The sequence below is a fragment of the Capricornis sumatraensis genome, chromosome 19 (assembly GCF_032405125.1).
Source record: "Capricornis sumatraensis isolate serow.1 chromosome 19, serow.2, whole genome shotgun sequence".
NCBI lineage: Eukaryota > Metazoa > Chordata > Mammalia > Artiodactyla > Bovidae > Capricornis > Capricornis sumatraensis.
The window spans coordinates 73,937,953-74,059,848 of NC_091087.1; the positions used below are offsets into that span (position 1 = coordinate 73,937,953).

Below are 121,896 nucleotides of genomic sequence, written 5' to 3' on the forward strand. Positions count from 1 at the left end.
GGTCTGCTAGACCACAACTCTAGGTCCTAAGTATGAAGTTAGCTTTATGTACACAGTGGGGTGTAAGAAAAGCTCTATCAGTCATCAAACCTTAATTCCCTGCACTTGGTCCTTCAAGCACTCTCTAACTACACGAAGCGGCTGAACTAAATTTAGCTAACATTAGTTTTTAAAGAACCAGACTCTGTTCCCAAATCTTTCCAGGTTTGATATTTCATTTGGCCCAACCCCAGGAGATAGGACTCATCATTTCCGGATGACAGCTGGGAAAATTCTCAAGGTTGCTGAGCTCGGGAAGGACGAGGCCAGGCCTCGACAGCCAATCCTCAGCCCTGCCCTCTGCGTCCTGCGGCAGCTCCCCGCTGCCACCTAATGCTAAGAAGAGCTGACAAGCCCGAGGACAGCAAAGGAAACTGGAGGCTCGAGCCTGGGCCGGAGGAGCCAGCTCCATCCAGGGGCTCATTCAACAATAATGACACCAAAGCCACACCCGCCCACAGCCCTGAAGTGACAAGCTTGTGGCTCCACGTCCCTCCTAAAGGCAACAGCCCTCACTGTGAAATGTTCGTCCAGCTGAGGGACACGGACACCTCCTCCCAGGCCAGATTCAAGGCCAAGTCAAGCCTGGGAAACCATTCTCTCTAAAGGCTCAAGGCAAATAGGAATAATGATATCAGCATCCTCATAACATCAACTTTGGTTTTGAAACTGAGTGAGAAGAACTAACTTTCAAACTACTTTATTTTATGTTTTTTGGCCATGCTATGCAGCTCGAAGGATCCTAGTTCCCGAACCAGGGACTGAACCTGGGCCCACAGCAGCGAAACCAGTCCTAACCACTGTGCTGCCAGGGAAGTCCCTTGAACCACTTATTCCATCTGAAATAGAAAAAATCCACTGGGGCAGAGAACTCTGGGGCCTGACCACCAGGACCCATGGCCAGCCCAGGCTTTGTCTGAAGGAAGGCCTTGGGAGCTAGGGCCACTGTGGGGCATGTGGCCATCTCAAACCCAGCGGCCACTTTCAGCTGCCCTGCCAGGCCACGTGCTGTGGGTGGAGGGGCTGGGCGCAGGACGTGTCACCTGCTCAGTCCATCAGGCTGGACTTTGTGGCCCTTGACTCAGGTCTGACGCCCTCCCAGGCCACCCCTCTGCATGGTCAGCAGGGTGGGGAAGGGGTTCCCGTGGCACCAGACAGCCCCACAAGAACAGGGAGAGTGGGGACCGCGCAAGCAAAGCCAGTCAGTCCCTCCTGCCTCGCCTAAAACGGGAGGCGAACAGCCTCTTCCCCTTGTTCCTGCCCAAGCCCTCCTTCCCCACCGTGGTGTGCATATGTACAGTTATAAATGAGGGAAGTACGTGCTAAAGAAAGCCAAATGGCATTTAGAAACAAAATCCTTCCCAGGGTATTTACGCTTCGTAAAAGTCACGTTAGCATGTGCCCGAAGTGTTTCCAGTTCTGATCCAGCTGGGGGTTCTGTAAGATGTTTTGTGCGGAGAGGGAGGCGGGAGGCGGCGGATGATGGAAGTTCTGGTGCGAGAGTTGCCACGTCGACCCAACAGACGATAGCCTGGCTGCCTGTGCTTAACCATGTTGAAAGCATTTCAATATACACAGGGAACTATATTCTATATGCTGTAACAGACCATAGTGGGCAAGGATATGAGAGAGTGTGTACATGTGGATAACGGAATCCTTTGCTTTACAGCACAAAGAAACACAACGCTTTAAACCAACTAGACTTCAACGGAACAACAAAAGCTAACAACTAAAAGCTGAGTGTGACCAGGAAATAAATATTTCATTGTAGGAACTTAGCCATCCAGTTTTTTCTCTTTCAAGCAACGTGTGCACTGGTGTTTCGTCCAAACCAAACCACTTGCCAAAATCAAATGGGTTAATGTTGGGGGGGGTAAAAATACACGTGGCCAGTTTTCAATTGGCTTTTTCTGGAAACTTGATTACTCTGCCTGTGTTAATTCAGGAAGCCCAGGTCCAGAAGCTGAGGTCAATGACCCAATTACTGGAGACGCAGCAGTGAACACAGAGATGCCACCGAGCAAACACCCACACGCCTTCCCCTCCAGCCTTCCTAGGGTGGAGCTGAGAACGAAGGGCCTGACCGCACAGGCCTGTCCTGTTTCTGCCTGAGCACTGCGTGCAAGGGGTCGGGCAGGCGGGCAAGTGTTTCTTATCACAGCACCACCCAAAGGCAGTGTTACAAACCAGGACAATCACAAAACCCTGATTATTTACTCAGAGGAGACAGACAGCTCCCCAGCCACTCCCCCACGGCAAAATATCCTGAAGACAGCGGTGCATCTCGATCAAAGGAAAGGCGAAGCCGCCAAGATGTCCTCGGAGCTCTATTTGTTTTTCTCATCTTCATGTTTCAGAAACCATTACACCTGATAAAGGATGTGCTTTTCTGAAAAACTTATAAACCTATAGTCTGCCTTTTAATAGGTGGAATCCTGGCTTTGAACAAGTGGTATCTTGAAGAAATACAATGATACTCGACATATGCTGTTTAAAAAGATAAGAAAGCATGTCAAGCATTAGAAACATATCAAGAAATGTTAGAATATGTAGACGCTCTATGTGGAGAAGCTTTAGTTATCTGTGTTTAAGGTGTGTAAACCCCATCCCTGTGTCTGGCTGAGATGAGCTGTTTCGTCCACATGTGGTGGCCAGCGTGGTGGGTACCGACATCCAGCCTCGAGTTAAACAACCCTTCAGAGCATCCCTTATGGGCGAGATCAGGGCTCTCAGGCCAGATCCAGCTCGGTCTATTTTTGTGCATCCCTTGAGCTAAGAATGGGTTTTACATTTTTAAGTGGTTGGAAAAAAAAAAAAATCAAAAGCAGAATATTTTATGTGACACATGAAAGTTGTATAAAATTCACAGTTCGGCGTCCATAAATAGAGCTCTGCTGGAAGGCGGTGGCGCCCACTCGCCTCCAGACGGCTGCTGAGTAGAGGCGAGAGGCCCACAAGCCTAATCTGCTCCCTGTGGGGACCTGGAGCAGGGACTGCGACACGCCGATCAGAAGGACGGTCAGGACAGCATCTCGGAAACAAGATTTATAGGGCAGGCAGAGCAAGAGACCAAAGAGGAGGCGGAGGAGGGACAAACAAAATCTCAGAGGAGGGAACTGTGGAGCCTCTCCGGGCGCCTGCGCACACTCGGCCCGGGGCGGCGGCACCTTACCAAACCTTCCAGGGTGGCCTGCAGCTGCTCGCACAGCGTCTCGAGCTCCCTGCTGTATTCCGGGTGCTCCTTTTCTGCACAGTCGTCGGAAGCCAGGCCGCTGCTCACTAATTCTATCTTGTCTTTGCTCCTGGACCAGATGGAAAAGCGGGAACAGAACACACTCCGTGAGGTCACCTCCCTTCGTTAGGATGAACCCCAGAAAACTCAATATCCGTGTACATGTGTCATCATCGAGTGTCTCCGCCGGTGTCATTTCACGTCATCACGTTTGCATGTTATTTGCACATACGAGGAATATGTCCATCCGCTACTCGATTCTGCCCTAGAACAAAGTCAGTTCAGTCGAGTCCTGTGGCGTCTTCAGTGGGCAAGACACAGTCATTTCCTCAGAGCCCGCCAGCTAGGAATGTGTTTTGTAACTGGAAAGCTGTGATCCACGGCACCTGAAATTAATCTAGTGGCTCCACAATCAACATTTAAGTGAAAAAACGAAACATTAGAAGATTATCAGAGAAGATCTTCTCGCTGTTCTTCATTTTGTGGTCTAAGAAGTTTTAAAAAAGATTTTTGGAGCATACTTGATTTACAATGCTGTGTGAGTTTCAGCTGTACAGCAAGTGAATCAGCCATGCATACACATACAGCCACTCTTTTTTAGGTTCTTTTCCCATCTAGGCCGCTACAGAGTATTAAGTAGAGTCCCCTGAGCCGTCCAGTAGGTCCTTATTTGTTATCTATTTTATTTACAGTAGTGTGTGTGTATGTATCAATCCCAAACTCCCAATGTATCCCACCCCTCACCTCCAACTTCAGAGAGCATCTTATGGAGTCAGGTAAGAACTGCTTCTTGGAACTTGCTGAGCAGGAGAAGGGACCAGAGGGCTGACATGTCTGATGTGCTTGGAAGAGCTGGCGAGGACCAGGGGTCCAGCCCAAGGAGTTAAGACTCTAGACTCCGGCCGGTAGACAAAGATGTGCAGCTTTGAGAAATTACAACTACTGTATACAGATCCGCACTCATGTTTCTCTTCAGGTCATTTAAACCTTTCGCCTTTTACTAAAAGAGTTCCATGGGTAGGAACAAGCTTGAGTCTTGATTAAATTTTTTGAGGCCTTGCATAAGCCAGGCTGATTTTAAAAAAAACCCAAAAATCCAAAACTAAAAACATATATACAGGAAAGTGCAAAGAATAATAAAGCAAATCTTTCCATCAGAACTGGCAACTGCCAACAGTTTCTTCATAACTCTTTTGTCTTTTTAAAAGAACTTGCTGAGGGAACACACTCCAGCATGTCTCCTCTGCTCTAGACACCCCACTCCATGTCTGACTCCTGGTCGCCATAGGGAGATACCCAGGGCAAGGTCTGGGAGGGTCTCAAGTCCAGGGGCTTCTCTCCCTGTGGCATCTGGGGTAAAAGCACAGGGCCCAGGGAAGCGTTCAGGTTCCCCAACCTAGAAGCTACCCAAACCCCTGTCCTTCCGGGTTTTTATGGAGGCTTCCTTATGAAGTCACAATTGATTAAATGATTGGCCATTGGTGATTAACTCAAGTTCCTCAGAGTGCAGGTGAGGGGGCGGGGCTGACAGTGCCAACTCCAATTGCACGGCTGGTATCCCCTCCTTAGGGGTTTTCCAAAAAGCCCCCTTATTAACACAGGCTCGGATGTCTTAGGAAGGGGCCTGCTATGACCACAGGGCACTCCTTAATCCTTCTGGAGCTAATTCAGGAACTGGAGGACCAAAGAACAAATATTACTATAACTAAAGATTCTTCCATAGCTCGAGTCCCTAAGGAAATCATCAGGGTTTTAAGAGCCATGTGCCAAGAACAGGGATAAAGGGCAAATCTGTGTATTTTCTAGTGACAGTCAGAACACCGCAGAAATAAAACACAGCAGTCTGGAGATGAAGTGGTACCTGCCCTACCGTCCCACTCAGTCCCCCCAGCAGGTACCAGCGCCTGAGTCTGTCTCCTCCCAATCCATTTTGATAATTTGACATGCAGATGTAACCACAAACAATTTGTAGCATAATTTTGTTTTTAAAATGCATGTACACTTCATACCCGCATGCACTGTTTTATCAGTTGCTTGTTCGCTTTATTTATCCATGTTGCTGGAGGCTACCTGGCCCACTCTAGAAGACGCCCATGAAATGTCTGCCCAATCGCTAAGGCGGAAGCGCACAGAACATGTTCTGCCAGTACTTACAACAAACTGATTTTCATGTTGGCAATACTGTTTGCAGTAGCAAAACCTCCATCGTTGAGGGTTTCCCATTTCAGGATTAAATTATGCCAGTCGGCTGCATTGTCCTTAATTTTTCTTGCACTGACAGATAAGACAGGTTTTCTTGGTGTTACGGTTCCAAGAGTCTTTGCTAATAGGGAGGAAGAGAAACATCACTTTATGAAATTCAAGATCACAGTTGGGGGGAAATGGTCCTTATGATTTGCCACAGTAAGACTATTTAAAACACTACATCGCCTGGACAGGTCGTGTTGTGGAAACGAAGACGTGCGGATGAATGTGAAAGTTCCTGGGACTAGACAAGGAGAATTGTTTCTACCTTTAAAGTCTCGGCAGATATAGCTGAGTCCTCTCGAAGCCTAATGGCTCGAGACTCTTTCACCCCGAGCACTCTGTGATGTCAAAATGAAAGTCGCTCAGTCGTGTCTGATTCTTTGCGACCCCATGGACTGTAGCCTGCCAGGCTCCTCCGTCCATGGAATTCTCCAGACAAGAATTCTGGAATGGGTAGCCACTTCCTTCTCCAGGGGATCTTCCCAACCCAGGGATGGAACCCAGGTCTCCCACATTGTGAGCACTCCGACCACTTGCAAAGGCTGGGATGGAAGCAGAGCTGTAACTCTCTGCTGCCAGGCTCTGATGCCCCTGCCTTGGCGCTCCCATTCTCTAGCCTCAGGCATTTGCTCCGAGCCCTGTGGGTAACTGGTGCTAGTCACTCCAACACTGACAAGGCTGGACCCCAGAGACGCAGTGATGGTCTCGACGCTGCCAACACATGGGGAGGTCCAAACTCCTTCAGGACCTGCCTCCCTCTCGGCCTCGCTGCAACCCCCACCTTGAAGCCCCTCGATTTCTAACTAAAACCAACCACTGGCAACTCTTAAAAAGTCCTCTGCATGTGCAGTTCTCTCTGCCAGAAAGTTCTTTCCTTCCTCAAAATAACGCTGCCCATATCCTGAGGCTCACTCAGACCCCAGCTCCTGTGGGAAGCAACACCCAGACCATTCAGGCTGTCCGGCCCTCCCACCCCTCTATTCTTCTCTACTTAGAATCCCTCAGGGACTTCCCTGGTGGCCCAGGGGGCCCAGGTTCGATACCTGGTCAGGAAACTAGATCCCACATGCCACAAATAAAGATCCTGCATGCTGCAATGAAGATGGAAGATCCCTCGTGCCGCAACTAAGACAGAACACAGCCCCAAAAAAACCCCCAAAAAACCCTACAAAGGCATCTCATGGGCCACAGGATAAGGTCCAAATTCTCAGAGAGGTCCTTAGGAATCCAGGAAACACAATTGTCTGGAATATAGATTCTAGAGACCAGGCTGACTGGGTTTGAGTCCCAGCTCTGTTACAGCCACCTGTGCAATCTTGGGTAAGTTAGTCAACCTCTCATGGTCTCAAAGTGTCCATCCGTAAAATGGGGATAAACTACATCTACTTCCGAGTTAATGTGAAGATGAGATAATATATGCAAAGCTGTGAGGGCCTGGCACATGGCAAGTATCCAACACAGTATGTGTTACCTCAAGGGCCTCTCCAGTGTTTTTTCCACCACCACCAAGCGGTGCACTCCACCCTGACACTGTCTACTGGGAGTCAGCATCAGATTCCGCAAGATAACGGCTCAGTCCTGTAAGACTCCTCTCCCCTCCCTCCACTTCAGATCCCAGCTTCAAGTCCAGGTTGCCCCTTGTGCCTCTGACCTGCAGTCCCCCCTCCTGAGGTTTGATTAACTTGTTAGAGTGGCTCACAGAGAACTCAGGAAAACATCCTCCTTACTAGGCTACCAGGGAGAGCCAGATGGGAGAGACGCATGGGCCGAAGCATGTGGGCAGGGGAGCAGAGCGCTCTACCTGCAATCCCAGCCGCTCACCAACCTGAACATTCTTACAACCCTTCACTCCTGAAAGTTCTCACAACCCTTCACTTTTGTTTTTTTATGGAGGCTTCATTACATGGGCACAACTGATTAAATGAGTCACCGATGGGGCTGATTTAACTCCAGCCTCTCTCCCCTGGTGGTTGAGGTGGGTGGGACTGAAAGTTGCACTTCTAATCACATGGGTGGCTCCCCCTTGACAACCAGCCTACCAGGAGCTACCCAGGAGCTTCACTTTTAAATATCACTGATTTTTTTTCATTCACTCTTTATTTAGACAACTGTCCAGTATTTGCTGACACTTAAATGCAGGTCAGGAGGCAACAGTTAGAACTGGACATGGAACAACAGACTGGTTCCAAATAGGAAAAGGAGTACGTCAAGGCTGTATATTGTCACCCTGCTTCTTTAACTTATATGCAGAGTACATCATGAGGCACACTGGTCTGGAAGAAGCACAAGCTGGAATCAAGATTGCCGGGAGAAATATCAATAACCTCAGATATGCAGATAACATCACCCTTATGGCAGAAAGTGAAAAGGAACTAAAGACCCTCTTGATGAAAGTGAATGAGGAGAGTGAAAAAGTTGGCTTACAGCTCAACATTCAGAAAACGAAAGATCATGGCTTCTGGTCCCATCACTTCATGGGAAATAGATGGGGAAACAGTAGAAACAGTGTCAGACTTTATTTCTTTGGGCTCCCAAATCACTGCAGATGGTGACTGCAGCCATGAAATTAAAAGACGCTTACTCCTTGGAAGGAAAGTTATGACCAACCTAGATAGCATATTCAAAAGCAGAGACATTACTTTGCCAACAAAGGTCCATCTAGTCAGGGCTATGGTTTTTCTAGTGGTCATGTATGGATGTGAGAGTTGGACTGTGAAGAAAGCTGAGTGCTGAAGAATTGATGCTTTTGAACTGTGGTGTTGGAGAAGACTCTTGAGAGTCCCTTGGGCTGCAAGGAGATGAGATCCAACCAGTTCATCCTAAAGGAGATCAGTCCTGAGTGTTCAATGGAAGGACTGATGCTGAAGCTGAAACTCCAATACTTTGGCCACCTCATGTGAAGAGTTGACTCATTGGAAAAGACTCTGATGCTGAGAGGGATTGGGGGCAGGAGCAGAAGGGGACGACAGAGGATGAGACGGCTGGATGGCATCACCGACTTGATGGACATGAGTCTGAGTGAACTCCGGGAGATGGTGATGGACAGGGAGGTCTGGCGTGCTGCGATTCACAGGGTCGCAAAGAGTCAGACACGACTGAGCGATTGAACTGAACTGAACTGAACTGAACTACATTACACTAGACATGGGGGGAGGAAGTGAGTGATCTACATAGACCAGGACCATTTCCATAGAACTTACTTTCCAAAGACGAGGTGGATAACAATTAGGTGATTATCAGGTTTTGGTTTTTTTTCTTTTTTGGCTGCACCATGTGGCATGTGGGATCTTAGTTCCCAGACCAAGGACTGAACCCAAGTCCCCTGAACTGAGACTTAACCACTGGACCGCCAGAGAAGTCCCTATGATCATTAGCTTATATCATAAATGCCAGAGAATAAAACAGGGTCTTGTGTTAAGAGTAAACCCCAAAGCCATTGTCATTTAGGCTGAAACCTAAATGATGAGAAGTCAACAGCAAGGACCCTAAGTGAGAATGAGCTTGGTGAGTGTGAAACAAGACCCATGTGGCTACAATGAAAAGGAGAGAGAGGGAGTAGTAGCTGAGGAGGCAGTCAAGACAGCCAGAAACTTACAGGCCAAGGTAAGACGTTTGGGTTTATTCCAAGTCAATGAAAAGCAAGCAGGAAGCTTTGAGTAGCTACATGACCTGACGTAGGTTTTTAGAATGTCAGTTCCACAAAGAAGTCTTCTTGGATCCCAAGGTTAGGTTAGGACTTACTGCACTCTATATCTGAACACCCTCGACTTCATTAAGCTTCATTCATGACACTCACCAACGCAGTGTATTTGCTTGTTTAATGCCTAATACATTCTTTGACAGCCTAAGTTCCACCACAGTAGTGACTAAGGCTATCCTGTTCCCTCTTACAACTTCAGCACATAGTGAAGGAAAGTCGATCAGTCATGTACGACTCTTTGCAACCCCATGGGCAAACATCCCAGTCCATGGGATCCTCCAGGCCAGAATACTGGAGTGGGTAGCCTGTTCCCTTCTCCAGAGGGTCTTCCCAACCTAGGGATCGAACCCAGGTCTCCCGCATTGTAGGCGGATTCTTTATCAGCTGAGCCACAAACGAAGCCCTCAGCACATAGTAGGTGCAGACTAGAATGTGTTAAATGGAGAAAAAATCTCTTACCGCCTGTACCACGATCTTCTAAGGAGTTCCCTTACCGAATAGGGGCTCCTTGCGGGCGAGGAGCACTTGAGAGTCACCATTTGTCTGCCCCATAATACAGCACATATTTAGGAACCAAAAACAACACTCTGACTTCAACTCAAACGAGATCAGGTATCAGCCACAGTGCAGGACAGTAGCATAGCGGGTATCTTACTTATTCTCTCCAAGCCTCGACTTCCCACCTGTTGATGACACTTCAAGGGATCGCGGTGAGGCTCAGTGAGCACTCGCTGAATGACAGTTTTTATTATAAGCAGAAAAAACTCTGTGGCCGGGAACTCTGACTGACGGGATTTCAGAAAAAGCGTTCTGCTGTTGCTAATTTATAACGACAATTTGAGTCTCAGGATCTGCTGACGCTCCTTTGTATCATTTTGGTAAAACTGACCTCCAGGCCGACTGCGGAGCCTGTGCCGGGGCCAGCGGGCTGGGCCGGGGCCAGGCAAGAATCGGCAGGCAACTCGGAAAACTTCCGGCCGCGGGTCCAGCTCCAAGACCAAACGGCACCACTCGCACCCTCCCGCTTGGGAAAACCGGCCCTTCTCACGCACCTTCCATGCCTTCCGCAGGGATCCCGGGAAAAAGACCCGAAGCCCCGCCCATGGCACAGGAAGTCCGCCTGCGTCACTTCCGACACGCCCACCGCCCCTAGACCGGGCTCTGCCGCTCTAGCCGGCGGCGGAGCCGGCTGTCCGTCGGCGGTGCCCGTCCCGTTGCCCAGGGAACGGGCTCCCGGCAGTCCCCGCGGCCCGGAGTCCATCCCCACCTCCTCCGGCCCTGCCGGGCCGACGAGTCCGGAGGGGCTGCCGCGGGAGGTGAGTCCCGCCGCGCCGCCCGGCCCCGCGCTCCCCCGCCCGAGCCGAGCTCCCGCGCCTCAGGGTCTCACTGCGCGTCTCGCCCCGGTTCCCGACCCCCGTCTCGCCCGCGCCAGGTGGCCGAGGCCGTTGCCGAGGCGCACGAAGCGTCGGGCCCCGTTCCGGGCAGAAGCGGGCGGCCAGCTGAGGGAGCCGTCGTCGCCCACGCCTCTGGGCGCCGCGGGTCCGCCGCCCCGCGTGCGGCTCGCTCGCCCCTCAGGTTCCGCGCCTTCCCTCTGCCGGGCCGCGCCCTCGTACCCCCGCCGGCCCCGGGTGCCGAGCTCCAGGGTCTTTCTGAGGGACCCTGCGCCCTGTCCCCACGCCCGAGCCTCTCAGTCCCGGTCCCTTCATCCGCCCACCAGCGCCTGGCATCAGGCCTTGGCTCGTACCCAGTCGATGCTAAGTGTTCGTTAAATGGATAAGTGAGCGACTCGCCTCTCAGTCCTTGTTTAAGGCCCTAGGCAAGATAGTAAGTGCAGGTTGAAGAGTGCGGCGACCCGGCCCATAGCACACCCCCTTCCTCGGCTATGTGCTCAGGGCAAGTGATGTCTCCGTAAACTTGAGTTTCACCGTCAGTAAAGTAGGGATTGATAATAGTTTCCAGCCCTGGCTGGGTGAGAGGATTAAATGGGTCAGTGCTTGTGAATTGCTCAGCACCGTGGCCGGGCGCTGTGCATTTCAATAAAGGCTAGCTAGCCCCTGCGGTCCTTACCCGCACACCCTACTTACTTTTCTCTTCTCTGCTCTTTTGTTCTTCATCCCTTTTCTTGCTGAGATTCAGGAATTTTATTCCGTCCTATTGCTTCTGTTGACATTTGTTGGCAGAGTGCGGGGTACCAGCTTGGCAGCACCCTTGCCTTATCTGCTGGAGTGATCAGTTGCACTTGGGCTTGACTTCCTCCTAATAGCCAAGGTCTTGAAAACTTGTAAGGAAAGGAGTTCTGGAAATCCCCAAACCCAGATCCCAGGATGGACAGAATCTGGGAATAAAGTCATTGTAGCCCTTGTGTTTACCAGTCCTTCTGGTCCCCTGAGCTGCAAACCACTTTGTACTTTGTCTCACCTAGAAGCTACAGTGCATCTTGTTGAAGCTCTGAATTTGTTTTTTTTTTTTTAACATCCCTCGTTGGTTCATTCAGCAGGTAGTTATTTGGTGCCTGTTGTATGCCAGCCACAGTACCAGCTTCTAGAGACGCTGTGGTGGACCAGACAGACCCAGTCCCTGTCCCCAGGGAACTTTCCAGCTTGAGAACCAGCAGGTGTAGGTACAGGGGATGCTCTGCTGGAGTTTTCAGGACTGGCTTGGAGGCTGCTGGTGGAATAAGGGTGGTCCTCTTCTGAAGGAGTGACTAGTAAGGAGCTTTTGTTAGGTTTAAGTTACTTTGTAGTCTCATTGTCTTTTTCAGCCTGAGACTGGCTCCTGTTGGATTCGTTTTCCATTTTCTCTAAGAGAAATTAGACTTTAAGTTTGGGGCAGGCCTCATTTTATCTTAGCTTCTGTGTAGTTTGGACAAAATGGCTCCTGGAACTTAGTGGGGAAAAGGGAAGGAAAAAGGCATCAGGCAGAGTAGCTGACTGAACTTAGAAAAGTGGAGAATGGATTGGAAAACAGTTACTCGTAACAAACAAATTTGGAGTCAGGCCCTGAGAGATGTCTAGATACAGAAGAGCCTACGAGCGTGGTAGACTCCAGGGGAGTTGTCGATGGCTCTGAACTGCTGAGGCAGACGTGAGCTGTCGTTCGAAGCGTGTGTCAGTTTTAAGTGAATGTATTCTTTGGACCCAGACATAAAGAGACCATTGAATTTTTGCATAATGATGGATGTAAGTGATGCGGAGTGGTTTTATATGTTGTTCTGCCGTACCTCAGGAGTTCTGGCAGTGTTTAGAGAGAGATTGATTCAGCAGATGCGTGTTGATTGTACCACACTCCCTGGTGGTCTTTTGGAGACGAGCAGGATGTAGATGAAGACTGGCAGGAAGCCACCGAGGAGGATAGAGAGCAAAGCATGTGGTAACTGCGCTCATAGCGTTCTGTGAAGGCGGAGAGACACCAGCGAAGTGTCAGAGGGAGTCTGAAGGCTTCCTGTGGGCAGCGTGTTCTTACAAGATATGTGTGGGGGATGGGGAAGGAACGAAAGGGACTTTGCAAAAACCGTGGGTGTTCAGGGCTGTGGTGGCAAGCTACTGTGGCTGCAGTGTGGGGTATGTGGAAGGAAGAGTGGCCTGAGATGAAGCTAGATACAGGCTGCTTTGTTGAAATACTCAACGTCATGCTCTGATCAGACTTCAGCCTCTGAGCACTGGCTAACCAGCAGGGTTGGGATCAGGGAAGTGACCGAATTTCAGCTGAAAGATAAATGACTGCCTCCATCTCATTATGTTCAGCCATAAGATTTTATGCGAAGTCAAGTGGGCCATAGGAAGTATCACCAGGAACAAAGCTAGTGGAGGTGATGGAATTCCAGCTGAGCTATTTCAAATCCTAAAAGATAATGCTGTTAAAGTGCTGCACTCAATATGCCAACAAATTTGGAAAACTCAGCCAGTCTAGGACTGAAAAGGTCAGTTTTTATTCCAATCCCAAAGAAAGGCAATGCCAAAGAATGTTCAGACTACCACACAATTACATTCATCTCACATGCTAGCAAAGTAATGCTCAAAATTCTCCAAGCCAGGCTTTAATAGTATGTGAACCATGAACTTCCAGATGTTCAATCTGGATTTAGAAAAGGCAGAGGATTCAGATATCAAATTGTCAACATCTGTTGGATCATTGAAAAAACAGGAGAGTTCCAGAAAAACATCTATTTCTTTTTACTGACTTCGTCAAAGCCTTTGACTGTGTGGATCTTAACAAATTGTGGAAAGTTCTTCAAGAGATAGGACTACCAGACCACCTTATCTGCCTCCTGTATGCAGGTCAAGAAGCAACAGGTAGAACCAGACACAGAACAACAGACAGGTTCCAAATCGGGAAAGGAGTACCTCAAGGCTATATATTGTCACCCTGCTTATTTAACTTATATGCGGAGTACATCATACGAAATGCTGGGCTGGATGAAGCACAAGCTGGAATCAAGATTGCTGGAAGAAATATCAATAACCTCAGACATGCAGATGACACCACCCTTACGGCAGAAAGCAAAGAAGGACTAAAGAGCCTCTTGATGAAAGAGAAAGAAGAGAGTGAAAAAGCTGGCTTAAAACTCAGCATTCAGAAAACTAAGATCATGGCGTCTGGTCCCATCACTTCATGGCAAATAAATGGGGAAAAAATGGAAACAAGTGAGAGACTATTTTTTGGGTCTCCAAGATCACTGCAGATGGTGACTGCAGCCATGAAAGTAAAAGACGCTTGCTCCTTGGAAGAAAAGCTGTGACCAACCCAGACAGCATACTAAAAAGCAGAGACATTACTTTGCCAACGAAGGTCCATCTAGTCAAAGCTATGGTTTTTCCAGTAGTCATTGTATGGATGTGAGAGTTGGACCATAAAAGGAAGCTGATCACCAAAGAATTGATGCCTTTGAACTAGGGTGTTGGAGAAGACTCTTGAGAATCCCTTGGACTGCAAGGAGATCCAACCAGTCCATCCTAAAGGAAATAAGTCCTGAATATTTATTGGAAGGACTGATGCTGAAGCTCCAATACTTTGGCCACGTGATGGGAAGAACTGACTCATTTGAAAAGACCCTGATGCTGGGAAAGATTGAAGGCAGGAGGAGAAGGGGATGACACAGGATGAGATGGTTGGTTGGCATCACCGACTATATGCACATAAGTTTGAGTAAGCTCCGGGAGTTGGTGATGGACAGGGAAGCCTGGCGTGCTGCAGTCCGTGGGGTTGCAAAGAGTGACGTGACTGAACTGAACTGAAAAGATTTTAACACTTAAAAGAATAGTGGCTGTTGTAGCCAGAGTTTAATAATAGACTGTACAACAGGGAGACTAATTACCACTTCATAGAGATTTTGGAGAGAATCCTTAAACCATTAGATTTGTCAGGGTGCTTTGGCAACTTCCAACCATTGTACTAAGTGGATAATTTAGACCATTGTACCAAGTGGATGATTTTTTAAAACTACCAGTCAGGTATTTGGGTGCCATCAGTCAGTGTGAAGTCAGCTACCACCTTCCAGATATGTGGGTTGTGGTTATAATGGGGGAGGGAATTATCCTGTCTTGAGGAAGAATGTTGTGGTTTTTATATGTTTAATGGAAATATCCATGACCAGGGAAGCGTTATTGATTTTAAAGATTGGATTGAGGATATTCCTTTGCAGTAAGACCTGAAGTTGACTTTTTGGATTTTTTCATTCAACAGATTGGTATTGAACATCTACTCCGTGCCAAAGGTGTTGTTAGCCACTAGGCTTTTCACTGGTAAACAGGAGAGAATTTGTGTTGCTCACAGTCTCATCAGTGAGATGATCATTAAACTGTTTATCAAATAAAGTAATTAAAAGTGTGATGAGAATTATGAAGGACAAGATGAAAAGCTGAGGGATGCTGGGACTGATGGACACTGCCAGTGGTCTGGTCAGGGGGTGTCTTTCTGAAGCCAGATGTGTGGAGTGAGATGCCACGTGGTGGGGAGCAGGGATAGTCAGTTCTGAAGCCCAAGGAGGGAATAAGTGGGTGGTAGAGACAGAGCTTAGAGGATGAGTGGGGAGAGGTGGACGCGTGATGGGGGAGCTGGGAAGGGGTCAGGCCACACAGGGCCTTGTTGGCCACAGAAAGGTGTTTGGCTGACTCAAAGCACTAGGAAGCCCCGCCGAAGAATTTTGAATAGGGTGAGTGATATGAGAGCCACCCATTTCTCTTTCAAAGAACTTTAAAAACAAAACGAAACAAAACACTTTTTCGGAGCTGTTTTAGGTTTACAGCAAAACTGAGGGGAAGCTGCAGATATTTCCTTATACTCCCTGAAAATGAAGGTGAAAGTCGCTCAATTGTGTCCGACTCTTTGTGACCCCATGGACTAAACAGTCCATGGAATTCTTCAAGCCAGAATACTGGAGTGGGTAGCCTTTCCTTTCTCCAGGGGATCTTCCCAACCCAGGGATCGAACCCAGGCCTCGCTTCCCCTGCACATGTATCGCCTTCCTTATTAGCACCATCCCCCACCACAGTGGGACCTGTGTTACAGTCGGTGAACCGGCGTTGATACAGCACTATCACCCACAGTCCGTAGTTTTCCTTAGGGTTGGTGGTGTGCATTCCATAGGTCTGGACAAATGCATGGTGGCGTGCACCCATCATTACGGTGTCAGTACTTCTACTGCCCTGACAGTCCTCTGTGCTCTGCCTATGTGTCCCTTCCCTCCCCACCCAGACCTTGGCAACCCCTGATCTTTTTACTGTCTTCATAGTTTGCCTTTTCCAGAAGGTTACATGGTTGGAATTATACAGCATGAAACCTTTTCAGATTGCCTTCTTTCATTTAGTAATGTGCACTTCAATTCTCCATGTCTTTTCATGATTCAATAACCCATTTATTTTTAGTGCTGAATAATATTCCAGTGTCTGGATGTACCAGAGTTTGCTTATTCATTCACTTACTAAAGGACATCCTCATTGCATCCAGATTTTTAGTTTTGATTGAAGGCACTATAAATAACCCTGGTGAAGGTTTTGTGTGGATGTAAGTTTTGAACTCCTTTAGATAAGTACCAAGGACTGCATTGCTGGATCATATGATAAGATTATGTTTAGCTTTATAAGAAACCTTCATGTTGTCTTCCTGAGTGGCTGTACCATTTTTTGTCCCCACCAGCAATGAATGAGAGTTCCTGTTGCCCCATATTCTCAACAGCATTTGGTGTTGGCAGTGTTAGAGATTTTGGCCATTCTGCTAGGTTTATAGTGGTATCTTGTTTCAATTTGCATTCTCCCGATGACATATGATGTGGAGCGTCTTTTCATAGACTTACTTGATATCTGTGTATCTTCTTTGGTAAGATGTTTTATTAAGATCTTTTGCCCATAGTTTAATTGGGTTCTTGAGTTTTAAAAGTTCTTTGTATATTTTGGATAGCAGCCCTTAATCAGGTAGGTATTTTGCAAATATGTTTCTCCCAATCTGTGACTTGTCTTCTCCTTCATTTGCGTAGTCTTTTGTAGAGCAGAAGTGTTTAATTTTAATGAAGTCTAGCTTATCAGTTACTTCTTTCATGGATCGTGCCTTTGGTAATGTTATCTAAAATGTCATCACCATACTCAGAGTCATCTAGGTTTTCGCCTATATTGCCTTCTGGAATTTTTATAGTTTTTGTGTTTTACATTTGGGTCTGTGATGCGTTCTGAGTTGATTGCTGTGAAGAGTGTGAATTCTGTGTCTAGACTCACTTTTCCCCTGTGGGTGCCCAGTTGTCCAGCACCATTTGTTGAAGAGGCTGTCTTCGCCCCATTGTGTTGCCGTTGCTCCTGTGTCAGCGGTCAGTTGGCTTCGCTTATGCGGGTCTGTATCTGCACTCTCTCTTCTGTAGATTCGTTTGTTCTTTCGCCGGTACCACACTGTCTTGATAACTGGTGCTTTGTAGTAAGTTTTGCAGTCAGATTATATCAGTCCTCAAACTTTATTATTTTTTTCCATCAATATTGTGTTGGCTGTTCTGGGTCTTCTGACTCTATAAAACTTCAGAATTATTTTGTTGATAGCCACAAAATAACTTACTGGCATTACACTGAATCTGTAAATCAAGTTGGGAAGAACTGACATCTTGACAATGTTGAATTTACTTACCTATGAACATGGGATACTTCTCCATTTATTTAGTTCTTTGATTTCATTCTTGTGACTTTTGTAGTTTTCCTTGTATAGCTCTTTACACATTTTGTTAGATTTATACTTAAGTATTTTATGTGGGGGGATGCAAATGTAAACGATGCTGTGTTTTTAATTTAAAATTCCACTTGTTCATAGCTCCTAGAGAGGAAAGTGATGGACTTTTGTTACTCTTGTATTCTGCAACCTTGCTGTAATTGCCTATTAGTTTCAGGAGTTTTATTATTATTTTGGATTTTCTACACAAATGAACATGTCATCTGCAGAGATAATTTTATTTCTTCCTTTTCAGTCTTACATTTCCTTGTCTTATTGTATTAGTTAGAACTTCCAGTATGGTATGGAAAAGCAGTGATGAGAGGGGGGCGTCCTTGCTTTGTACCTGGCCTTAGCTGGGGAAGCTGCATTTCTCACCATTAAGTATGATGTTAGTTGTTGGATTTTTTGGTAGCTATTCCTTATCAGGTTGAGGAAGTTCCTCTCTATTTCTGGGTTACTGAAGCTTTTTGTCTTGAGTGAGTGTTGGAGACCTGATACTTCTTGTTTTTTTGGTAAAAGCTCCATTGAGAATTCACATCCATGTGTATTACCCATTTAAAATGTCCAATTCGGTGTTTTGGGGGATATTCATAGAGTTATGCGGCCACCACTACAATCAATTTTAAGACATTTTACCCTAAAAAGACACTCCAAACCCTTTAGCAGCCATCCCCACCCTCGGCCTTTCTCCCTCTCAGCTCTAGGCAGTCACTGGTCTACTTTCTGTCTGTAGACGGGCTTACTCGGGCCATTTGCGTATTTCATCTTGGTGGAATCATCCAGTGCATGGTCTTCCGTGTCTGGCTTCTTTCACTAGGCATAATGTTTTCAAGGCTCATCATATTACAGTGTGTATCAGTACTTCATTTCTTTTTATTGTTGAACAATATATTCCATTGTATGGATACACTGTGTTTTGTATATCCATTCATCAGTTGATGGACAGTTGGGTTGTTTTACTTTGGTTTTGTGAATGGTAATATTTTGAAATTATTTAAGTCTTTGTGTAGACGTATGTTTTCATTTCTCTTGGGTGTATAATTAGGAATAGAATTGCTGGGTCATATGGTAGCTCTGTGTTTCACCTTTTGAGGAACTGCCAGACTTTTCCGCAGTGACTGCCTCCTTTTATTCTCTACCAGCAATGTATGGGGCTTCCCAGATAGTGCTAGTGGTCAAGAACCCACCTGCCAATGCAGGAGACGCAAGAGATGTGGGTTTGATTCCTGGGTCAGGAGGGTCCCCTGAAGTAGGAAGTGATAACCTGCTCCAGTATTCTTGCCTGGGAAATCCCATGGACAGAGGAATTTGGCAGGCTGCAAGCTGTGGGGCTGCGGAGCCGGACACAACTGAGCGTCTAGACAGCAGTGTACAAGAGTTCCAGTTCTCCACACCTCTGTTAACACTTTTCTGTCTCGTGATGATAGCCATCCTAGTGGATGTGAAGTGATGATGTCGCTGTGATTTTGTTTTGCATTTTCCCTGATGATTAATGATGTTGAGCATCTTTTCTTGTGCTTATTGGCCATTTGTATGTCTTCTGTGGATAAATGTCTATTCAGATCCCACTATTCAGTTGCTTGCTTGAAAATTATCTTTTGATTATGGAGTTTTAAGAATTTTTCATGTATTGTGGATTTAAGTCCTTTGTCAGATAAATGATTTTTTCCCAGTATGCTAGTTGTCTTGTCTCTCTCTCTCTCTCTCTTTTTTTTTTTTTTTGCTGCACTTTGCAGCGTAGAGGGTCTTAGTTCTCCGACCAGGGATCAGACTTGTGCCCCTGTATTGGGAGTGTGGAGTCTTAACCACTGGCCCACCAGGGAAGCCCCTCTCTTCATTTTTCTTTCTCTAGTTTTGGCAGCACTGGCTCTTCGTTGCTGCACGCAGGCTCCCTGCAGTTGTGGTGAGCAGGGCCTGCTCTTTGTTGCAGGGCCTCTCATTGCCGTGGCTTCTCCTGTTGCAGAGCGTGGGCTCTAGGCACGTGAGCTTCAGTAGTTGTAGCACACAGGCTCAGTAGTTGGCTTGTGGAATCTTCCAGACCAGGGATGGAACCCATGTCCCTTGCCTTGGCAGGTAGATTCTTCTCCACTGTACCACCATCTTGTTCCTTTTTTTTGTTGATGCCTTTGGAGCACAAAAGTTTTTAATTTTGATGAAGTCGGAGGGCTCGCTGTACCTGCTGTGTGTGAGCATCAACTTCCGGGGCAGCTGTGGAAGCAGGAGAGCAGCTGTTCAAGGACCGCACGGGGGTCCAGGTGAGAGGGGTGCTGGCTTCAGCTCGGGCATGGCCACAGAGCTGAGAAGGGGCCAGCGGGAGGCAGCTGGGAGACAGGGCTGGTGGAACACAGTGCGGGATTGCTGTCGCGGAGGGGGAGGGAGAGAGACCAGACGGGTGCTAGGACTTCAGCTTAGAAAATTTCAGTCAGCTGCCTGTCGCCTGCTACAGAATTACGGTTGTTCTTAATGGTGCTTGGCAGGTGAGTCCTGTAGTCCCTTCTCACACACTTGAAGTGGCCTTTGGTTGTATGATCACTCATTGTGCCAAGGAGCTGGTCCGGGGACCCTGACCTTCTGGATTGTCCTCTCACATCTCCTGAGCCACCTGCGACAAACACGCTGTGTGTGTTTAGGTAGTGCGCCTGCCCTGCCGGTGCAGCTTTGAGGTGAACCCTCTGCCCCCTTCTAACCAGACTGCAGTCTCCAAGCCCCTTCTGTGTGGAGATTGTGGAGCTCTCAGCGAATGCTGTCAATTCAAGTGAATGAGTTTTTGAAATCTAAATGTCATAATTTGACAGAGCTACTTTGAGGGAAAAGGCTTTAAAGGAGGAAATAATAGTTGCTGACATTCGAGAAGTGCTCAGTACTTCTGCCTGCTTCCTTGGAGACCTCATCGGCTGGAGCAGAAATTAAAACACCAGGAAAATGTCAGTTTTGAGTCTGCTGTGTTCTCCGTAGTTTTTTCAAGTGTAGTCATTAAAAATCTCATTCTAGGGGAGTGTCTAATGACGTGGCAAATGCTCGTGATTTATTAAGCATCTCTGATGGGCTTATGAGTGGCATTCATTTCATTCTTGGTACTTTCCTGTATTTCCACAGTTTTTGAGGGTGAACGTTTAGTTTTTACTTATTTCTTGGTGGGGCTGTGCTGGGTCTTCATTGTGGCATGGAGGCTTCTCCGATCGTGGCATGGGCTTAGTTGTCCTGTGGCCTGTGGGATCTTCGCTCCCCAGTCAGGGATCAAACCCATGTCCTCTGCATCGCGCGGCGGAATCTTAACCACTGGAGAAGTCCCGATAGAGAACATTTGTAACTTGTAAAAAAGTAAACTTCTATTTTAAAAGTGCCATGTAAAGTAGGGCGCGTCCGCGTGCGTACACGCGTGAAGGAAGCACAGCTTTTCCTGCCCCTGTGCTGCGCTGCCCTTGGAGACGGAGAGGAGACTGGAAACGAGGCCACCATTTCTCTCCGGTGCAGTGGAGGTGACAGTGGTCAGTGACGCCTTGCCTCCTGAGGCTTTTGGTGAGGATTCAGTGAGTCGTGTGCTGGAATAGTCTCCACTAAGCACTTATGCTGCTGTTACACTCTTGCTGTCTGCAATGTTGCTTTGGCTTTCGTGTCCATGTATAGTGGTCTGCGTGCTTTCCCAAGGTGGCTGACCGTGGCTGTTCTCTCTAGAGTTTGCCTGATAACCACTTTGGGGTCATGTGGGCCTTGCCCAACCCTCTGGAGTGCTTACACAAATCGAGGATTGGGGAGCACGTGCACTGCTTAGCCAAGACAGCATTGCCCTTGCAGAGTTGTCAGTTTATGGACTGCGCTGCTGTATGCACAGGATCGACATCCACTGTCAGAGTTTCTGCTGTAGTAGCCTCTTGCCTGAGCAACAACAAAGCTGTTGAACCTGTATGTCCCTAGGCACATTTCTGAACCTCCAGAGTGCTTCAGCTTCTGCTGAAAGAGGGCAGATTGGTGTTCTTAACCATCACTTGCGCTTCTGCTTAGCCGCCTAGTCGCTTCCGACTCTGACCCACGGACTGTAGCCCGCCAAGCTCCTCTGTCCGTGGGGAGTCTCCAGGCAAGAGTACTGGAGTGGGTTGCCATGCCCTCCTCCAGCGGATCTTCCCAACCCAGGGATCGAACCCAGGTCTCCTGCACTGCAGGTGGATTCTTTACCGTCTGAGCCACCAGGGAAGCTGAAGAATACTGGGATGGGTAGCCGATCCCTTCTCTAGGTAAACTTCCCGGCCCAGGAATCGAACCAGGGCCTCCTGCATGGTAGGCAGATTCTTAACCAGCTGAGCTACCAGGGAAGCCCTCCATCCTCACAGAGGGACGTTCTTGTTTACTTACAGGAACAGGGCTTGTAAGTTACCCTGCCTACTTCGCTGTACGTCTTGTGTACTGTGACTGTCAAATGAAACAGGGATTTGAAAATGCCCTACAGGCCTAGAGGATTTTTATTGCAGCGTTGCACTGGGGCCATATGGAGAGAAAATGAGATTTTGCTTTGTTTCCATTCTTGCACTCATTCCTCCCTTGCCAGTTTTCCTTTTTCATAACTCATTCATTTATTCAATAAATACTTGTTGCCTCTGATGTGCCTGAACCTTTTCTAGGTGCCAGGGGCTAGAAGGGTGAGTGAAGTGGATGTGTGGGCTCTGCTTTCTTGGGGGGCTTACACCAGTGGGGTTCAGGCAGAGAAGGCCGTCAACAGGAGAGGAAGAGAGCGTGTGGAGAAAGCGCAGCAGCGGCGGGGTGTGATGGCGAGCCTTTTGGAAACGGCTCAGGACTGCTCAGCTGGCAAAGAATCTGCCTGCAGTGCCGGAGGTCCCAGTTCGATTCCTGGGTCCGGAAGATCCTCTGGAGAAGGGATAGACTACCCACTCCAGTGTGCTTGGGCTTCCCTTGTGGCTCAGCTGGTAAAGCACCCACTCGCAATGCGGGAGACCTGGGTTCAATTCCTGGGTTGGGAAGATCCCCTGGAGAAAGGAAAGGCAACCCACTCTAGTGTTCTGGCTAGAGTATTCCATGGACTGTGTAGTCCGTGGGGTCGCAAAGAGTCAGACACAACTGAGCAACTTTCACTTGGAGGACTTGAAGGGTGAAAAGGCATAGATTCAGGTCTTGTCCACACGGCCTTGGACAAGTCCTGTGGTCCTCTGGCCCTTGGTAGCTCATGTAAAAGTTTGTAGGGTAAGGATTTAATGGATGAGTGAGCGCTTCATAAATTATAACATACTATGTGATGATTGAGCATCTTTATTGAGGGAAGCTTTTTTTAGAAAAATTATCTATTTGTGCTTGTGCTGGGTCTTGCTGCTGGGTGGGCTTTTCTCTAGTTGCAGCAAGCAGGGACCGCTCTCTCTCTGTGGTGTGCAGGCTTCTCACCACCGTGGCTCCTCTTGCTGCCAGAGCACTGACTGGAGGGCACGTGGGCTCAGCAGTGGCGGACCCCAGGCTCGAGAGCACAGGCTCAGTAGTTGTGGCGGTCGGGCTTAGTTGCTCCGTGGCAGGTGGGGTCTTCCCAGATCAGGGACCGAACCCATGTCTCCTGCATTGATAGGCAGATTTCTTCCCACTGAGCCCCTGGAGAAGTCCAAGGGAAGGTTTGAATCCACATTTCCGAGAGGTGTGGGCGGCAGGGTGGCGCGGGGAGGCGCTGTGTGGCTGAGGAGGCTGTGGGCGTTTCTCGCCCTGCAGACGGCATCCTCCGCCTGGGCTGGCCCACTGCTCTCCCAGCGCAGCGTCTCCACTGCCTTGTACACATCACTGTTATCATCTTTTTGGCGGCATGGCATGTGGGATCTTAGTTTACCGATCAGGGATCGAACCCGTGCCCCCGGCAGTGGAAGCGGAGTCCTAACCATTGGGATGCCAGGGAATTCCTCTTTTCCGTGTTCTGTGCTTCCTGGTGGGCTTCAGAGTTTCGAATGTTTTCAGAGAAGCTTTCTCCACACTCTGGTCCATGCTAGCTCTCTCCTTCTCATTGAGACCCACAGGTTAGCACCAGTCATACCTGGTTTTGTGTCTTTTCAGGTTCTTTTGCCTCCCTGACTAGATCATACACTGCTTGAGATTCAGAGCTGTCTTTAATATTCTTCCCACCCCTTGCCCACCATTTATCATGATATAAATTACAGGGGGCAGAAAATAGTGCAGTGAGTTTTGGATTGTGATTTTGGCTCATTCGCTTATTTGTGGCTGTGTGGGTCTTTGCCCTTGCGCGCTTCCTCTACTTGCAGTGAGCAGTGACTCCGCTCTAGTGTGGTGCACGGGCCTCTCATCACCGAAGTTTCTCCTGCTGTGGAGCACGGACTCTAGAGGGCAGGCTCGGGGGTTGCGGCTTGAGGGCTCCCAAGTGCAGACTCAGCACTTGCGGTGCGTGGGCCGAATCTTCCCGAAGGGATCGAACCCGTGTCCCCTGCACTGGCAGCAGACTCTCACCCAGTGCCCCACCAGGGAAGTCCCCAAAAGTAATCTTAATGGCACTTAGTTTACTTTCCCTGTGTAATTAGGCTCTGACTGTAGTTTGTATCCACCTGAAACTTCCTTGTTCCCACTGTGAACTCTGATTTGCCTTTGCATGACCAGACATCGAAAGCGTTGTCATACCTTGTGCTTCAGCCCCAGGTTTCCCCGGATGCCGGCTAAAATCCCTCGTCTTGCCTGATGATCAGCGGTGGAGACCTTGGCCATGGCGTCTGTGTCGGAGCCTGTTACCTTCAGAGAGTTCTGCCCTCTGTACTACCTGCTCAATGCCATCCCCACGAAGATCCAGAAGGGGTTCCGCTCGCTGGTGGTCTACCTCACGGCCCTCGACACCAACGGGGACTACATCGCCGTGGGCAGCAGCATCGGCATGCTCTACCTGTACTGCCGGCGGCACGACCAGATGAGGAAGTACAACTTCGAGGTGGGTGCCACTTGTCTCCCCCTGAGCGTGTGGGGCCCTGGCTGGTGTGTAACACGCCTGCGAGTCCCAGGATGAGGGGTTACTTCTGAGTTGCTGAAGTATGGCCTGAGTGTCCTACCCAAAGAGCACCTTAGAGCCACCTTTCAGGTGGAGTGCAACTAAAAATGTAATGTTTTAACTTGTCTTTCTTGCCTCCAAAAATCCAGCATCACTTTAAAGAGAGCGTTATAGTGTTTAACACTTTGAACTTTGAAAATAGGCACAATTTTCTAAATGGGTTTTTTTTTCTTCTTCTTCTTTTTTTAAAATTTTTTGGCCATACCACGTGGCGTGCAGGATAGGACTTGGGTCCCCACCGGTGGGAGCATGGGGTCTTAATCCCTGGACCACCAGAGAAGTGTCTGAAAGTGTTTTCTGAGTGTTTTCTCAAGAGTGTGTTCACTGACTGACCCAAGTAATCTCTAGGTATTCTGGCAAAATTATTAAGAAAAATGGGTCAGGATCAGTGTTGGCTAGGTGCCAGAACGCGTACGTCTTAAATGAGGGCACTTCTGTAGCGCCCTGCTGTTGGGGTCCTGACCGACATCTCTTCTGGGCTGCTGACTCAGGCAGCTCCGTCTGTTGTAGGTGTTGGGGATGCACCACCACCGTACTCCCCTGTCTCGTCAGGGTCTGTGATTTGTAAGAACGTGGGTTTTGTGAGAGACTCAAGGGTGACTGAGGTGTGGCTCCTGCCACTTGGGGCTCTACACTGTGGTTAGTGGACTTTTGCAGACTAAGACATGGCTTTTGTATTTAAGAGAAGTATTTGCAAAAATCTATATTTTAATCAGTATCAACTTATTAAAGTTTAATTTATAAAGTTGGTTTTTCTTAAGCCTCTGTACTCAATTAAAATAACACAAATGGTTAGCATCCATACTATGTGCCAGGCATTATTCTAAACCCTTTACACATATTCACTCATTTTATCCCCACAGAACTCTGTGAGGTAGACAGAACAACTCCATGTTGTTTCGTCATCTCCGTTCTGTCAGGGAGACAGCTGAAGCTCAGAGAGGCTGCGTGACTTGCGAGATAGTCAGAAGGGGTGACACCGTGGTCTGAACTTGGGCAGATGGGCTCTGGAGTTTATATTTGTATTTTTTGTATGAAAATTTAAAGGATTGCCGTTTCTTTTCTTGATTAATAGGGCATGGGTTTGACTGATCTAATTCCCCAAACATTTAAGACCATTACATAATTAATCTTTTAAAACTGTGGCTATGAACTGTTGTTTTTGTTCAGCTGCTCAGTCATGTCTGACTGCGAGACCTCATGGACTGCAGCACGCCAGGCCTCCCTGTCCTCCACTGTCTCCCGGAGCTGGCCCAAACTCATGCCCATCGAGTTGGTGATGCCATCCAACCAGCTCATCCTGCCACCCCCTTCTCCTACCCTCAGTCTTTCCCAGCATCAGGATCTTTTCCAATGAGTCGGTTCTTCAGGTGGCCAAAGTATTGGAGCTTCAACTTCATCATCAGTCCTTCCACTGAATATTCAGGGTTGATTTCCTTTAGGATTGACTGGTTTGATTTCCTTGCTGTGCAGTGGTTATGAATTAATCTGAAATCTCTCAAATAGTTTAGCACTGAACAAGGAAAACTTAATGACTCCAGCAGTGACCGCCCCTTGCACACGATAGACCAAAGAAATCCATGCCTAGACGCATCCTAATCAAACATCTAAAAACTCAAGACAGAAATCTTAAAAGCAGACAGAGAAAATGACACATTGCTTGTAGGGGACAATTACCTGAATGATGGGAAATCTCTCATCAGAAACTATGGGGGCTAGAAGATGCTGGTACAGCATGTAGAAGGTGTTGAAAGAAAAGAACTGTCAGCTCAGAATTTTTATCCAGCAAAAATGTATTAGGAAAGAAGGTGAAATAAAAATGTTCTCAGATGGAGGAAAACTAAGGGGATTCATTGCCAGCACACCGTCTCTAAATAATTGCTTCAGGAAGTTCTTTAGACAAATGATAGCTGATACCAGAAGGAAACTTGGAACATCAGTAAAGAAGGAAGAATAATAGTAAATATACTAGGCTGTTTTCTTCCTCTTGAGTTTTTAAAAAATATATTTGACAGAAAAAAATTATATCATTGTCTGATTGAGTTTTCAGTTTATACACATGGAGTAATATATAAAAGAATTATAATGTAAGAGGGGAGAGTAAGGGACCTATAGGGTAGTAGGGTTTCTTCATTCTACTTGAAGAGGTTAAATGCTGAGTCTAAATAGATGTTGAAAAGTTGTGTGTGTATATGTACGCGCACGTGTGTATTTGTGTATCTCCCGCATTTGATATGGTAATCCTTAGAGCAGCCACTTAAAACCGCTGTACAGCATGGTATAGTAAAAATTCCTTGCATGGGGATGACCCACTGAGATGTTATGGGGAGGGAGGGGAGGGGGGTTCATGTTTGGGAACACATGTAAGAATTAAAAGATTTTAAAATTAAAAAAAAAATAAAAAAATTTAAAAAAAATTAAAAAAAAATTCCTATAGACATACCAAAATAGAATGTTAAATATATTGAGACAGTTCTCAGGAAAACACTAAAGGTTAAACAGAAGAAGGAAAAACAGGAGTAACAAACAAAAAACAAAATCATAGACTTAAATCAAAACATGCCAATAATTATATTAAATGAAAATGATCCATACACATCAATTTAAAAAAATTATTGGGATGGAAAAAAACGCATAAACAACGATTTGTTGTTTATAAGAAACCCATTCAAATATAATCACATGTCAACGGATAAAAAGTAAAAGGATGAAAAAATGTACCATGTAAATGCTTATCAGAAGAACGTTGAGGGCTTCCCTGGTGGCTCAGCGGTAAAGAATCCACCTGCCAATGCAGGAGACACAGGGTCGATCCCTGGCCCGGGAAGGTGGCACATGCCGCGGAGCAACTAAGCCTGGGCGACAGCTCCCGAGCCTGCGCCTTAGAGCCCTCAGTGCTGCCGCGGCTCCTGACGCCCCCGTGCCCTAGAGCCCAGGCTCCGCAACAAGGGGGCCACTGTAAGAAAAAGCCCTTGCTCCGCAGCCGCAGAGTGCCCCCACTCGCTGAGACTGGAGAAAAGCCCACGCGGCAAGAAAGACCCAGCACAGCCAAACATGAGCAAATGAAAGTATTACAAACAGAGTGCCGAGTGGCTGTATTAACATCAGAGTAGCCCTCTGAGCAAGGAAATAACCAGAGAGACAGTATTCAATGACAAGAGTGGCGGTTCAGTGGGACGGCGCAGTGGCCCTACCGTGGTCCATAGTGTGTTGTGCTCCTTAATGACAGGGCTTCACGACAAATGAAGCAACAGCTGACACAGCTGAAAGAAGAAGGAGGAAAATCTGCAGTTCTAGCTGGAGATGTCAACACCCCACTGTCAGTAATAGCAGCAGACAGAAAATCAGCAGGCGTGTAGCAGACCCGAGCAGGCCCATCTACCTTTGTGATCTAAGTGATGTTTATAGAGCACTCCACCCAACAGCAGCTCAGAGCACATTCTTTACAAGTGAACATGGAACAGTCACCAGGACAGACTGTATTCTTGGTCGTAAAACACTCCTCAATAAATTTAAATTGGAGCACTTTACGTAAAGACCACAGACCTTCAATTTGTAAAATAACACTGTATCCGTGAAGCACAATAAAACGAGGCGTGCCTATAACTATTTTTAAAGTTTCTGCCTCCAAACTGAAAAAAAAACTTAAGCAAGAGTTTAGTCCTCCCCAGAGTGAAAGTACAAATTGCATCTGATGCCAGTTTCCTAGTTTTACTGGAACTAGTTTTCTGTTTATCAGATGAGCCCCATGAACTCTGAAGGGGTGTGCCGTGTGCGGACAGCCTCTGCAGGGACGAGCAAGACTGGGGGGCTCTGGTGCAGATGACCCGACCCAGGAAGGTGGATGGGGACCCTGGGAAGTCCTATGCATAGGGCCATAAGAAAGCATATTTTACTGGGCCCAAATCCACACTTAGCAACTCTGAGTATCAAAAGTGTTTTTGAATACCCTTTGAGTATAAAATATAAGCATATTGTGGAGAATCACAAAGGAAGTAGAAAATAAAACTTCTCGTTTTGGTGAGAACAGAGAATTTGATTTAGAATATTAGGGTTTTAAACAAAGTTAAATATCTGTATGTAAACACATAGGAAAGGCTCTGCAGGAATACCTCCCAGCTCTTCGTTATGAGGATAGAGGGGACTGAGCATGGGGGCAGGAAGGAGAATGGAAGTATCTTTCTTTTTTTTTTTACTTTATTATTTTTTATGTTAAATATTGTGGACTTGTTAGAATTTGGACAGTAAGTACATATTCATCTGTTACTTGTATAAACACAACAACAAAGACTTGCTTTGAGCTTTGACTGTCCGTCACTAGTTGCGTGAGCTGAGGATGAATTAAATATGTCATTGTTCCTGTAATTTTCGGTTTCAGAGCTGGGAGTCTTAGAGTCATTTGGCACAATCACTGTATTTTACGGATAAAGAAACAGTGAGATTCCTGCCCCAAGCCACATAGCTGGTTGCCTAACCATTTTGCTGTCTTCCTAGTGAGAAGGCAGGGCCTCCACAAAAGCCTGGATCTAGAGGACAGTGGAAACAGGTCAATTAAGAGATTCTTTGGAATTTCCTAGTGACAGTTGGGAGGTGCATCAGCTAGGTTTTGTTTGTTTGTTTGTTTTTTAAAATTTTGGCCACACTGAGGCATATGGGATCTTAGTTTCCCAACCAGGGTTCAACCCATGCCCCACTGCAGTGGAAGTGCACAGCCTTAACCACTGGACCATGAGGGAAGCCCCTCAACCAGTTTGGTTTAGGGAATGTCTGAGATGTTATGGGAAGGTAAACACAAACTCGTTTCGCTGTTGTCGTTCAGTTGCCCAGTTGTGTCTGACTCTTTGTGACCCCATAGACTGCAGCACACCAGACCTCTGTATCCCTCACCATCTCCAGAAGTCTGCCCAAGTTCATATCCATCGCATCAGTGATGCCATCTAGCCATCTTATCCTCTGACTCCCTCCTCTTCTGCCCTCAGTCTTTCCCAGCATCAGGGAATTTTCCAGTGAATCGGCTGATGGTATCAGATGACCAAATTACTGGAGTTTCAACTTCAGGGTCAATCCTTCCGTTGAGTATTCAGGGTTGACTTCCCTTAAGATGGACTGGTTTGATCTCTTTGCAGTCCCTGGGACTCTCGCGAGGCTTCTCCAGCATCACAGTTCAAAGGCATCAATTCTTGGGCACTCTGCCTTCTTTACGGTCCAGCTCTCACAACTGTGTGTGACCACTGGGAAGACCACAGCCTTGACTGTAGGCCTTTGTCGGCAGGGTAACGTCTCTGCTTTTCAGCACACTGTCTAGGTTTGTTGTAGCTTTCCTTCCAAGAGGCAAACATCTTCTGATTTCATGGCTGCAGTCACCACGCAAAGTGATTTTAGAGCCCAAGAAGAGGAAATCTGTCACTGCTCTCACCTTTTCTCCCTCTGCTTGCCATGCAGTGATGGGGCCGGATGCCATGATCTGAGGTTTCTAATACTTAGTTTTAAGCTGGCTCGTCCACTCTCCTCCTGCACCCTCTTCAAGAAGCTCCTTAGTTCCTCTTCGCTTTCTGCCTCACTGGTATAGAAAATGGCAAACCACCCCAGTGTACTTGCTGTGAGAACTTCACAGCTGTATAAAAGGACAAAAATTAGCTTACCCTCTAATAAATCCATGTGTGGCATGCATGGGTGAAAGATTATGTTTTTAAATGAAGCTGTTTTCCAAAAGAAGAAAGCAGATCTTTTATATGATAAAGTCTGAGGTGTTTTCAAGAATAATGCTTTTAGAAACCTTTTTTCTTACACAAGTTAGTGGGAGAGGGCAGATGGAAACACAGGAAATGCTTCCTTGCTAAGTGCAAAAGCATGGAGGAAATGCTGTGAGGAGCTAATAAGGACAGAAGTGTTATAACCCTGTTGTTAGATATACGGGTGTAACACACGTAAGAAGAGACCAGAAAGTCAGAAAGATAAGCCGACCGGAGTTTCTGGTCTTTTGCTTTGAAATTAAATGTGTGATCTCTCCTTAGCACCTAGCACGTTGTTGAAATTTCATAGATTTGCCTTCAAAACTGTCTTTGCGTTAAGCCTAGCTGTGCGAGTTCTCATTTCTGCTACTTTTCTGTACTGGTCTCTGGTGAATTTATTCAGCAAGTGTTTATTGAGTATTTACCCTGTGCCAGGCCCATTTTAGGACTTGGAAATGCAGTGGAGAGCACACCAGCTCTAACGCGCAGAACAAAAGATGAGTGCAAGAAGGCCGCTTGGCCGGGAGGGGAGCAGCGCTAGGGGAGGGGGGAGGGGAGTTGCCAGCAGGAGTGGCTGCTCACTGAGCAGGTGACAGGCGAACACAGACCTCGAGAGTGAGCAGCTCCCCAGGAGGAGCTTCCCGCTGGAGGGCCCCGGGGGAAGGGAGGGGAGCCCTGGGCGTGTGAGGGGACGTTGTGAACGGCTCATTGACTGATGCCTGTTGTATTTTTTAAAGTGATGCAGAAATGAGAGCTTTTGAATCACCATGTCAGCCAGAGGTGTGTGTATCTAATGCCTCCCGTGTCCTGATGGAAGTAATAACTCTACACTTGTTGCTGAGTAACAAGACTTATAAAGCTTTGGTGATTAAGACAGTGTGGTACTACTACAAAAATAGATAAAGAGGTCATTGGAACAGACTAGAGAAGCCAGAAAATCCGCATGTATATGAACACAAAGTGATAATACAAAGATTTTCTGGTAAATGATGTGAGCAGTTGGACATGAATGTAGGGGTGGAAGTGAAACTTGATCCCTACCTCACTATGTATGGTTATTTTGTCTTAGCACTTCAAAGGTACTATACCATTGTCTTTGGACTGCTGAGACTTCTGCTGGAGGTCTAATTGTTTTTCTGTAGGTAATCTGCCTTCTCTCTGTCCTAAGATCATCCCTACTGATAGTCTCAGGCCCCTGCGACTTCCTTCAAGCCTAGTAGACCTTTCCTACTCCAATTTGCCTCGGGAAATTGTTCCAGAAGAAGATGCCTTGGTTTAACTTTGAGATCATTAAAAAGTTGTATAAATATTGAAACTTTGGTTTCAGTTAAACGGTGGTTTATTAAACTGTGGTTCTTTGCTAGTAAAGAAGAATAGTGAAACATTTCTTATGAATTTAGTGCGTTTATATCTTATTTGACTCTTCTTAAACATTTCTAAGTAGTTCAGATCTGTTGGTTACTTGATGTGCTGAGTTTCTACTGAAGGTTCAGCTTTGACACACCAAAAGCAGCTCATAAAGAAAGCCTTGTCAGACTTCACAGCTTCCTTGAGCTTGCTCACAAAGAACACTTTTTCCCTGATGTTTTTTGTTTTGTGTATAGGGGAAAAGTGCCTGCCAAGGAGCCTAAGAAACTTGGCTAAGACCTATTGGTGAAGTGATTGTCCAGAAAACCACTGCTGGCTTCTTGCAAATCAGAGCTTTTTCTCTTGAGCTAATTACTAGATTCCTGTTTGAGGAAGTTAAGTTGCCACATAGAGGCAACAAGAAGTGTCCCCACTTCCCTCCCTGGAAGCTGGAAAGGAGGGAAATAGAAGCGTTAAACACGTAATAGATAAGCTCTTCGGAGGACAGAGTCTCCTTAAAGAGACAGAAGAGTGCCTCCCAAGGCAGAAGAGGACAGAACTGTCTTCATTTCAAAAAGAAGAGTGTATGACGGAGGGGAGGCCGGCAGGCTGCTGGGTAACCTTGGGAAACTAACCGTTGGGCTGAACCGGGCTTTGCAGGAGGTGGGGGTAGCGATTCCCTGAGGGCTCTGATGCCCTTGGTGTGGCTGGCCCTGAGGCTTACTGAGGTTTCCTCAGAAGTTGCCCCATGCTTGCTGAGCAGCTTTTGAACTAGAACTTGCTGCCCACCTACATCGGCCAGTGGGGGCAGAGTGCCGGTTGTCCTACATGAGCCTCCTGGTTTGTGCGAGCGTTCATTCACTGTGAAGTAATCGTGCATTGGCTTTGGGGTTCAGCTCCGTGTGAGTTGGATGATCACAAAACAACCCTCCTGGGCTGATGAACAGCAGGACACGGAACGAATTGAATACCTGGATCAGGAAGCTTGAGGGCAGATCCCTCAAGGGTGCCCATTCACCAGTGTGGATCTGTGTCTTAGGAACTTCTCTACACTTCTGTGTGTAAACACACAAGCATGAAAGCTCTGAATAAGAGCGTGGGAGTGATGGATCCCAGTTCCACAGTGGTGGTCTGATGCAGCAATGCAGTCAGGTTGCGGGGCGGGGGGTGATGCAGGGCATAGAGGGCTTCAAAGGTGCTCTTGGGGTCCTCTTTCCCAGGCGGGTGGGAGCTCCACAGGCGCTCACTCTGTGACGGCTCTTCCAGCTGTTTGTGTGATCGTGTGTGTCAGTCCAGTGCAGTTGCTGAGTCGCATCAGCTCCCTGCAATCCCATGGACTGCAGCACGCCAGGCCTCCCTGTCCATCACCAGCTCCTGGAGCTTGCTTAAACTCATGTCCGTCGAGTCAGTGATGCCATCCAGGCATCTCATCCTCTGTCATCCCCGTCTCCTGCCTTCAGTCTTTCCCAGCATCAGGGAAATGAGTCAGTTCTTCGCATCAGGTGGCTAAGGTATTGGAGCTTCAGCTTCAGCATCAGTCTTTCCAGTGAATATTCAGGACTGATTTCCTTTAGGATTGACTGGTTTGATCTCCTTGCAGTCCAAGGGACTCTAAAGAGTCTTCTCTAGCACCCCAGTTCAAAAGCATCAGTTCTTTGGTGCTTAGCTTTGTTTATAGTCCAACTCTCACATCCATACATGACTACTGGAAAAACCATAGCTTTGACTAGATGGACCTTTATTGGCAAAGTAATGTCTCTGCTTTTTAATATGCTGTCTAGGTAGGTCATAGCTTTTCTTCCAAGGAAAGAGTGTCTTTTAATTTCATGGCTGTGGTCACCATCTGCAGTGATTTTGGAGCCCAAGAAAATAAAATCTGTCACTGTTTCCATTGCTTCCCTACCTATTTGCCATGAAGTGATGGGACCACTGGAGAAGGGAATGGCAAACCACTTCAGTATTCTTGCCTTGAGAACCCCATGAACAGTACGAAAAGACAAAGAGGTAGGACACTGAAAGAGGAACTCTCCAGGTCGGTAGGTGCCAATATGCTACTGGAGATCAGTGGAGAACTAACTCCAGGAAGAATGAAGAGACAGAGCCAAAGCAAAAACAACACTCAGTTGTGGATGTGACTGGTGATGGAAGTAAAGTCCGATGCTGCAAAGAGCAATATTGCATAGGAACCTGGAATGTTAAGTCCATGAATCGAGGCAAATTGGAAGTGGTCAGACAGGAGATAGCAAGAGTGAACATCGACATTTTAGGAATCAGCAAACTAAAAGGGACTGGAATTCGTGAATTTAACTCAGATGACCATTACATCTACTATTGTGAGCAGGAATCCCTTAGAAGAAATGGAGTAGCCATCATAGTCAAATGCAGTTCTTGGATGTGATCTCAAAAATGACAGAGTGATCTCTGTTCATTTCCAAGGCAAACCATTCAGTGTCACAGTAATCCAAATCTATGCCCCAATCAGTAATGCTGAAAAAGTTGGACAGTTCTATGAAGACCTACAAGGCCTTCTAGAACTAATACCCCCAAAAGATGTCCTTTTCATTATAGGGGACTGGAATGCAAAAGTAGGAAGTCAAGAAATACCTGGAGTAACAGGCAAAGTTGGCTGTGGAGTACAGAATGAAGCAGGGCAAAGGCTCAGAGTTTTGCCAAGAGAATGCACTGGTCATAGCAAACACCCTCTTCCAACAACACAAGAGAAGACTACACATGGACATCACCAGATGGTCAATACCAAAATCAGATTGATTATGTTCTTTGCAGCTGAAGATGGAGAAGCTCTATACAGTCAGCAAAAACAAGACCGGGAGCTGACTATGGCTCAGATCATGAACTTCTTGTTGCCAAATTCAGACTTAAATTGAAGAAAGTAGGGAAAACCACTAGACTATTCAGGTATGACCTAAATCAAATCCCTTAAATTTTACAATGGAATTGAGAAATAGATTCAAGGGATTAGATCTGATAGAGTGCCTGAAGAACTATGGACGGAGGTTCGTGACATTGTTCAGGAGGCAGGAATCAAGACCATCCCCAATAAAAAGAAATGCAAAAAGGAAAAATGGTTGTCTGAGGAGGCCTTACAAATAGCTATAAAAAGAAGAGAAGTGAAAGGCAAAGGAGAAAAAAAGAAGATATACCCATTTGAATGCAGAGTTCCAAAGAATAGCAAAGAGAGATAAGAAAGCCTTCCTCAGTAATCAGTGCAAAGAAATAGAGGAAAACAATAGAATGGGAAAGACTAGAGGCCTCTTCAAGAAAATTAGAGATAGCAAGGGAAAATTTCATGCAAAAATGGGCACAAGAAAGGACAGAAATGGTATGGACCTAACAGAAGCAGACGATATTAAAAAGAGGTGGCAAGAATACACAGAAGAACTATATAAAAAAGATCTTCACGACCCAGATAATCACAATGATATGATCACTCACCTAGAGCCAGACATCCTGGAATGCAAAGTCAAGTGGGCCTTAGGAAGCATCACTGCAAACAAAGCTAGTGGAGGTGGTGGAATTCCAGTTGAGCTATTTCAAACCCTAAAAGATGATGCTGTGAAAGTGTTGCACACAACATGCTAGCAAATTTGGAAAACTCAGCAGTGGCCACAGGTCTGGAAAAGGTCAGTTTTCATTCCAATTCCAAAGAAAGGCAATGCCAAAGAATACTCAAAACTACCTCACAATTGCACTCATCTCACATGCTTGCAAAGTAATGCTCAAAATTCTCCAAGCCAGCTTCAACAGTACGTGAACCATGAACTTCCAGATGTTCAAGCTGGATTTAGCAAAGGCCGAAGAACCAGAGATCAAATTGCCAACATCCGCTGGATCATCAAAAAACCAGGAGAGTCCCAGAGAAACATCTACTTCTGCTTTATTAAGTATGCCAAAGCCTTTGTGCGGATCACAGCAAACTGTGGAAAATTCTTAAAGAGTGGGGAATACCAGACCACCTGACCTGCCTCTTGAGAAATCTATATGCAAGTCAGGAAGCAACAGTTAGAACCGGACATGAAACAACACACTGGTTCCAAATCGGGGAAGGAGTATGTCAAGGCTGTATGTTGTCACCCTGCTTATTTAACTTCTATGCAGAGTACATCATGAGAAACACTGGGCTGGATAAAGCACAAGCTGGAATCAAGATTGCCGGGAGAAATATCAATAACTTAAGATATGCAGATGACATCACCCTTATGGCAGAAAGTGAACAAGAACTAAAGAGCCTATTGAAAGTGAAAGAGGAGAGTGAACAAGTTGACTTAAAATTCAACATTCAGAAAATTAAGAGAATGGCATCTGGTCCCATCACTTCATGGCAAATAGATGGGGAAACAGTGGCAGACTTTATTTTTGGGGGCTCCAGAATCACTGCAGAGGGTGACTACAGCCATGAAATTAAAAGATGCTTGCCCCTTGGAAGAAAAGTTATGACCAACCTAGACAGCATATTAAAAAGCAGAGACATTACTTTGCCAACAAATGTCCATCTAGTCAAGGCTATGGTTTTTCCAGTAGTCATGTATGGATGTGAGAGTTGGACTAGAAAGAAAGCTGAGTGCTGAAGAATTGATGCTTTTGAACTGTGATGTTGGAGAAGACTTGAGAGTCTCTTGGACTGCAAGTAGATTCAACTAGTCCATTCTTAAGGAAACCAGTCCTGAATATTCACTGGAAGGATTGACGCTGAAGCTGAAACTCCGATATCTTGGTCACCTGATGTGAAGAATTGACTAATCAGAAACAACCTGATGCTGGGAAAGATTTAAGGCAGGAGAAGGGGACGACAGAGGATGAGATGGTTGGATGCCATCAGTGACTCAGCAGACATGAGTCTGAGTGGACTCCAGGAGTTGGTGATGGACAGGGAGGCCTGGCGTGCTGAGGTTCCTGGGGTTGCAAAGAGTTGGACACGACTGAGCGACAACTGAACTGAACTGGACTGATGGGATCAAATGCCATGATCTTAGTTTTTTGAATGTTGAGTTTTAAGCCAGCTTTTTTATTCTCCTTTTTCACTTTCATCAAGAGGCTCTTTAGTTCCTCTTTGCTTTCTGCCATAAGGGGGGTGTCATGTATATGTCAGTATATTGTCTTGTATTTATGATCGTATTTCACTGTTTTAGAAAATGAAAAATAACCATGCCACGAGACACTTGATGTGCAGCTGACTGCACCCTGAAGGCAGCAACCTTGCCTGCCCACCCCTCTCCTGAGCATGTCGGAGCTAACCTCGTCCTTCCTGGACCATGAGACCCCCTGAAAGCAGCACCTTTGTGTCCCCACAACGAGCACAGTGAGGCCATCAGTAAACATTTAACTGCTGAAACCTAGTTCATCTCATTTTAAACTAGCAATTCTTTTATATAGGCTACTTGATATTATTAAAGTCTATCTCATTTGTAGACTTGTATGAAACAGTACTAGATTGATATCTTAATGCTCTTAGTGTGGTAAAAATCCCATTATTAAATAATGTGGTAAATGAAGGATTGATTTTATGAAGTAAATGTATTGCTAAAAATTATGATATTAACAGTGCATTTGAACCTTAAGTGTTTGGGTATCTTAAAAGAGGTTTTGTATATCCATGCAGTCATGAAAAATAATCTTTAAGTATATTATCTCTCTCAATAAAGTAGAATTGTTGGCAGTGTGTTTGTTTTTAAAGAGGGACTCACAATAAATACTTTTTTTAATTGGTTTTTGTTTTAATTTGTCCTCTTGGCCGTGCTGGGGTCTTCACTGCTCTGTGCGGGCTTCCCTAGTCGCGGTGAGCCAGAGCTGCTCTTCGTTGCAGGCTGTGAGCTTCTCACTGCGGTGGCTGCTCCTGCGGCGGAGCACAGGCTCAGCAGCCACGCTCGCGGGCTCTAGAGCACAGGCTCAGTAGCCGCGGCCCGCGGGCTTAGTTGCTCTGTGGCATGCGGAATTTTCCCAGACCCCAGTGTCCCCTGCCTTGGCAAGCAGATTCCTATCCTCTGCGCCACCAGGGAAGTCTGTTAATGTCTTTGAACTCTATGTGTCACTTGGCGGTAATCTGACTTCTTTCCAGCCACGGGGATGGGCGGTGTATCAAGGCCATCGAGGCCACCGAAGCCACCACCGTGCTCATTCCGTGGCGCACCTCCTGGCTGCTCCCAGGCTGTTCCTCCTTCAAGGTCACAGCCTGCATTGTGATCTGACAGTTCTTCCTGCCTTCTCCAGCTGCATCCCTTTTTCCCTCAGAGATTTTTCCGCAGTAAGTGCCTTGAATGTCTGATTCCATCCTCAGGGCCTGCTCTCTGCGCACACAGACTAATGCAGTGGTATCGTTCCGTCTCCCAAGACTTCTGCAACCGATTTGTTCTGCCAAATACTGTGAGAAGAGTGTTGAAATCTCCAAACTTACAGTGTGCATGGTTTATTTCTCCACTCTTCATTTCAACTTGTCTGTGCCTTTAAATCTACAGTGCATTCCATATTGGTAGCATAAATTTGGGTCTTTTAATTAATCCAGTTTAACAGTCGCTGCCTTCTAATCGGCATATTTAGGCCACTTGTCTTTACCGTCCTGACTGCAGTGCTTTGAGTCAGGGTTTCTCAACCTGATGTTACGGCGCTTTGGCCCAGGGGTGTGCTCCTGTGTGTTGTAGAGTGTTTAGCAACATCCCTGGCGTTAAACCACATTTTGTCATGATATCCTTTTTAAAAATCTCGCTGTATTTTAGTTGAGATTTTTTTGTGTCTGTATTCACGGAAGGATATTGGTCTGTAGCTTTCTTATGATGCTTTATCTGGCCTTTTTCATTATGCATCTGACTATTTGGTATTTTCATTCTACATTTAACTACTCAAGTTGGGCATTATTATTATTATATTTTATAATCACTGTTTAGATTTCCTCGCAGTTTTACCCGCGTCTTCACTTGCCGCCCTTGTTACATTTCAGTTTCCTTTGCCACCGTTTTCCTTCTTGCTGGAGTGCGTCCTGTGGTGGTTCTTGTCCTGCAGTCGGTGGTACTTCAAAGCACAAAATCAGGCGCTCTGGACACTCTGTCTGTCTGACTGTCTGCCTTTGTTTGCTTGTTGCCATGCTACATGGCTTGCAAGGATCTTAGTTCTTTGACCAGGAATTGAACCCAGGCCACGGTAAAAGTTCTGAGTCCTAACCACTGGACCGCCAGAGAATTCCTGTGTCTCCGTCTTTGAATTGTTTAGAAAGACATACTGTTCAAGGCTATCAGTTCTGTCTTTTAGCACTCTGAGGATGATACTCTACGGTCTCCAGGACTCCTTTGTTGAGACATCTTTTATTAATAATTATTCATATTTAGTTATTGCCTCTTTTCTCTGACATATGAATATCTCCTCATTGCTTTTGAGGTTTTATTGTTTGAAAGATATGTGTGTGTGCACTTCTTTTCATGAATCTTGTTCAAGGCTTGTGCTCCTGAGGATACAGGCCTTTCCCTAGTTTTGGATAGCTTTTAGCCTCATCTCTGAAGGCACTGCCCTCTCTTATCCTATTTTCCTTTCTTCTGGGATCCCAGTTAGATGTAGGTTGGACTTTTGTATTCTATCCTCTGTGACTCTCAACTTCTCTTTCTTAATTTATATCTTTGCTGCACAGATCTGTCATCTAATTCAGTGATTTTTCTTTCAGCTGTGAATAATCTGCTTTTTAATCCGCCACTGAGATTTTAAATTCTTTTGATTCTTTTTCATATATATTTAATTATTTCTGACAGTGGTTTGCTCTTATGTTTCAATTTCCTTTATAGTCCTTGAAAATTTTAAAGCCTTTTTTGTTATTGAAGTATAGTTGATTTATCGTGTTTCATGTGTATAGCAAAGTGATTCAGTTACATACTCTTTTTCACTGTAGGTTATTACAAGGTATTGAATATAGTTCCCTGTGCTATACAGTAGGTCTTTAGTTTTTATTTTATATGTAGTAGCTTATATCTGCTAATCCCAAATTTCCAACTTATCCTTCCCCTTAAGCATATTTCCATTACGGTTCTGGTACTTCTTAGTCTACATGAAACTGCTTGAGTTGGGGTGAGGGGCTGCCCATTTCTGTTAGTGTTTTTTCGGTTGAGTCCTCTTCATGGGCCTGTTTCCCTGTGGTCACCTCTAACTGTGAACTGTGTGGCTGATCCCGGCACGTGTGAATCCTGAGGGGCCTGGGCCAAGACTGAGCCCCAGAGGTAGGGGTTTATGGTCACTCTGCCAGGCCCCTTGAAGTGTTACCGACAAGGAAGCGTGTCAGCTAAGCTGCCTGCACGGAGCTGCTTTTGAGTGGGGAGGGAGAGTACCTTCAAACCCCGGTGCTGGATGGGGCAGGTTTTTGATTACAGATCCTTAGGAACTGTTGTTTTTATTCCCTCCACTCAGTGCCTGAGATACAAGACTGAGTTCCTTGTCGGCCCCGTTAGCTAGCAAATTGATTTTTCCCTCGTTTACACTTTCACTGAGCGTTAGGTCTTCACGGGTTCTGGCTTTATGGGGAGGTCAGGTCCGGCTCCCCACCTCGTCTGGCCCAAAGCCTTGTCCTCACTGCCCCTGCTCACCTGAGAAAATCCCGGGTCTGGGTGTTGGTCGGTCACTGGGCAGCCTGTGGCTTCAGGGCTGGCTTCTGTTTGGTTTGACAGGACTCTCTTGGGTTTCGGCTCTCGTAGATTTTCTTTACTTTATAGAGGTCAGCTGAGCGTTTAATAAGTGCTTTGTGTATCTTATTCAGCATTTCTGGGTGTTTGGAGGGCGTTGTTTTTCAGAACAGCCAGAATGTTACCCTGTCAGAAGCTGAGGCTTCATATTTTGTTTCTGTCTGAAGTATAGTTGGGTGTCATAGTCTGATTCTTTGAATGTTTTGGTTCTTACGTCAAGAATGATGACATTTGTTAGTAATAATATTAAAGAATGTTAAGTCAAGCTTAGTACATTGGTTTATTAAAAGCATGTTTACAGGCATTGCAGTTTCCAGCCCATCTGTGCAATGATTTTTATTTTGAAGCCATTCATTCAGAAAAATTACACAGCTGTTTTGATTTTGTGCTACGACATGGCAAGATCTCCAATAAGCGACTTTGATTCCTGATGGAGTAGCAGTTTTTATAATTACAAATTCCCAGGAAAAATATTCTTTTTATTTTTTGCCATGCCATGCAGCGTGCAAGATCTTAGTTCCTCAAACAAGGATCAGACCTGTATGCCCTGCAGTGGAATTGCAGAGTCTTAACCACCGGACCACCAGGGAGGCCCCGCTGGCCTGTCAGACGATACACACCTAAGGCGTGTTGTGCGCCTTTCTCGCCTGAGAGCGGAGGTGGAGCTGTCCCTCACAGTCCCTGCCCTCCCCTCACCGTCCTGCTCCTCCTTGGCCGACCCCACCTCCCATGTCCACGCCGCGGGTCTGCTGGAGCCCTGAGGCAGAGCAGGCCCTGGCTCTGCAGTCACACTCAGGCAGAGTCCTGACTCGGTTCTCCCGGGCTGTGTGGCGTGAGACCAGTCTCACAGCCCTGGTGTCACGAGGATAGCTCCAGCTCCTACGCTCTCGGTGGCCTGAGGATCCCAGGAGGTAACGCCTGTGCAGTGTCGGCCAGGCGGCCTGGCGCAGGACGTGTGCTGCTGAGAGGCCTGTGCCCTGTCCCTCGCTGCCGTCGGCATCCTCACTGGGCCTCCCACTCGTCTTTCCTCCCCAGGGTTCTCTGCCCTGGCACCTGTGGAGTTGGCCAGTTCTCTTGACTGGGTGCGAACTCGCACCACCTGAATAAGCGCAGAAAGCTCCTGGCCAGTCTTCCTGTCTGGGCCCATGCCCTCCTCCTTCCAGCCTGTTCCAGAGGGTGTCCCAGTAAGACTTCAGACTGGTACACCTGCAAAAGCAGGCGTCTTCAAGGGTCCGCTTTTCCTTCCTGTTGCTTAAGATCTAGCTCCCTTCCCCATGTCATGCTCTGGCACCAGGCATATTTATAGCCTGAACAGGGCCTGAAAGAGTGCTCCCGTGTGACCACCTCTGCTCGCTGGGGTGGCTCTCTGTGTGCACGTCTCGCTGCTGTGGCTCCACTTTGAGAGGCCAGGCCCTCGCCCTGCTGTGTGTTAGCCCAGCAGCTGACTCAGGATCCTGAATGCGCGGGGTGCGCTCGGGTTTGACAGATTGATTACCATGTAAATTACTGCATCAGGGTTCAAAACAGCTTATTGAAGATCTTGCCATATGTCTTAGCAAGGTGGAAATGGTTGTGTAATTTTTTTGAATGAGTGGTTTCAAAATAAAAAATGATTATTCAGGTGCACTGGAAGCCTAAAGGTCTGTATTCAATGCTTGACATGTGCTTTTTACTAAACCAATATATTAAGCCTGCATTAATGTTATTTAATATGATTATTGATCTAAGAATCAAAACAGGAATAAGTTTATGAAGCACTTGTTGATCCTCCAGCACAGCTGTGTGGCAGGTACACACCATGGGTGGCAGTTGGTGGGGGACTTGTCCATGTTGAGAGAGAAGGAAGCAGAGCTTGGGAGTGGGACAGCTCTCCTGATTCCAGACTCCGGTTTTGGGGGGAACAATCTCTCTTGTCCAAGCTCCTTAGAATTCTCTTGAGAAGAGCTCAGTGGTTCACAGTTTGTCATTTCAAAAATAAAAAACCTGGAAAGAAAAAGAGATATAATTATCTTTCTGAACTATATACATTTTCAATCAGAAATATGTATAGGCTGCTGTGTGGTGAGGTTTTCCATTTCACTTGTAGGTGCTGTTTCACAGTTTGAAATCTGGCCCAGTGACAGGCCCATTTGATTTTAGATGTTTGCTCTTTCAGGGGAAAACGGAGTCCATCACGGTGGTGAAGCTGCTGAGCTGCTTCGATGACCTGGTGGCTGCAGGCACAGCCTCTGGGAGGGTTGCAGTTTTTCAGCTTGTATCCTCATTGCCAGGGAGAAATAAACAGGTAAGTGCCAACCATTTTAGCATTTCTTAATTTCATGGCAAATTCCTCTCATCCTTTAAAATAAGTCCTCATCTGCTGAGAAAATATTTGCTCAAAAAAGCCTAACTCTGTGCTCTTCATAGTCAGATAACATTTTTGTTGCTGGTAGGACACTTGGTGAAAAGCACATATGGGTAATTTAAATTGCTCAATAGTCTCTGGCTCCTCTCCGTCAGTTTTCAAGGTAAATAGACAGATGGGCCCTTGTGCAGGGTTTTGCCTGGAAAGCAGCTTGGGAACACCAGTTACTCCACAAAACAGGAGGGACTGCATACCACCTCGTCCACACAGCTCCATCTCACAGTGTCTCTCCTTTTCTTTTTCTTGTGTGTATTTTTATCGTTTATTCACAGCTTCGGAGGTTTGACGTCACTGGCATTCACAAAAATAGCATAACAGCTCTGGCTTGGAGCCCCAATGGGATGAAACTGTTCTCCGGAGACGATAAAGGGAAAATCGTCTATTCTTCTCTGGATCTAGATCAGGTAAAATCATTTTCAGAAGTATTGTTGGTCAGATAATTGGAGAAGTTATAGCTGGTTAATTTGTATTCTTGATCCTTGTCCCATTTTTTTCTGTCTGCGCCAGTCAGCTGGTGAGATCTCAGTTCCCCAACCAGGGATTGAACCCAGGTCTCGTGAGTGAACGCCTGGAATCCTAACCTCTAGGCCCCAGAAAACTCCCTGTTGTCTCTTTCTATTCTGAGTTGTTGTTCGTAACATTTTCTTTCAAGCGCTTTCCTGATGCTTTATAAGCTTCTACTTCTGTGTGTTAAGAATTGGCCTTTGTTTCTACTCGAACATACACTTTTCTCATTCTCCTGTTGTCTTTGGCTACCACTGAGAAAAGAAGCCACTACCAAGCCTTATTCCTTGGCAGTTTGTAGAGGAGGACATGGAACATTTCAAAGTCACGACAGGTATCAACTGAAAAATAAAAAGCACAACCTAAAAGTTGAGAATTTTTTATTCGGTGGACTCACTGAGGACTTAAGCCTGGGAGACAGTCTCAGGGAACTCTGAGGGATCCTTCCAGAGAGGTGGGGGAGGAACCAGGATCTACAGGAGCTTTGAAAAAACAAACCTGCTTGTTAAACATCAAGAAGTGTGCTAATTACAGAAGAAAAAAATCTCTCAAGGTAACGAATTCAGCACTTTTCTGTGTGGGAAGACGCGAGAGTCTGGGCTCCCTGAGACCACAGTCCTTTGACGGGCACCTTCACGCTGGGGCCAGTTCGCATCCTGAACCCCTCAGCCACACGTTGGGGGCGGCCCGCAGCGGCGGTTGGCTCGATGCAGGGTGGCCTGTGTGCTCCACCCTGAGCTCCCTGAGGGTGCGCCCTGGGGTTGGGGAGAGGACAGCCCCGTGGCTGATGGCCGCCACCTCCCTTGAATACTGACGCGGCAGGCAGCAGTCTTGGTTCTCTCTGTGGACAGTGGTTGGAGTGGACGGTGAGCTCACCCCAGCCGAACTTTGGCTGTGGGAGGGTGGTGGAGGAGGAGGTGTGGCGGCAGCAGGGAGCCAGCTCCACCCCTGCAGGGAGCCAGCTCCACCCCTGCAGGGAGCCAGCTCCGCCCCTGCATTTGCTCTTTAAGCCTCTGGACAGAGCCCTAAGCCTCACATTCTGATCTTTAGTCAGTAGATAAGAACCCCCGGCTCCCAGGGGTCCAGGCACCAGGTGACCCCCAGCAGAGCTCAACTTCAGGCCGAGGGTCTGCTTCTGTTGTGTGGGTGGCTTTAAGCCTGCCTGTGCTTTGTTTTGTCAGACGTCTGCCCGGTTGGAATTCTCTCCTTGGTGGCATGGCCCTTTCGTCGTCTTCTTTGTTTTGTAGCCATTATTCCAAGTGGGTCCAGAAATTCAGCGATTACTAGCTGGGTAGCTCGGAGTCCCTCTGATCCGAGACTGACCTATCACAAATATTCTGTTGCAGTAGTTCTCAAGCTTTTTGGTCCCAGGACCCCTTTACACTATACCTCTTAAAAAGAGGTATCCAGAGAGGTTCTGTTTGTATGGGTTAAGTTTTTGTATATTTTTGTGAAAATAAATAGTACTGAGAATTCCCTGGTGATCCAGTGGTTAGGACTCCGAGCTCTCAATACGGAGGGCCGGATTCAGTCCCTGGTTGGAAAATCCCACAAATTGCAAGGTGAGGCCAAAAACAAAACATGGAACATGGGACTTGCCTGGTGGTCCAGTGGTTAAGACTCCTCGCTTCCAGGCTGGATGCCTGGGTTTGATCCCTGGTTGGGAAACAGGGATCCCACATACCTTGCAGTGTGACAGAAAAAAAAAAAAAAAAAACTACTCCTGCTTTCAAGAGTAGCATTGCTTCACAGTTTGGCAAATCTCTTTATATTTGCCTTAATGGAAGACAGCCGGATTCTGCATTCAGTCTGTCGTAATACATTGTTTCGTTTGGGGTGTATCAAGAAGATTGGGCCTCACACAGATATGTGGTGGGAAATAGGAGTGTTTTAATAGCCCTTCCAGAGAACTGTGTTCCGTTCTTCTTTAATCACATCCCCAAATTAGTTTCTTTAAAGGTTGGTTACAACATGGAATCTGAAAGCATGTGGATGAATCTTTGTTGCTCTGTTACAATGAAATCCATTGGTCTGTCTTGCACTTTGAAGGACTCCTTGACTCATTTTGTTTGATTTTGTAATTCTGTAATTTTTTGTGTTGGTCACTTGGAAAATATTGATGTACCAAGTGATGCAGATCTTCCAATTGTTGATACAGTTAATTATATAATATAAAGCAAAAACTCCAAAATCACTGCAGATGGTGATTGCAGCCATGCAATTAAAAGACGCTTACTCCTTGGGTTGGTGCATGGGGATGACCCACTGAGATGTTATGGGGAGGGAGGTGGGAGGGGGGCTCATGTTTGGGAACACATGTAAGAATTAAAGATTTTAAAATTAAAAAAAATAATAAATAAATAAAAAATAAAAATAAAAAATAAAAAAAAAAAGAAAGTTATGACCAGCCTAGACAGCATATTAAAAAGCAGAGACATTACTTTGTCAACAAATGTCCATCTAGTCAAGGCTATGGTTTTTCCAGTGGTCATGTATGGAGGTGAGAGTTGGACTATAAAGAAAGCTAAGCGCTGAAGAATTGATGCTTTTGAACTGTGGTGTTGGAGAAGACTCTTGAGAGTCCCTTGGACTGCAAGGAGATCCAACCAGTCCATCCTAAAGGAGATCAGTCCTGAGTATTCATTGGAAGGACTGGTGTTGAAACTGAAACTCCAATACTTTGGCCACCTGATGCAAAGAGCTGACTCATGTGAAAAGACCCTGATGCTGGGAAAGATTGAGGGCGGAAGGAGAAGGGGACAACAGAGGATGAGATGGTTGGATGGCATCACTGACTCAATGGACATGGGTTTGGGTGGACTCCGGGAGTTGGTGATGGACAGGGAGGCCTGGCGTGCTGTGGTTCATGGGGTTGCAAAGAGTCGGATGCAATTAAGCAACTGAACTGAAAGCAAAAACAACACCATTGTTAATATTTCCATCATTCTGATGAGAAAGGTCTTAAGCTGTTGGGAATATCAGGTTCACAAGAGTGGATACAGGTTTTCAGATTCTGATCTTCTTTTGTGAAGATCAAGTCTTATTATCAGCAAAAAATAATAATTATTTTCCTTGAAATGACACTTATTTTCCTTGAAGTGACAGGTATGCTTTATTCCTTCTGAGAAAATGCTTGACAAATACCCAAGTTTGAATAATTCTAGTATTTCAAATAAAAACAAATTTTGGGGGGAAAAAAAGTTAAGCTCCTAGCTCGTACAGTCGTCCAAGTGCTCCTCCTCAAAAGAACCACAGGACTTCAGCCTCAGCCGGGGAGCTGTGTGCAGGCCTGGGTTCATCACAGAATACAAAGACAGGTGTCCCCAAGGTCAAGAGTTGTTGGGATTGTTATTTTCCTGCATCAAAGACCTTCTGAAGGGAAATTCACGTTTTTGCTGCACATGCCCAGTGGCCGGGGGCACCGTGACAGCTCCTGGAGTTTGGCACCCTTCTCGCCTTGGGGTCCCCCCACCCCAGTCTTTCAGGAGTTCTCCCCACCAGCAGTATGGACCACTGCTCCATGGAGAAGGCAGAGAAAGCCTCATAATGAAAATGACTTTGACCTCGAGAGGTCCTAGGGGACCCTCAGGGACTGTGGGCCACACTTTGAGAACTGCTGCTCTCCAGGAAAACATTTTGTTAAGATTTTCAGGGATCCCGTGTTTGTGCCTTCCTGCTGTCACTCCCACAGCGTGGGTTGCGCCATGGGAACATTGCTCATGCACGTCAGGAAATGGCAAAGTCACGCGGAGAGCACTCTGCTTGTGTACTGCTGGCCCTGCTCACAGCACCGATTGTCTCGCTGTGTCTCACTGTGAGCACCGTTCCCTGAACCCGTGGTAGGCAAGGTGCAGGCGAAGAGGCTGGAAGAAAATGTGAGGAGCCGTAGGAGCTGCAGACACGTTTATTCTCTCCTGGCTGCACAGCAGACATAACGTAACCGCACACAATCCTTCAGGGCTTTTCCAGGTGAAGCTTGTTTATGCTCAACCAGAGCAGAAGTGGCCTGTGGCCAGGCGGGCACCTTGTGACGCACACACACTGCCTTAAGCAGTCTCGGCTGTTACACAGCTGCATAGCCGCTGTTTACAGAACGTGGAGCGAGAGAGCCTCACCGGTGCCATCTTGTTAATTTCCCCACACCTTGGCATCCTGGTCATTTGTTCCCAGCTTTATTGAGGTTCTGATCCATTTTTAAAGACACAGGTGTTTCATGAAATTTGCAGGAAAGATGTATGGGTTTGCACAGTGAGAGTCGCTCAGTCCTGTCTGAGTCTTTGCAACTCCGTGGACTGTACAGTCCATGGAATTCTCCAGGCCAGAATACTGGAGTGGGTAGCCTTTCCCTCCTCTAGGGGATCTTCCCAACTCAGGGAGCGAACCCAGGTCTCCTGAACTGCAGGTGGATTCTTTACCAGCTGAGCCACCAGGGAAGCCCTTTGCACAGTACAATACAATGAATTTAATTCCATTACGAGCTAAGTTGAAAGCTGAAAAACTGCAGTTTGTGTAAGTAAAGGTGGGAGGAAACTCTGGCTTCATGTCCATGATAGTGGAGGGGAATTTCCCCATCTCAGTCATGCTGGTGGTTACACACCGGTATGCATTTGTCGAAATTCATAGAATCATTTATCTAAAAAGGGTGGCTTTTACTGTATGTAAATCTTACCAGCAAATCTGATGGCTGCTCCCTTTGCCGTAAAAGTCTACGACGTTGCATCAGTATTTCCTACACAGTTAAAGAAACAGGCTTCAGGAGAAGAGGGACTTACAGGCACAGATACTTGGCCCAAAGACACACCATTTGTGTCAGCGATAAAGTGCCTCGCAAAGCTTGACTTGGCTCTTTAACATACTTAATACCATTTTCATTTCTTTCTAACCTGTCTCTTCTGACCCTTTCCGTAGGCCAGGATATAATGTCCCCAGAATTACTTTGAATCCTTTGTGGAGGAGGTTGTGATATGAACTGTGAAAGTTGTCACAATAATTTTTTAGGAAGTCCCGTTGTGTTCTCTTGGAATAAATAATACACCTGGTGCAACATATTTCTGCTTACATCTTTACGGAGTCTTCCTTCTCTGAACCATGTTGCAGGGAAAGAGCAAATTAGCCAGGATGGCGGTGGTTATGGCCTCCCGCTCTCACCCCACGAGTTGTAAATTCATGGTTTTGTAACAGCTGAGATCGTTTGTAGCACTGCGCATGCCTGGTGACCTGTATAAGCCCCATCTGAGCCCCTCAAAGGAGCGGCGAGTGGAGGCGTGTTGGGTTGCGTCATCGTCGTTGCTGTTGCGTCAGCTGGTAGAGGGTGAGGCGTGTCTGCCTTTGCTGCTGTGAACGCAGGATGTCACGGTTCCTGTAGCTCCTCACGTCTTCCGGCTTCCCCGCTCGTGCCTTGCCTACCCTGGGTTCAGTGAACAGGGAGGGACAGGGTGACACGTGCTGAAAGCCTTTTTAAAAATCATACTGAAGTTTTAAGCGTTTCTTGGTGACTTTGCTGTGTCCTGACCTAGATGGTAACCCTGACAATTTTCTCACCAGTGAGGGCTTCTCTGGGTGGTATCACCGCAGTGGGTTGGCACTGAATGCGGTGAGGATGAGAGCCTTCATTTAAGGTAGACATTGGCCGGAATGCAGACGCAGGAGGGCGGCGGGCCAGTCCTGGGAGCTGGGGGCCCCCTGGAGCCTGTCCTGCAGGCCTCACGTGCCTCTCTCCGCAGGGCGTCTGCCACTCGCACCTGGTGCTGGAGGAGCCGGCCTCCATCGTGCAGCTGGACTACAGCCAGAAGGTGCTGCTGGTCTCCACACTGCAGAGGAGCCTGCTGTTCTATACCGAGGAGCGCTCTGTCCAGCAGGTCGGGACACAGCCGAGGAAAAGGTGAGCTGCGCGGGGTCACGGCGCGAGGGACGGGGCTCCACGTGGGTCCCCAGCCCCACGCCGTGTCTCATGCCGGCATTTGCTCCTCGCAGGCCGCCTCCTGCACAGCTCGGCTCAGAGGTCAGGGTCGGGTGGGCGTTCCCACCTCACTCCCTCCTTGAACCATGCCACTGTGGATGCAGGTGACCTCAGCGCTGCTGGCTGTGTCTCCTGCTGTGGAGCCTAGTGAGGGTGCGGCCGGGACGTGGGCTGTAACCCAGGGTGGGGTGTCCTGAAGAAGGGGGCCAGGCCTGGAAGGGGTCAGAGCTCCTGGCTGAGAGATGACCCCTTCTGTGACCTGCTGCTGATGGAAGAACAGCTGCAGCAGGGTCGGTCTAGCCCCGTCCCCGGCGGCTGGAGTTGGAGGAGTGCCAGGGGAAGGGACACCACTGTCTGCAGAGGCCGGGGGTGGGGGGACAGCAGGGGGGCATGGGAGCTGGGAGGGGGTGGGGTGGAGGGTGGGGAGCAGACGGCCAAGAAGCCTGGGGGTGGACGAGTGTGCGGCTGGTGGTGCCAGCCTCTGGTCCTCTCAACGTCTGGTATGCTGTGTCCCGGGCTTTGCAGGAACACAGTGCAAGTTTATTCCTTTCTCTGTTGGCAGAACAGCCCATGGCTGTTCACACAGTCACATCTCCCCTTCGGCTTTGCCTTTCCATGTTGAACGCCCCCTTAATTCCATCGACAGTTGGTCGTCCTATAACGATCATCTCCTTTTGGCTCCTGGGAAGCCCAGCAGGACCCGCCACTCGGGCTTGGTGGTCCTGCAGACTTGGCCAGGCTCCCCCTCTGCCGGGACCCCACTCTCCCCCTCACGTCTTGTCGTGGCCTGTCTGTCGGTGTCTCGCTGTGTTGTGTCTTTTTGGAAGGAAGGTGGCATACAGAGAGAGAGACTTAAAAACCAGTTACCTCCACGTGAATCGTGTACCCAGCAGTCTTTGCCTTCACACCTGGCCTTCTCAGCTCTGGCGTGAAGCCTCAGCACCTCTTCTGACCCTCTCCTGGTGGGTCTCTGAGGCCGGGTCTTTGCGCACACTTGCCAGGCACCATCTCAGGGTGCCGAAACTCAGGGTGCTGAGTCCCCTTTCTGTTAGGGAGCTGTGTTAGAGAAGTAGGGGACAACAGTGAACAGAAACACTTCCAGCCTCTGTCCTGACAGCTCGTCTCTGTTGTGTGCTGTGTTAGATCGTGGTTAGAAAAGGACCCCAGTGACAGCTGCCTCCCGGAGCTGCAGCTTCGGCCACCAGGCGTCCCACCGGCCGGCACCCGGGGCTCAGCAGCGGGCCAGGCTCTGCCCTCGGAAATGCCGGTCTCAGTGTGGGCAGCATCCGGGTGAAGGGTCGGGTGGAGGCAGGCAGTCAGCAAAGGCCTCTGGGGAAGAGATCCTGGGCTGAACCCTCCAGTGTGCGAAGAGCCTTCCGGTCTCGGGAGCAGCAGGTGCCGAGGCCGTGTTGGGCCCAGGCCTGGAATGTTCAAGGAGCCAGAGGGGGACTGGGGCAGCTGTGGAGGGTGGGCGGGTGCTGGAAAGGAAGACCCGAGCCAGTCCTTGCCTTGAGTTACTCCAGGCCAGATGGGAAGCCAGTGGGGGCTTTAGGCAGGAGGAGGGCGGCCTGAGCATGCCTGGGTTCTGCACAGCAAGGAGGCAGCTGCGGGAGTCTGGAGGGTGGCGTGGAATCCACCTGGAAGGGGAGGGAAGGGTGATTTGGGGATGAATTCGATACAGGGGGCAAGGGGAGAATAGAGTAGTAAGGAAGGATTTCTGTGCCCTTGGCTAAAGCAACCGGAGGGAGAGAGAAGCCCTTTAACTCGGACAGGAAGCCCTGGGTTAAGGTCTAGACGTCTGGATTCTCTCTCGGGCATGTTGTGTTCGAGATGCCTGTTAGGTGGTTAAGCCGGAATCCCCATTGGGAGTAACGTGCGCAGGTCGGCAGCTCAGGAGAGGGGGCTGGGCCAGACATGCAGATGAGATCGTCAGATGCAGGTGCCACTGAGCCCCCTGGCCTGGATGAGGTCATCTTGGGGGCGTGTTTCCCATTCAACCATGGAGGATCCTTCCTGGGTGTCTGCTCTGCCCAGTGCCCTTTGCAATCTGGGGAAGACCGCTGTGAGCGAGGGGGACAAGAGCGGTGGTCTTCAGGAGCTCACGTTCCTGTGGGGGAGACCAACCTTAAATAAGCATGTTCTAGAATGTTCAGCGGTAATAAAATAATAATAGATGGGTGGAGCTGTGAGGATGGCTGTCTGGTGTGTTTTGCCTAGGCAGACGTGTCCCCACCCTTCTGTGCGGTGGGATCTGAGCCGATTCCTGGGAGAGGGCTGGGGGAGCCGTGAGGACCCCTCAGAGGAGCGCAGGCCAGGTGTGGGGGCGCAGAGGAGGGGCTGGGAGCCCATCCTGTAGGCTTCATGGCCCCACTCAGGGCTGTGTTACTTCAGCACCGTGAGAGTCACGAGCTGGCATTGACTCTGGCTGCCCTGTGGAGGGGGCGAGGGCGGCCACCATGGAGGCTACCAGGGTCCCGGGTGACCGAGGTGAGAGTCGGGCTCACACCAGGGCAGGGTGGCAGGGATGCTTTGAAGGCAGAGCCGATGGGTTGGCTGGCTCTTGGGTGTGGGAGGAGAGCCATTGGAGGCGGTGGTCTGGGCAGTGGGTAGAGCATCGCTGTGGGCAGGGCGTGGTCTTCCTCCGGGGCCAGGCTGGGGTGGCAGGTGGGGGCGACGTGCGCTCCGGGCCGCGGGTGGCCACAGCGGTGCCCTCGAGGGCCTCTGGACGGTGCTTAAAGCTGTGGGGCCTAGGAGCTCTCTGCTGAGTGGGTGCCTCTGGCAAAGGGAGGTCTTGTGTGCCAGCGCACTCCACCTTTACCTGTCAGAAAGAGCCGGGCTGCAGCTGCTGACTGGCCCCGAGCGATGCACCCAGCTGGGCCTTTGGCTCTGGCAGCGTGGTGGCCAGGCACAGCTCCTTGTGGGGACTTCCCTGGGGGCCTAGGACTCCACTCTGCTACTGCAAGGGGTATGGGTTCAATCCCTGGCCAGAGAACTGAGATTCCACATGCCGTGCGGCCTGGCCAAAAAACACACCTGTGGGGCGCAGGCCATGGGGCTGGGGAAGCTTAGGGAGGAGGGGTGGGCCACACACTGGGTGGGTGTGGGGGTGTGGGAGTCTGGGGGTGTGGGGGTGTGTGGGGGTGTGGGGGTGTGTGGGGGTGTGGGTGTCTAGGGGTGTGGGGTTATGGGAGTCTGGGGGAGTGGGTGTCTCGGGGTGTGGGTGTCTAGGGGTGTGGGGGTGTGGGAGTCTGGGGGTATGGGAGTCTGGCGGTATGGGTGTCTGGGGGTGTGGGGGTGTGGGGGTGTGTGGGGGTGTGGGTGTCTAGGGGTGTGGGTGTCTAGGGGTGTGGGGGTGTGGGTGTCTAGGGGTGTGGGGGTGTGGGAGTCTGGCGGTGTGGATGTCTGGGCATGTGGGCCCGCACGCAGGGTGACCGGGTGATGGTGCATGTTATGGCCCTGAGCCCAGGAGGGCCGGCTTGGCCCAAAGGGGGCGGAGGCTGTCCTGTCAGCGGGGCAGCCGGGCCTGGGGACAGCTGCAGGGACTGGTGGGTGATCAGCCCGTGAACCCCCTCAGATAGAACAGAACAGTGCGTGTGTATCTCCCAGGCGATTGCAGCGCCCAGCCGTCCACTTCTCCTCCGTGTCCGGCGGCAGGCCGTCCGGGTCGGCAGCACCTGTGGGGCCGGGATGGGTGTGGAGCCTGGGCCCCCGCCCAGCCACGTGGGCTCTGGGGCAGCGTCACTATCATGCCCTCTGGTGCCTTTGGGCATCCGGCTGTTGAGCCTGCCATCCAGGCTGTGGCTTGTTGTCTTGTTTCCGGCTCTCTGTCTTGCTCAGCGTTATTGTACATAAATTAGAAAATCTGATTTATGGTTAGAATTTGATAACTAGAAACACTACTTTCAACATTGGTGTGTCTCATAAAGGAAATGAAGACATTTTTTAAAGTCATGGTTGATATTTCTAGAAAACAGCCCCACCAAAGTTGAGAAACTCGGTTGATTTGTGATTTTAGAATCCTGTAGAGCTTGGACCTTAAAAGTTAGAGTTTTTGTGTCTGATTCAGAATGACTTCAGCCGGCGCTAGGGAGTCACCCTGCGTGTGGGTGGCGGACGAGTCAGGGTGGAGGGCCGTTTGCCCTGAGTGGTATGTAGCCAGTTACCCCTGGCTCGGCCACCTTCTCCCAGCCTGCTGCCAACATGGTTCAGCAGCTTCTTGGAGCAGGCCCCCGCCCGCCCTGCTCAGCTGGTCCTTCCCCAAAGGGTCATGGTCCACTCAGTGTCCAAGGTCTAGCCTTCCTCGGCCCAGGCACAGTGTGTCCCCTCTGTCTAGCGGCCTCGAGCAGCTCTCGGCGCTGCGGGGGTGGCGTGTTTCTGACACGCGTCCGTCTCTACCGTGTGTTACTCGCAGGGCCAAGACCCTCCTCCTGCCTCTTTGCTGTTGCCTGCACCACAGCTCCTCGCGTGGTGCGGGAGCTCACTGAATGTCGACTAAGATGGAGGCTTTAGTCACCCCACCTGAAGTGACAGATTTTTAAGAGAACTTATTAGTAGAAGGAAAATACTTTGGTTTGAAAATTGGATCACGAAATAGAAATTGACAGGAAAGGCAGGAAGAAGAGGTTATGGGCTGTCCTACTGGAACTCTTGTGGGCGTCTCTATTGAGAACCTTACCAGAACAAATCACCAGAGGCAGTAATCACCCCCATGCTGGCCGTGGAGTTGTCCAGGAATGACCCACGGTGTCACTAGTGGGTTAGTCTGACAGTCTTCACTTCAGAGTCGAATTGATATTGTGTCCTCCATGGACCCTCTCCAGAGGGATGCAGTGAGATGCTGGACTGCAGAGAAGCACCCAGCTGAGTTTGCCTGGTGGGCGCTGGGATGCCGCCCTGGGAGCCAGGTGCTGCTGTGCAGGGTGAGGGTGAGGTGGGGCCCGGCACCCACAGGAGCGCGACGGCAGAGGCAGTTGAGCGTCTGGGGGGCCTACAGTGTCACCAGCATTGCTTGTCATCTTCACGGATTGTCATTCAGCCTCACATCAGCCTTTGAGGTAGGAGTTGTTATCCCTGGTTTACAGATGAGGGAGCATGGAGTGAGTGGCAGGGCTGTGGGACCTCGCTGTGGCCCCAGGGCTGAGACTCTGCACTCCCGACGAAGGGGGCCTGGGTTCAGCCCTTGGTCAGGGAACTAGATCCCGCGTGACACGACTGAGAGTCTGAATGAAGATCAGAGATCCTACATGCTGCACTGAAGCCTAGTGCGGCCAAGTAAGTATTAAAAACAAGCCACAATGCCTTCTGCTGTTCAGAATCGGGGAAGTACTTCTGACAGAGAATCAGAGGACTTAGGGTTAAACTGAACTCTTACTGTTTGAACCCTGGGAGACACGGGGGTTCGGCAGAGATGTGGAGCAGTGAAAACTCCCAGGTTGCTGATGGGAGTGAGGCTGGTGTAAACACACAGGGAAAAGTTGAAATTGTCTTCCTGGCCTGAATCTGCTCTTAATCAGCAACACGGCAGTCACGTGACAGTCTAGCAGTCCACTCTGAAATGTCCGTGACGAACTGTCAGACCTGTGTACCGGGAGGTTATGTGCAGACATGCTCACGGTGAGCATGATTCAAAATGAAAAAGTGGGAATAATTCATATACCCATCAACCTGAGTCCCGTATAGCAGTGAAAATGAATGCGCCTTAGCGCTTTTTTCAACAAGGATAAATCTCAGAATTAGTAGGTTAAAGTGAAAGCTAAGTCGCTCAGTCGTGTCCGACTCTGTGACCCCATGGACTGTAGCCCACCAGGCTCCTCCATCCATGGGATTCTCCAGGCAAAAATACTGAAGTGGGTTGCCATTTCCTTCTCCAAGCAAGTTGCAAGAGACTACAAATAGCATCGTACTTTGTAGTACAAATGACAGACAAAAGTGTGTCTGTACCAAGTATGTAGCGTTTAGGAATGCATAGGCATGTGGTTAAAGTGTTGATAGAAGCAACGGAGTAATGAACACAGAATTCAGGGTAGGACTCACACCTGGGGCCCGGAGGGGCAGGGACCTTTGGAGCAGGAGAACATCAACGATGCGGCTGTTGGCTTTACTTCCAAAGTTGAGGGACAGGTTCCTGGGTGTACATTTCATTTGTTTGTTTTAGCTATTTCATGGTACTAAGCATAGGAAAACCAGAAAACCCACCACGCCTGAGGGTCAGAATGGAGATTGTGGGTTTAAGAGAAGTTCTGAAAGGGCTGCCCCAGTTCTGGGCCTGAAGCTCGTTCCCTGGGGTGCTGGGTGAACCCAGCAGCAGGCGTCGGAAGGAGCAGACTTTGAGAGCAGGGGAGCTGCTCGGCCCTCGGCCTCTCTCCTCCTGCCGCTGCGTCCTCTTCTCTAGTACAGGAGTCTTGACTCCAGCCTCACGGGGCTGTGGCTCGGTGTGTGTAACTGGGACGCGTGCTCCGTGGGGTGCACACTTCTGAGGCTGCTGTAGGGGGTGCAGGCAGAGGTCGTGTCCTCTGTGGGCTCGGGGTAGACCAGCGGTTCACGTAACCAAAACACACACTGTAGAAAAGGGTTTGAAAAAGAATCAATCTTGTTCTGGCTTAGTCCAAAAATTCCTTTTGGACTTAAAATGAGGGGTTGACAGCTAGCACTGTGAATCAGTCCATGTCTCTCTCTTTCTTCCCTCCTTTTTTCCTTGTCTCAGCACTGGGAAGTTTGGTGCCTGCTTTATACCAGGACTCTGTAAGCAAAGTGATCTAACCTTGTACGCGTCCCGGCCTGGGCTCCGGCTGTGGAAGGCCGACATCCATGGGACTGTCCAGGCCACGTTTATCCTAAAAGACGTCTTCGCCGGAGGAGTCAAGCCTTTCGAGCTCTACCCGCGCCTGGACTCGGCCGAGCGCGGAGGGTGCAGCTCACCTGAGAAGCACCTGGGGCTTGTGTCGTGCTTCTTCCAAGAAGGCTGGGTGTTGAGTTGGAATGAATATAGCATTTACCTCCTGGATACCGTCAACCAGGTGAGCAAAGGGATGGTACTGCACCTTTGTGTTTAGAGGCAGGAGGGTGTGTACAGGCCTTCTGCTTCCTCTCAGAGGGTGGAACAGCCTGGGTCCTGTGCGTTGCCTTTTCCATTGAGCTGGTAACGGAAACCAGGTGAAGGTTTGGTTGGTTTTGTAGATTTGAAAAAATATTTGCTTTAAATATTTGTAGTCCTATCCCATGCTAAGAAAGTGTGTGTGTGTGTGTGTTTTGTTTAAGCAGAAAAGTAAATTTGTTCTTTATAATTTCTTTGGATCATGTGTTTTATGGCTACCAAATTACCGTGAGCATAATGAAATGAGATCCAAACTCAAACATTAACGGAAAGAGTGAGACAGGGGCCCACTCCCCAGGGTTTCCCCAGGGTGAGGCTGAGCGAGCAGGGGGCCCTTTCTCTAGCTCGCTTTCTACCCTCTTCTTTTTCCCTTATTTCTTTCCCGAGTGGAGCTACTTCGTTTTGCCATTTTCCCCCCACTTTACTTGATGATGTATTTGGACATCTTTCCAGCACTATTAAATCATGGTTGGAAACAATTTCTGTTTAAAGTAGGGTGATGAGATTATTGCCAATAGAGATTGCTTTAGGATTTTTTTTTAAACTGTTCAGTTTCAGTATATTCTTTGTTTTAAAAATTTATTTTTAGTTGCACTAAGTCTTTGTTGAGACATGGGGCAGGGACGGGTGAGTTGGCCTAGGGAATCACCAAGGTGCCTTTTAGCCCTGAGTTTCTCTTCTTAAAGAACGTTTGAAAGACACTTTTGTATTCTTCCCCAGGTCTAGAGAACACAGCTTTTCTTTTTTCTTTGGGTCCTCTTTGAACTTAATGTGCACTTATTAGTTGGTGGGGTCAAGGTATACTATAATTATACATCAGTTCCTCCCTTCTGAACACTTACCCAAAGCTTTCTCCAGTAGGTGTAATTAGCTTCATTTTCTGGGTGGAGGAGTGGAGCCAGAGAGGCGGGGCACGCACAGACAGTCTGAACATGGCAGCACGGTGGGAAGCTTTCAGACCGCTGTCAGGGTTACCTAAGAATTAACAGAGGACTTAGACCCATTTTCTCCTCTGCATTGAGCTAGTCTCCTATTTGCTGTTGACTGGGAAGCAAGAATGTTTTTCGGTCAGTGAGGGCTCAGGGTTGTCCTGTGTTTTGGGTGCTGACGGCTTTCAGATGGCGTTGGAGGAGTCCTGTCTCCCTCCTCATTCATTCACAACCGCAACTCGCAGTGCCCGCCTGGCCTCTCCCGTGGGAATCCACATGGTAGGGGCCCTAGACCGGCCAGCACACATCCAGCCCAGGAGAGACAGGCCGGGCGGGGGTTTGTGTAAAGGGCTGTGAGCTCTGAGAGTCCTGGGCATTGCTGAGGAAGGCCAGCTTGTCAGGGACTCTTCCCAAGGTGGCATCTGAATCAAGTTGAAACTCCCAGTGACCAAGGGCCAGGGAGAGGATCCGAGTAGGGGGCGTGGCGTCATGGGGTCAGGGCCAGGGTCCAGACTGGCCAGTGGATGCACCTGCCGCAGGGTGGGCACGATAGCACAACCGGGGCCAGTGGAGAGTGTGGCTGGGGGCGGGGAGAGACTGCAAGCTCGGTCCCAGAAAGGTACTGACGGGTACTCAGTTACCATCTGTCGGGTACTCCCTCACTTTGGGTTGAATAACTCCCAAGTTTCAGAAAGTCATGGCAGCAAACAGCAGTTACTTGACTTCTTTGGATTCCAACACGTGCTTGTACAGATTGAGCTATTACCATTGCCTGGTTTTGTGATTTTCTTTTTCTGGACAGGCTACAATTGCTGGTTTGGAAGGATCAGGTGATATCGTATCTGTTTCCTGCACAGAAAATGAAATATTTTTCTTAAAGGGAGACAGGAACATTATACGAATTTCAAGCAGGCCTGAAGGACCAGCATCAATCGGTTTGTATTTGTTACAAAATGTATTTGTTACAAACCTTTGTTATAAAATGTATGTAATTAAAGTTTATATTGTAGAAAACTTACCACTTTTATTTACTCATTAAGTGATTGTAGCTTTAAACGAGTTATTCAGAGGGTTTCTTTTTATTCTTAAAAAACAGTTTATGATACTTTTCTTGAAGATCACCTACTTTCAGTCAGGGTCTCACATTTGCTGGAATCGTTTCTGTGGGTCTGGAGGGTTGGGGTTGAGTGGATAGGAAGGGGAACTTGGCACCCGCCTGACTAATCTCCGTCTGATGCTCTGACCCAGCCTGTGGGATTGATGCATAAGACTTTCGAACATTGAGGTCTGTCACCTGGGACACGTGTTTTACCCTTAATAATAAGAGCGCATCATCTTTCCCTCCGATAACCACAGTAAAACCAGCTTCTTTACCAGTGCGGGATGGTCTGGAGACATCGGCGTGCACAGAGCAAGTCCACGGGCCACATGCGGAGAAGCTGCCGGTGGCCACGCCTTCCGAGACGAGGCTGCGGAGCTCTTCGGTGGCCAGCTCCATGGCCAGCCAGCCCAGGAGCAGGAGCAGCTCACTCAACTCCACGGACAGTGGCTCTGGGCCGCAGGCAGCCCCCGAGCTGGGCAGGGGTGGCCCACTCACCTCCAAGAGGTTCAGCGTGATCAGCTCGGAGGACTTCGACCAGGAGCTCGTGGTGAAGCCTCTCAGAGTAAAAAAGAAGAAAAGGACAAGGAAGACAGGTACCTTCCTCGGCAGAGCGCCTGGGGCCCCCTCCCGCCGCGTGGGGCCTCTCACCAGCCTGGCGGGTGGGGGCTGCTCGCCGAGAGCACAGGCAGCAGCGTCTGTCCTCCTCGGAGGAGTTTCACTGTGAAAGCTTTATCCAGTATTTAACACAAAGCGATATATTTCCAGTACTTAAGTTAAAAATTTGGTTTATTCATGTATATCATCTGTTGGACCAGAGAGTCTATGAACTTGGCAGGAAGGCTGTGGAAATCTTCAGATGCATCGGTTTATGTTTGGTGTTGGGTGTGTCATCAGATACGGGATTTTTTTTTTTTTTTTTTGGCCATGCTGTGGGGCTTGTGAGATCTTAGTTCCCCAACCAAGGTATGAACCCATGTCCTTGGCAGTGAACTCACAGAGTCCTAACCACTAAATTGCCAGGGAAGTCCCCAGATATGGGATTTTTTTTTTAATTGCTTACTTTTGGCTGCACTGGGTCTTTGGTGCCGCGCCCAGGCTTTTCCGGTGGCAGTGAGTGGGGGTTGTGTCACACGGGCCGCTTCTTGCAGAGGCTTGTCATCGCGGCTCACAGGCTCCAGAGCTCAGCCTTCAATCGTGACTCATGGGCTTAGTTGCCCGGCAGCACGTGGGATCTTCCCGGACCGGGGGTCAAACCCACATCCCCTGCTTTGGTAGGTGGATTCTTAACCTACCACCAGGGAAGTCCCAGATACGGGATCTAACATGGAAATTTTTTAACTTATTACTTACTCCTTGATGCCTGTTGAGCCTCTCTACTAAACATCGCTGCAGTATTGAAGGAAAATGTTATCAGATGCCTTAATATTTTAATAACTTTAAAAAATTGTTCTGGGATCCCTTTGTTCCTTTGTTTTTGCTTAGTTAACATTTATTGAAGAAAGCCTCAGAGCCCATCATGTGTACAGTATCTGCATCCATTTAAAACACCCCTGCATTGGGATACTTTGTACTTGAGAGATTTACTCTTCACCAGTTACAGCTCCTTCGTTTAAGATGCTTTTCTCCTTAGGCCAAGTTTTTGTTTCTTAGCTCGCGTCTTGCCGCTTGTGTGGCGTCCTGCCTAATCTTAACCGTTCTTGTTTCTAGTAGAAGGCGGGAGCAGCACCGCGGGGCCCAGCTCACTTGAGTCGACCCCCGGCCATGAGTGTCCTGGGGACAGCCCCCAGTCCGTGAGCACGGACCTGCCGTCTGCGGCCTCCAGCTTGGGCAGCGTTGTGGACCAGTCCAGCACAGGGTCTCCTGACCAGGAGAGCAGTCTCAGCGGGGAGGCCGGCAGTGTGCTGCCGGAGTACAGCGACCCTGAGGCTTTCAGTGTCCTGGAGGTGCCCCTGCCCGCCCCCGACCTGCTAAACGGAGGAGCCGAGGGGAGAACTGAAAGCCCCCTGGGCGACGGCGAGGGCGGGACAGAGCCCCGCGGTGGGGCGGGGAGCTCCTCCTGGCGTCCGACGGAGCACGCGGAGGACACTGAGGACATTGTGGAGCTTGAGGGGGAGCCTCGTCCTGCGGACAGTGGGCCGGGCAGCGCGGCGGAGGCCCGGGGGGATGGGGCTGTGCAGCCTGATGGCCCCCTGGGCGCTTTCTCAGAAGCCTGCCTCCTGGACTTGGCGCCGGAGCCTTCCCGCCTCAGCTGGGCCCCCAGTGCAGAGCAGCGCCTTCTGGGGGCCACGGCTGACGAAGGCAGGGCTGAGGAGCCCCCCAAAGAGCAGGGCTTCCTGATGCACATGGGAGCCCCCCGCCACCTCAGCCCGAGTCCCCGGTGCGCTGCTCCTGACGCTGACACGGGCCAGACAGCGGTCGTCGCTTCCGAGCATGACCTGGGAGGGGGAGGACGACCACCTCCCTGGGCCTCGGCTGCCAGCGCCCAGGAGCAGCCCCCACGGGACCAGGTGCTGACATCCAGTGATGAGGAGGACATCTACGGCCACGGGCTGCCCTCTTCGTCCTCGGAGACGAGCGTGACAGAGCTGGGAGGAGGCCGCTCCCTGCAGGACCTGAGGCAGCTGGGCACGGACGACCCTGGGCTGCTCAAGGCCGATCAGGTACGAGGGCTCCTTCCTTAAGGGAAGTCACTGGCAAACTGACACTGGGAAGAAATTACACTCCCACTGTCAACCCTGTAAGCCAAATGTTGGAGGCCCAGATTTGAGGGGTCTCCAGCACAGGGATCTGAAATGGTTTGGGCTCCTGCTGACCTGTCGTTCCCAATCAGTAACCAACAAGAGCGGCCTCTCACCGTTGCTTCTGACCCGGGAGGGCCAGCCCAGCATGGGCACTTAGTGTTCATCATCCTGGAGAGTGGCTGGGTTGGCCTGGGGCCACTCCAGGAACCCAGTGGGCAGAGGCCCATCCCCTCGTGGAGGAGAAGGCGTGGAGCAGGCTGGAGGCCGACAGTCCCCGACCCCCTCTCCTCAGATGCGCATCTCTTTGACTCAACATCGGTGCCAAGGTGTGACGGGCATAGAAGGGAGCTGGTCCCTGTGGGACCTGAGACAGCGGGGCACGGACGACCCTGGGCTCCAGGCGCAAGAGCTGCAGTATGGGTCCCCAGGCTCTAGAGTGCAGGCTCAGTGGTCTGTGCACCCTGGGCTCTGGAGCGCAGGCTCGGTGGTCTGGGGCCCCCGGGTTCTGGAGCACAGGCTCGGTGGTCTGGGTCCCTAAAGCGCAGGCTCAGTAGCTGTGCCGCATGGGCTTAGTTGTTCCTTGGCGCGTGGGATCTTCCCGGATTAGGGATCAAACCCATGTCTCCTTTGCTGGCAGGTGGATTCTTTATAGGGAAGCCCAGCAAGTAATTATCGTTAGAAGTGTTTGGGTTCAAAGCTGTGTATTGCAACTCTTCTTGTGGTGTGGCTGTGAGGTGTGGCCTGCGGGGGAACCTACAGCCACACGCGCCGTCCCCAGGTGCCTCTGGAACCTCTGTCCTGCCGAGGCACGGCAGCACCCACAGGGGTCAGGTGCCACGCTCAGCACTTCACAAATTCAATTCGTTAACTTCTCTGGAAACAAAAACCACAAGCTAGGTGCTCCCATTTCATAGGAGGAAGTGGAGACTCAGACACTTTGTTGGCTTCACCGGGTCACGTAGCAGGTGGGGCCAGGGTGGCCCCAGGGTCCCCTCTCTCAGACTTCAGTGCTGTCTGTCCTGCCTTGAGAGCAAAACGTCGCGCTTACTTGCTTTAAGAGAGCGGGCCCTTTCCCGCGGTTTTCTGTGTGTGTGTCCTTTCTTGAGTGCCTTCGGCTGCCAAGGTCTGTGTCTGGCGCTGGGATGCTGCAGTGCCTGTGACAGACAGTCCTGGGTCCCAGAGTCCAAGTCAGGGAGGAGCCAGACAGTCTGCAGATCCTCGCAGTGGAGCAGGACTTGGGCGCTGGTGATGAGGGTAGGGCGGAGGGAGGGGGTGGCCACAGGGCCCCCACCCACCCCGGCATTAGCCGGGCAGCTCTGGCCTGTGCGATTGGGCTTCTGGGCAGAGTTTTAGAAAGTCCTTGGTGAGAGGGCCCCTAGCACTGTGAGGACCTCACCTGCCTTCACCCAACCCAGCCATCTGAAAGCCACATTTGGTGGGTTTCGAGGGTGTAGCTAAGGCGTGTCCTGGGAGCAGGGCCGGCTGGGGAACTGGGCATCATGCTCCGTGGAGCAGCTAACGTCCTCCTGTGGCTAATTGTGCAGATGCATGGGCTTCTTCTGCAGTCTTGGGAACCTTTTAAAGTACACGCTTTATTCAGCTTTGCTTTTTGAAAGACTCCTCACAGCTAAACCTTAGTCTCCAAACTCCAGTCAGGTGGTGTCCTGGCCAGATGTCCATCAACCACAGGGTGGGCCACCTGTGGTGACTGGAGCAGAACTGAAAACCATACCGTGAGAAAACAAAGGCAGTGGCAGTGCCGTTTCTCCTGTAATGATTAGACGCACAGAGACCAGGCTGCATTCAAGTGGGAAGTGAGGCGTACCTGCAGAATGTCGGTGTGAGCCCCGGGTTAGGGAAGAGGTTTCAGTATCTACGAGAAAGTGTTTATCCAGGGATGTGGTGCGGTCCTTGCAGGGACGGCAGCTCCCGTCTCACAGTGTTTCTGTTAGAGCTGGTCCAGAGACAGCGGGGCCGGTCTCCGCATGGCTGCTCAGAGGGCCTTTTACAGACACACACACGCTGGCACGTACACAGCCCTTTCAGCTCCGCGACTTTAATGCTGGCGCACTTCTCGGATTGCCGGGTGTGGGGCACGTGCAGCTGTGTCTTCTGTCGCCGACTCAGCAGGCTCTGTCCTTGTCAGTTTGCAGAAAGCTGGATGGGCTACTCCGGGCCCGGCCACGGCATCCTCAGCTTGGCAGTCTCCGAGAAGTACCTCTGGTGCCTGGACTACAAAGGCGGCCTGTTCTGCAGCGCGTTGCCGGGCGCTGGGCTGCGCTGGCAGAAGTTCGAAGATGCCGTCCAGCAGGTGGCAGTCTCGCCCTCAGGTTCGCCCCCTGGTTCCCTGCGCCCAGCCCCCTCCCCACCCCACGCAGCCACCCAAGCACTCGAACCATCCACTCAGCAGACCTTGGCCTTTCCTGCAGGTTTGAGGGCTTTTTGCCATGGGACGTGGACTGCTTCATTTGACATCAACTAAAAATTGTGCAAATGCAGTTCAGTTATTAGTTTTTTTAATTAATTGCAGTGGTAACACATGAATATACTTTTGTTAAGTTATGCAAATAGCTCGAATTTTGAGGGTTTTTTTTTAAGAAATATTAACATACAAATTTCTCATAAGAATAAATGTGTTCGTGTTTCTTAGTGTTGCTTTAAAGCAACTGAACTAATGAAGATGGGCCCATGGATATGTTGGATAAATTTGAAACATTTGGTTTCTTTCTTAGAAATTATTTTTTAATGAGCTACATACATCTTTGGGTGAACAAGCTACTCCTGGGCTGTGAAAAGAAAATGCATTCTGTCCTTCAAGCTGTGATCAAGCGGTTGTCAGTGGGCTGGGACAGACACTTCCTGGGTGAGGGTCTACCCCCGCCCCCATCTGTACAGAATCTTGTGTCTGTCAAAATGTTGGCTGCTTTACCTATTTGGGGAGGGGAATAGAACAAAAGTATGTATGTGTATTTGCCTGGTTGTAGCTGGTTTGTTTGGAGAAGGCGATGGTACCCACTCCAGTACTCTTGCCTGGAAAATCCCATGGACGGAGGAGCCTGGTAGGCTGCAGTGCATGGGGTCGCTAAGAGTCGGACACAACTGAGCGACTTCACTTCCACTTTCCGCTTTCATGCATTGGAGAAGGAAATGGCAACCCACTCCAGTGTTCTTGCCTGGAGAATCCCAGGGACGGGGGAGCCTGGTGGGCTGCCGTCTATGGGGTCACACAGAGTCGGACACGACTGAAGCGACTTAGCAGTAGCAGCTGGTTGGTTAGAGCATCAGAATGGAAGGGAGACAAAACTGAGCCTGTGACGTCTGTTAGAGACTCCCTCCAACTCCCCTGGCCTTTGTCACTATGTAAACTGCTATTTTGTTCAGGGTTTTCTTCCATCTTTGGCCTGTTTGAAAAATATTTTTCCTTAGGGATTAGATAATCTGTTTCCATTAGCTGACTTTATATAGTTGTGCACTTTAACCCTTTCCCTCTCATTTACCTTTGGGTTCACCTCCCCAGCCGGTTATAAACGTTGGTTCTTTCCTGATTCTGTGAATTACTTTGTGTCTACACACCATTCACGCCCTCACCGCTCCAGCGGGAGCTTTGTCTCCACCAGGTTGGTGCTCTGGCTGAGCCGTCCTGCAGGGCCCCGACAAGGGTGGGCACTCGGGGCTGCGGGCTGGGCCAGCTGCCTCTCCTCCGGCTGCGCCTCGTTCGGACCCTCTGTCCAGCCTGTGCGCTCTTGGTGACGCTGGTGGTTTGTTACACCTTGCCTCCGTCTCCATAGACGGGCTTCCTGTCTGCCTTTCCTCCTTCCCTCCCCATCTTCTGTTTAGTAGAACCCTTTTCTAAGTGGAAGAAGGGACAGCCCAGCTCAGATGCGCCCTTTTCCTGCACCGTATCCTTTTGGCTGGTCCAGAATTCACCCTGTCCCTCCGAGTCCCTTCAGGTGCCCTCTTTCCTGGGACACGCACTGTGCCTCAGGATGGCCATCCGGGTCCTCTCCCAGCGCACCTGGCGGCGCTGCCCCTCTCCCACGTGGTGTGGGCCCCTGACGCCCACCCTGTGTGCTGTGTCCTTGAGGCAGTCTCCGCTCCTGCCTTCCTGACGGCCTGCGTGCTGCCACTGATCCCCTTTCACACATGAGGTGGCGGCTGAGGGGGCCCGGGGGCTCGCGCCTCAGCACTGCCCTTCCCCGGCCAGCGTAGCAGCAAAGGGGGCGCGTTGGAGAAATCGCTTGCCCACAGCGCCCAGAAGGGAGCTTAGCAGGTAAGAGTTCTCAGTGTCCATTGGCCCGTGGATAGAATTCTATTTCCACAGGCGCCCTTCTCTGGAAGATTGAACAGAAGTCTAACCGAGCCTTTGCATGCGGAAAAGTGACCATCAAGGGGAAACGCCACTGGTACGAAGCTCTGCCCCAGGCGGTGTTTGTGGCCCTGAGCGACGACACGGCCTGGATCATCAGGACCAACGGGGACCTGTACCTGCAGACAGGTGGCTGCCCCCGGGGTGACTGCACTTTGGTGGCGATGTGCTTGGAGGCGGTGATGGAGGGGCTGGATGTGAATCTAAGTTAAAACATTTCCGGAAAGAGAGTATTTGCCATTGAAATCTATTAGCAGCTTTCTGCTATTCACTCACATTCAGCCCAGGACATATTTACAGCAGTAATTAATAAAATTATTTTGAATCTTATAGGGCTAACTATTACATATCCCTTTTCCTGTGGTATCAAATCTGAAGAGAAAAGAGTAACAGAGAAATGACATTAGAATCATTTTTCCCTTTAACTCATGACTGAGTTTTTTCAGCCCGGTCAAAGCCCTGCTTCCATATCCTTACTTACACATGGGTCAGGAAAAAACAACGAGTAACAATCTGCTCCAAATAGCAGTTTATCTTGTCCTAGGAAACTGCCCTGAGGGGAACCTTTAGCTGTTGGAAGAGACTCAGTGGGACTTGTTTATTAAAAATAAACTGTAATGAGAGTCGTGTTTATGTACTGTCAGCAAAATGGGATATGGGTTTCCAAAAGCAACATGGTTTAGCAGTACCTGGAAATGAGTACAGGGCAGGAGCTCTTTTTCGCTTGTCAAGAGGCCCTGTTGGATTTACGTAAAGATCAGTCTTTTGACCATTTAATACTGCTGCTTCCAAGAGGATGTTTCCGTCTCTGTTGGAAACAGTCAGCCAGGGACAGCTCTGGGACTGGAAGCCCTCCATACCTGGCTTGCTGTCAGGTGTGGGGCACCAGCGTACCAGCAGCTCCTGCCTCAGCCCGGAGGGCAGCCCTGCCAGCTTCGGGCCCGTGTGCCCACCAGTCTCTCCAGCCTGTTCCCGTGGCTTCCTTGAAAGTGAAAAATAGCTGGGAAGATAGGCATGTCCAACTTCCAGAGGCATCTGAATATCATTCCTGCTGGGGAAAGAGGGCACTCTGGCCTGGGGATGAGGAGGGCCTTAGAAATCACCTGGGCAGTGATTTCAGCCCAACTCAGACCCACCCAGAGCTACCAGGTTAGAGGCTCCGGGTTTGGCCTGAGGATTAGTAAGGTAAGAAGTCGTGTAGGTGATTCCCACCGTGTTGAGTCCGAGGAAGAAGTGCAGCCCAAGGACTGTGATGCCGAGGGGCACCTGAGTGATGAGTAGGGACACGTTGGGGAGTGCAGAGGCCCGGCTGCAGGCCAAGGCTGCAGGTACAGGCTTCAGGTAACAGCTGCTCTGCCAGCTCCCTTAGGAGTGGCCTCAGGGCTCCTGAGACAGGACTTGCAGAGTCTCCGAGGGCCGTGGCCACTGGGGGCGGAGGGTGTCTGCGCACCAGCTCTGGGCCGGGGCCCTCCTGGCTCGGGTCTGGCTGCTCTCCTGTGTTGGGCTTTCGTGTTCTTTCAGAACTTGTTTAGCTACTTGGGGACACTAGAAGGTCCTGAATTGTTGTTATTCCAGTTTCCAAAGGGCATCCAAAAACACTTCAGATGGACGTTATATTTAAGCACAATTTAACCATCTTAGGTTGACTAAACCTTAAAAAGAGAAAACACTTACTATGAAAGGAAAGGCTATAATAACAGAATACCAAAAAAGAAAAATAAGCCAGCAACAGGATGAGAATGGGGAGTGAAATCCTGAAGGTGTGTCTCTGGGGTCTTTCCGCCCTCCCCGGCAGGTCTCAGCGTGGATCGCCCCTGCGCTAGAGCCGTGAAGGTCGACTGTCCGTTCCCGCTGTCCCAGGTCACTGCCCGCAACAGCGTGGTGTGGGCGCTGACGGAGCAGCGAGCCCTCCTGTACCGAGAGGGAGTGAGCAGCTTCTGCCCCGAGGGGGAGCTCTGGAAGTGCGACATTGTCAGGTATGCGTGCAGGGGCAGACACTGTCTGTGTCCTCCTTGTCCCTGTCTGGTCTTTGTCAGCTTGACACCCCTTAAGGGACCCATGTGAGCCTCTCCCAGGCAGAGCTGGTTCCCTGAAGGTTTCCAAGGTCGTGGTGTTTTCTGGGATTGTCAGAGTCAATGCCAGCAGCCTGGCCTTGACGGCACCCTGTGCCTCCCTCTGACTGGCAGACTGGACATTGGGTCAGAGTTCAGTTTTAAAAATGCTTCTACCCTTGAGCAGCATTTGTGTGTGACCTTGAGTCCCACATGTTCACAGTTCTCTCATGGTGGTCTTTCTGCAGAACTGCCCAGCATCAGAAAGTTTCTGTTTAGAGTCTCAGATGACTAAGCCAAATATTTTCATTTATTATCCTCCTTGTCAGCTGAAATTATCCATGAATTACAGTTTATTTGGTTGCTTTCTACCAGTCAAATTTTTCCTTGCAGAATTACTGTCAGGTCATTTTTCTAGCGTGAAATTATCAGTAGTCCTTAGAAAAGTTAGGATAGTCTTGGTTTGAGTTTAGCATCCCAGGAAACTTGAGTGAGCTGCTGTTGAGAGCCGGGGGTGGTGCTGGGCTGAGAGTGTGAATGTGACCTGCCCTGGCCTCACAGAGCTCCCGTCTGGGGGAACCACCACCCGTTGGTGTAGATGGTCCTGAGCTGGACAGGGACATGCCTCACGGGGGTGCCCCGGCTCCCCTGCAGAGGTCAGGGAGGCGCTGTGCTTGGGGGACCGCAGCTAATCCCTGACGCTGGCGGGGATGACTGGATGGCAGAGGGAGGGTGTTGTCCGCTGAGAGGGCAGGTCTGCCAGGTTGCCGCTGCCCCGCACAGCCTGGCACTGGCAGGTTCTGTTCACTTAATTGGTGGAGGCAGGGGTGGGGCGCTGGACCACACAGGCCTGGTGTCCCTCAGGCGCCTGTGCTTCTTCCCAGGTCGTTTTCTCTAAGGAGTGTTCCCCACTGTCCTGGGCCTGCAGTGTGTTCCTCAGGTCCCGCCACACGTCTGAACGGTGCGGACTGCACAGCCATTGAACTCTGAACTCAAGCTTCCTTCTTTGGGACTTGCGGGTGGGGCTCATCTCTTGTCCCACACCGAGGCCCCCCCCAGACACTTGATGTCAGTGTCCCAGACACGCTGGGGGCCAAGAACCTGGGTGCTGACACCACGCTGTTGTCCTTGTTTCCAGTGAGCGGCAGGCTTTGGAGCCCGTCTGTATAACCCTCGGGGACCAGCAGAGCCTGTGGGCCCTGGACATCCGAGGAAACCTGTGGTTCCGGACTGGCATCGTTTCCAAGAAGCCCCAAGGAGACGACGACCACTGGTGGCAAGTAGGTGTTCAGCTCCAGGGTCCGCGCCAGGGCGCCTCCCATGCAGCGCCCCTCCCTTTTCTTACGGAGTTCAGGGAGCTTGGGTTAAACCAACAGTGTTCACTTTTGCCGTTTGATGAGCTGTGCGTGCTCAGTCGTGTCCGACTCTTCGCAGCCCTGTGAACTCCATGAAGTTCTCCAGGCAAGGATACTGGAGTGGGTTTCCACTCCTTCTCCAGGGGGCCCTCTTGACCCAGGGATCGAACCCACATCTCCTGCGCTGCAGGCAGAGTCTTCACCCCTGAGTCTCCATCTGAGCACATTAGGAATGTCAGGGCTTTCTCACAGAAAGTAACTTGGAAAGCTCTTTTTGCCTCAATATGCAGGCTTTGTTTATTTATTTTAAATTTTGGTGTTATTTAGAAATTTGATATTACACGCTAAATAAACATAGTGACATCCATTTGAAGACCTAGGTAATACTAATATTTAACTCTGAAAGAATGTACAAAGAAAAGAGATTAGATAATAGGTGTGAGAAACCCAACCCACAATTAAAACTCTCTATCCCTGCTTGTACAGAAGGCCTGTAAATAAATGGTATTTCAACAAAGAAAAGGAGAATTTTTCCCAGGAAAGTAAACACTGACCAATAGGATGGTATAATTAAGCTCTCTTTACCCCTCTGGCAACATTGAGCGTAAACGTGTCGCCCGCAGTCCCCAGCACGGCGGGTGGGGCCGTGCTGGCATTCGCGCCGTGGGGCGCGCAGCGGCTCTTCCTGCGCGGGCCCCACTGGGTCAGGCGCTGCCCCTCAGGCCTCTCGTCGAGGGCAGGTCTTCCACCGGCCGCTCTTAGGTCTTTCAGATTAGCGTGGGGAAGAGGAAGTTGTGTTTGCTCTATGACTCTGATTTAATATGCCAGGTGCTATTTGAAAAGTTACACAAATGATTCAGAAATACTCTGTATTTGTAACTGTATCATATGGTTTTACACACACACACACACACACACACAAAATGTGTATATGTACAAAATTCTGTGTTTACGTAGCCTAAAGAAAGCTAGATACCATTTTATCGTAGTATTCAGAGCATTATCTTCAGAGGGATTTGACAGTCATCTCTGGGGCATTTGGAAGCAGAGCTGCGTTAGTCACTGCAGGACTGATTCTCTCTAGTGCTCGAGTCAGCATTATGTTTGGCCGTTAAACCGTTCTTTTATTTTTAATTTGTATCCTACTTATCGGCCAGGCCTGGGTGCTAGGACTGAATGTGTCCCAGGCTTTCCGTGTGGCCTGGCGCCATACCCCACAAGGAAGGGCAGTGGTCCCCAGGCTCTGCCGGCCTCCTGTGGACTCTGGTAGAGTCTGCCTGGCCAAGCTGGCATGCGCTCTGCCCATAAGAGAGAAAGAGGCCACAGGCTCTGCAGCTAACAAATGCCATTTGCTTGAACCTCAGTGCAAACAGCAACTCGCAGTCAGCCCGGGTTCCGTCGCCGTGAGGAGGGGCTGTGCGCCCACACGGAGTGCAGTGCTGACTTCATAGCTGCTCCTGTCGCATCTGTTTTGTTTATTACACGTGAGATTCCCTGTCGGGAGTGATTTCATGTCTCTCAGCATTTTGTTGTGCATGACCTCGGAGTGTGGCCTGCACGAGGCCGTCCTAAGAGTGGGGCCGTGACATTCTCTGTAATTAAATCCACCAGGGTGGGCAGAGCTTTCCGGCAACCAGAGCTGCCCAGCAAGGAGGGGTCTCCTTAGACAGCCTGGAGAAAGGCCTCTTGCGGGAGAGAGAGAAGCGCGTCTAGAACCCGAGCCCGGCTGTGCTCCGCGCGTCTGGGCCAGGTCCAGTCTGTGCTGCTGCTCCGCGTAGTCGCTGGCGGTGCCGCTGAGGTCAGGGCCTCCTGGTGGCTCAGGTGGGAGCGCCTCTGCCTGCAGAGCAGGAGACGGGGTTCAGCCCCTGGGTCGGGAAGGCCCCGAGAGGCGCGGCGCCCACGCCAGCATTCCCCTGGTTGTGGCGGGTCTTCAGTGCTGCACTGGCTTTTCTCCCGCTGCAGAGAGCAGGTTTCTCCGCGCACTGGCTTCTCTTGTCGTGGAGCGTGGGCTCTTGGCACGCAGGCCTCAGCGGTCGCGGCTCCCAGGCTCCAGAGCATGGGCTCAGTAGCTGTGGCGCACGGGCCTAGCTGGCTCTGAGGCATGCAGGTTCTTCCTGGATCAGGGCTCAAAACCAGGCTTCCTGCACTGGGAGGCTGATTCTTTACCACTGAGCCCCCAGGGAAGCCCCCACCCCAGTGTTCTTGCTTGAAGAATCCTGTGGACAGAGGAGCCTGGTGGGCTACAGTCCATGGGGTTGCAGAGTCGAACACCGCTGAGCGACTAACACGTTTATTTTCCTGTTAGGTCACAAATTGCTCCATCACTCTACCTACACTACCTTTTTAAAAACCATGTTATGATTCTAAGTATTATACCGGTTGTCCTTTGGAAATTTCTAAATTTCAAAACAAAATAATCCTTTCTCACTGATTTAGAATAGAAGACTTCCGGGATGTGGCAGGGTGATATTTAGAAATAATGCTCGTGAGAGGTGCACGCAGTAGAAAAGTATGTGAACTAAAGGCAGATGTTAGCATCCCCCTGATCGACCCCTCTGGGGTAATCGCACTCAGCGGCGGGGCTGTCCCCACACCTGTCCCCAGTCCTCACACAAGCGCGGTGCAGGTGGGCAGGGCCTTAGCTCTCGGGCCGCGCGCATACAGAAGGTGCTTGTGACTGCACTGAGAGCAGGGCGCCTGCCTGCCTCCCTCCAGGTGAGCGTCACAGACTACGTGGTGTTCGACCAGTGCAGCCTGTTCCAGACCGTCATCCGTGCCACGCACTCGGTGGCCACGGCGGCCCAGGTGCCCGTGGAGAAGGTGGCGGACAGGCTCCGAACGGCGTTCTGGTCCCAGCAGCTGCAGTGCCAGCCGAGCCTGCTGGGCGTCAACAACAGTGGCGTCTGGATCTCCTCGGGCAAGAACGAATTCCACGTCGCTCGAGGGAGTCTCATCGGTGGGTGAATTACTTCTGTCAGCTTGATGGGCAGCTCCACTTAGAGTCAGCTTTTAAAGTACGGCTCTAAGATCTCCGCTTGAAAGGATCGTTTAGTGCCAGTGGTATGAAGTGTGTGATGGAGGCGTTCTCTGTGCTCTTGATCAGTGTCCTCTTTTTTGTCTGTCGTTCCTACAACTTGGACACCAGTGTCTACCTGGTGTGTCGTCAGTTTCCACTAGGGATGTCGTAGAATATAAGGAGAGCACGTGGAGCTTGTTTTTATGTCAGCAGTTTCCATTTACATGGAAAACTCCTCCCATACTTAGAGTCTAATGAGAGAATATTCTGTTTCCAAGAGGGAAAATTACTGCCCTGTGGGAGACACGAGGCTCGGGCGAGATCTGTAAACGTAGACGTAAGTGCTCACGTGCCAGCTGAGCCTTCGTTTCTGTGAGTGAGCCCTGCTCAGTGGGTCTCCTCCAGCTCGTCTCCCCTGGATGGCCTCCCCCCACCCTAGGCAGGACTGCGGCTCTGCCTGTTGGGCTGGCTCTCGCAGTGCTGGCTTGGGTCTCCAATGTTAAGGGCCCTCTAGAACCCCTCCTCTGTGAGGGGTTTTGAAGACCAATTGAGGCCTAGAACTGAAGTTCTGAAGCGTTCTGAAGTTCTTCTTTCTTTAACACAGTCTTCCCTTATTGTTTCCAGGCACTTACTGGAATCATGTTGTTCCCCGGGGGACTGCCTCTGCCACAAAGTGGGCCTTCGTGTTGGCATCCACTGCCCCCACCAAGGAAGGTGGGTTGGGGTGCCATTGAACGGTTAAATCCATGGTCTGACGTGGTCGAGTTGGGGTGGGAGCCTGGCCGTGGTGGTGTCACGGGCGAGGGCCCCCAAAGCTGGGCAGGAGAGAAGGGCCTGGTGTGGGGTGCTGAGGGAGTCTGGAGGCGAGGCTCCTCCTGACGGCCGGGTGCTTCCAGTGTGGCTGCTGAGGCTGGCAGCTGGTACTCCAGCAGCACGTCTCGGGGCCGTAACACAGGCCAGTCGGCACCAGGCTTGTCCGGGCTCTGGCCCATTTCCCCTGTGATCCTCGTTTACAGACCCTGCTGGCCTCAGACCCATTGTCCCCCTGGCAGGCACGCCTCCCAACTCCACTTAGAACTCAGGGCCCCTCCTGCAGCTCAGGGCAGTCAGGTGGCCCTGCTGGTGGCCAAAGCGTCCGCCCAGGATGGTGCCGAGTCCAACGAGACGATGCCATGAGTCTGGTTCAGAGGGAGCGGCTGGCGAGGTCCAGCCTGTAGCCGCCAGAATGTGGAGGATTCGGTCAGTGCAACAGAACCCTCCCTCGCCAGACGGTCTGACCGCAGCGCCGAGGGAGAGAGCTCTGAACACCACAGGTGTCCTGAATGCGGCCTCAAAACCGACTTGACAGGAGGCCCCTCCTGCCCTCGTCTATCCTTCAGGTCGTGACTGGACACTGTGCATTAGAGAAGCGTCACTGCACTGCCTGGGTTGGGGGTGGCGGGGTGGAGGGTTACCAACTGACTCCTCAGGGCTGTTACTTAAATATCTGGCATGGCCATGACCTTATGTTTTCAAAATCCCCCCAAAAATTTAATTTTAAACTGTTATCTGGCCCCAGGTTTTAGATAATCTGACTGAGATTGTAAAACTTCTCTAAGTGTGGTTTGCATTTTAAAGTGAATTGAGCCTCAAGGACCCTGAATAGATGGAGAGAATGAAAGCTTGTAATTTGAGGGTGAGGAAAGGGAGAAGAGGCTTCCTGGCATTCTGGGCCTCCTCCAGCACCCTCACCCCGCCGCCCTCCTGTCACCCAGGCAGAGGCTCCTCAGTGGCGTACTACCAAGGAGTCGCTGAGCTTGCTTCCTCAGGACCCTGGCCAACACACCACGATGAAGGCTTCCCAGTTCATTATAGAACATCCAAGGTCTAGGCCACTAAGCCAGTGATGTGGGCTTCCAAGATCTGACTTCTTTCGTTTCTTCCGAGTGTGTCGGGCTGGTTTCCTGTTTACTGGCTGCTCCTGCCCCGCAGTGGGGAGCAAGGGTGCATGCCGAGCCGGGGCCTCATGGTGATGCTGTGACCTCTCTGCAGGAAGCTCGCTGTGGCTGTGCCAGAGCAGTAAGGACCTGTGCCGTGTGAGTGCCCAGCACGCCCAGTGCCGCCCGTCCACCGTGCAGCTGCCCCCCGACGCTGAGATGAGGGCCTACGCCGCCTGCCAAGATGCCCTGTGGGCGCTGGACAGCCTCGGCCAGGTGTTCATCCGGACTCTGTCCGCCAGCTGCCCCACGGGCATGCATTGGGCCCGGCTGGACCTCTCCCAGCTAGGTAGGCCGCCTGCGCTGCCGCACCCGCCCACCTTCAGCCGCGTGGAGACGGGAGGCCTGACCTGCCTCCCAGGGGTCCCTGTGTTCAACCATGTGACTTCTTGGAGGCCAGTCACTAGATTGCAGGAGGCTGATTAGCCGCTCTTGCAGGTTAACGGGCCTCCTAAGAGTCTCGTGAGGAGCCTCCCCTCCCCACCCTCTCCAGGTTGCAGGGTTCAGAACCCAGGAGGAGCATGTCCCAGAGAGGGGCCGGGAGAGCTGCTCCAGCCCATCCTGCGGTGCGGCTGCCTCTGCTGCTCGGTGCCCGTCTGGTCTGGGCGCTGGGGCCAGGCCCGTGGCCGGGACAGCCCTCCTCCCCCCGCTGCCTGGGTTGTGCGGATCCGCTTATGCTCTGAGTGTCCCCGCCAGGGCTGCAGGGCAGCTAAGCAGCCTGATGCTGCTTATAAGTAATTCATTCCCATTCTGGGAAATAAGAGAGTGAGCCGAACCTTCAGGTCATCCTCCGGACAGTCAGGCATGGCTGTCAGGAGGCGAGGCTCCCCCAGCCACTCCAGGGCCCGTGTGAGCCTTAGGAATACTTCTCAGCTGGATGGGTTCCCACCCAGTGAACTGACAACCAGTATTCTGTTAGGCGATAGAATTGAATTTTACAGCCATTTAACGTTTGAGAATTCAACCACATGTTCTCATTTAACAGATAAAAAGGAAGGATGAAGAAGCGGGAAAGGAGGAGGGGGCGTTGTCTGCCTCCGCCGTGGCGGCCCTCGCCGTGCGGCGGCCCTCGCCACGCCTCCAGCTGGCGGCCTCTCGCCATCCCGCAATGCGCAGGAGCACCGTCGCTCTTTGGTCCACGAGGCCCCCAAGTGTAATCAGCTTAGCTGGAGAAGCAGGCTGGTTCTCAACGAAAGAAGCAAGCTTTGTTCCAAAGCTAGGAATTCTCCAGGGTCATTTAGATTATTTATGCTTTTGGCATCTCCTTGTTTTGAACCTAAGCCCCGCATCAGGGCGGGTCGCGGTCTAGCCAGCAGAGCGCTCGCCCACCGCCACCCCCAGGAGAACCGGAGCGGCCGTGCTGGCTGTGCTCCCGCCTGCGCTGTGGGGCACCCTCCTGCCTTCCCTGGGACACTTTGGTTGGGTCAGACTCTGCTGGCCTGAGCCTTTTGCCATCAGCCCCAACCAGGCCAGCTTGGGAGTTTCTGGAGGTACAAAGGTGAGCACGATGTTTGTGTCCTTGCTACAGTCTTGAGAGCAGTGGGAGGCTGCGCCCTCGCCCCGTCTGAATCAGAAGCAGCGCTCATCTTTGTAGAGAGGCCGCTGTGAGCACAGCACGAGCAGTTGTCAAGCCTGGCTCCACTGTGGAACCAGCCCTGCTGGGCCTCCCACCTAGTTCCGTCCAGTCTTCCCACGGTGGCGCACTGGCTGGCATGTCACAGGTCTTGGAGCTGCCCATCTGGGTTTCCCTGGAGTTGGTGGCCATTCCTTCGAGGGAAGAATCTCAGCTTGGTGGTGGGGGTTGAGTTTCAGTTCAAAGAGTGGGAGCCCACTGCCAAGACCATCCTGAGTTCAGGCTGCACTTCCTTCCCAGCCTGTAGAGGGCAGGGGCTCACGGAGCTGCCCTGCCTCTTGTCAGCAGAAGTGTCTGGAATCCAGCCAGGGCTGGAATGGGTCACAGACGGCACATGCAGGTGGGCAAGCCAAGACGCAGGGGCTCACAGCAGCAGGAGCCCGCGCGGGTCGTGCGCGGGGCTGGGCCCTGCGCGAGCTTCTGGGTCACCTTGAAGCCTCTGCTCCCACCTTTGTAATAGTAACAACAGTCCCCCCCAGATGGAGGCTGCAAGGAAGCATCCTGTGTGAATGCTGTCTCTCTCAGGCAGGGGCAACGGCTGCTGGGGAATGTGGGGTTGGAGGCGTGATTCCAGGAAGCTCCACTTTTTTGGTCTTTATCCTGCCTGAGCTCTGAGTTTATTTACCTGAGTTACTGGCTGATACTGAGATGACAGATGAAGACCCTTTCACCATCTTCTGAACATCTTGGAGGAAGGCAGCAGCATGTTCAGAGTTGGGAAACGGGGGGTTGTATAGGGAGCCGCGAGGGGTGCTGGGCCAGGGTGGGGGCGGCAAAGGCCTCTTGGGCTGCCGGCTCCTCTGTCGTTGGGCTCTCTGCAGGGCTGGGCTGTGGAGCCTGTGGGATAGCGAGGTTTCAATCAGGGTTTCCAGAATTATTATTTAGAGTGGGAGACGCAGATGCTGAGATCAGGTGTGTGCTCCCTGCCCAGACCCTTGTCTGTGTGTCTGTGGCAGACGCTCGTCAGGCGGCTCTGCTGAACAGCAGTGAACGGCATGTGGTAATGCAGAGGCCGTGGGTGCTGCCTGGCTTGCACACCTGGGCTGGCCTGGGATGCTCCACTGTTGTTCTAAAAGCTGGCTGTGGTGGTGCTCAACGGCAGGAACAGGAAGCACAGCTTTGTAAGCCCGTGGTTCTGCCTGTGAGGATTCTGTTCAGCAGCAGCTTCTCTTTCCCAAATGCACTTTTTTTTTTTTCGGTAGTCATCCTATGGTATTATATTAGCTTCAGATGTACAATATAGTGATTCAATATCTTTTTATAGTTTCAGTTCAGTCTCTCAGTTGTGTCTGACTCTACGACCCCATGAACCGCAGCATGCCATACCTCCCTGTCCATCACCAATTCGCGGAGTCCACCCAGACCCATGTCCATTGAGTCAGTGATGCCATCCAACCATCTCATCCTCTGTCCCCTTCTCCTCCTGCCCTCAATCTTTCCCAGCATCAGGGTCTTTTCAATTACACACCATACAAAGTTGTTATCAACTATAAAATACCGACTGTATTCCCCATGTTGCACGTCACATCTTTAGTCAGTCTATCTTATAACTGGTCGTTTGTATCTCTTAATCCTCTTCACCTATTTTGCCCCCGCCCCGACCCCACCTGGTAACCACTAGTTTGTCTTCTGAATCTGTGAGTCTATTTCTGTGTTGTTACATTTGTTTTCTTACTTAGAGTCCACATTTAAGGGCTTCCCTGATAGCTCAGCTGGTAAAGAATCCACCTGCATTGCAGGAGACCTGGGTTTGATCCCTGGGTTGGGAAGATCTCCTGGAGAAGGGAAAGGCTACCCACTCCAGTATTCTTAGCCTGGAGAATTCGATGGTCTGTGTATAGTCTGTGGGGTCACAAAGAGTTGGACACGACTGAGTGACTTTCACTTTCACTTGTATGGTGTCTGTCTTTGGCTGCTTCCCTGAGTACGGCGCTCTGCAGACCCATCCGCACTGTTGCAGACGGCGCAGCTCCGTTCTCCCACGGCTGATGCTCCGCCGTGTGTATGCACCGCATCTTCATCTGTCCTGTGCTGATGGACACCCAGGTTGCTTCCACGTCTTGCTGTTGTGAATCGTGCTGCTGTGAACAGCTTGATGAGGTGCATATATCTTTCCAAATTAGTGTTTTCATTTCTTTTTTTCAGATGAATACCCAGGAGTGGAGTTACTGGACCATATGATAGTTCTCTTTCTAATTTTTTGTGGAGTATTACTGTTTTCCACAGTGACTGTACCAGTTTACATTCCCACCAACAGAGTACTAGAGTCCCCTTTTCTCCACATTCTTGTCAACATTTGTTATCTGTTGTCTTTTTAATGGTAGCCATTCTCATCGGTGTGAGGGGTGATACCTTATTGTGGCTCTGATTTGCATTTTCCTAATCATTACTGATGTTGAGCATCTTTTCTTGTGCCTGTTGGCCATTTGTATGTCTTTGGAAAAATGTCTATTCAGGCCCTCTCCCCTTTTTTAAATTGAATTGTTTATCTGATTTTGAGTTACATGAATAATTTATATAGTTTGGATATTAACTCCTCATCAAACATCATTTACAAACATCTCCCATTTAGTTATCATTGTTGTACAGTCGCTAAGTTGTGTTCAACTCTTTGTGACCCCACAGACTGCAGCACACCAGGCTACCCTGTCCTTCCCTATCTCCCAGAGTTTGCTTGAATTCATACCCATTGAGTCAGCAATCCTATCTAACCATCTCATCCTCTGCTGCCCCCTTCTCCTGTAACCTTCAATCTTTCCCAGCGTTAGGGTCTTTTCTAATGAGTCGGCTCTTTGCATTAGGTGGCCAGAGTATCGGAGCTTCAGCTTTTGCATCAGTCCTTCCAGTGAACATTGAGGCTTGATTTCCCTTAGGATTGACTGGTTGGATCTCCTTGCAGTCCAAGGGACTCTCAAGAGTCTTCTCCAACACCACAGTTCAAAAGCATTAATTCTTCAGCTCTCAGCTTTCTTTATGGTCCAACTCTCACATCCATACATGACTACTGGAAAAACTGACTATGCCAGTCTTTGTCGGCAGAGTGATCTCTCTTCTTTTGATTATGCCGTCTAGGATTAGATTGCCCTCCTTCCCAGGGGTAAGCGTCTTTTAATTTCATGGCTGCAGCCACCATTCGCAGTGATTTTAGAGCCCGAGAAAATAAAGTTTGTCACTGCTTCCTCTTTCTCCCCTTCAGTCAGTTCAGTCACTCAGTCGTGTCTGACTCTTTGCAACCCCGTGGACTGCAACACGTCAGGCTTCCCTATCCATCACCAACTCCAGGACCTTGCTCAAACTCATGTCCATCAGGTTGGCAGTGCCATCCAACCATCTCATCCTCTGTCATCCCCTTCAGCTCCTCCTTTCAATCTTTCCCAGCATCAGGGTCTTTTCCAATGAGTCAGTTCTTCGCATCAGTTGGCCAAAGTATTGGAGTTCAGCTTCACCATCAGTCCTTCCAATAAATATTCAGGACTGATTTCCTTTAGGAAGGACTGGTTGGATCTCCTTGCTATCCAAGGGACTCTCAAGCGTCTTCTCCAACACCACAGTTCAAAAGCATCAGTTCTTTGGTGCTTGGCTTTCTTTATAGTCCAACTCTCATATCCATACATGACTACTATAAAAACCATAGCTTTGGCTAGACAGACCTTTGTTGGCAAAGTAATGTCTCTGCTTTTTAATATGCTGTCTAGGTTGGTCATAGCTTTTCTTCCAAGGAGCAAGTGTCTTTTAATTTCATGGTTGCAGTCATCATCTGCAGATATTGGAACCCCTCAAAATAAAGTTTGTCACTGTTTCCATTGTTTCCCCATCTATTTGCCATGAAGTGATGGGACCAGCTGCCATGATCTTAGTTTTTTGAATATTGGGTTTTAAGCCAGCTTTTTCGCTCTCCTCTTGTACCTTTATCAGGAGGCTCTTTAGTTCCTCTTCACTTTCTACCATAAGGGTGGTGTCATTCTGCATATCTGAGGTTATTGATGTTTCTCCTGGCAATCTTGATTCCAGCTTGTGCTTCATCCAGCCCAGCGTTTCTCATGATATACTCTGTGTATAAGTTAAATAAGCAGGGTGAAAATATACAGCCTTGACGTATTCCTTTTCCTATTTTGCACCAGTCCATCATTCCATGTCCTGTTCTAACCATTGCTTCTTGTCTTGCATACAGGTTTCTCAAGAAGCAGGTAAGGTGGTCTGGTATTCCCATCTCTAAGAATTTTCCACAGTTTGTTGTGATCCACACAGTCAAAGGCTTTAGTGTAGTCAATGAAGCAGAAGTAGATGTTTTTCTGGAATTCCCTTGCTTTCTCCATGATCCAGTGGGTGCTGACAATTTGATCTCTGGTTCCCCTTTTCTAAACACAGCTTGTACATCTGGAAGTTCTCAGTTCACATATCACTGAAGCCTAACTTGAAGGATTTTGAGCATAACCTTGGTAGTGTGTGATATGAGTGCAATTGTATGATAGTTTGAACATCCTTTGGCATTGCTCTTCTTTGGAATTGGAATGGCAACTGACCTTTTCCAGTCCTGTGGCCACTGTTGAGTTTTTCAGATTTGCTGACATATTGAGTGCAGCACTTTTAACAGCATCCTTTTTTAGGATTTTAAATAGTTCAACTCGAATTCTATCACCTCCACCAGCTTTGTTCATAGTGCACACACGTATGTGTGCTAAGCCACTTCAGTCGTTTCCGACCCTTTGTGACTCTATAATATGTAGCCCACCAGGCTCCTCTGTCCATGGGATTCTCCAAGCAAGAATACTGGAGTGGGTATTCTTGCCATGCCCTTCTCTAAGGGATAGTCCCGAGCCAGGAATTGAACCCACGTCTCTCAGGCCTCCAGCGTTGGCAAGTGGGTTCTTTACCACTAGCTCTACCTGGGAAGCCCTTTGGTCATAGTAATGCTTCCTGAAGCCTGCTTGACTTCACACTCCAGGATGTTGTTGCCTTTTCATTTTGTCGATGGTCCAAAATGTACTCTCTTTCCTGACTTCACTTCTCTGTTCCATTAACTTCTCTGGCTGTTTCTGTTTCTCTGCTGGTCAGTGTGGTCGACAGTGTATCTCTCCGTCTTCACCAGAAGGTCTCCTGGGCTGTCTTATCCTCTGCTTCCCTCCACCACTGCCAGGGCCAGAGCTCTGCCCCTCCCGCACACACTCCTGCACACACTCCTGCATGGCCATCACCGCCCCTCGGCTCCGGGGTGCCCCACTCCCGCCACAGGTGCCTGAGCTCTCCTCCTAAAACTCGGCTCAGGACACCACCCGTGCTTGACCTTAAATGGCTCCACAGGCCCTGGAGTCAAGTTTCAGTCTTGGGGTGACACCCGCACCCTGGCGGCCTGGCCAGCTCCGGCTGCCTTTTGAGGGCCTGGTGCAGTGGGGTCCCCAGTGCTGGCCATTGCTGTTACCGTGCCAGGCTCCCCTTTCTCCCTGTGGTCTAGAGCGTCCACCCTGCTCTTGCCTTCCTCAATCAGCACCCTGTTCCCACGCTGCCCCAGCACTCACTTCTTTCAGACCTTCGAGGAGCTTCCATTGGAGGTGGAGGGCCCCGCGCATGGCCATATCCACCCACAGCAGAAATTAGACTGTCAGGCAAGTTGTCATCACTTTGCAACTCCATTTCTAAGTAATGCTGGAACATGGGTTTTGATTCCTTGTTCCTGATCATCACAAATAAAACTAGTAACAGGTACAAGATGTCTTCACCGTAATTCATTAGTCCAGCTCCACATTATTGTCCGCTTGCCTGGGGCGTGAGGTAGGAGATGCTGGCTTATCAGAGCTGTTCAGAGATGTGCTTTATTACCTGATTCCCTTTCAGTCCTGGCCTCTTTACGGATGTTCTGACCCTGAAAACAAAAAAACAGAAACCCATCTTCCCAGCGCTAGCAGTGTGATCCAGGCTACCTCATGGCGGCCTTGACCGTGGGCAGCACCAGGTCATTTAAAGTCTGGAATGTCACCGCCTCTTACAGTGTAAGCAGGTATTTCAGTTTTCAGAATGACTTTAGCAAAGTATCAAATCATGAACATGCTTTCTGTCTTTTCTGTCTTTCTTTTTCAAGATATAGCATCCCTCTTTTCTGTCCTTGTACACATTACTAAATCGCTACTTTGGGATTCGATTAAGAGAATTATTTTTCTCTTTTTAAATTCAGGTATAGTTGATTTACAGTGTTGTGAGGTTTTCAATTAGTTTTTATTGGAGTATAGTTTATCCACAGTGTTGTGTTAGTTGCTACTAACAAATTTAGCAAAGTCAGTCTAGCAAACAACTATAGCAAAGTAAATCAGGCATACATCTGTCCACCCTTTTTTAGATTCTATTCCCATATTACAGTGTTGCATTAATTATTGCTATACAGCAAAGTGATTTGGTTATACATACATACACACATATATATATTATTTTCCATCATGGTTTATCCATCATAGAATGTTGAATATTCTATGAATATTAGAAAATTCCATCATAGAATATTGACTGTTGTGCCCTGTGCTATATAGTAGAACCTTGTTATTATTCTACATGTAATAGCGTAGCATCTACTAACCCTAACCTCTGAATCCATCCCTCCCTTAACCCCAACCCCTTGGCAACCACCAGTCAGTTCTCTATGTCCCTGATTCTGTTTCTGTTTCATAGATAAGTTAATTTGTGTCAAGTTTTAGATTCCATGTATAAGTGAAATTATTATAGTATATAATTATTACATGTATAAATTATATATATAGACAAAAATTATATTTGTCTTTCTCTTTCTGACTTCATTTAATATAATAATTTCTAGTTGCATCCATGTTGCTGCAAGTGGCCTTACTGGCATTATCCCAGATCTTTATCCATTCATCATCGATGGACATTTAGGTTGCTTCCATGTCTTGGCTATTACGAATAGTGCTGCTGTGAAGATACAGGTGCCTGTATCTGTTGGAATTATAGTTTTGTCCAGATACATCCCCAGGAGTGGGATCGCTAGATCATGTTACCTCTATTTTTAGTTTTTAAGGAACCTCCATACTGTTCTCCACAGTGGCTGCACCAGCTGACGTTCCCACCGACAGTGCAGGAGGGCCCCTTTCTGCACACCCATCTCCAATGTTTAAGTGTTTACTTTTTGCAGACTTGTTAGTGACAGCCATTCTGACTGCTGTGAGGGGGTGCCTCATTGTGGTTTCAGTTTGGGTTTCTTAGACTGAGAGACTTCTTCAGCTAAATGTTTAGCTGTTGAGCTCAGTTACAGAGACTGAACATGAAATATTATGATTTATGACAAGCCTAGTTTTTAGAAAAAAGTTGCATCGTTTAGCAGATATTTAAGATGCTCATAACATTTCATGTCCCAGTCCACGTAAATATGCCTGTGTCAGGCACTAGAATGTTTAGCGAACTAACGCAATCTGTAATTGGATTCATCTGGTCACAGCGTTTAATGGAGACATATTCAGCGTCAGTTCATGCCTTTAGGTAACAAATAGGACTATACTGTAATTTATGCAGAAAAGCAATTTTATAAATAGTGAAAACCAAAGAAATGCCACCTTTTCTTCTAAAATATATGTTTAAAAAGTAGTCTTAAAGGGAAAATGTCTGATCTGTTGAATAAAGTAATTAAAACTTTTTTTTTACATGGAAGCGAAAAGCGAGACAGGAAAATTACAGTGTGTCTGTGTTAGCTGGACTAGTGTAGTCAACAAGCCCCGGATACCCGCGACTTAACACATGCCTGCTGCTCTCTGCTCCCACGAGGCTGGGTCTCGCCCCGTCGTCTCGCGGGTGGTGACTGACTGTGCCCCTGCTGTGCACTGTGGCCACCGCAGCAGGGACCACTGAAGGGAAGGCCCTCTCGCCAGCTCATTTATGCTTCAGCTCAGGAGTGACGGACTACTTCCGCTCACAGCCCATTGTCCAGAACCTGTGGGGGGCGGGGCTCTTAACTCCAGGGGCTGTGACAAGCCCTGGGTGCTGGGGAGCTGTGTTTGGCGCCACCTGTCTGCACCCAATAGAACTGTGTCCCGGCAGCCGGGGAGACCCTCTGGGAGGTAGGACACACAGAAAGGCCCTCGACTAAATGTTTTCTCTTTTGACCTGTCTCTCCCGTTCAAAATAAGTTCATTTATACACAGGCTTTTACACTTGTTCTGGAAGACGCTGACCTTGTCATGTGAACTCTGTGTCTCACTAGGGGTGGAGCTCGCTGTTCACTTTGAGGTGCTGACCCAGGGTGCTTCTGTCACCATGGACCTTTCTTCACAGGAGCAGTTCCTAGTAGGGCAGGTTGACGATCCCAACATAGAATCATTTTAAATTAACATTTTAAAGTGAGAATTTGTTTCTCAGCTATTTCTGTAATTTACTGCTGGAAATACTTTATCTGGATTGCTACAGATCTTTTACTATGTAATGTTGGAGCCATGGAATGTCTATTTTAACTCTGTAAAAGATTTTTAAAATACAGTTCATTTTGGTGTAGAGAAATCATCATCTTTAGGAAATTTTTCCAGTAGTAATAGACTAATATTTTTAAGCTCAGTGCATGTGGTGAGATTTTCCCATTGCAGGATCCGTGCCTGTACTATCTGGTGATGACATGGGCTGTCCTCTGACACAGGTGACAACTGTGTGGGGTGGCCGAGAGCCCCCTGCCAGAGAGCCTAGCTGCACCACCTTCTTCCTGCTTTACGGTCAGAGTGACGCATCCTCTGACTTAGGCACCAGAAGCCAAACCGTTCAGCCTGGAAAACGGGCAAAAGGCTTGATGGATACTTCACAGAGGAAGTGCCCCCCATAAGCACATTAAAAGGTTCTCAGCATCACTTGTTATCAGGAACATGCAAATTAAAACGATGACAAGACGCCACTTTACTTCTACTAGGATGGCCGACATGGAAAGGTACCCAAAGTGGTTGCTGGTGAGGTGTGGGCTGCAGGTGGGTGTGTAAGATGGGGCACTGGCAGCCTCTTTGGAAGTTAAACATATAAACGTCATAGCCCAGAGTCCCACTCCTAGGTGTCATTCAGGAAAAACAACACATGTTCACCAAAAAGTCTTCTCCAGGAATGACGATAGCAGCTTTGCTCCTAGTAGCACAGTGTGGAAGTGACCGAAGTGTCTGCCAGTAGGAGACACTAACTGTGGCTGTTACATGCACGGACTATTACTTAGCAGTGAGGAGGGGTGAATGGCTGAGTGTCCCATCCAGAACATTACACTGAGTGCAGGAAGCTGGGCCAGGGGGAGTGCGGGCCTTGATCCTGTTCCCCTGGACATCTAGACCAGACTGACAACAGTGGCTGCCTCAGGGCAGAGGGTGTTGGCCAGAAGAGGCCTGAAGGAACTTTCTGGGGGATGAAAATGTTCCGTGACGGGGTAAGACACGGGTTACTTGGGTACATTCACTTGTCAGCAGTGATGAGGCTGACCTTGTAAGATCTGTGCACTCAGCATGTGTGGAGCCCAAGGTCAGAGCAGCCGACAGGGAGGAGTTGGCCTGGCCTGGGTTCAGACCCCAGTGCACCTTTGCCTCCTGGCTTAGCCACCTTCTGTCTGGGATCTTGGGCAGATCTCTTCATGTCCATGTCCTGACGGCCTCATGTGTGAGCTGGGGCAATAATAACCGGGTATGGTTGTTACGAGGTTCAGTGACTGTTGGCTGTTGCTCTTTCTCCCAGATAAACTCTTAATCAAATATAATTTCTCTTTAAAGGCTCCTCCCATTTCTTTTCCTCTTAAAATTAGTTTAATAAACAAGGAGAAATGTAAAAAGGAAAATGAAGATTCCAGGAGGCTTCATTAGTCAATCGTAATTGGAAGGATTAATGCTGAAGCTGAAACTCCTAGTACTTAGGCCACCTGATGCAAAGAACTAACTCATTTGAAAAGACCCTGATGCTGGGAGAGATTGAGGGCAGGAGGAGAAGGGGACAACAGAGGATGAGATGGTTGGATGGCATCACCAACTCGATGGACATGAGTTTGAGTGAACTCTGGGTGTTGGTGATGGACAGGGAAGCCTGGTGTGCTGCAGTCCATGGGGTCACAAAGAGTCAGACACGACTGAGCGACTGAACTGGACTGAATTCTGATTAGGATCAAGATTACTCAAAGAATGAATTCTCTCACCCCAGACCCAGAATTTGCTGCTAACGATTGTGTATGTGATGAAGCTCATTGTGAGGCCCGTGCTGAAGTATTAACCCGTGTTTGGTGGCTCAGGGCGTGTGCTGATGGCGTCTTGACTCTTCTGTCCCTGGCGTGGCAGGGCTGCAGTGTGGCACCAGGCGGGTGGCTGGGCACCCGGAGGCCTTGGTGACTCTCGTGCGCGATAATATTCTCTAGCCATAGAGTTCAGCTGCACACGCAGTGTCATTTCTTTGAGGAACAAAATCAAAGTTCATAGCTTACGTGAGCCGCGAGTCATCACACGAAAGTGGCTAGCACGTGTGCCTTCTCTGTGTTCATAGGAGCTGTGAAACTGACAAGCCTGGCCTGTGGAAACCAGCACGTCTGGGCCTGCGACTCCAGGGGTGGCGTTTACTTTCGCGTTGGCACCCAGCCGCTGAACCCCAGTCTGATGCTTCCGGCCTGGATAGCGATTGAGCCGCCTGTCCAGGTAAGCAGAGGTTGCCTGATCCCAGCTCCCCAGTTGGCCGGTGAGGTGTTGAGCTGGGGAGAGGCCACACCTGCCAGCGAGGGCCTACCAGCAAACAGGGCGGAGGCACGTATCCGGGCTCCGGGGGCTGAGTGTGCCCGGGGTCTGCACACGCTCGTCCCCTGCCGTTCCAACTCGGAGTCTGGTATTTGTGGAGTTTAGAGCTGAACAGGTTCATGATTATCTGAGCCAGGGCTGCTTTTTCTTTCTCAAAAATGTTTTGTTTCCTTTTAAAAATGAGCATTTTTTTTTTAAGCAACTAATATCCAAAGGGAAGAGAGTAAAAGTCCCATAAAGATCTTGTGATGAGAGAGCCTATTATTATTTTGTGAGTACCTTTTCTATTTTGTTGAAGAAATTATTTTTCCTTTTTAAAAATATTTTATTTGCTGCATCAGGTTTTAAGTTGTGCATCATGTGAGGTCTGTCTCTGTGGCGCATACTCTCTAGTTGTGGTGCACATACTTAGTTGCTCTGAGGCATGTGGGATCTTAGTTCCCCAACCACGGATTGAACACACGTCCCCTGCTTTGCAAGGGGGATTCTTAACCACTGGACGCCCAGGGGAGTCCCCAGAAAATAGTTTTCTTATGCATCCCATCCCTTCCCCAGCGCCTGCCATATTTTAGTTTACCATGTATCCTAAATGTTTCTCGTTTGACTGTTCTGCCACTCAACTCAAAAGCTGAAGTCTGATTTTCGTACACTCTTTAGTTACCCTTAAATAGCTAGTGGCCCTGGTGACTATGCTAAGTGTACTTCTATTAAAACTTTTGCACGGAAGGTTGTGCTTTAATGAGTTATTTACTCCAGTGCTTTCTAGTCCCCGTTTGTGACTTTGTTGGGAAAAAAAACTGAAGCCTCACGCATAGGGGCAGTGGGAGTGGCTGGCTGAACAGACACATCAACAGAGGTGAGGAGTCCAGTGCCGGGCGGGAGCCAGTGCTGCTGGCCGTCTGCATTTGGGCACCTTTAACCCCTAGGGATGCGGCAACAGAGGTCAGGGTGCACGGCTGAGGACCGCCTGTCCTGCCCAGGAGGCCTGGGACGTGTGCTGGGAGCCTCTGCAGTCAGAGGCCCATGCCGAGTTCTTCCAGGCCAGTGGCCACGGCCACAGGGAGGCTCCACACGGATCTTCCTCTCACAGGGTCATGGCAAGAGTGAGTGGAATCGTGTCTGAGTTTGAAGGTGCTGTGTGCACACCAGCCCCACGTTCCTCTGCACACAGAGCTGGCTGACAGCTGCCCTATGCAGTCCACACAGCACAGGGGAGGAGGTGTGGCCGGCCGGCCATGTGGCGCTCTGCTGATGGGTGGCGAGGGTTTCTCTGCTGTTCTCAAACTCTCCTTAGACTAGCCGGCTCCCTCTTGTTGTCTGACTCCTTTGGTAGTCATTGCCGCCTTACCAGCTTTATCTTAAAGGTTATAATTCACCCTTTGTGGTATACAACTCAGTGCTTTTTAGTATATTTGCAAAGCTCTGCAACCATCCCTGCTCTCCAATCTAGAACTTTCTCACCTGGAAAGAAAGCCCTGGCCCACCAGTAACCACTCCCCTTTCCTCTCAGAACCGTCACCCCACAGCCTGGGCTGCCACCCGTCTCCTTTGCGTTTCTATGCACTTGCCTGGCCTGGATTTTCCTATTTCATGTAAATGGGATCTTGTCATTGGTGGCGTTTTTATCTGCCATCTTTCCCTTAGTGCCATCTTTTCAGGGTTCATCCACACTATAGCACGAGTCAGTACTTCATTCCTTTAATGACTGAATAGTATTCCATTCCATTCCTTTCTACCAGGGCTTCCTGGTGGCTCAGCTGGTAAAGAAACCGCCTGCAGAGAGGGAGACCTGGGTTCAGTCCCTGGGTTGGGAAGATCCCCTGGAGAAGGGAAAGGCTACCCACTCCAGTATTCCGGCCTGGAGCATTCCATGGACTGTAGAGTTCATGTCGGACACAACTGAGCGACTTTCACTCAGGATTCCATTGTGTGGATTTGCCATGTTTTGTTTACCCATTCGTCAGCTGATGGATGTTTGAGTTGTTCCTACTTTCTGGCTGCTATGGATAATGCTGCTGTGAACATTCTTGTAGAAAATTATACGGACTTGTGTTTTCAGTTCTGTTGGGTCTGTAACTTTACGTGGAATTGTGGGGTCATATGGTGATTGTATGTTTAATTTTCTCAGGAACTGCCAGACTGTTTTCCACACTGGCTGTACCATTTTACATTCTACCAGCAATGTATGAGGGTTCTGATTTCTCTATACCCTTAATGAAAAACTTTTTTTTGGCCCAGTTTAAAAAGCCTGTCTTAGTGGGTGTAAAACAATATTTCATGGTGGTTTTCTTTAAAAAACAGGGTAAAAAGTTCATTGAAACAGGAAAAGCTAATTTTTATATTATGGCGGTTACTGAATGTTCTGATTTGTATTAAAACAGTCCTATAAGAGTGAAAAAGTTGGCTTAAAGCTCAACATTCAGAAAATGAAGATCATGGCATCTGGTCCCATTACTTCATGGGAAATAGATGGGGAAACAGTGGAAACATGTCAGACTTTATTTTTTTGGGCTCCAAAATCGCTGCAGATGGTGACTCCAGCCATGAAATTAAAAGATGCTTACTCCTTAGAAGGAAAGTTATGACCAACCTAGATACAATATTCAAAAGCAGAGATGTTACTTTACCGACTAAGGTCCGTCTAGTCAAGGCTATGGTTTTTCCAGTAGTCATGTATGGATGTGAGAGTTGGACTGTGAAGAAGGCTGAGTGCCAAAGAATTGATGCGTTTGAACTGTGGTGTTGGAGAAGACTCTCGAGAGTCCCTTGGACTGCAAGGAGATCCACCCAGTCCATTCTGAAGGAGATCAGCCCTGGGATTTCTTTGGAGGGAATGATGCTAAAGCTGAAACTCCAGTACTTGGCCACCTCATGAGAAGAGTTGACTCATTGGAAAAGACTGATGCTGGGAGGGATTGGGGGCAGGAGGAGAAGGGGACGACAGAGGATGAGATGGCTGGATGGCATCACGGACTCGATGGACGTGAGTCCGAGTGAACTCCGGGAGTTGGTGATGGACAAGGAGGCCTGATGAGCTGCGATTCATGGGGTCGCAAAGAGTCGAACGCGACTGAGCAACTGAACTGAACTGATACAGAAAGGAAAGCTGATCTGATTCAGATTGGCAGTTTTTGTTATAATTCAATTGAGTTTTTTTTTAATTTAGATGTAACTGATGTGTAGCATTGTATTAGTTTCACAGGTAGTGTATGATTTGATAGTCATGCATATATTGCAAAGTGATCGCGCAGCAAGTCTAGTGCGCCTGTCACAATGCAGTCTTCTCTTGCGCTGCCGGCTTCAGGTCCGCCCTCTCGGCGCAGTCCTCTCTTGCGCTGCGGGCTTCGGGCCTCTCGGCCTTACGGGCCTGCGGTGCAGTGTTGACCGCGGCCACTGTGCTGGCCACTGCAGTCCCATGTCCTCGCGGTTTTGATTTGTGTTTCCTGAAGGGCCATGAGCATCTTGTGTGCTTATTCATCATTTATGTATCTTATTTGGGGAACTAACATATTCAGGTACTTTGCTCATGTTTTAATTGGGTTATTTGTCTTTTTACTGCTGAGCTGTAAGGCTTTTTCATATATTCTGGATGTGTGCGTCTCACGCGTGCATACCCACTTGCTCAGTCGTGTCCCAGACCCTTATGAGAATTATGATTTACAAAGGTTTTCTCCCACTCCCGAGGTTGTTGCTTCACTTTCTTTATGGTGTCTTTTAAGGCACACAGAATTGTTTAATTTTGATGAAGGCCATCTTACCTCCATTTTCCTTCAGTTGCTCATACTTTTGGTGTCATCGAGAATGACATGAAACCATAAGCTCCTCTTCTTTCAGCATCTAGATTCTGGAAGAACCTCTAGGGAGCAAAGCTAAAATTGGGGGATGTAAGCTTTACTTGGAGTGCTATATTGACTGTGGGCTTCCGTGGTAGCTTAGTGGGTAAAGAATCTGCCTGCAACGCAGGAGATCCCGGTTCGATACCTGGGTTGGGACAATCTGCTGGAGAAGGGATAGGCTACCCACTCCACTATTCTTGGGCTTTCCTTTTGGCTCAGTTGGTAAAGAATCTGCCTGCAACGTGGGAGACCTGGGTTCGATCTCTGGGTTGGGAAAATCCCCTGGAGAAAGAAAAGGCTACCCACTGCAGTGTTCTGGCCCAGAGAATTCCGTGAACTGTATAGTCCATGGGGTCGCAAAGAGTCAGACACAACTGAGCGACTTTCACTTTAACTATAACTAACTGTTGACTGTGGGTTGATCAGAGCTTCGCCCAAGAAAATGCCAAAATAGAACAAATTCAAATGAAAGGGCCTCAAAGCTGTGCTCTGAGTAAAGTAGTGACTGCTCAGTGGGCTGTTCAACATTAACTGTTTCAGGCACTTCTGTTGAATGGACCACATTCTCTTATTCAGTAGCTTCCCGTGTGCTGCAGAGGTGCACGTTGAGCTTGTAGCTACAGAACTGGTCCCTGTGGGGAAAACCAGGCTTTACGCTTGCCCAGGCCTTTTGCTGCGCTCTTCCACACTCTGCTGAGGAACAAGGCCTGGGCCGCCTACTGACTTTAGGAGGCACAGTGGAGCGCCAGGCCCAGGCCGCGTGCCACAGGCTCGGCCGGCGGCCCCCCAGGCGGGCCTTTAGGACAAAGCCTGCCTTTAAATTGAATTTCAGATTAACCTTTGAGTTGCAGAAGTTCCTGAGAAGACTAGTCCAGTGGCAGAGTGGGGATGGTACGAGGCCTTGTGAAATGGTTTAGAAAGTCGGGATGGTTTGGTTGAATGCAGGTAATAGCATGTGGATAGTGTTTCCGTGTTTTGGTCATAATCGACCTCTTTCTGCTCTGTTTTATTTACTGCTGGGCATGAGCGTCCTGGTCTCCAGGTAGGATGTGTGTGCAGCTAGTCTGTGGAGGCCACAGAGCGGCGAGGCCACAGGGGCCTCCGGGACCAGCGGCAGTTTCCCCGTCTCTGCGTCCTGCGCTCTCCTCTGGGAGCACCTCCCTCCTGCAGTAGCTCTGGGGTGAAGTTTTAACCAAGTACTCAAAACAAATGACTCAGTTTGCAGACTTGCTAACATTTGGAAGGATTTGGAAAAAATATTTATAGTTGTGTTTAGCATCGTTTCTTTGGAGCTTGCTGCTTTGGTGGGAGCGTTTTCTGTCCGTACTAGCGGTGCCTCTAAAGCAGCACAGCTGATGGCGTGACTTCACAGCACTGTGGGCACCGTGAGCCCCCCGCCTGCGCTGCCCACTGCTGCCTTCAGAAGGGCTTCCCTGCCCTCCTGTGCTCCCTGCCTCACCTCTGGACAGTCCCTGCTCCTCCTTGACATGCCCGGTGTCCAGGCCTCCCAAGGTGGGTGGCTCCAGCCGGTCTCCGGGGTCGTTTACTTGGCGTGGATTACAGCTTTGTCTGGAAAAGAGAGAGACCAGCAAAATCAAGACTCATGTGACTGGCAAGTGGTGAAAACTTATTTTAAATTCAACTACTGTAGGTATTTTTAGCTAAATGAACAACAACTAAAAAAAACAAACATACAAGCGTGGTAACAGGTAATCCCATGAGAGTGGCACGCTCACAGGTGGTGCCGGTGGGGACTTAAGTTGATGCTACTTTACACAACCAGGTCTCAGAGAAGTTCACAGCTCCAGGCAGTAAGGCTTGCTTCAGAGAGGCATTAGTGACCGGGGATCCTGCCCGGCTGGGACCTCACGGGGAAAGCGGTCCTCACCCTCTCTACTACCAGCCAGGGCACGTGGGCATCCCTGGATGCAGCTCCACCACCACCAGCCCCTACATGGCTGGCGAAGGTCACTCAGGCGGGGACAAGATGGCAGAAGGAGGTGGCACCCACACCCCAAAGCCAAGCGCTGCAGGTCCAACCTGGTGCCTACTTCCAAGAGTCTTGTGGTATTCTGAAGACTCATGTTCCCTCTTAACATCGAATTACAAGGCCTTGGGGTAATTAAACCAGATTCCTCACTGCATCTGTGGCACCGTGGGCTAAATCCCTCCACATAGCCCAGTGAGCGACATTGCACAGGAATACCGCACAGCGTCCTGGGATGGGGAGCTGGGAGCTCCGCATGCCAAGCTTGGGACACAGTCGCATCTGACAGTCCCTGGTTTTTCAATATTTTATTTCTTTGTTTATTCATTCATCTATTTGTTTATTCGTCTGCACGGGGTCTTAACTGCCGCACATGGGATCTCTGATCTCCACTGCCGCACATGGGATCTCTGATCTCCACTGCAGCATGTAGGATCTTTCGTTGTGGCCCTCTCTTAGTTGCTGCATGTGGGATCTAGCTCCCTGACCAGGGATGGAACCCTGGCCCCTTGCATTGGGAGTACAAAGTCTTAGCCACTGGACTGCCAGAGAAGTCCCCCTGGTTTTTAATAAGAGAAAGAGAAGGGCTTCCCTTGTGGCTCAGTGGTTAAGAATCCGCCTGCCAGTGGGGCACAGCCAAAAAAAAAGACTTGTATCAAACAGTGAAAATGTTTAAATGAATGCAGAACGGTGCACTGAGCTGTGCTGGAGGGCAGTGAGGAGGGAGGCCGCCTCTAAGGGAGGGAAGTGATAAGAGACCACAGGCAGAGCGGGGATAGGCCAGGGTCCCAGCCAGGAAGGAAACCCAGGTCACTGAGGGTTGCCAGCTGTGGCTTCTGTGGTTGAAATCGGCCTTGAACTCGCAGAGCCAGGGTGCATTTCCGGTCAGCAGCAAGAAATTGGTCTGGCCAGTGTTTCTGAGCAGAGAAAGGGGCTGCTTCGTGGTGTGTTGGGTAGGGTGGTTTGTTGCTAGGGACAGTTTGTAGCTGGGCACTGTCCGAGCCTGTTGAGACATCAGTTTTTTGTTCTTCTCAGTGCTGAGTCCTGAATCTTCCCCAGCGAGGTGCTCTGCAGAGGAGGACGCAGGAGAAACATGGGGCTCCCAAGGAGCCTGGCCAGGGCCTAGGTTCCAGGGAGCTTGACTGTTGGCCTGGAGAGTCCTCAGTGGACTCCAGGGGCAGCCAGCATCCTGGGCAGCCGGTACGATGGCTCTGGGTGAGGACGTCCTGCGGAGCCGCCAGACTCTTTGGCCCGGTCCCCTGGATCTGGAATGCACATCTGTGAGATCACTGCACTGGGAGGAGGCGGGTGGCGACCCGGACCCCGAATGTCTGGGCACAGAAGCCCGTCTGTGCTGGGGCCCAGGCTTCTCCCGGTGACGAGGCCGGCCGCCCCCGTGTGCCCCTGCCAGCTCTGTGGCTGACCCGCCAGGGCTCACCCAGGCAGCGTGGTGTGTGTGTACAAACTGTGGGATGCCACCCCAGCTGTCTGTACGCAGGTGCCTGGGACAGGCACGTGGGAGGGTGTGTCGGGCGGCCTTTCCTCCTCCGCCACAGGGGGCAGTGCTGGGGGCGGACCGGCAAGGACAGCTCACCAGTCGGCTGGGTCTACCCAGTGGACCACAGGCGCCTCATGTCCCCTCCACGGTCCCCACTCAAGAGAACAACTGCCTCTTAGCTTCGTCTCCCTAAGTAGCTTGGTAGGAATCTGTGTCTCCATCCTTCTAGCTCTGGGGGTCTGCATTTGACTCCTGCTGGACGCAGGAGCTGCCCCTCCCCCTAGCCGTCCACCCTGCCTCCCCACCTACCTCCTCCGAGCGCTGCGGTGCTGCGATGGGGCACACACCCTTCAGAGCTGAGCTGGCAGAGAACTGCGCCCCACTGTCTTATCTGCCTGACTCCGTTTTTCTTGGGCTTGAGCATTGTCTTGTCTTTCCATCTGGTTTTCTATATGGTTTACGTATTCAGCCTTAACGTATTCAGTCTCCCCGCCAGCTGAGTCCATTTCCCCTCCATATGCCCAAACACATCGGTTCCATCCCCTTCTTGGAGTTTTCTCCCTAGACACGCTGGCCAGCTGCAGTCTGGCCTGCTGCTCTGTCCTCCTGGGGTCACCCTTTGTCTTACTGGTGTGTGGGATCTCTTCTCTCCTGGATCCTGTGTCTTCCTCTGCCTGTCGCTGCTGTGGTGGAGTTTCTCCTCTGGTCAGTTCCTGAGAAGGGTTTGTGGAGGTAACTTTTGGAGACATTGCATGTCTGAAAGTCTTTGCTCACGTTTGTCCTTGACCTTGTCTTGAGTTGAGCAATCTAGGTTGGAAATCATTTTCCTTTAGAACCTGTAGGTTTTCTTCCATCATCTGCTGGCGTCCAGTATTCCTGTCGAGATGTCTGAAGCCATTCTGATACTTGATCCTTGTTATCTGACCTGCGTTTTCTCCCAGGAAGTTTGTAAGATCTTCTTGTTCCCTGTGTCCTGGGAGCTGAGAGTGGTATGTGCCTGGGGGAGTCTGTTTTAGTCTTTGTGCCAGGAAGCCTTCCAGCCTGGCGCTCGTGGCCTTTGTTCTGGGGTATGTCCTGTGCTCGTGCTGGCTGGTGCTGGCATCTCCTCCAGGCCTCTGCCCGACACCCCCCAGCCCCATTCCCCCACCCCGCAGATGCTCTTCCTGGGCCTCTTGCTGTTGTGCCTTTTCTCTCCTGTTTTCTTTCTCTTACACTTCTGTCCCATTTTCTTCATCCTGCAGTCCCTCTACGGGGTGCTGTCTGAGCCTGTTGAGACATCAGTTTCTTGTTCTTCTCGGCGCTGAGTCCCAAGCCTTGCCCCGTGAGCCTCTCCACAGGGGAGGACACAGGAGGAACATCAGCTGCCCGAGGAGCCTGGCGAGGGCCTCTGGCTCAGGCTCCAGGGAACTCGCCTGTTGGCCTGGGGAGTCTGCGGCGGACTCCAGGCATTATGTCTGTTAAAATACGTATTTATATAATATACGTATGTAAATGTTAAAATATGTTTGTATATACTTTTTTCCTCCACACTCTGTGTGACTTGTGGGATCTTAGTTCCCCAACGAGGGGTTAAACCAGGCCCTTGGCAGTGAAAGCACTGACTCTTAACCCCTGGGCCACCGGAAAATTCCCTCAGTGATTATATTTTAATTTCTGGACACTCCCGTTGCTGTTTCACAGTTGTTGAGTCTTCTCTTGCCCTCAAGGATGTTTTTTCCTTTCTTTGATTTTTTTGATTCTGCTGGGTCTTTGTTGCGGAGAAGGCAATAGCACCCCACTCCAGCACTCTTGCCTGGAAAATCCCATGGATGGAGGAGCCTGGTAGGCTGCAGTCCATGGGGTCGCTAAGAGTCGGGCACGACTGAGCAACTTCACTTTTGCTTTTCACTTTCATGCATTGGAGAAGGAAATGGCAACCCACTCCAGTGTTCTTGCCTGGAGAATCCCAGGGACGGGGGAGCCTAGTAGGCTGCCGTCTGTGGGGTCGCACAGAGTCAGACACGACTGAAGCGACTCAGCAGCAGCGGCAGCAGCAGGTCTTTGTTGGGTCTTTCCAGGTGGCGCCACTGGTAAAGAACCCGCCTGCCAATGCAGATAAGAGATAAGATCCCTTGGAGCAGGACATGGCAGCCCACTCCAGTATTCTTGCCTGGAGAACCCCATGGACAGAGGAGCCTGGCGGGCTACAGTCTGTGGGGACTCAGAGTCAGACAGGACTGAAGTGACTGAGCACAGCACAGACCTTTATTGCTGTCCTAGGGCTTTCTCTCGTTGGGGTGAGTGGGGGCTACCCTGTAGTCGTGGCGCACAGGCTTCTGATTTCGGGGGCTTCTCTTGTTGCAGAGTACGGAGCCCTCGAGTGTGGGCTCCGTACTCGCGGCTCCCGGGCTTAGTGGTTCCACAGCACGTGGGATCTTCCAAGACCAGGAATCGAACTCATGTCCCCTGCATTGACAGGTGGACTCTGATCCACTGTGCCACTAGGGAGGCCCTCCAGGCTGTTTTGAAGTTTCCTCCCGGGCTGAGACCCCATGTCCCCAAGGTGCTGCTTCCTGTCTCTCCTGTCGCCTCTCTGCACAGAGCTTTCCTTAGACAATGGTGGTCTTGTGCACTGGGTGGGTGGGGGGTGAGCGTGCGTGAGGCTTGCTGATGGTGGTCTCTCCGTGGTGGTCAGGCCGTGTGGTTTGCTGGGGGGAGAGGGGCTTCGCTCGGCTCCTGAGCCCCGTCCTGCTCGTCCGCTGCCTCCCAGCCCCGCGCGCGGTGTGGCCAGGCTCTGCTCACGTCATCACCCCTGGGCTCCCCACATCCTGTGAGAGGGGAGGACGGGGGATCACTGCCCGGGAGGCGGTGGGCGTCACAGCTCTTCGGCAGCTGGCACCCCCGCCCCGTACTAAGCACCAAGGCGTCGCATGCCTCTTCCCCCACTGGCCGAGTCGGGGCCCCTCCGAGGACGCGCCCCTCCTGCACCCCTTCTTTGACTCTCCTGAGCACCCTGGGTGGGGTCGAGGTGTCAGGGGCCCCTGTCACCCACGCGGTCGTCTGATGCCCGCGGTGGTGCTGCCTGCGAGGGCGGGGATAAGACCTCCGCAAATGGAGGCCCACGCCGTTGGCCAGCACAGCTCCATTCTGAGGAAAAACACTTTCTGACAACTGCCTTTAGGCCCCACCCCACCCCGCCGTGGCTGCATTTGAACACCTGCTGTTTTGAGCTTCCATCTCCTCAGACCCCGTCCTCCCTGGGGGGGGCGGGGGTTGGCCCTGCCCTCTGTCCTCTCACTGGGGGGCTGTGACTCCCGGCCAGACCCCCCGGCCTTCCAGCCGTCCCCTCACCACCTCTCAACTCGTCGACCCAGAGGCTGAAACAAACGCCTAGGGGCCCTGTCCCAGCCGACAGGTGTGTGCGAGTGCCCCCCAGGGGGCTCTCCCGGCCTTCTCCCGGCGAGCAGGCCCCCAGCACTGGGCACTCAGCTCCGCTGCTGACTGTGAGAAGCCCTCGGAGCACCTGGGCCAGCGCCCCGGGGTCAAGTCTCCACGGACTCCGAGCACAGCAGCGCTGGCACCCTCGCTGACCCGGCACGCGGCCTGCAGTCCGCTCCCCAGCATGGCCGCCCCCACCAGCCCGACTCAAGAGGCACAGAAAGTGACCTCTGCCCAGGAAACCTGTTTCTGAGTGTTTTCCTTGGCACATCCCCCAGCAGCTGGCAGCTGCTGTGTCTTACTGGATTCCGAGGTCGTGCCGGGACAGGAGTCACCCATCACCCTCTGGCTTTGCCGTCAGCAGCAAGAGGAAGAAAGAAGCCGGAAACTTTGCTCCAGTCCAGAGCCCGCGTCTGGTGGCCTCGCCCAACTGGGTCAGCAGTTCCAGCAGCACGGCTCACCCTCCAGAGAAAATCCTGGACTTCAGCCAGATGCTTTTAACACTGACAGCAGAGTGGCTCCCACACAACTGCCCTGGGGGCGAAGGCAGTGTGCCGAGCGGGGTCTGCGGGCCTCGGGTGGAAGACACCCCCAGGCTGCCCCGCAGGCCCCAGGGCAGCCGGAACCACCATGCCCCAGCCCCGGAGCACGAGCACCTAACAGGGGAGCCCCGCGGGCCATCTGCCCTCTGCCAGCTGAGGATGCAGAGCCCAGGAGGGGAGGGCGGGTCTGCCCCAGGCAGCACGCTGAGAGCCCACTGGCCCTGTAGGTAGATACGGGCTGTTCACCCCAGTGTCCACTGTTCAGGCTCCTGTGAAATGAGGAGTAGACGAGAGGCGGCACGGGATCCGCTCCAGGGAAGCGACGGAAGAACTGAAGTGACCAGACAGAACTCAGGAAGCGCGGCAGCCTGGGGCCACGTGCCCAGGGGCTGAATGTGCCAGAGGCTTGGCGGCCTGGGGCTTCCCGCCGCTGCCTTGCGGTGCTCAATCCAGACCCCGCATCCTCCAGGAAAGGCAGGGTTTACCACATCTCCCAGATGTTAGGTGGGCTCGAGGTTCATTCGGACTGAGATTGGGGGAGCATGCAGGGGAGGGAAGGCATGACTGGCCGCCGTGCGGGGTCGGGTTTCTCTTCAGAAGCGTCTTTCTCAGTGGGGTCTGCGTGCCCAGCAAGCTCCCCGGTTCACTTCGGTGTCCCCGAAATGTTCCTTGGTGTGAACTTTATCCAGGTCACACGAAGCCCCTACTGGAGTGATTTGTCTAGGTAAGCACTTACTCTGGCTGCAGAATTTTTGACTTTTTTCTTTACGCTTGGATTTATTCACATTCCTGGGCTTCCCAGGTGGCGCTAGTGGTAAAGAACCCACCTGCCAGTGCAGGAGATGTAAGAGACACAGGGTCGCTCCCTGGGTCAGGAAGACCCCCCGAAGGCGGGCATGGCCACCCGCTCCAGTATTCTTGCCTGGAGAATCCCATGGACGGAGGAGCTGGTGCTACAGTCCATGGGGTGGCGAAGAGTCGGATACGACTGAAGCGGCGAAGCACACATGCACACTCACATTCTGGCTGAGGGAAGCGTGTGTATGCACACGTGTGTATTCATTCCTTGGGATAAAGGCCCAGTCTGCCAGAAGTTTGGAGCCCTCTGGTCTGAGCCCTGGACACCTCATTTCTAGCCTCAGTTCTGGCCATGGGCAGGACCCTCACTTCTCAGCCTGAGTTTTTGTCCATTTTCTCACCCAGTACGTGAGGGAGTTGGGCTTAACTGGTCTCCTAGGGCCCTTCCAGCCCCAAACTGGTTTTGGCGAGCCCTTGGCTCAGACCAGCCAGAGTGTTCTAGAGAGGCGGTGCTGACTCACCCTCCTCCCGGGGGTTCCGAGCCTTCTGTGCCCCAGACGCCAGTTACGTGGGGGATTCTTGAGCAGAGGCTCTGTGCCACCAGCCGTATGTGGAGCTCTGAGGGCTGTGAAAATGAAAAAGCATGATGGGTTCTGAGTCCACCCAGCCTTGAGGGGAGTGAGCATGGGATGGGCCTGGACGGGTCCCCTTGCGTTGGTGGAGGGGGCAGCGGCTCCTTCATGTGGCCTGTTTGCTGGGCACCAGAGCCACAGGGCCTGGCCAGCCATGGGGCGGGAAGGTGCTGCTGCTCGAGGAGGGCACAGGGGCAGGGGTGACCTGCAGATGGCAGGGGCCTCAGCCTGTGGTGCTAGCCAGTCACACAGCCGCGTGGGCTGGAGGCCGGCTCGGAGGCCCCTGAGGCCGTCAGGCTGCACCACCAGGCCCCGAGCTGGCAGTCTCGTGAAACGGGGTATAAAGCCAGCACCGATGAAGAAGGCAGAGCGAAGGGTGGGGGACCTGTGGGTGAGCCCTCTCTCTGCCTCCAGTGCCACCAGCGGAGAGCCAGGCAACCAGGGCCGTCGGCGCCCTCTGCGTTGTCTTTAGTCACCAGAATCATTTCTCCTGTGAGGGCGTGGTCTGTTTTTGTTTTTAAACTCTCATTGGAGTGTAGCTGATTTATTACAGCGTTGTGTTAGCTTCAGGTGTACAGCAAAGTGAATCAGTTACACATATATGCACTTTTGTGTTTTTTTTAGATTCTTTTCCCAAATAGGCCATTACAGAGCATCGAGCCGAGTTCTTGTGCTCAACAGCAGGAAATTCTTATTAGTTACCTATTTTATATATAGTAGTGTGTGTGGGTCAATCCCAGTTTCCCATATATCCCTCCCTACCTACGCCCTTGGCAACTGTAAATTTGTTTCCTGCATCTGTGGCCGTACTTCTGTTTTGTAACTAAGTTCATCTGGACCCCCTTTTTTAGCTCCCACACATCAGCAGTACCATAGGAAATTTGTCTTTCTCTGTCTGACTCCCTTCACTCACTCTAGGTCCATTCACATTGCTACAAAAGGCATTATTTTGTTCTTTTTTATGGCTGAGTAATATCCCATTGTGTACATGGAGCGCATTTTCTTGATCCATTCGTTCGTCGGTGGACATCTGGGTTGCGTCTGTCCTGCCTGTCGGAAACAGCGCCGCAATGAACTTTGGCGTGCACGCATCCTTTTGAATTATGGGTTTCTCCAGGTATATGCCTAGGAGTGGGATTGCTGGGTCATATTGTAGCTCCAATTCTAGTGTTTTTTTAAGGAACCTCCACACTGTTCTCCACGGTGCCTACACCAATTTACATTCCCACTAACAGTGTAGGAGGGTTCCTTTCTCTCCACACTCTTCCAGCATTTATTGTTTGTAGGTTTTTTGATGATGGCCATTCTGACAAGTATGACATGGTACCTTACAGTAGTTTTGGTTTGCATTTCTCTCATAATTAGTGGTGTTGGGTATCTTTTCACTTGCTTTTTGGCTGTCTGTATATCTTCAGAATGTGTGGTCTTACAGCTACCTTAGCAGCTATCGTCCAAATTCTTGGGACATCTACTAAATGAGAAGCTCGGAGTCACGTTGACAAGTACTGTATGTAACTGGATGCCAGGGAACACAGAACCCGTCACGCTTCTAGTACATGTTATCGAGGCTCAGAAGTACTTTCTCTGCACTTGGGAATTACTGTGGATCCCCTCAGCTGAGAGCAGTCACCCCGGGCCCCAAGCCGGGGCCCAAGGCGGCAGGGCCTTTGGAGTCCTGGTTTGGGAACAGTCTTTCGCTGAGAACTTCACACCTTAACCTCAGACACCCCTTAACATTGTGTCTAGTCAGGATCTCAGTGTATAAAATAAATTCTAGGAAAGAGTAATGGCTTGTCCTGTAACACTGATGACTCGGAGCAAATCAAATGTGTTACTTGTTGGTAATGATTAGTGATGAGTGTTTATCTTTTGAGAACATGGGACAGCAGCTTGAGGTGTTGATGGGCCTGAGCAGCCCCTTTGATTTGTAAACATCAGAGCATGTTGGTGGCTGTAATCTGGGTGCTTCCAGAAAGCGGGTGTGGCCCCTCCCCACCACCCGCCCTGCAGCTGCTCTTTAAACGGGACTTAAAACTAAGGAGCAGGCGCACACCCACACACACTCACATGCACAAACACACACACAGTCTGTCTCAGTCTTTGGAAGCACACCGAGATACATGTTTTTTTGTTGTTGTTTTTTGTGTGGTTTTTTTTTAGCATTCCCAAATGATTTTTAAATCTTAAATTCCTTATTTACCCCATTTTATAAAACAGCATCCTTCTTCTCTCTTTTTTCATTTTTGTGGTTTTGAATATGAATAAACCAAAATTCAAGGCTGCCTGTTGCTTTTCCTCATTGAAGTGTTTATTGCAGTGACTGCAGACTCAGGCTCTGTAAGAAGCCAGAGACCCTGCGTACCTTTGCCCAGCCTCCCCCAGTTGGCGACTTTCTGCATAATGGTAGCGCATGGTTACAACCGAGCCCTGTCTGCTTTTTTTTTTTAATTGTGGTAAAATACACGTATGTAAGACTTACCACTTGTGACATCTGGCACGTTCACAGCGTTGTGTAATCTCTGTCACTACACGTTACCGGGACAGCTTCGTCGTCCCAGAAGGATGCCCTGTGCCCGGTGAAGTCCTCCTGCCCCCCAGCCCCTGACAAGCACGCATGTGCCTCTCTCTGTGTGGATTTCCCTCTTCTGGATGTTTCTGTAAAAGGAGTCATGCAACACGTGGCCTTCGCGATCAGCTTCTTGCACCGACCATCCTGTTCTCGAGGCTCATCCGTGCCGTATCGGTGTCAGCGCCTCCTTCGTCTCTGTTGCTGAAGGCCCTCCATCGTGTGGCTGAGGCCAGACTCTGCCCCCTGCTCATCAGTGGGCGGACGTTCGGGTTGTCTCCACTTCGGGGCTATTGTGAAGAACGTTGCCCTGAACACTGGTGTAGCTCTGTTTGAACATCTGCTCCAGTTCTCGAGGTGTCTAGGAGTGGGATTTCTGGGTCCCGTGGGAATTCTGTGTTTAACCTTTGGAGGAACTGCCAAAGTGCCTTCCACAGCAGCTGCGCCGTTTTACCTCCCCAGCGACATATATGAGGGTTTGTGTTTCCCCGTATCCTTACTAACACTTTTTTAGCCATCCTACTGAGTGTGACGTGAAGCCTCGTTGGGTCTCACTTACGCGCCCCTCGTGGCCGATGACCTTCAGCCCCTTGTCACATCTCTGTTGGCCGTCTGTACATCTTTGAGGAAAAGTCCACTCACGCCCTTTGCCCTTTTAAAAATTCAGCTGTTTGCCTTTTTGTTGTTGGGTTTTATTTTTCTTGTTGAGTTTTAAGAGTTCTTTATTCTGGATACTAGATCCTTATAAGGAAAAATTTCTCCTGCTGGTTTTTTTACTTTCTTTATGGTGTTCTTTGATGTACAGAAATTTTTAAGTTGGATAAAGTTCAGTTTATCTTTTTTGTTATTGGTGCCTATCTAAGAAACCATTATGAGATTTAGCCCTTATGATTATTTTTGATCCATTTCAGGTTATTTTTATACACGGTATGAAGTAAGGATCCAACCTGATTCTTTTATGTGTTTGCTGTCCAGCTGTCCCAGCACCATTTGTTGAAGACTGCTCTTTTTATTGAATAATCTTGGCAACCTTGTCAAAAATAACTTGACTATAATGGATTTGTTTCTGAATTCTCAATACCGTTCCATTGATTTACATGTCTTTTCTTATGTCAGTATCACACTGTTTAATCACCGTGGTTTTATAATAGTTTTGAAATGCCAAGTGTATTCTTTTTTAATATTTAATTTTATTTGTTTGGCTGCATCGGGTCTTCATTGCATCACACAGGATCTTGCATTGAGGCACACAGACTCTAGGCACTGCCTGCGGGCTCAGTAGCTCTGGCACACGGGCTTAGTTGCTCCACACCATGTGGGATCCTAGTTCCCCAACCAGGATCGAATCTCCGTCCCCTGCAGTGCTAGGCAGATTCTTGCCTGGACTGCCAGGGAAATCCCCAACTGTGTTCTTCTCCGAGATTGTTTTGGCTGTTCAGGGTTCCTTGCAATTCCTTGTGAATTTTAGGATCAGCTTTTCCTTTCTCTGAGAACCCTGGTTGGGGTTTTTGATAGGGATAGCGTTGAGACGTGTAGATGGCTTTGAGTAGTATTGCCTTGCCTGCTTCTGCACCATAGAGCAGAGTGGTGTTTTACAGAAGGCTACAGCCCACATCACCTGGAGAGCTGGTATGAAAGGTCTCTTTTGGGCTCCAGCCCCAAAGTCTGATGTGGAAGGTCTGACCCCGGGCCCACAAGGGTGCCGGTTTCACAAGGTCCGCACACGAGTCCCGGGGACTTCCGAGCTTTGAGAACCACTGTGTTCTTACTCATCTTCCTCGGGAGGGTCTGGGGTTCAGCAGGAGTGAGCCTCCCAGTTTGAGATGGCCATCTCTTGCGAGAACAGTCTTCCCAGCCATCTCCTGTTCAGCCCCTCTTGGCATTCTGGCCCTGTTTGACTGCTGGAGTTAGGTCATTGGAACTTGTTCCAGTGACTTTTGTGAAGCAACCTCTGCTGGGCCATGTTCAGGAGCTTTCAGGGCAGGTGGCAGAGGGTGGGTGTGCTTCATGGGCTCTCCCTGGGCAGGTGTCTGTCTTCCCGCTGCTGCCTCCAGCTTAACCCCTCTTCTCCTGGAGGCCAGGGCGGTGTGCCCGTCAGACCTGTGCTGAGTCCTCAATTCAGCTGGGAGGCCGTCTTATTCATTGCGTCTTGTTTCTTCCCATCTGCCCTTGGATATGTTTCCAAACCTGTCTGTCTGAACACCTCCAATCTCAGAGCCCTGGAGAGGCTGTCCACGTTCTGGTTCTCAACAGGCCGCTCACACCAGCCACCCAGAGAGCCGGCCTTTGAGATGCCTCACTGGGCATTCTGGCTGTGGTGTGCAGGTGGGGTGGGGGGTGTTCGTTGAAGACACTTTTGTTGTTCAGTCGCTCAGTCGTGTCCGACTCTTGGCAACCCCATGGACTGCAGCACACCAGGCTTCCCTGTCCATCACCATCTCCTGGAGCTTGCTCAAACCCATGTCCATCGAGTCGGTGGTACCATCCAGCCATCTCATCCTCTGTCGTCCCCTTCTCCTCCTGCCTTCAGTCTTTCCCAGCATCAGGGTCTTTTCCAATGAGTCAACCAAAGTATCGGAGCTTCAGCTTCAGCACCAGTCCTTCCAATGAATATTCAGGGTTGATTTCCTTTAGGATTGACTGGTTTGATCTCCTTGCTGTCCAAGGGACTCTCAAGAGTTTTCTCCAGCCCTGCCCTGGCCAGTGTGCAGACGGTGGCACGCAGGGTGATACAGGTGCTGCCTGCCCGCCTGGCGGGGGCACCTGGGATGGCCGAGCCATTGCCCGTGCGGTGGGACCGCTGCCGGGAGCACGCGCTCTTCGAGCACAGGGACGTGCAGAGGCCCCTCTGCCTCCAGGATGTGTTCACGCGGGCGGCTGGGGAGCCCGAGAGGCCCCGCGTGCTGAGTTCACCTGTCAGGTGGCCAGCTGCTGCCAGGTGCTTGGCGCCCTGGAAGACTGAGCACCACCACCACGCTCTGCACGGACACGTCTGCTCCTTCTGCAGGCGGGCCTTCCCCTCCGGTCACCTGCCGGACCCCCACGTCCTGGAGTGGCACAACCCGCCATTCCAGATCCTGGCTGAGCACAGGGCATGTCCCAGTGCCGGGTAGAGGGCTGCACGGAGGCGCTCGGGACAGCAGGGACCGGGAGGAGCACCTGGTGACGCGTCCCCTCACCCTGCAGACCCCCACTCTGATAGGGAAAGCTGAGGCCCAGCCCGCGGGTGTCCACAGAAGCCACGGGGGAGGACCGGGCGCCTCGGAAGGAGACACGTGGGAGTCTGCTCTGAGCACGCAGAGGCCCATCCAGAACCTCCAAGAGAGAGGCGGGCCTACGGCCTCAGGATGCCGTCACCATCTGTCCCTGTCAGGGTGCTGCAGAAGGATTGAAGGCGCCGGGAAGAAAAACAGGCAGCAGCGATGGCGGGGGCGCTGCCAGGCTCCTCCTTTCGGCCCACGGGCGCCCGGGACCCGGCCCACCGCCCTCCTCGTGCTGGGCCCCGTGATCAACCAACTGACAGAGGCCAGAGGCCATGGGGGAAGCCGTGGGGGACCCGGATGTTCTGGGACGGGACCCCTGTGTGGTGACCGGGGTGCAGGGAGCAGCCGCCACCCCCACTATGTCCTTAGACACATGGAGTAAATGGTTTTCCCCAAGTGTTGTAAATGGCTTGCGACACCTGGAGTAATGGTTTTCACTTAAGTAGGAAAAAAGTCTTCTCCAGCACCACAGTTCGAAAGCATCAGTTCTCCAGCACTCAGCCTTCTTTATGGTCCAACTCTCACATCCATACGTGACTGCTGGGAAAACCATAGCTTTGACTAGACAGATGTTTGTCGGCAAAGTGATGTCTCTGCTTTTGAATACGCTGTCTTTAATAGGAGAATGAAGAGGCAGGAAGGGAGCTTGGTGGGGAGGCACTTGAGCAGGGTGGGCTCCAGCTGACCCTGTGGGCGAGGGGCAGGCTGGGAAGGAGACAGGGGCATGCTGCTGAGGACTGTCTGCCTGGCTCTCCAGGTGGCAGGGGCCCGGTCCCACACCTGTGCTGTGGGCCCACAGTGCCCTGGGAAGGCTGCTGACAGGCAGCGGGGCAGGGGCCAAGAGGTTCTGAGTTAGCTCAGAGCCATCCAGGGCGTTGGGGAGCCCGAGGGCGGAGAGCAGAGGGGCTGGGGGGGGTGGGGGTGGTCCCCCTCCTCCCTCCTCCCTCCTCCCCGCCCTCCTCCTGCGTCTGCACCAGCCCTTGCCGCCTCCCTTTCCCGGTCCCCTCACCCCAGCACAGCCTTCCCGTCTGTCTCTCCATGTTCCGCTCAGCCACAACACATGGCCCTGAAAGTCCGCAGCTTCTACCGCAGGTGACAGCTGTTATCTCTCGGGAGTCTGGGTCTGGGGTGTGGGCAGAGTCCAGCGTGGACGTCTCCTCCCTGCCTCACCACAGTGGGGCTTCGGGGGCAAGCGTTCTCTCCCTCCTCGGGACGTCCACACCGCAGACTTCACGCCCCTCCAGACCAGGCTCTGCCCTGCCTCCTCGACGCTGACGTCACATTCTTCTTTTGGTCCAAGAAGTGACAGAGGGGGTTCCAGGGCTGGGCACAGACCCCTGTCTCAGTGGGGCCGAGGAACTCACGGCCCCACCTGACACGGGAAAGCAGAGGCCCTTTTACTGGTGACATTCTCAACTGAGCCGGTTTAGGGTGTGCCTCAGCTCCCAGCCCTGGAGCTCTGATCGCACCTCATGGACAGGGTGCTGTGGGCTGTGGTCAGCTCACGCCCACACCGGCCGGCTCCGGGTCCCAGGGGTGTCAGCGGGCCTGGTACTCGGAGCACTGTGAGGACGCAGCCCCACCGTCTCCGCTCAGGCCTCTGCAGCGTGAGCGTCCCCGCCCCGAGCCCTCTGTGGGACAGGGTGTCTGCCCACCGCGCCTGCCAGCTCGTGTCCTGCGATGCTCTTGGCAGCTCCGCACAGCTGGCCCGGTCCCACTGGCCTGACAAGCAGCAGAAGAGAGGGGCTTGGGGTGCGAATGAGGAGGTCCATCTCCCAGACCCCGCCTCAGCCTCCTCCCCAGACCACCGCCCCCTTAGATCGAGCTCGCGGACAGGGTCACCTGCCCCCTGCCCAGGGGCCCTCTGTCCCAACACACTCGACAGCAAGTGCGTTTTCCGGTGACTTTTATCTAAGATTAAGCTTTCATTTTGACGTCTTTAAACAACAGGAAACGTAGAGGCGGTGGACTTCCCTGCTGACCCAGTGGTTAAGACTCCGTGCTTCCACTGTAGGGGCTGCGGGTTCGCTCCCAGGTCAGGGAAGTTCCATATGCAGCACAGTGCAGCCAAAAAAATAAAGCAAACTCAGGGGCAGGTACTGTGAACTCTGACAACTCACCCAGAGTCATGCCTGCACGGGGCCACGTGTGTGCTCTCCAGGCGTGATGCTGTGAGCGCCCTCAGAGGCCAGACCCCCACCACCTCCCTCCCCGGTGGCCCCCGCCGTCTGTCCCCGCCTGCACGCAGCACACCCCCCTCCCCAGCCCTGGACCCAACACGTCTTCTCCTGGCACCCCTCCCTTCGCATCACCCAGCCCACCACTGGGCCCGGGACAGGCGGCCACTGGAGAGCCAGGCTCTGTGTTTGGGAGGGTGTCCCTTGGTCTGGGTCTGCTGGGTGCCTCTGTCCCCACAGGGCTGCCCCTGTGCCCGCTGCTCCCGCCGCGGCAGGCTGCCGTGGGCTGGGGAGGGACTGCCCCCTGCAATCACATGCCCCCATCTCCTTCCCTACTTCCAGCCTGCCGGGGTCACCTTGGTCAGCGTCCACTGCAGCCCTGATGACCAGACGCTGTGGGCCCTGGACAGCAGGTGGAACGTGCATGTCCGAGCTGGGATCACTGAGGAGATGCCAGTGGGGACCGACTGGGAGCACGTGCCAGGTAGAGGCGGCGGACACACGGGGCTTATCAGACCACCGACAGCAGGCTTCTGCCCCGTCGCCCCAGGGTGGGGTCCCCACCAGCAGAGCGCCAGCTCCCGGTCCCTGGGGTTCCTCGTGGGACAGTCATTTCTGGACCCCGGGGGCCTCTGGTCCGAGGCTCGCGGCCATGCCTGCCCAGCCAACAGGGCATCCTCTCCTGGGTCTCCCACCCTGTGCCCAGGGGAGAGCAGGCTCTCGGGGAGGGTCGGCCCATCCCTGCTGCACCCCGGGTCTGAGGACAGACACACGCCCCATTTGCCTGCAGGGCTGCAGGCCTGCCAGCTGGCCCTGAGCACCAGGACCGTGTGGGCCCGGTGCCCCAACGGGGACCTCGCCCGCCGGTATGGCGTCACCGACAAGAACCCTGCCGGGGACTACTGGAAGAAGATCCCTGGGAACGTGACGTGTGTCACAGGCAGGTGCTGGGTGCCAGGGCACTGGGGGTGGTGCAGGGGGGCTGCTCCCACTAGGCTGGCTCTCCCAAACGAGACCCATCCCAGCGGCACGCCTGACAGACGCCCGGCACCCGGACTCTGCCAGGGTCGTCTCCCAGGAAGAGGACGGGCCGCAGGCCCGCCCGCTGGAGGCCGGGGCGGCCACGGCGCAGGTTGAGGGGTGCCCGGGGCCACCCCTAGGCAGTGCCTGCAGTCGTGGAGCCCCGGCTGGGGAGTAACAGTATATGGCCGGCTCTCGCCCCGCAGTGACCTCGTCAGACGAGCTGTGGGCAGTGGGCCCGCCCGGCTACCTCCTCCAGCGGCTGACGAGGACGTTCAGCCACTCACACGGGGCCCAGGGCAGCCACGCCGCCACCCCCCACCCCGAGGACCTGGAGGACGAGTGGGAGGTCATCTGAAGGGGCTCCCGGGAGGGCAGACGCCAGGCCCCGAGTGGGGACACAGTCGGCTTCGGAGTCACTCGCCCCAGGCACGCCTCGCCAGCCCCCGTCAGACACGTCTAGCCAGGTCGGACGGCCCACTCTTTCTTTCATCCATGTTCGTCTGCGTCTTGTCCCGGAACCCACAGCCTCGCCCGAGAGTCGAGCCATCGCCGCGGCAGCAGGGCCTCTGGGCTCCCCGGTGGGGCCGGCAGCTGCTGCGGTCGCCTGTGCTAGTTGCCGCAGCCGCCGCCTCAGCACCGTGGCCCCGAGCCCGGGTCAGCGCTGCCCTCTCCCGAGCGCACTCCCGCCGGGGCCCCGCCTCCATCACGGGCCCTCCCCTCCTCTGAGACGCGGGTCCCGGCACACGTTCCCTGCGGACCCGCTGGATGGGAAGCCAGCTGTGCCAGGATGGGGGCACATGCACGCACGCACGCACGCGCACACGCACACACACACCCCGCCTTGGGCCCTGGCCCTCCCCGGCAGACGCAGCTCAGCCGGAACAATAAAGGCCGGTGGGCGAAGGGAACGGACACTGACGTGTGCGCGTGAATCCCAGGCGGCAGGGCCGGCAGTGCGGCCTGAGCCCCGCTGTGACGCAGGAACGTCTCAGTGACAGCCCGCGCTGCTGGGGCATCGCAGAACCCGGGCACCCTCCGAGGTGAACCCCCTAGTGATTGCCTTTTGTTTGTTGTATTACAAACCTACATGAGATACCTCATCTGAAGTCCGATCTTACACGTTTGAAATGTATTTTCTGGACCCAGTGGAAGGCCTCGCCTCTTCACGTGGTCTGTCCTGAGCCCGCGCTGTCCGCTGCGTGTCCTCCCCGGGCAGGGCAGCCTCCGTCAGCGGGCATCCACCTCGGGAGGGTAGATGCCTTCACAGGGCCGCAGCTGGTGCCTGTGTGGTCCGTTGCTGCGTGTGGCCACGTCAGACTTCAGTCCGGGGCCTCGGCCCGCGGGGCCCACTCGTGTCGCCCGGCTCCAAGCGGCAGCCAGCGCCGCCCCAGCAGGACTCCGGCTGAGCTGCCTTTTTTAGCCTGCCCTTGGCACGGGACCCTGTTACTCGATGCCTGTTTTCAACTAGGCAGCTGTGTCCGAGAGCCCGTGGGCCACAGGTGAAAAGCGGGAAGAAGCACTCTGTGCCAGGACCCAGCCAGGAGGAGGAGCCGCAACGCCCGCCTGCACCTCGCACCTCACCCGGCCAGCGCTTCACGCGTGCCGACAGCGGAGGCCCCTGTCCCGCGCCCGCTGTGCCTTGCCCGGCCCCTCTCCCGCTCGGCTCTGCTGAACCCGCGGGACTTCAGGGCAGGGAGCCCCCGTCTGGTTTAATACTTTGGCTTCAGTGCTTTGTACGAATTTCCTTTCTGGTTTTTCAGTTGTGCTTTGAGACAGTGCAATAAACTCGACCTCTCCCCGCCCAGTCCAGTCCAGTCTGACGTCTGAAGGGGAGAAGCTGCCTTGAGTGGCAGTCGTGCAGGCTGTTCCCGCCGGTGCCACCGGAACTCTGCTGCTGGTGTTCCCGGCCCAGCTCCCCGCCAGGAGGGTGTGCCCGGGGGCGGTCCTGGGGGAATGTCACTCCAGAGGTGCCCCTGGGGGCAAGACCACGGGCCTGAATCTCCACCCACGATCCAAAACCAGATACCAGAAGTGCCCTGGTGGAAACCAGCAGGTGGAGAAAGATCGTGTTCATGACACAGCAGAATGGCCAGCTGCGTGCCAGCAAACAACCTGAATGAGACACGCCAGACTCGGGCAAGAGCCGGCTGGGCCTTGCGTGAGACTCCGAGAGCGCCTGGCCAGGAAGGCGTGGCCAGCATTCCGGGGAAGGCCACGGACACCAGGCAAAGATGCCAGTCCTCTCCAAGGCACTTAGGGCATTCTCTCCCTCTGTCAGACTCCCCACTGGGATTCTTTCTGTTGGGGGAGGCAGGGAAGACTCCATAAAATAACGTTTGTGCCCACAGACTTGCCCCGAGGGTCTCCCAGCTCCCTGGGGCTCCGGTGAGACCCGGCAAGGGAAAGTAAGTTGCTCGAGGCGGCACAGCGCGCTGGGATTGGACCCAGCTCCGGGGGCTCCAGGCCTGTGCTGGGAAGAAACAGGTGAGCGGTGCCAGGTGATGACCGGCCGGGGGTGGGTGGGCAGTGGCATCGGGCGGCCCAGCAAGAACCATGGGGAGTTAGCCAGATGGAGGGGGGAGACTGCGAGCTGGCGTGGACCTCAGCCTGACCGCTCCGGTGAAGCAGATACCAAGTGGACGAGAGAACCTTAAAACCAGGGGACAAAGGACAGAAGCTGACTTCTGGATGGCAAGCGCTTTCTAAACCCCAAAGTGGTGGGAAAAGTCAGAGGAAAATAGTATATTATTTGAATTAATTTCTTCAAATTATAACAATCTTATACTTTTAAAAAACCCATAAAACTAAAAGGGGAAACAATTGCAGCAAGTCAGAGGAACAGCTGAGACGCACCTGTAAACAGGCGAAAGGGCACTGTCTTCTAACCCCCCAGGGTGCACGTGGAGCCGGCAGCAGCCTTACGGCCCTCACACCCTGAAATCCCTACTTCTAGAAACCTGTCCTCAAGAACAAACCCTAAGTCAGGCATACCCCAGCAGCATCCGCAGTAATTGTGAAACACTAAAAACAGCTGACCAACAGCAGCTGACCTTTGGGAACATTCCTCTCGTGAAACAGTATGCAGCTGTTAAAACCGTGTGCCCTGGAGGAAATCTGTGCTGAGCAGCCTCTCAGGCCGTTTACCGTATCATCGCTAAATCTCTGGGGCGTGGTAAGGAGAATGTGGCTTTGTAGGACTTCCTACACAGGAAGATAACACACGTTCGCGTTGCTCTCTCCTGGCTTCTGGTGGGTTTGAAACCTTTCGTAGTAATTCCAGGGCACACAGGAGGGGCAGACACTACACACGCAGCTGGCCTTGGTGGCTGGTGGTCGCCTATAGTGTGTACCTTTTTGTATCTTTCGAATTTGAGCCATGTAAATGTATTATTTATTCCAAAAATAAAATTTACATTTTAAAGACTCAGTCCTCTCTAACGTCAACTCCTTATCATACCAATACTAGATGAATTAAATAATCACAAAATAAACACCAGAGGCTGTTTTACACAATGTTTTACAACATATGGAAATGCTTATTCTACAGTAAGTTTTTAAATACTCAATTTGATCTGATGTCCAATCTGTACATAAGAAATAACCATAGAAAAAAATTTTAGCACATGTATATAAGTGCATAGAAAAAAACTAGAGTACACTAAGATGCGCGCAGCAGTCGCCTGGGTGGTGGGGGGCCCATAGGCCGGCGGCCCCTTTACTTGGGAGCTGCGTGGTCAGGGCTCTGATCCATCCTGCCCTGGGTTTCCCAGCACAGTTTGAGTGTTCTACCGTGAGCCAGCATCTGTAAGCAGAAATTCTTTTTAAAAAGTCACTGAAGATACAGGAATCCCCTGGCAGTCCAGTGGTTAGGGCTGCAGGACTCCAGGCTTTGGCTGCCAGGGCCCAGGTTCCATCCAGGGGCGGGGGCGGCAACTAAGATGCCCCCAAGCCACAAGGCACGGCCTAAAAAGAACACTGAAGATAGACATCTCTTCACCTCTGTCTTGGTTGGGGTGGTTACACATGTGCTGACAGGGGGCTAACTCCTCAAACCACACAACTGACGCCTGCACTTACTACATGTCAGTCACGCCTGTTTTAGAACGGAGTGGGACAAACCAGTCCCCACATCCACTCGGTCTCCTGGAGCAGAAGCTGGTTTTCCACTGCCTTCCCCTAACCCCACATTCGCCTTTCAGGAGGCATCCTCGTTCTGAACAGGACTGGGGAAAACTGCTCTCAGGACAATATTTGAAGGTTGAAGAAATCAGGAGGAAAGGAGATCAGTGGGGAAATCGAGGTAGTGATGGGAGAAGTCAGCACACGAGGAGGTGAAGCAAGGCCTCAGCGCGGGGTTGTGTTGCCACCGCCGAAGTGGGGCGCGGTTCAGGGCCGTGTGTCCCTTCCAGGCTCCAGGAACAAGTCACAGCACCTCCCCGACAGGCATCTGGGGTGCCCAGATTCTGGCCCCAGAGCTCTCCTGTTGGGAGTTCACCAGGCCCCAGGGGTGGGCATGCTGGAGGCAATCTGGCCAATGCCAGGTTTCCTTAGACAAAGTCCGTGGAATGAAGGAAGCGAACAGAGGAACTCTGGCCCAGAGACATGGGCCTTGCTCCAGGCAGAGCCGTTGCCTGTGAGAAGCCACCAAGGCCACCTGCCAACAGCCGAGAGCTGCATCTCCCGGCTGCCTCTGACCCCCTCCAGGCCCCCAGGCTCATTGCCAGGGCGGTGGTGATGGGGCTGGGGAGGGGCCCCTGCAGGAGCTGGAGGGCCCCGGGGAGCGGTAAGACGAGCACCGGAACCCAGGTGCCCTCGCGCGGGCCAGCGGCAGCGACCAGATAACCCCGAGGCCAGATAGCCCCGTGCTGGGTTCTGGTTCTTTGCACTCACTGACACCAGGGCGCCCTGAGCCAGGTAGCCCGTTTCCGCGGGAGCTGCGCCAGGAATCAGGCCCCACTCTGCTTCCACAGGGTGTCCTCGGCCTTCTGGCGGCTCCCTGTCCTGCCCAGCCACGGCGAGGACACCCCCATTGCCCTCCACCCCCTAAGCTATGAAGCTAGGCTCTGGCTGGACCCCCCCCCCACCCCCGCTCTGGTGCCCACAACTCCTGCCCGGATCCTGCCCTGCACACAAGGAGCCTCCCAAGGGCCACCTCCTACTCACTGGACAATGGATTCTGTGGGGTCCCCACCAGGGAGCCCGCCCAACCCTGTATCACCCCATCCTCAGCCCAGGGAGCTCAAAGGAGTTTGTCACCAATGGGGCAGCTGTAGGTCTAGTGGGGAAGCGAGTGAGGGCCTAGCCCTGGGCCTCGGACCAGGAGGGCTCAGCCCACAGGGGCCAGAGCTGGGAGCAGGGAGACACGAGGGCAAGTCTGCACGCCCTGCAGGTGCCCGGGCTCTCTGCAGGCAGAAGCTCCAGGGCACAAGGGCGCCCCGAGTCCCCAGTGCCTCCCAAGCCCGGCCCCTAGGAGCCACAGCACGTGGTCTGCATTCGCCATCCCCTCCAAGGAGCGTGCCTCCCCAGCAACACATTCCCTGTCTTCATAGCCCGGGGCTCCTGATGCCCCACGCTTTAAGGTAGAAGAGATGTTAGTATCCACTGCCCGCCAAGTGTCAAGGTTCAGAAAGTCTGTTTAACTGGGCCAGGACACACAGTGGGAAGGGAGGCGCCCTCACCCCCACCCAGAATCTAGGGTCAGCACTGGGCAGAACTGACCCCCACTGTCCCCTCCCCCACAGGGCTGTGCTCCTGCCCACCCTACATTTCCCAGAAACATCCTTTTAGGTAGGGAGCTTGGAGATGCTCCAAAACCCCTCTGAGGGCAGTCAGGGACACTGAGGCCCAAGGCAGGGATGTGCCCAAAGTCATCCTGCGAAGAAGTGGCAGATACAGACCAGAACCAGGGCGCTCCCACCCCACCCCTCTCCTCCCATGGCCACCACCCTGGCACTGCCACCACCCCCCAAGCCTCTTCCACCCCCAGCCAGGCTCCCCTCAGGGACACCAGGGGCAAGGCGGGGAGTGGGCACCCCTGCCTGAGCAGTCAGAGGTCATCGGGCAGCTCCCGAGCCCTCAACTCCTGGCAGCACACCGTGGCTCTCCAGCCCAGCAGGCATGGGTTGAATTTCACCGCCCTGCAGAACTCCCAGGCGCAACAACCTGGCCATCATCCCTGATCCCAACACTCCTCCAGGCATGGACGCTGCTTTCCCTTGGTCCTTAAGGGTTATGGTAACATCTGCTGACAAGTCTCGATCTTCAAACCCTTCCAGCAGAAACCAGCTCTACCGGCTGAGGCAGGAGAGCTTGCCCACAAGGTGTTGCCAGCACTCACAGGTGCCATCGAGCATCGGGGGCTGGGTCCTGGGAGCCCATGACCAGGGCAAGCGGCAGGCCTGGAAGAAGGCACATCTAACCCCGGGTGAGGGGAGGCTGGAGCCAGGGGCCCCAGGCAGCTGCATCCACCAGAACAGAGGTGAGAAGCAGGGGCCCCGACACCAACTGCCAGAGGAAAGAAAAGTGGACAAGAGGGCGAGTCCAGGCCTAGGCCTGTGTGGGTGGGAAGAGCGCCAGCGATACCCAAGGAGGGGCAGTGGCCAGGGTGGGGTGGGGAGGAACAGGAGGCACGGCCTGGGTCCTGGCCCCACCACCTGGCGCGCAGGCCCTCCTCCGTCCTCAGCTCTCAGAACCCTAGCCCAAGCCCGAGCCCACAGGGCAGCTGGCGAGGCCCCTCTTGCTGCCGGGGTAGAGGCCCTCCAGCCAGCGCCCCCACGGCGGTTCCCCCAGCCTCCAGGCCTTTGCACAAGCCGTCCCCCAGCACCTGCCCAACTCCTCCTCCGCTCAGCTGTCTCTCCCTCTGGAACACCTTCCAGAGGCTCTAAAGGCGGGGCTCCGGTCCTCGGGTCTGGGCAGGGAACTGAGGACAGGGCCCGGCTCTCGGGAGTTGCCTGACCTCGCAGCCCCGCTCCACGCACGCAGGGAGGTGTGGAACTGAGCGCGGCCGCATCCGGAAGCCGCAGCTCACGGCTCGCCTGCCCATCCTGGCCTGGCCCCCCGAAGCACGCCAACAGACGAAAACAGAGGTTCTGCCGTCCAGAAACAATATATGTAAAGTGCCAGGTACAACGCTCTTAAAAATTGTATGCTCCAAAAGTCCAAGGTCTGGAGCGCGCTCTAGCCCTTGCCCGTGAGGTCCAGCGGCTGCAGGAAGGGCGGCAGCGGCAGCTCGTCCAGGGCCTCGGGGAAGCGGCCGGGTGAGATGGCGGTGACCAGCACCTGCATGGCGCGCGCGAAGAGCGAGGGCGGCGCGAGGCCCGCCAGCCACTGGAACTTCTCCTCGCCCAGCAGCCGCCGCCAGCGTGGCCGGTCGCCCAGCAGCTCGCGGCGGGCCGGGCCGGCGGCGTCCGCGGGCGTGTACAGCGCCAGCAGGTCGAGCAGCAGCAGGCGGCGCTGACGCGGCTCCCCAAGCGGCGGCGCGGGCGCCCCGGAGGCCGCAGGGGCGGCAGCCCCGGCGTCGCGGCCCAGCTGGCGCAGCAGCAGCTCGAGCGGCGTTAGGCCGCCGCCGTCGCGCAGGCCGGGCGAGGCGCCGTGGCCGAGCAGCAGGAAGAGGCACTCAGGGCGCACCAGCTCGCAGGCCACGTGCAGCGCCGTGCCACCACCCTCCACGCGGCTGCAGCCGCGCCGGTCGAGCAGGCGCGCGCGCTCCTCGGCCGGGAAGTCGCGCACGGTGCGCAGGATGCGGCGCAGGATGCCCACGCGGTTGTAGCGCACGGCCAGCGCCACGTGCGGCCCCGGCGCCGCGCAGCAGCGGAAGCCGGCGCTAGGAGGCGCGAGCGCGCGCCGCGGGAAGGTGGCCAGCAGGTAGTGCGCGTACCCCTGGTGGTCGTGCACGAGCGCGTAGAGCAGCGCCTCGGACGGCGAGTAGGCGGCGGCGCGGCCGCGCTCGTCCCAGTGGAAGGCCTCGCTGGCGCGCATGTCCTCCAGCAGCCAGACGGGCAGCAGGTCGCGCACGGCCTGGTAGAAGGCGAACGACGACTTGCGGCACTGCTTCTGTGCCCTAGAGCGCGCCGCCCCCGCGCCCTCGGGCCCGCCTTCCGCGCCGCCCCCCGGCAGTCGCGCGTCCCACGGCATGCTGGCTGGGCGTCCTCACCTCACGGCATGGGCCCCCGGGGGCCGACCACCTGCGAGCAGAGAGGTCCAGTGAGGGTCGAGGATCCAGGCGGGAGGGGGGGGGTCTCCTGTCGAAGCCCCCCCACGCCTCCCCACCTGGCTGGGCCTGTCTGGTACCGGCCTCCCCCGCCCACCCCCAGCCTCCGACGGGCTGTCCCAGTCACTCCTCAACAGCTCGCTTCTCTTCCAGGCCCTGAACCACCTCCCACATCCTGGATCTAGCGGCAGACGGTGGCCCTCCCTGAGATCGTCTCCTTATCTGGTACCTCGACTAAGGACCCCCTTCCCCTGCCTCTGCCCTCATAGCCCCCCACCTACCGTTGCCAAGACCACACTGAAACCTCACACCCCCTCCAGCCCAGGGACCCGCCAGAAGAGTTCCTGCTCCCACCTGCGGCAGCTGCACCCAACCCCAATTAAGGAAAAAGCCAGGTCGGGGGTGGGGGTGTAGGAGAGCTGCATCTCACATCTCAAGCTGAACCAAACCCCTTCTGTAGCCCAAACTCCCTCTCCCGAACTCCATCTAACCTTGACCCTGCCATCTGACCCCTGCCTGCAGCTAGGAGACCCTGCCCAGGGGCAGAGCTCCAGACTCAGACCTACCTGGTTAGTGCACCGCAATGACCAAGTTCTGTGCAGGTGGGTGTATCACTGTCCTCTGAGCCTCAGCTTCCTCATCTGTAAGAAAGAGGGAAGGCAGGCTGGGAGCCACAGCAGGGAGCGGGGCCTCCAGCCTTCCACCCAAACATGGTGTTTCCGCGCCGTCCCCGCCCCAAGCTCCCGCGAGGAGGCAGGGGGATGAAATCAACCAAGAGACCGGTATGTACACTCTTCAGGGCCTGCAGACCCCGCCCCAGGTCTGCTAGCTCCCTTGGTCTTCCCAGAGGCTGGACGAAGCAGGGCTTGGCATCCCACTTTCCAGCAAGGGACAAACTTGTCCAAGGTCAGCCGGCAAGTCATGGCAGAGCCAGGCCTGGACCCAAGATCTCCTACCTCGTATTTCGGGCTCATTCCAGAAGTGGGGGGAACCCGCCAACCCACCGGAAACCCAGCTTGAGCTCTAACCTTGTCCCCAAAGCCCCCTGCACCAACCAACCTGAGCCCTGACTTCCAGCCCCTGGCCCCAGCTCCCCACCGCATTTTGTCAAGGGTAAGCCCTTGGGTCACAAGGGCCCTGGGTCAGCGGGTAGGCTGAGTCCACACACACCGGGTAACTAAGTTACAGAGACGGGCACGGGGCAGGGGGCGGAGGGGAGCTGGAGCCACAGCGCCCTTTAAGGGGGCACCGTGACTGGAAAGCGGCGTCCCACGCCGGGGCCTCCGCACCCCGGGTGTACCCTGTGTGGACACTGGGCGCCGGGCGGGTTACGTAAAGTTGGGCCGGCCTCACGTCACTGGGCAGCGAGTCACGGTCGCGGCTCAGTGAATGGGGGGTGGGGGCTGGGCCACCGAGGGCAAGGCCGCGCGCCCAGGGCCGCCCGCCAGCTCCGCCCCGGCCCCCACCGGCCGCACGGCCGGACCCCGGGTCGCGGGGGGGCGAGGCCAGAGTATCTGCAGGCCGGTGGCCGGCGCAGCGAGGGCTGCACCTGCGTGAGCGTGTGTCCAGGGAGGATGGGGGGGGGCGGTGGCCAGGGAGTCGCGCCTGGGGCGGGAGCCGCACGCCGAGCGGGCCGAGGAAGGGGGACTCACCTTGGGGGCTGGAGGGGCCGCGAGCCTGGCGTCCCCGCCCCCGCGGCGGGCGGGAGCGCGCGCTGTCTCCCCGCGGGTCGGTGCGCAGGCGAAGCTCCCAGGACAGACGGACGGGAGGCCGCCGCCGCCGCCCGCGCCCGCCTCAGCCGCGCTCTGAGCCGCCGCTGCCGGATCGCTGGGCGGCGGTGCCGGCGCCGGCGGCGGGCGGGCGGGCGGCGGGCGGCGCAGTGCGGCCCCGGCCGGGCAGGACCGCTGGGCCGCCCGCCGCCGCCATTGGTCCGCGCCGCCGGCCTCCGCCGGCGCCTATTGGCCACCGCGCTGCACCATTGTTACGTCACCGGCCGGCGGGCGGGGCACCCGGGGGGACCCGCGGAAAAGTTGGGAGAAACTTGCGGGCGCACGGGGGGCGGGGCCGCGATGGGAGCGAGCGGGGCGGGGCTCCCGGAAACCCGAGTGGCTGGCGGAGAAGGGCTCCCGGCTCCCGGCGGCTGGCCACCCGCGCCGGGAGGGCCCCTCGGCCTGCGGTGCCTCCGCTCAGCGAGTCTGTGCTCGCACTCAGGCGCCCGGGCTCCGCCGAGCGTGACTCTCCTCGGCACCCCACGAGACGTCTTCCACGTCCCCTTTGCACTGACCCTCTGTGACCTTGGGGATGACCTCCGGGACTGTTTTCCCGGGACCGCACGTGGAGGGGGAAGGGGTTGTGACCCCTAAGGGTCCCCGGCCGCGTTCTGCCCCAGAGGGTCCGGGCATCTGGAGCCCCTGCTCCAGGCTGACTTTCCCAGGGAATGGATGGTGAGCCGGATGCAGACAGTCACTTATCAGCGCCTAGTTGCACCAATCTCTGTGCTAAACACGCTTGATTTCATTTCCACAGCCAGTGGCAGTGGGAATTATGACCCCTGATTCACCAACCATGAAATCGGGTCTCACAGGGAGGTGACCTTCATGCGTTGTTGTCGTCCAGTCGCTCAGTCTTGTCCGACTCTTTGCGACCCTGTGGACTGCCACACTCGGCTTCCCTGTCCTTCACCATCTCCCGGAACTTGTTCAAACTCAAGCCCATCGAGTCGGTGATGCCATCCAACAATCTCTTCCTCTGTCGTCCCCTTCTCCTCCTGCCCTCAGTCTTTCCCAGCATCAGGGTCTTTTCTAATAAGTCAGCTCTTCTCATCAGGTGGCCAAAGTATTGGAGCTTCAGCTTCAGCATCGGTCTTTCAAGTGAGGAACACACAAAAGGGAAGCTGGACACGTGTGTTTCTTTTCTTCAGACATTTATGATTGAAGGGGCCCTGCCCACCTGGCCTTTCTACAAGTAGCACACCCATGCCCAAGATCCCACCAGACCCTGCCACCCAAACTGCTGCCTGCCTTAGTGCAACAAGGCCCTGCAGGCCTTACCATACCTTGAGGGGGGGTGGGGGCGGGGATCCATGATGGTGCCTGCTCAGTCATGTCCGACTCTCTGCCGCCACATGGACTGTAGCCTGACAGGCTCTTCTGTCCGTTGAATTTTCCAGGCAAGAATACTGCAGTGGGGTGCCATATCCTACCTACTCCACGGGATCTTCCCAACCCAGGGATCGAACCCATGTCTTTTGCATCTCCTGCATTGACAGGCAGATTCTTTACCACTGGTGCCACCTGGGCAGCCCTGATCGGCACCAGATGAACAGAGATGGCCGTGGACCACGGTTGGGGTCCGGGGAGCACCGGGCTGGGAGTCCAGGCTCCGCCTCTGCCCCGCCTCACCTCTCACTGTGTCCTCCCCTCTCCAGGCCTCAGTCTCCTACGTTTTCTCTCAGCTGTCAGGTTGCTGATGTTTCTGACGGGGGACAAAGTGAAGTGAAATCGCACAGTCGTGTCCGACTCTTTGCGACCCCATGGACTGTAGCCTACCAGACTTCTCCGTCCATGGGATTTTCCAGGCAAGAGTACTGGAGTGGGTTGCCATTTCCTTCTCCAGGAGATCTTCCCAACCCAGGGATCGAACCCAGGTGTCCTGCACTGCAGGCAGATGCTTTACCCTCTGAGCCACTAGGAAGAGCAAAGCAGATAGAAATTCTGGGGTTGACATTTGGCCTTTCATAGCCCCCAGGCCCTGGGAAACAAGCTAGGGAGGTGGTGTCCCAAGTGAACTCCCTGTGGTTCAAGACGCTAGCCACTCAGCTCCCACGTGCCCAGGCTGCTCCTCAAGGGCTATAGGTGAGACCTCACACCGTCTCCACGGCCACCAGTGGAGAAGGGGCATCGGCTGTAGGTGTCTGCTGTGCAGCTGGCCTCTGGGCAACTGTCTCTCCACCCCCAGCCCTCTTGGCCCTCTGCTTCGACTTGCCCTCCCCACTGCTTGCTGCTGGCTTTCCTGAAGGGAAAGAGCCTTTTTGAAGGCCTCTCTCAACATAAAATCTGGCCCCGTTGCTACTTAGAAGCTGCCTTCAGAAATGAACTTAGCCAGAAAGACCAGGTGAGGCAGAGGAAAGGTGATCCTGGTCAGGACACAACCGGGGCAAAGGTCGGCCGTGACCGAGGGCGGCTGCAGAGGGCAGCGGGAGGGGAGCCTAAGGCCTTGAAGGCCAGGACGAGGAGCTGGGGTTTGTCCCGAGGACCTGGAGGCAGAGGGGGGTGGATTATTTCAGGCATAAATAATAGTATTGATAACTTTTCAATACCTGGGAACCCATGAACCCGGTTAGGAACGAACCTGTGGGGACGTCTGAAGGCCGACGTGCCCGTCCGGCGGCCCAGCCCCGCACTGGCACTCCCCACAGCGGTGGCGGACCTTGTAACCCTCTGGTCGGATCCATCAGCTACCAGCCTCGACAGGCTGCCTTTCTCTCCTAGGTCACTTTCAGACTCGCCCTCTGGGGTACATGTTGCTCTGGGTCCCGTGCCATCCCTGCAGAGGAACCTTCTGCTGGCGAGAGCTGCCTGTGCCCAGCGCGGGTGTGGGGCCCTGGTGCTACTGTGAGCGCCTTCCCCGCGCCTCCGTGGAGCTGTGACGGCTGCGAGCCGTCCAGGGTGGCCATGGGGGCAGGTCCCCCCCAGAGAAGCAGCATCCTGCCGTCTCGGGCTGTGGACGGGGCTGTGAACAGAGCTTCCCCGGGAGGGCAGATGGGCTTGGTGGGGAGTGAAGGGGCTGGGGGTGGGGAGCGGGCACAAGCCGGGGCAGAGGGCTCAATTTCCACAGACTAAGAGGGGATCTGAGGGTGGGCAGTCAGCCTTCTAAACATGGCTTTGACCTTTGACCCTGTCATGCTCGCATCGGACCTGACCCAAGACACACTCCCCTCTCTCCTGGGAGAGCTTGTCTCACCCACGGGCAGGTGTCCGCGTGCACCCAGGTCCAGAGGGACCCAAGGGTCAGTGCGAGGACTAGGGGAGCAAGGGCTCTGAGCAGGGCCCGGCAGGGGCTGGGGGTCTTTTCTCAGGCCCCTCTGGCTGCAGGGAGCCAACCCCAGGGGCAGAGGGTGGAAGCCCCTGTAGCCGACCGGCCTGGGAAGAGGTGGCTGGGGTGAGCGGCAGGGCGCTCACGGGGGAGAAGCAGAAGCAGGGAATCCTGTGTGTGCTCGGGGCAACTGGGCAGCGTCCAAGAGCGAGAGCACAGTCCAGAGTGCCTCCCAGTCAGGCTGAGCACGCGGAAGCGTGGGGAGGAGCAGGGCGCCCCCAAAGACGCCTGTCGGCTGCTCTGGGGGTCTCATGGCAACAGGAAGTGGAGGGAGAAGCCCTGGCCAGCGATAGAGAGAAGGCACTGGAAGCCTGACACAGGAGGGAAGGTTGGGAGGCCAGGCTTGACATCTAGCACACAGAGTAGGGAGAGGAGGTGGGCGGAGCCAGGAGCTGGGAGAGGCCGCCAGGGGTCAGGGGTCGGAGGGCACAGGCGCCCTGTGGAGGAGGGAGTGGCCACCTGGGGCAAGTGCCACCAGAGGGTCAGGAGGATCTGGCTACAGGGAGGTCATGGTGCCCTTTCCAGAAGGTCATGGGCGGCTGGAGAAGCCTGTGGAGAGGGGACTGGGGGAAGGGCTGGGGAAGATGTGTAGGAGCAGAGGAGAAGGGGCGGGAGGTGAGCAGGGCTAAAGAATGCGAGAGATGGGGGTTCCCTGGCAGTCCGGTGGTTTGGACTCGGCGTTTTCACTCAGTGGGCCGGGTTCCCATCCCTGGTAGGGGAACCGAGATCCCACAAGTCTCCTGGTTGGGCCAAAATGAATGAAAGAGTGAACACTGAATACATAAGTGGTGTGCATGCAGACACGTGTGCACTAGGTCCTGGCT

The 121,896-nt window shown here is 52.0% G+C and overlaps 3 protein-coding genes, 1 non-coding gene and 1 pseudogene across 7 annotated transcripts in view; 3 read left to right on the top strand and 2 right to left on the bottom strand.

The window, feature by feature from the left end:
* CINP (cyclin dependent kinase 2 interacting protein) overlaps positions 1–10,319 on the bottom strand; it is a 13,806-nt gene extending 3,487 nt beyond the window's left edge. The window contains exons 1-3 of the mRNA XM_068991426.1: positions 10,271–10,319; positions 5,426–5,594; positions 3,212–3,341 (exon numbers count right to left, since the gene is read on the bottom strand). Of these exons, the coding sequence (XP_068847527.1) occupies positions 3,212–3,341; positions 5,426–5,594; positions 10,271–10,277 (306 nt within the window). The 5' untranslated portion in view covers positions 10,278–10,319. The remainder of the gene's footprint in view (positions 1–3,211; positions 3,342–5,425; positions 5,595–10,270) is intronic.
* LOC138095639 (U5 spliceosomal RNA) lies at positions 4,228–4,344 on the top strand. The gene has a single exon (XR_011146384.1). It is a non-coding gene; the product is annotated as a U5 spliceosomal RNA (small nuclear RNA).
* Positions 10,320–24,096: 13,777 nt separating the features above from the next.
* TECPR2 (tectonin beta-propeller repeat containing 2) lies at positions 24,097–108,391 on the top strand. Its single transcript, XM_068991315.1, has 19 exons — positions 24,097–24,315; positions 42,336–42,464; positions 42,857–42,988; positions 48,812–48,969; positions 55,751–56,063; positions 57,872–58,004; positions 58,447–58,764; positions 59,882–60,831; positions 63,059–63,242; positions 65,234–65,407; positions 67,074–67,254; positions 68,468–68,609; positions 71,400–71,640; positions 72,325–72,414; positions 73,732–73,965; positions 85,786–85,934; positions 107,089–107,230; positions 107,537–107,686; positions 107,973–108,391. Exons 1-19 carry the CDS (start codon positions 24,097–24,099, stop codon positions 108,122–108,124), a joined length of 4,191 nt encoding a protein of 1,396 aa, XP_068847416.1. The 3' UTR covers positions 108,125–108,391.
* On the top strand, positions 104,075–104,814 carry LOC138095432 (zinc finger protein 511-like; annotated as a pseudogene).
* Positions 108,392–114,901: 6,510 nt separating the features above from the next.
* On the bottom strand, positions 114,902–117,734 carry ANKRD9 (ankyrin repeat domain 9). Of its 4 annotated transcripts, XR_011146300.1 has the most exons (4): positions 117,631–117,734; positions 116,545–116,619; positions 115,922–115,952; positions 115,657–115,785 (listed from the first exon to the last, which is right to left on the bottom strand). XR_011146300.1 is itself a non-coding variant. In XM_068991099.1 (3 exons), exon 3 carries the CDS (start codon positions 115,900–115,902, stop codon positions 114,946–114,948), a length of 957 nt encoding a protein of 318 aa, XP_068847200.1. In that variant the 5' UTR covers positions 115,903–115,952; positions 116,545–116,619; positions 117,631–117,734; the 3' UTR covers positions 114,902–114,945. The 4 variants fall into 4 exon arrangements, 3 of the variants coding, with proteins under 3 accessions (XP_068847200.1, XP_068847201.1, XP_068847202.1); XM_068991099.1 differs by having other exon boundaries at positions 114,902–115,952; XM_068991100.1 differs by lacking the exon at positions 117,631–117,734 and adding an exon at positions 117,038–117,082 and having other exon boundaries at positions 114,902–115,952.
* Positions 117,735–121,896: the final 4,162 nt, after the last annotated feature.

Coding starts and splice junctions, on each gene's coding strand:
- TECPR2 (XM_068991315.1), top strand. CDS start 24,097: ATGGCGTCTGTGTCGGAGCCTGTTACCTTCAGAGAGTTCTGCCCTCTG. Junction 24,316..42,335: donor TGAGGAAGTACAACTTCGAG/GTGGGTGCCACT, acceptor TTGCTCTTTCAG/GGGAAAACGGAGTCCATCAC. Junction 60,832..63,058: donor GGCTGCTCAAGGCCGATCAG/GTACGAGGGCTC, acceptor TGTCCTTGTCAG/TTTGCAGAAAGCTGGATGGG.
- ANKRD9 (XM_068991099.1), bottom strand. CDS start 115,902: ATGCCGTGGGACGCGCGACTGCCGGGGGGCGGCGCGGAAGGCGGGCCC.